Source organism: Esox lucius, chromosome 9 (assembly GCF_011004845.1).
Source record: "Esox lucius isolate fEsoLuc1 chromosome 9, fEsoLuc1.pri, whole genome shotgun sequence".
NCBI classification, from domain to species: domain Eukaryota; kingdom Metazoa; phylum Chordata; class Actinopteri; order Esociformes; family Esocidae; genus Esox; species Esox lucius.
This window is the reverse complement of record NC_047577.1, coordinates 5,498,038-5,640,834: the sequence shown is the minus strand read 5'-3', so window position 1 is coordinate 5,640,834 and position 142,797 is coordinate 5,498,038. Positions and strand designations below refer to the sequence as shown.

General features: G+C 45.0%; 7 protein-coding genes and 1 long non-coding RNA gene across 15 annotated transcripts in view; 5 read left to right on the top strand and 3 right to left on the bottom strand.

Annotated features, from left to right (window-relative positions):
- The window catches only part of gcgrb (glucagon receptor b), a 40,377-nt gene extending 38 nt beyond the window's left edge, over window positions 1-40,339 (top strand). The window contains exons 1-14 of one of the 3 annotated variants that reach the window (XM_010903246.5): window positions 1-290; window positions 25,893-26,040; window positions 27,211-27,307; window positions 29,260-29,367; window positions 29,588-29,679; window positions 29,917-30,020; window positions 31,376-31,517; window positions 31,793-31,952; window positions 32,485-32,545; window positions 34,020-34,089; window positions 35,289-35,377; window positions 36,660-36,804; window positions 37,598-37,639; window positions 37,947-40,339. The exon at window positions 1-290 is cut by the window's left edge and continues 38 nt beyond it. In XM_010903246.5, coding sequence (XP_010901548.4) covers window positions 25,987-26,040; window positions 27,211-27,307; window positions 29,260-29,367; window positions 29,588-29,679; window positions 29,917-30,020; window positions 31,376-31,517; window positions 31,793-31,952; window positions 32,485-32,545; window positions 34,020-34,089; window positions 35,289-35,377; window positions 36,660-36,804; window positions 37,598-37,639; window positions 37,947-38,360 — 1,578 coding nt within the window. In that variant the 5' untranslated portion in view covers window positions 1-290; window positions 25,893-25,986 and the 3' untranslated portion in view covers window positions 38,361-40,339. Of the gene's footprint in view, window positions 291-25,892; window positions 26,041-27,210; window positions 27,308-29,259; window positions 29,391-29,587; window positions 29,680-29,913; window positions 30,021-31,375; window positions 31,518-31,792; window positions 31,953-32,484; window positions 32,546-34,019; window positions 34,090-35,288; window positions 35,378-36,659; window positions 36,805-37,597; window positions 37,640-37,946 lie in introns of those variants that run through there. The other 2 variants (XM_010903245.5, XM_013132095.4) reach the window with 2 other exon arrangements.
- Window positions 40,340-74,412: 34,073 nt separating this feature from the next.
- LOC114839841 (5' exonuclease Apollo-like) lies at window positions 74,413-76,085 on the top strand. The gene is made up of 2 exons (XM_029122441.2): window positions 74,413-75,336; window positions 75,546-76,085. The coding sequence occupies exons 1-2, from the start codon at window positions 75,259-75,261 to the stop codon at window positions 75,876-75,878; spliced, it is 411 nt and encodes a 136-aa protein (XP_028978274.1). The 5' UTR covers window positions 74,413-75,258; the 3' UTR covers window positions 75,879-76,085.
- Window positions 76,086-76,143: 58 nt separating this feature from the next.
- LOC114839744 (CMRF35-like molecule 8) lies at window positions 76,144-81,543 on the bottom strand. The gene is made up of 7 exons (XM_029121921.2): window positions 81,245-81,543; window positions 80,696-81,022; window positions 80,231-80,575; window positions 79,600-79,695; window positions 79,384-79,479; window positions 78,262-78,311; window positions 76,144-77,008 (listed from the first exon to the last, which is right to left on the bottom strand). The coding sequence occupies exons 1-7, from the start codon at window positions 81,285-81,287 to the stop codon at window positions 76,688-76,690; spliced, it is 1,278 nt and encodes a 425-aa protein (XP_028977754.1). The 5' UTR covers window positions 81,288-81,543; the 3' UTR covers window positions 76,144-76,687.
- Window positions 81,544-83,404: 1,861 nt separating this feature from the next.
- Window positions 83,405-88,022, bottom strand: LOC109616094 (CMRF35-like molecule 8). The gene is made up of 7 exons (XM_034294465.1): window positions 87,681-88,022; window positions 87,139-87,462; window positions 86,659-87,018; window positions 85,885-85,971; window positions 85,671-85,766; window positions 85,364-85,401; window positions 83,405-84,284 (listed from the first exon to the last, which is right to left on the bottom strand). Exons 1-7 carry the CDS (start codon window positions 87,721-87,723, stop codon window positions 83,958-83,960), a joined length of 1,275 nt encoding a protein of 424 aa, XP_034150356.1. The 5' UTR covers window positions 87,724-88,022; the 3' UTR covers window positions 83,405-83,957.
- A 2,389-nt stretch (window positions 88,023-90,411) lies between these two features.
- On the top strand, window positions 90,412-113,052 carry si:dkey-76b14.2 (DENN domain-containing protein 1B). 5 transcript variants are annotated; one of them, XM_029121928.2, is made up of 28 exons: window positions 90,412-90,498; window positions 90,701-91,075; window positions 91,817-91,973; window positions 92,271-92,513; window positions 93,108-93,439; window positions 94,151-95,066; window positions 96,535-96,599; window positions 97,992-98,035; window positions 98,127-98,176; window positions 98,295-98,414; window positions 98,783-98,852; window positions 102,037-102,117; window positions 102,432-102,512; window positions 103,789-103,842; window positions 104,540-104,650; window positions 105,276-105,376; window positions 106,023-106,068; window positions 106,972-107,073; window positions 107,180-107,305; window positions 107,997-108,098; window positions 108,441-108,531; window positions 108,621-108,661; window positions 108,772-108,828; window positions 108,920-108,955; window positions 109,038-109,151; window positions 109,313-109,419; window positions 109,708-109,903; window positions 111,184-113,052. In XM_029121928.2, exons 6-28 carry the CDS (start codon window positions 95,050-95,052, stop codon window positions 112,210-112,212), a joined length of 2,841 nt encoding a protein of 946 aa, XP_028977761.2. In that variant the 5' UTR covers window positions 90,412-90,498; window positions 90,701-91,075; window positions 91,817-91,973; window positions 92,271-92,513; window positions 93,108-93,439; window positions 94,151-95,049; the 3' UTR covers window positions 112,213-113,052. The 5 variants fall into 5 exon arrangements, with proteins under 5 accessions (XP_028977761.2, XP_028977762.2, XP_028977763.2 ...); XM_029121929.2 differs by having other exon boundaries at window positions 91,872-91,973; window positions 93,108-95,066; XM_029121930.2 differs by having other exon boundaries at window positions 93,108-95,066; window positions 109,322-109,419.
- A 1,261-nt stretch (window positions 113,053-114,313) lies between these two features.
- On the bottom strand, window positions 114,314-117,925 carry LOC114839745. Of its 2 annotated transcripts, XR_003782138.2 has the most exons (4): window positions 117,684-117,925; window positions 117,334-117,458; window positions 115,165-115,219; window positions 114,314-114,988 (listed from the first exon to the last, which is right to left on the bottom strand). It is a non-coding gene; the product is annotated as an uncharacterized LOC114839745 (long non-coding RNA). The 2 variants fall into 2 exon arrangements; XR_003782137.2 differs by lacking the exon at window positions 117,684-117,925 and having other exon boundaries at window positions 117,334-117,671.
- Window positions 117,926-118,421: 496 nt separating this feature from the next.
- asf1bb (anti-silencing function 1Bb histone chaperone) lies at window positions 118,422-122,299 on the top strand. Its single transcript, XM_010903242.4, has 4 exons — window positions 118,422-118,982; window positions 119,578-119,693; window positions 119,823-119,999; window positions 121,037-122,299. The coding sequence occupies exons 1-4, from the start codon at window positions 118,874-118,876 to the stop codon at window positions 121,247-121,249; spliced, it is 615 nt and encodes a 204-aa protein (XP_010901544.1). The 5' UTR covers window positions 118,422-118,873; the 3' UTR covers window positions 121,250-122,299.
- A 1,393-nt stretch (window positions 122,300-123,692) lies between these two features.
- Window positions 123,693-138,447, top strand: prkacab (protein kinase, cAMP-dependent, catalytic, alpha, genome duplicate b). Its single transcript, XM_029122386.2, has 10 exons — window positions 123,693-124,348; window positions 126,845-126,906; window positions 127,398-127,526; window positions 133,606-133,704; window positions 135,637-135,719; window positions 135,934-136,060; window positions 136,828-136,923; window positions 137,011-137,133; window positions 137,728-137,892; window positions 138,243-138,447. Exons 1-10 carry the CDS (start codon window positions 124,303-124,305, stop codon window positions 138,366-138,368), a joined length of 1,056 nt encoding a protein of 351 aa, XP_028978219.1. The 5' UTR covers window positions 123,693-124,302; the 3' UTR covers window positions 138,369-138,447.
- Window positions 138,448-142,797: the final 4,350 nt, after the last annotated feature.

Below are 142,797 nucleotides of genomic sequence, written 5' to 3'. Positions count from 1 at the left end.
GCGCAACTCCGTGACTGGGACAAGAAAAGAAACAAAATTACAAAACAAATGGCAACAACCTTGATCAACATTAATATTTCACTAAGTTATTAACAGTCTCATTCTTCTCAGAAGTAAACCACATACGCTCCTCCAAATCGCCCCTTCGACTTCTGCATGGTCCGGATTCAGGACATGAGTCCCGGCTGCGTGTTCTTGTAATTGGGATGTTACCTGTGTTCATGGCTGTGGCTAGAAGATGAGCGTTGGCGAGGGAGCGACAAGGGACAAGACTGGAACCCAAGTTCAAGGTAATGTAAAGCAGTCTAAGTAAATTAAATGCTGCTGTTTTACCTGTTGTTAACGGAGTGAGGACGGATGTTTTGAAGTGTTGGGGGAAAAAAACACTGTTGCTGGTAGTATATTGTGCTGTTGAAAAAAAAAGGCTACAATAGCCTACGATGTAGTTTGCTAATTTACAGCGTATGGAGTACTTTTACAGTGTCGCCTAATCCCACAGCCACCCGCCTCTCCAGGCAGAGGCAACTTTACGCACTTCATATTTGCCCTTTAACCCTATATGGTTGATAGTATCATGTTTGAATAGATGGTTAAAATACCACCATTTTGAAATATGTAGGCTAATTGTATTGTCCCTCGAAGTGTAAAGTATGATTCTAGTAAGAACCATAGTCGTGGTTGTGTTGTTTTGTATATACTTTAAATCTATAGGAACTCTTAATTTTTTTTACTGAATAGGATGTCAACATTAGAGGTATTTGAAAAGATATAGGCCCACTTAACCTCACATGCATCTTTTAAAATAATGTTGTTTTCCCCCACCAAAAATGATGATAAAATGCTGGCTAATTAGCAAAATCAGATGTTAGTCAAAGACAGGTCGAACCTACATGAAACATTCACAGATATTAGCTATCTGTTGCAAACACATATGACTTGGGGATAAACATCGCTGCTTATTTTATATTATATGATATTCTTTTTTTGTAATGGATCTTTGTAGAAAGATGACTAGGAGACACACAACATCACGTGTTTCTGTTCTCTGATGAATTCACAGATACAATTAGAAAACATAATAAATATGTTTATCGTAAATATCTCTGAACAATCGCTCTTTGGTCGTCTTTCTGTGGCGCTCGTCAAGTACAACGCTTGTGCCAACATACGGAAGTGGGACTGCGCGTGGAGCATCTCAGGACCGGGTTCTGTTTCAGCGCCTGGCAACACAAACGCTCTTTGACGCGCGAACAGTTTAGACACAGTAACTAAATAACCGGTGTGTGGACGTGCATTTTGCAATGCGCGCTCACGACATGTTTCCTCTTTGGTTTGCAAGTATTGCGTGGGCGCGTATAACAACCAAGTGAACTTGCTCGTGACGGCCTTCTGTTCGGAGAAAAAATGCCATAAACTTATCATATGGGCTTAATGAGCCGTTACAGCGACACACGGTAAACTCCTGCTGGTCCGCACCCGATTGCCCCGGTCTGTTTGTCGATCTGTCTGTTTGTAGGTCTGTTTTTTTCCTGGCTGGCCCATCTCCAAGAACTAGCCTGTGTGTGTGTGTGTGTGTGTGTGTGTTTGATGAACAACGCTCCCATTCCTCTTATTTATTTAAGTTGACAACAATGCAAATATAACTAGCCAAGATATGAAGTAGTGACACAAAAACAAACATACAAGATAACACCGCTGCTATTAGTCCCCCGCTGGTACTGATGTCATTCAAATCATGGATTTGTAAATGTGATTCATTTGAATTTCTAAAGAAGCTGAAATATGATTGAAACAGACTCTGTCTTTTCCTCTATTAGTGCATATCTCTTTTGCTCACTCCCTATTTCTCCTGGTCTCTCTCCCTCTCTATCTCGCATACTCCCACACTTTCTCAATCTCTCTTTTTGTTTTTCGTACTACATCTCTGCGACTGTCTCTAGCCCTCCATCTCTCTGTCTCGATGACTCTCAATCTTCTCTGTGTCTCTGTCGTCTCTCCTGCTTGATTAAGGAAGGTTTCATGTGACCTCTGATCTTATATGATGATCAAAAACATTACATTTAGAAGGTATATTATACCTTCTAATACAATGAGATGTGGAACATATGGAACACAGAGCTGATGTAAAGAAAGTATAGAATACAGAGATCAGAGAGAAAGCCCTGTATCCCCTGAGTTACATTACTAATCATGTAGGGTAACTCAAACCCCAAGGCATGTAGTTTAAATCCCCTTAAATAATAGTACTGGTTCTCTAGACACCCATCCTGACTCTAGTGCCTGTGCTTGATTTGTATATTCTGCCGTCCTAGCGCCTGCCACAGTCAAGTATCCCAGCAAGGTGACTGAACTTACAGACCTTCAAGGGACCTTAGGGTTGGGAAAGGGACCACCCCCTCTCTCGTATGGGCTCCGCCCACTGCACAGGTACTACCCCCTCTCTCTTAGGGGCTCCTCTCACTGCCCAAGCATCACCCCCTCTCGTAGGGGCTCCTCCCACTCCCACTGCGCTGGCACAACTCTCACTCTCAAATGGGCTCGTCCCACTGCCCAGGCACGCACCCCCTCTCGTATGGGCTCCTCCCACTCCCACTGCGCTGGCACAACCCTCACTCTCAAATGGGCTCCTCCCACTGCCCAGGCACCAGCTCCTCTCTCAAATGGGATGGCACTGCAGTGCAGCCAATCGTGTCTTAGACTACTAGGTCCCATCAACTCAGCACATGATCCAGATATGATTTAGATACATTTAGATAGAAGAAGCTCCGTGTTCCGCCTCAAAGACCCGGACAGGACGCCCGCTCCCCCCCCCCCGCCCGATATCACAAAGACCACAACAAGGTGGTTCATTTTAGCCTAAACCACGAAGAATCCACCGCTGACCTTCCCAGGGGAGAAGCTGTGTTGTAACTCAATCAGAGGCCCTCTGATACATAAACCATTTCACCTTTCTCTGCTTCGCTCACTCCACTATCCGGGGGGGGGCGGGAGCCAAATTGGTTGGGGACCCCTAGCGGTCCCTTGCAGGTCGGTGGGCCCCTGGTGATCGGGGGGCCCTGAGAAACCGTTCATGTTGCTTGTGCCTAGAACCGGCCCTGCCCCTATCGTCCCCTCCCCCAGCGCCGTCTCTGGAACCCTAATTTGGAACCGTCAGTGTACTGAGCCATTGGAGGGAACTCATTAAGCCAACGGGCCAGGAAATACCTGCTCGGTTAAGCCGAGTCTGAGGATTGTCTCACCGCGTATCTCCCCACGGCTCAGGGCACGCTCTCCTGAGTAGGACTTCAGCTGAACCTTCCCCCCCCCCCCCCCAATATTCTTGTTGACACCATAAACAGCTGTGTGTATGTGTGTGTGTGTGTGTGAGTGTGTGAGTGTGCTTGCACCACAACACTGTTTATGAAACAAAACTCCAGGATGAAGTGGACCATTAAGCCCGCCCAGCCCCGCGGGGATGAGTGTGTACAGACGGCCACATACGACCCTCTCATTATGGAAGAAGACTCGGTGCTGTTGTCTTGGCATGGCGCGGGTGCTAAATGGACTTCTGCTAATAACTGTGCCACGTGTTTAATGAGAAAAATATGTATGTCTTTAAGGATGAGTTTTTTCTTTCAACGGTCCCACCTCAGGTCGAAGGTTGGAAAAGCTGATTAACTCCCATTACGAATCGTCATAGTTATTTTGCTCCAATAGCGAGGGGCGCCATCACATCTGGCGGGAGCCTAATGAGGTGTGTGTAGATGCAAACAGGTGCTGGACGTGTTAACTCTACAGTATGTGTGTGTGTGTGTGTGCATTAATGTGCGAAAGAGGTCTTTGGTTACAATTTGCTTTAATATCAGTACACACACACTGACAGGCACACACACACACACACATATACACGTACACACACACACACACACACAGACATGCACATACACACACAGACATTTAGTTTGCTGACTGTAGGTCAGTGATAAGTTCGAAAGACATCGTAATTGGTGTTGTTTATTTTTATTATTTAGTTTTTTTTTACGTGTGTGTGTGTGTGTGTTTGTGTGTACATTCTGAGGCCCACCTTCCTAGTCTGAAATAGAAAACAGTCAATGTTTATTTGTTTGCCATTTTTTCAATTGAACATATATTCAAAGTATTGGAGGGGTTGTGAGAGAGTGGTGTGTTTGGTACAGACTTGATTTACATGTTTGGCGTGTTTTACGTGTGATTGTGTATGTGTGTGTGTGTTGTCTTCAAGGCCTATGAACACATCAGTCCATTTAATCAACATCGACCCACACTCTTCTCAGAGCATAACTTCTGATGTATGTTAGCCACACACACACACACACACACACACACTGTTGGCAGGAGAGTTGATTGGCTGTTTAAACCCCTTCTAAAGTGAGGCGTTTTATCTCCCTGTCGTAATCACATTAATTAAGTATGCTCATGGCCTCAACGCCAGACGCTGCAAAGTCACGTGTTACCATTACAGGAAGCAGTTAGCTTTTCCCATACATTAGTGTGTCTTACTTACCTGCACTAGTTTCAGGAAATAAAAGCAGAGTTGACACCCATCCCAAACTGGGAGTAGATTCCAGTTCCCAGGGTGTGATAGCTAATGCTAACAAGTTAACTAGCACTGCCATTAGGAAATTGTTAGCCCTTACCTTACTTTTAATGATCTGTTCACTGCTGCCGGTACCTATATTTGCATGAACCGAAATTAGCTTTGAGCTATTGCCGCTATTCCCTGTAAATACCCAAGTTGTCGTTTTACACTGTTTGAAGGCAGAGTGCAATAGTGGGACAGAGAGTGATAGAGGGACCTGGAGAGGAAGAGGGAAAGAGAGATAGAGGGACAGAGATAGCGGGACAGAGAGATAGAGGAAAAGAGAGATAGAGGAAAAGAGAGATAGAGGGTAAGAGAGAGAGAGATAGAGGACAAGAGAGATAGAGGGTAAGAGAGAGAGAGAGATAGAGGACAAGAGAGATAGAGGGTAAGAGAGAGAGAGAAAAAGGACAAGAGAGATAGAGGGACAGAGATAGAGAGACATAAATAGATAGAGGGACAGAAATAGATGAAGGGATAGAGAGAAAGAGGGACAGAGAGAGATAGAGGAAAAGATTGAGGGAAAGAGAGATAGTGGGACCGAGAGAGACCAAGGCAGGGTCAGTGATATCCTCATGGCTAGTGACCACCTGTCACCATGCAAATCCACGCCTGAATCAATTCACAACTGTATATTTTCTGTTGTCCAATGTGATGTCATCACTCTGGGAAAACTTCATGATCTATTGTGTGTGTGTGTGTGTGTGCGTGTGTGTGTGTGTGTCTGTTAGCCAGTCAACCAGTCAGACAGACGGGTTAGCAGACCAGAGAGACAGACAGCCATTCGCTTGTCAGTCACTCACCACTGGCTCGGTGGACTGTATTTCTCCTTATGCATAATGGATCAGGCTGGCAGCGCTGCAGGCCATCTAAACACTTCACACACACACACGTGCGCAAGCGTGCACACACACGCACACACAGACGTGCGCGCACACACAAATTGGCAGTGCTGTTAACGTCCTATGCGTAAATGGTAATCTTCATCTTCTTCTTCTTATTATTATACACAAATAAACAGACATTCGGACACACACACACACACACACAGATGCTATATCAAAGAAAGGGATGGACCAAAAGGAGTCCAATTATACGCTCCGGTGGAGAGAAAGAGATATATGAAGAGATAAAAAAGATAGAGAAGTTGAAGGAGGGGATTTGGGTAGTGGACCTAGATGTGGGGTGGGGGAGAGATAGATGGAAAGAGAGGGAGAGAGATAGATGGAAAGAGAGGGGAGAGATAGATGGAAAGAGAGGGAGAGAGATAGATGGAAAGAGAGGGAGAGAGATAGATGGAAAGAGAGGGGAGAGATAGATGGAAAGAGAGGGGAGAGATGGATGGAAAGAGAGGGGAGAGATAGATGGTGGAAAGAGAGGGAGAGATAGATGAAAAGAGAGGGAGAGAGATGGAAAGAGAGGGAGAGAGATAGATGGAAAGAGAGGGGAGAGATAGATGGAAAGAGAGGGAGAGAGATAGATGGAAAGAGAGGGGAGAGATAGATGGAAAGAGAGGGAGAGAGATGGAAAGAGAGGGGAGAGATAGATGGAAAGAGAGGGGAGAGATAGATGAAAAGAGAGGGGAGAGATAGATGAAAAGAGAGGCGAGAGATAGATGGAAAGAGAGGGGGAGAGATAGATGGAAAGAGAGGGGAGAGATAGATGAAAAGAGAGGGGGAGAGATAGATGGAAAGAGAGGGGGAGAGATAGATGGAAAGAGAGGGTAGAGATAGATGAAAAGAGAGGGGGAGAGATAGATGGAAAGAGAGGGGAGAGATAGATGGAAAGAGAGGGGAGAGATGGAAAGAGAGGGGAGAGATAGATGGAAAGAGAGGTGATGAAGCCCAATACTGACTGATGACAGATACGAGAGGGATGATTAAGAGGTGAAATGGAGTAACTTTGTCAGGAAGGTGAAAGGAGAGATAGATAAATGAATGGATGTAAAGATCATCCCCCCCCGATTAGTGGAAATACTGGACTGAATAATCACTATCACAAACATGCATTTGCAAGGGCTCTCACACACACACACACACACACAAACGCACAGCTCACACACACACACACACACACGAACGCAGATGCGCCGAAAACACACGCTTACTCTACCTCATAACAGCTTACGGTGTCCTCAGATTATTTTTGGACAGTCCTCATTCAGACAAAAGGGAATTACTGCATGTTCAAATGATCCTTAAAATGTTAGCCCTCAGCCGTAGCCTACACATGCTCCATTATTGACGGCTAATGTGTTTCAAAGGAGGGGCTCATTCAAACCTAATTTGCCTGTGTTACCTGCAGCACCCCTCTAGGAGGTCCGTCATCCATGCCACTGCTAATACTCAGAGTTTAAAGAGAGTTCACAAATAAATGAAGTAGGTAGAGAGTCATTTTGCAAAGTCATTTTCTGCTGTTTTCCTGTGATGAATTCTTGTGCATTCATTGCTTTTCAGAATGCGTGTTTCCTCTTGGAACTTAACTTGAATGCCAATCGTGACCAGAGGATAATTTGTCTTGGGAATATACAATAGCAAGCTGATAAATTGCTGAACTATTCTACTCGGAGATTGACTAGTTTGTATATTCATTCCTTGTATTGTTTGCAGAGAAAATCAAATCTGTGTGGATTGTTAAAGCATTTTCAAAGTTCACCTGGGCAAAGATATTTTCCTTGGCGCAGCTCTGCAATTATGTGAATGCAGCGAAATCACTGGTCTGTGTGTGTGTGAGTGTGTGTGTGTGTTTCATTAACACTGAAGAGATACTGCAAATGGGGTGAATTGCAAATAGCCAGGTAGCGATTCAATAATAATTAGACTTGTTGAAGGACAGTCTACAACAGCTCATTGTTCATGGACACCGTCAGGTGTGGAGGTCCTGGACGGCACAGAGCTTGGCCCGGGCGATGACCTCCGTTGCTCACATTGCCCTCCGAATCACCTAGACAACGAGGCCCGTGTTGCCATGACAAGTGGTCATCCAGCCAATCAAGAGGCTCTTGGCGGAAGGTCTGTGGAATGGCTGAATACCCGTCAGCTTAGCTCTGAGAATTGATCCCGACACCTTTTGGTTGCCAAACTGGTCAGACTTACTGGCAGCATCAATTTGTGGTTGCATCTAGACGACAAGCCACCGCGCATGGTCAATAACTCCCTCGGAGCTCTGGGATGTCTTTCGGCTTCGTCTGAAGCAAGAAACCCTTTTAAGTTGGGCCGACTGATAATGAGAGGTAACGGACTGACAGGGAACACGTCGGGAGGAGGAGGTAATGCCGATGATGTTGTCGTCATCGGCGGTCGTGAGTCATCGTGACCATCGTCACCGTCGCTGTTGTCATGAGTGACAGGCCCCGGCGTGGTTCTGGTTGCCCGGTGACCGAGTGTTTTTGCGGCTGTGTCCCGGGCGGAGCCGGGAGATGAGATGGCGGAGCTGATATGGTCCGAACCCACCTCATGGATCAGCCATAATCTGACTGCTCTGCTTTAATGTAATTACACTCACCCCTCATCTCATAAATGTAATGTCCCTTACCTGACCTGACCCGCTTACAGAACAGATCACCTCCCACTCCATCTCTATCCCTCTGTCTCTCCTTCTCTGTCTCTCCTTCTCTCTGTCTTTCCCTCATCTCTTTATCCCTCTTTCTCCCTCTGTTCCTCACGTTGACAACTGTGCATTCAAAAATAAAACAATCGACAGATAACAAAATTTCACAATCTTAAAAAAAGTTCCCAGCTAAGGAAATGTCAGTTTTCCTCTAAACCCGAAGGCTCATAATATCTGTCAATTATCTGATTACATTTCAGGAAATGAATTCTCCTCATTGAATCACAGTTAGAGCAGTGGGGTATAAAGGGATTTTCATTTTCAACTTCCCCTGACCCACCGCGTTTACAAAGTCTCTCTGGCCATTCGTGTTTTTGACGACATCCGGCCAGCCTGTGGTCACTGAGTCTGTGTCCTGTTGTTGCCGTCCTTTTTTTGTGTGCTAACTTCATAGCTGAAGGAGGGGCGTTAATGCTACTGTAGCCCCCCTATGTAGCCTAAACAGCCCCTGACGACCTTCACCTCTTGACTGCCACGATAGTTTGCCTGATCGTCTGCGAGATGAGCGTCAACGATGCCGAGAGGCACGCGTCGCCCGTCCGTCATCCGTCCGTCGTCCGTCCGTCATCCGTTCCAGGTCTGTTGCACACCGCCAGGTGCTCAGCCATCGTCAGAACTCTCCTGAACTCTCTGTCTCCTGAACTCTTTCTCTGTCCTTTTTCTCTCTGCCCCCATGCACGTCTCATCCTCACCCCTCATTATCTCGTCCTCTTCTCCCATCTTCTCCCATCTTCTCCTATCTTCTCCCATTCTTAGTGAGTCACGTTAGCGATCAGGATATTGTTGGGAGATATGTTTCTCTGATCTAAGACGTATAACGTATTTACGCTGCTCATTCGATTATTTCAAACTGTACGCAAGACTGATCACACGAAGACACAGTCAATATTATACGTTTGTCCAGGTCACTGGGACATCGGGGCATGCCCTTTTCAGAGCGCTAACCAAGTCAAAGAAAACAGCTGGCTAGAACTGAGATTAAACCTGTGAATATTACCATGACCATCTTGTTGAGTACCCAGACATAGACACATAATTACGCAATGTAGAAACATGCAACACACACACACACACACACACACAAACACTCCTTTTGGAATCCTCTCAATCCGTCTCAAGAAATTGCTTCAGTTTAAAACACATCTTTCCCGCACACTTACCCCAAAAATGGGATATTTGCTAAATAAATTTGAACATGCTACACTTATTTGGTTACTGCATCGGATGTTGTGTGACACCTGGTGAACATTCTGCAAAGATCCAGTATGGAAAAAAGGTTTAAAAAGAAGCAGCGATGTTAATCCCCAAGTCAAATGTGCAACAGCAAACTACCTCAATGACAATGACAACAGTAATCTGCAGCCGCCACTTTAGTATGAACAATCAGTTCTCAAAACGTGACCCCAGATTGCCCCGGGACTTGTGAAAGGTCCTCCCACGCACGTTGACCCGAGCTGTGCTTGTTTTATCATCTCGGTCCTCACTGAGTTTTAATATAATGTAAGTACACGTCCACACGCACGCACACACGCGCACGCACATGCACACACACACACAGGATGCTGGGCTGCGATGCATGTGGTGCTGTGTGGGCGTGGGAGCTGATAAGTCATATATTGCAGATGGACTGCACACTTATGACTGTTCACGCGCACATTATTTCCCATTTGCTGATAAGCACGCCTGTGTGTGTGTGTGTGTGTCTGTGTGTCTGTATACGTGTGTGAGAGCAAGAGGGAGAGAGAGAAATAAAGAGAGAGAGAGAGAAATGGACAGAAAAACAAGATGTAGGAGGACGAGGTGAAGATTGACTTGACCTCATTTCAGGGAAACGTTGATGGGGGTGAAATCATGCCGGATCGATGTCGTTGCTCAGCGTTTGTCCCGGTCCAACTAATCCACCATGGGCAACGTGAGCGTTGATGTGTAACATAGAATTGTTTAGCTAGTAAAACAAGATTTCTTATTTTCTTTCCCTCTGTGCACCTTAACCTGCCTGACCCCAAGCGCTTTCTGATCCCTAAACGTCTGTGACATATTGACAATGACACTGAAACAAACCATAATGTTTAAATCATCCTGCTGTCAACGAAATGCCCAGGAATCCTGAGACAATAGAGAATATGCGGCAGGGTTTTACCTGCATCAGAAAGGGGCTTCGGCGGTGGAAAGGGCTGACCCTTCTGGCCATTGTTTTTGACAGTATTTTGGATGTCTTGGTGATATCTGCATACATTTCAACCTAATTTAATGCGTATTCTGAAATGGTGAATGCCATGTAATTTTTTTTTATTGTTGAGTGATTTTGCTTGGAAGTATAAAGCAGCACATTTAAAAGTAAAGAATCTAGCAATGTGCCTTATAGTATCTGAAAAATGGCAGAATGTTCTTGGTAGAAGAATAATCATTTAAATGAACCTATCTGGATGTGTAAGTTGACTCTCAGCCCAGTTTTACAGTTGAAGTAGCATCATGATGCTAATCCACCTGCGAGTGCTTGAGGCCCATGAACCGGTTGATGGGGAAAAACCAAAGTGATGCATTATCCTGGACGTGAAGTGTTTCATGAATGTGTGCTTTGTGACAAGAAGTCATGGGACAAACTAATGAAGTGTGGGTTTATGCAGAGCTGTGGATTATTTGTATTCCCTGGTAAATTATGCATTTATAGCAGAAATGTATTCTGGGCTGTCATTCGGAAACGTTACTAATGAGAGGGACTTCTTTGAACGGGTACTCAGGAGCTGGTTTTTGTCTTCACCTGAGAGACTGCAGGCTGAAGGAGAGCCATGCCTAAGAGTTGTTGCCTGAGTAGGTTGATTTGCTACTGAGGACATCTCTAATTCATTGTCTTTGTGTCAACATCCTGTTAGCTTTTCTGTCTAAAACGGTTAATGGGGCAACATTGTCAGGACACACACGCACGCACACACACACACACACACACAATGACGCTTTTAAACGTCTGTGCCCCATGACCCCAACAAACCACGCGACACACCAAACACATACATGAAAACGCAGAACATTTCTAACGTCTCTGCTGCACAGATGCAGCCTGTCATACATCCGTGGGCACTCTCCTTCCTTCTTTCTCCACTTGTTTGATTATCATCCTCGTAATTCATTCAGCTGTGAACGGTGTGTGTGTGTGTGTGTGTGTGCCGTCAACCTCTTGGTTTTAAGTGCTGTGCCATACGCTGGTCAGTCTGTCCTGTCAGTTCAATGATCTGACCCAGTCAGGCAGAGGACATTGGTTACAGCTTCTGCCTCATCTCCATGTGATGAAGAGTTCTTTCCAGTCTATTAGAAAGCTGCAGGAGATTGGAATCCAGTTCTAGAACCAAAAGGGGTAAATTAAGCTCCTCTTTTATTACACATGGAGTCAACCTAGTCTGGTTGAACAATCTGGAATGCTATCCTAATGTCTCAATGTATGGCATTATTGAATTTAAAGAAAGGCTGATCTAATCTTTCATCTTCCAATCAGAGACAGTAGGTTGGTTTGTTACAACAACCCCACATGTTTGACTATGTCCATTATGTGATTGGTTGCAAGAGTTCAGAATCGAAGAGAAGCAATGACAGATCTATGTGAAATAGGCTAGTGTAAATTGTGGAGGACCCTAGAGTTTGTTTCACAGTTGATATATTTCTTTGTCTTATTGAACTTGACAAGAGAGAACAAATGGGAACAGAGGATTAATAACATTCTATACAGTGACAGTGCAGTCATGAACATTGTCAGCAAACACAGGACCTTTGGAACACGTGAGCTTTGGAATGCTGGGGCTTTAGAGATCAGACGTTTTGGAACACAGGAGTTTTGGAATGCTGGAGCTTCAGAATTCAGAAGCTTTGGAACACAGGAGTTCTATAACACAGAAGCATCAGAACGAGGAGCTTTAGAACACAGGAGCTTCAGAACGCGGGAGCTTGGAACAAGGGAGTTTCATAGCACAAATGTTTTAGAACACAGTGACTTTATAAAACTGGGGGGGGGGGGGGGGGTTGAAATATGTCTAGTTCTAGCTATCACCATTCACCACAATCACAGTTAAGATTCTAGAATAATCTGGTTAGCTTCAAGGTAACGGTAGTGTAGATGGTGGTAGTAATGGTATCAACATTGATAATGGTAATACTGGGTTTTCATAGGCTGTGTGCCTCTGTGTAAATAGACATATTCTGTTTAAAATGTTCAAACCTGCACCCAGGCATTGACCCTAATGGAGATACATCAATCATTTTTCATGATGTAGAAATGGTAGCAAAAAGCATTGTTGAATCCATCTAGTTTGTGCAAATTTCAGTGTTGAGATTGTGTTTGAACAAAGCGAATCGAGGACAGCGACAAATAAAAACATTTGCTTTTGAATCTATGAAACGTTTACAAGGCTAACTGTTGCTTTTGTGCTGAGTGGGTAAATACATGTTCTGATGTTGAATTGCTGTTTACGACCTTGCCTCTCACGTAGATACTCCAACAGGTTTGGGAGAGTCAGAGGTAGGGAAGTTCGTAATCCGAAACATGTGCTGGCGGCTTTTTATCTTTATTGGTCGAACAGATTCAATTTAACTGACACACAGAAACTAGCAAAAGTGTCCCCGCGTTGAGGGTTTCCCTCCTATGTGATTGTTTAAAGTTTTGTCTATTCACAAGATGACCCTGCGTTACCATGGTTTCTATAGCATATTATGATGTCACAATATACCTTCTATTTGTAGAACCACACATCTGGAGCAAATTCAAGCACATTAACATCCAGGAGGTTGAAAGGGAGGCTGATTGGCCCTGTCGCCGAACCCTGGGGCGGATCTTGGAAATTAGAACTAATAGGGCCACGGCTGACACCCGGACCGTGGGCACAGGGACTGACGTCATGGCAACGGCGAGTTGTAATACGTAACCATGGGCCATGTGCAACAGACTGCTGGGATGGCCAGGTGTGGCTCGGGAAGCTTTGATGTTTTCTGGGATTTTGTGTGTTTTTTTCTTCTGGTCCCTCTCTTATCTGTGTTATTTTGTACAGGTTCTGGTTTATCCATCTGGTACCGTTTCCGGTTTAGGTTGGTGTCCAAAGACCCTGGGGACACTGGAGAGCAGGCCCACCCACCAGCCGTAATGCAACTTTAGTGGAAGCAACCTCGGACTGGGGTGTGTAGCTAATGCTAACGCTAGAGCAGGGTTTCAGCATATGAGCAAGGTCAAAGGTCGAAGCCAACGGGAAGCTGTTTGTGACACATTCTGCCGTGGTGGTTTATGGGACCCGCGAACGTATCGACCTCTCCTTCCCATTATATGTCCGAGCTGTGTTCCAGACTGGACCTCTGGCAGGAAGAGGCCCTGTCTCCTGCCCTGGCAGTTCTTTCTCTGTCCGTCTCTGGGTTTCACTCTCTCCCAGCCCGCCTGCCCTGTGGATTCACAACATTACAGCAGTGTTATTGCATTACCACTAGGAACCAAACGGATGTTGGGAGTGTACGGTTTGGACAACATCGCTACATTATTAATGCTGCAGCTCTTTGGGAGCTTTTCACTCCACTCCTTTCACTCCTTCATTCACCCCCCCCCCCCCCCATTCACCCCCTCATTCTCCCTAGGCTGGGGGGGGAGGGGCCAGACGTCATGTTATCCATGGCATCATTTGCATATGTAACACCGGCTCAGAATACCTGGCCGATCTGGAGAAATAATTGACTTGCTTTGGTTAAGAGAAACGGAGACCAGAGGTTGGTGAGGATCCAGAAGAGCCCGGAGAGTCAACCGACCCGGGCCGCTCGTGTTTCGGATGTTTACCAAGCGGAAATACCTGTGGAACCGTGTGGAGTACACATGCTGAAATCCCCTTTTATGTACGGCCCGTACGAAATGAAATGAACCGTCAGATGTCCTTTAGCGACACGGGTGTTGGTGACGTGGGGCGTCATGCGTAGGGTGTCGTGCTTAGGGCGTAGGGTGTAGGATGTAGGGTGTAGGATGTAGTGTCCAAGGTGCGAGGAAGAGGACACGGTTGTGAGTGGAGTGATTTAGGGTCTGCCCCGGGATCTACGCTGAGTCCACGGGAGACTGAGAATGGTATGCAAAAACCAACACACACACACACTCGCACACGCACACACACACGCGCGCATGGACACACACTCATGAACTCGTGTACACACACTCACACACACACACAAACACACACGCATGGACACAAACACACACACACAGATGATGCTATGTGCTGGTGCAGCAGTTCTGTTGCCCCCGTTTGTTTTTCCCATGGCTGCTTGTTATAAAGTTCTCAGCTGGACATGGCTGTGCGGATTAATCCCTATCTCACACACACACACACACACACACACAACCGCCTTCCCGATGGGACGTTAAAACGGGGGTGTCCTGACTCTCTGTGCTCACCACAGATCCCATGATCATAGGGATGAGGGGTGTCGTTGCCAAATTTCCAGCCTGGCTCTCGTACCAACTTGGCCATCTAATCATCCTCAGCTTCCAATTGGCTCCGTCATCCCGTCTCCTTCTCTGTAACTATTTCCCAGGTTTTTGCTGTAAAATAGAATGTGTTCAGTCAACCTAATTGGTAGAATAATGGTAAATAAACAAACACACACTGCATGTAGTTACACACACACACGCATGCAAGTGTTGTATCATTGAAAAATATATATTTTCAGTTACCACCAACCCTTATGCTAACTTTTAACCCTAACCATAGCTCTGACCTTTAACCCTAACCATAGCTCTGACCTTTAACCCTAACCATAGCTCTGACTTTTACCCCTAACCATAGCGCTGACTTTAAACCCATGAAATTGACTTTACCTCTAAAGAAAACCCTAACCCAAACATTCACCATAGACCTAAAAAGTGATGAGTGTCTCAAAATTTCTGATTTAACAATGTACAAATAAAACTGCTCCCCACTTTCATTGAAGTTCAAATACAAACACACACACACACAGACAGACAGTCTCATTTCTGTTCATTCTGTTCAGCCTAATGGAAACATACACAAACATACACTGTTGCATGCACACACACACACACACACACAAATTACATTTGAAGTGAGGACCGGAAATGTAGTATCCAATGTACAAAATATTTTCCCTACATCATGACCCCTGACCCTAAATGTAAACTGTAGCCCTTACCGTAATATTAACCTTAACCTTTACCCCTAAAATTAACCCTTGATGCTTTCTTTAACCCTAATTCTAAACCCTAAGCCGAATCTTAAGCCTACAAAATGGTGTTGAATATGTGAGGAATGGCCAGATTTTTTTTTTTCTTCTAATTTTTACATAGTGTAGAACTTACACCTGTCCTCACTTTGATTGTGAGTACAGAGACACAAACATGAACACACACACACACACACACACACACACACAAACACACACACACAAAACACAAACACATGACCACACACACGTTCTGTTGATTTATTTATACCATCACACTCATGGAAACACATACACAAACAGAAACATACTGAGACACACATGGAACCACATGCACACTCCCACAAGCACGCAGAATACACACATAAAGAAACGCACACATACCCAGAAACACACACGCACACACAGAATACACACGCATATAGAAACACACACAAGGAAGTACATGTAGAGACACACAAACACACACACACACTCACAAAAACACAGACACGCTCCAGTCTCTGATGATTTATTGATTCCATGATCCTTAATGGGGTCTATTGTATTACCTCCTGGCTGTCATTAATACTTTACTGTTGCCTCCTCAGATGAGGTTAAACCAAACAGAAATGTGGGCTAATGTCTGTATGGGTAGAACATTATGGGCTAATTTGTGTAATGATTAAACCATGACTAGTCATGCAGGACAGAGCTTGCCCGTGACTTGACAGCTGATTGGCTGCTGCACTTTTCAGACAGAAGATCTGGTAAGTTGATTGACAGACCGTTTCCAAGATGTAGAAGACGTGGAAAAAAAGATTGGCTGACCGATTAAAGACAGAAGATGTGGAAAATGTGATTGGCCGACTGATTAAAGACAGAAGATGTGGAAAAGGTGATTGGCCGACTGATTAAAGACAGAAGATGTGGAAAAGGTGATTGGCCGACTGATTAAAGACAGAAGATGTGGAAAGGTGATTGGCTGACCTATTTCCGACAAATGACATTGTGCAGTATTTGCTGCCTTCCATAAAGCCCCTCATTTACCGCTTATTTACATGTTTACCCTTTCTTTGTCATAGGGAAACTGGGAGATTGGGGGGGAGGGGGTAAAACCACCAACCATCAGGAAGGTGTCAAACAATACAGCATTATTGAATTCACCTGCTAAACTGCAAAGAATAATTCAAGCAGCCCTGATGTTTGCCTAGTGGGCCGTTCTGCCTCCAATTGGCTCAGTTCGACCGTTATGGCTGCTCTGTTTATTTTGAGAGTTTATTTTGTAATGTCAGTGAATGACAACAACAGACGTTGACCGTTTTCCAGCAGGTCAGGAGGTCAGTGTGTGGTTTAGTGAGTTGTTGTGATGTGTCGGTGGAAGGAAACAGTGTGAGTGGGTGGCCATTCAATACATATAGGAAAGTCTGGTCACGACATACCAAGAGACCTTATAGTGTCAGTGAGTTTGGTACTTTTCAGAAAGTATTGGGGCGTGAAGGATGATCCAAAACGGGGGAGGTTGTTGCTTTTGGGGAGGGCTGTGTGTTTTATAACCTGGGCAAAAGGGGAGGGCTCTGATTTCATCGCTGGTTTAGTGTACATTTGCCATTCAGCAACATAGGTGTTGCTGATTCCTGACGGATCTTATAGCGCCTGGATAGGCGTTGCTGATTCCTGACAGATCTTATAGCACCTGGATAGGTGTTGCTGATTCCTGATGGATCTTATAGCGCCTGGATAGGTTTTGCTGATTCCTGACGGATCTTATAGCGCCTGGATAGGTGTTTTAAGAATTAGTTAACTAAATAACCACAAGTGCAATCGGTCAGTCGATGGCAAAGTTGATGACATGGCTTATGACCAGTGGTTGATGGATGCGACGCCTGAGTAGAGGAACACAACTGTTACCAGAAGTCAACGTTATCTACCAGCCCACATCCTGCAGTTCTGTCCACATAATGGTATATCTGGCAGGTCAGTTTTGTGAAAGATATCTGCAATATCTTACCTGGCAAAACTGACACATGAAGGCCTTCACATTTGCAACAGGAAACTTAACCTGCATTCTGCCTGGTTTCCTAGAACCGGCTCTCTTCCGCCCTAACATCCGCCACAGTCAACCCTTTCCACATTGCCGAGGACGCCAGCACACCTGTGAGGCGACCTTTGCCCTTTGCTGTTGTATGCCGAGGAGATCCGCAGTCCAACAAGATAGCGGCTGCTGAGATAAAACCCTGCCCTGAGCTGGACTGGAAAAGACAAAAAGACAGTCGAACAACTGGAAAAACAGCTCAGTGATATCGATCCTTTTCTGTCGTGCCTTGCCTGTAACCTCTGAGTCAGACAAAGTCGAACTGGTGATAAAGAGGTTGTTGAAACTGTGATCCGGGACACAGACAACAAGGTGGTTTTCACGTGTTCTGAACGGCACCCTGACAACAAGGTGGTTTTCACGCGTTGTGAACGGCACCCTGACAACAAGGTGGTTTTCACGTGTTCTGAACGGCACCCTGACAACAAGGTGGTTTTCACGCGTTGTGAACGGCACCCTGACGACAAGGTGGTTTTCACGCGTTGTGAACGGCACCCTGACAACAAGGTGGTTTTCACGCGTTGTGAACGGCACCCTGATGACAAATACGAGCAGTATGTGAACAAGGAAGTGTCTTGACTGCTTCCAGGGACAGAAATATGTGCGGTAAAGTGGTGACAAGGTTTTGTTCTTCAGACAAGCGCGAGGCGCTTCACTCAGTGTGCTGGTCAGGCTTGAGCCCCCATTGGCCGGTGAAACGCTGTGTTTGTGGTGAGAGCCGTACTGAATGTGGGCCGTAACCAAAGCGCCTGACTGAAAAGGGAACCAGACTGAGTGATCTGGGATCAGTTAGCGTTAAGTGTCTTTCTCAAGGACAGAGCAACTGGGCTTTTGACCTTGTTGTCTCCGGGATTAGAACCACTGACCTTTTGTTTAGTGGTCCAACACTCTTGATCATCAGATTACCCTCCCGCCCCAAAATGGTAATTGTGGTCACTTTTTATGCTGAAAACACTGAAAGGAATGAGTGTGCAGAGAGAGGGAGGAGGAGACAGAAAGAGAGATGGACGTTTTGCCCTGTTATGTTCGCAGTGTGTACCATATGTAGTGGGAACTAGTTTTGGGTTGCCTCCAAGCTCAGTTAAACATATCACACACACTGCTATACACACACACTCACAGACAGTTATACACACACACACACACACGGCTATACTCACACACAGACAGTTATACACACACACACGGCTATACTCACACACAGAGTAAGAGAGAGGGAGAGAGAGAGAGGGAGAAAGAAAGATAGAGAGTGTGGAAGCTCGTCCCTCTGGTTCTGTTAATGTAGCCGCTTGAGGATAATGACATAATGACCTCATGGTTGACTACACACACAGACACACACACACAAGCAGAGGGTTCACCTCAGATCCACTGCGACATTCAACGTTTGCCAGATCCTCGGGATGCCTGGAAATAGTCACTAGGGGCAACAGATTAGCGCCGTTCCCGTTACAAGCAACGTTTGTGAGTCAGGTGTCCTACCGTACTGGCAGTCTGTCAATTCCAGGATTACACGGATTGGTCAGAATGTGGTGCTGCTAAAGCAGGTGAATTAATACTTCACGATCACGTCTCTGAGCTGGTTTAATCGACGAACTGTCATACGAAAATTCACAAATGTCCGTACAGATTCAATTTCAGCATATAGCATTATCATCGACCAGAAGGTCACTCTATCACAAGCACAGGTTTGTCCCTGCTCATGTGTTTGACCCAGAGTGATATTTGGTACACACGGCAAGGGAGTATGTTTTGTCAATACGATACCTCAGACACCACTGACCTGGTTTTCACTGAGTGTGGATGGATGACGTCTTCCCATAGATGTCTCAGATTTCCAACATTACACAGAAGGCACACAATTACAGAAACCAATGGAAATGTGTTATTAGCGAACTACCAAGATTTGCCGAAACTGGGTGCTGTATTCTTGGCTGTGGAAGAAAAATATATTTACTGTTGAATTTTCATTTTTACCCCCATCATTAACTTTAACCCCAGCTATTTATGCTGTTTGTTTTGTTTAAACACTGTCACTAACTTTAACCTACACGTTTTGTCAATAATAATAATAATAATAATAAGACAAATAAACTAACAGTCAAGTTGTTTAGATTTCAGCTCCCTCTCAATCTTTACCATTAACTTAACCAGCCTAATGAACGCCTAAACCTAATTGTCAGCACAAACCGTGAGAACAGTTTCTACATGCATGCACAACGCCTGAAGTGTTCATTCAAGTTTATTAAGCTTTGCATTTCACAAACCAACCGGCAACTTAATATAGACGCACACATACCCAACCCCCCTCTACCCCCGCATTCACACACACACAAACACACACACACTGTCACCCTCACAAACAGACAAACACACACAAACAGACAGTCAAGATAATTTAATCAGACCCAACACACTCAGTCCTGCACCGCCATGAATGCACCCAATATCGAACTTTGTCCTCACCTTGAGAGAGACTCTGTGAGAGATGGGAAAGAGATGGGAGAGGAAACGTGAGGATCAAGTGTGAAAGATTGAGAGAGAGAGGGAGGGAAAGTGTGAAAGACTGAGAGAGACCTAGAGAGAGAAAGTCGGGGGTGGCGGGGGGGGGGGGGGGTCCTGAACGAGACTGTTCCCTCTGGGTATGTTAATGTACAGTATAGCTGCTTGAACATAATGACACCACTATTAACTACACACTCGCGTGCACACACACACACACACACACACACACACACACCAGGGAGCTGTTCACCTACTACTTCAGTATTCAACGTTTGTACAGGGCGCTTTGGATGTCTGGAAATCTCCACCCGTGTGGACAGGTGGGCTGTATCACCGTCAGTCAGGACCCTGTGGGTGGAGTCACCCACTGTGGATGGTCAGCGTCACATGAGACGTCTCGGACCCAACAACATTTGGACTTCGACTGAACCGGCGTGATGGGTGTGTCATGCCGTAGAGGTCTGGCATTTTGACCAGATCCTGTTGCTGTAGCACGTGAGCTAAACGGCTAACTTTTGCATGGTCGCACCCTAGTGATTTGACCTGATGTCATGGAATTCGGGTTCTAGGTACCTGTTCTCCCAAGGAACACGTTGATCTCTGAGACCCATGTGGAGTTTGTCTACCTTTTTGAATTATTTCGTCGCTGAAACACTGTAGGTCAGTTCAAATGTGGGCGGTGGCTTCGTCGTTCTCCTTAGATGAACAGTTTATTACCATCGAGTGTTTGGTTTTGTGAGGTCCCACAGTTTCACCCCTCTCCAGAACCGTAACCATTAGCTTAACCATTATAAATGAAGGCTTGAAATTAACAGAAAAGGTTTTTTATGACGAACGTTGGATATGGAAGGCAAACCGTGAGTTCTTATTGACCGAATTGGCATCTTTATTAGATCATCTATATTAGCAGTACTGAAGTGTTCATTCAAGCTAATGAAGCTCTCCGTTTCACAAATCAGCCGTCAAGTCAGTTTACGCACACAAACGCACACACACGCCTAGACACAACGACAGCCCCAGCCCACACATACAAAACACGTAATCAGTGAAGCGAATGTAATTTTCTACGCCATGCAAATTCAGTGAAGCACCTCGCGTGTTTGACTAAGTGTGAATTATTGATCAGATGGGAGGACCATTGTTGAGCTTTGATTGGTCTGTAGGTCAGCCGCGCTGAAGGGGTGGAGGGGTCAAAGGGTGACGGAGTGGAGGAGTGTTTGAATAGACTTTGCTCTCAAGTCAATTGTCAGTCGGGACTAATCTCTAACGTGGACCTGAATGTACACTGGTGCCATTGATTAGAAAGAGAGACTATTAGCTAGTAAGATAATAGGAGAATGAGGCAGAGAGGAAAGGAGTGTGTGGGGGAAAGTGATAATAAAATGAGATAGAGACAGGGCCGGCTGGGACTGGTTGTCATAGATGTTGTGTCCAGGGGGCACTGTGTAATAACAACGTGGGATCCCCGGAAGTCCTCCACCTGGTCAACTTGGGTCTGGCTCCAAGCACGTCGAGGTTGAACACTCGTTGAACACTCGTCCACCTGGTCAACTTGGGTCTGGCTCCAAGCACGTCGAGGTTGAACACTCGTTGAACACTCGTCCACCTGGTCAACTTGGGTCTGGCTCCAAGCACGTCGAGGTTGAACACTCGTTGAACACTCGTCCACCTGGTGAACTTGGGTCTGGCTCCAAGCACGTCGAGGTTGAACACTCGTTGAACACTCGTCCACCTGGTCAACTTGGGTCTGGCTCCAAGCACGTCGAGGTTGAACACTCGTTGAACACTCGTCCACCTGGTCAACTTGGGTCTGGCTCCAAGCACGTCGAGGTTGAACACTCGTTGAACACTCGTCCACCTGGTCAACTTGGGTCTGGCTCCAAGCACGTCGAGGTTGAACACTCGTTGAACACTCGTCCACCTGGTCAACTTGGGTCTGGCTCCAAGCACGTCGAGGTTGAACACTCGTTGAACACTCGTCCACCTGGTCAACTTGGGTCTGGCTCCAAGCACGTCGAGGTTGAACACTCGTTGAACACTCGTCCACCTGGTCAACTTGGGTCTGGCTCCAAGCACGTCGAGGTTGAACACTCGTTGAACACTCGTTGAACACTCGTCCACCTGGTCAACTTGGGTCTGGCTCCAAGCATGTCAAGGTTGAACACTCGTCCACCTGGTCAACTTGGGTCTGGCTCCAAGCACGTCGAGGTTGCCGGAACATTGTTTGTGGTTGAAATGAAAGACTCGTTGATGCCCCGCCCCAACAAATCCTCAACCCAACCCTCCAAAAAGGATGTCCTTGACCCACCCACCCAAAAAAGATGCCCTCCACCTCCCCCAACAAATCTTCAACCCAACCCCCCAAAAAAGATGCCCGCCCCAACAAATCCTCAACCCAACCCTCCAAAAAGATGCCCCCCCCCCACAAATCCTCAACCCACCCCCCCCAATAAAGATGCCCTCAACCCAACCCCCCAATAAAGATGCCCTCAACCCAACCCCCCAATAAAGATGCCCTCAACCCAACCCCCCAATAAAGATGCCCTCAACCCAACCCCCCCCAAACAAGATGCCCTCAAGTGACATTGATTATCAGTTACTTCATTAAAAGTCCATGTAAAACCCTTCAGACACGAGTCGAGAAGGAAAAGGCATCCAATCAGAGAACAGCTGAATTACCAGCTGCAAAGTTGCCTTTAAAAAACATAATATACATTTGGGCTTTTTGTGGCATCAAACAAATAGAATGAGCTGGCGCTGGTAACTTTTGTTCTGACAGATTGATTGTTCTGTTCGTGTTGAGCTTTTCTTTCGAACACATCCCACTTCATTTGACTTGTTGGCAGGGCACATCGTATTCATAAAGAACAAACTGGCAAAACAGGTAATCTGGGAGTCTGATAATAACTTAGAAGAAATATCGGAAGTGTCCTTGGCGAGTGGTAGACGTTTCCCCTTATATGCTTGCCTAGTTTCTACAGTGACAGTTGTTCCATTGATCAGATCAAATATATGAAATTAAATCTGAAGAATAGGTTACATACATTTGCCGCTAAACCTTTTGTAAACTATGGTTTAATGTATTGTCCCCCATGTAGAATGGAATTTACAAAACCCTTACAAATCTGCCTATCAAACATCCCGGCTGACAAATTGACTGTCTTTTTGTCAAACCGCCCCTAGTGTAGCCAACTAAATGTCAATCGTCCAACGAATGGATCAGGCTGAAGTGTGCATATGAATTGGTTGTTTAAAGGCTGCATGCTGTCAGAATGCATCATTTTACCATAGTCATTGGATAACAAAACACAGCAACTGTTTTTACTGTTTTACAGAGTGTACAAAGAACTGTCTCTCTCTCTCTCTCTCTCTCTCTCTATTCATCTGAGGTCGATTTGCTGATAATCCTAACATCTTATGGGGGTTTCTTGGAAATATGCATCCAGTCCCTTACCAGAACTTACCAGAACTAGACCACATGTTTCAATGTGTGGCAGTTCACATGGTTGTGGCATGACAGTGTTGGGTCAAGACAATGTTGGGTCAGAACAGTGTTGGGTCAAGACAGTGTTGGGTCAGGACAGTATTGGGTCAGAACAATGTTGTGACAGGACAGTGTTGGGTCAGGACAGGATTATTTCAGGACAGTATTGGGTCAGAACAATGTTGTGACAGGACAGTGTTGGGTCAGGACAGGATTAGGTCAAGACAATACCTACTGTAACCTACTGTAACCTATGCTACCATCTTCAAACCTGTCTTCTTGCCTCACGGTCTCTAGTAATAAAATAGTGTTGGAGAACATTAACATTCTATCCAGGTGTTTTTCTCATTCCACTGCTGTCTCCGCTGGCAAAACATTAAACTCCCTCTGAGACATTCATTGTGTGTGTGTGTGTGTGTGTTTCTTTGGGTGCGCGTGTGTTTATTTAGTTCCGTGCACGGGTGCGTTTTTCGATCGATAAGACACCACTGTGTCTGTTGTGATTCTGCCCACTCTGGTCGATAATGTGGTGAAGAACAAATGAACAAACTGCTCTCTGTCTTTGTCTCTCGATCTCCCTCTCGCCGTCTCTCTTTTCCACTCTTTCCCTGTCTTCCACTGCACTTCTGCCTCCCTAAGACCAGTCATAGATAAGTGTAATCCTGTTGTTACTGTAAGCAGATAAGTGTTTGATAATGTTTGCTTGTAGGGGAGGATTATAAATGTAACACTGGTATATAAGCCATGTAGGTGTAATTGGAGGGGGGAATTAGCCACACTTGTGGAATTAAACATCTCTAGATGTTAACTGTGACAGCAGTGGAACCTCTTTGGTGAGACACACTGCCTGGCGCACACACACACACACAGACACACACACACACACACACACACACACACAGACACACACACACACAGACACACACAGACACGCAAACAAACCCAACGGAGAAAGAGATTGGAACAGAATGGAATTTGAAACGTTTTAGCCAAAAATGTTTCCACGGTAAAGGTGTTTTTTGCAGAAACGTTTCAGATTTCGTTTCGTTCTCCGACTTCGCAGCAGCCGAAGACCGCGTCGCCGTAGGAAACCGACTCACCTGCCACGTAGCGGAATAAACCGCGGTGATCACTTTAACCTTCAATCTGGTAACCAAACAGGAAGTCAACATTCCTTTCCTGTGATGACACTTAGGCTATCAAAAGCTGAACTTTTTAAATGACACAGAGTCTATCCTAAAACCAGGTTAAGCTGTTTAAATTTCACCAAGACTATCCTAAAACCAGGTTAAGCTGTTTAAATGACACCAAGACTATCCTAAAACCAGGTTAAGCTGTTTAAATGACACCAAGACTATCCTAAAACCAGGTTAAGCTGTTTAAATTTCACCAAGACTATCTTAAAACCAGGTTAAGCTGTCTAGATTTCACCAAGACTATCCTAAGACCAGGTTAAGCTGTTTACATTTCACCAAGACTATCTTAAAACCAGGTTAAGCTGTTTAAATGACACTAAGACTATCCTAAGACCAGGTTAAGCTGTTTACATTTCACCAAGACTATCCTAAAACCAGGTTAAGCTGTTTAAATGACACCAAGTCTATCCTAAGACCAGTTTAAGCTGTTTAAATGACACCAAGTCTATCCTAAGACCAGGTTAAGCTGTTTAAATGACACCTACTGTTGACTATGTGGAGCGGTTTAAATGTGACAGACAATGAGCTGAATGGTGTTGAATGGTGGTGGAGCTGTTTAAATATCACGATGGTGAAGATGGTGGTGGTGGTGATGATGATGGTGGTGATTATGATGGTGTGATGATGATGATGATGGTGGTGGTGATGGTGATAATGATGGTGGTGGTGATGATGATGGTGGTGGTGATGGTGGTGGTGGTGGTGATGGTGATGGTGATAATGATGGTGGTGGTGATGATGACAATGGTGGTGATGATGGTGATGATCATGATGGTGTTGTGAGTGGTGTTAGTCCGGAAGCTGTTGATCTCGGCTGGGATGTTTTGTCTTTAATATTTGTTGTTTACTATTTTTTTTAAATTGTTCTTAGGGAATTTACAAATATGTTGATGATGGTGTATGGCTGGTCAATAAAAGAGAATAAATGATATTATAAACGATTATTACATTTTATTTGGATTGAATAACAATAAAACGGACAAACATCTATCAACTTAGTAGGAAATCTACTTTGTGTATTGAATGGTAAAAAATGCGTTAGTATATGTGTTGCTGTGACTGATGATGTGCTTGGGTTCTCTTGCTGGTGCGCTCAGCGCCATTTCAGATGATTTAAACGTCCTCATTACTGCCATAATACTTAACAGCCACACAAATTGCAACTTCAAAGAGGAAAATCTGAATTCATTTTGTTTACAATACTCTCTTTCTCACTGTGTGTGTGTGTGTGTTTAGCCAGTAGCGTTGGTCCTGACTGAGCGCTCCAGATGAGTTGAGTCGCCCCCACTCCCTCCTCCCCCCTCTCCTGGGTGTAGCGTAGCCAGGTGGGATGTCCCTGGTGTGTGTCCTCTTATCACTGCTCACCCTCTGCAGCTACACACAGGTAACAACCTGCCTCTCTCTGTGTCTCTCTCTGTGTCTCTGTGTCTCTCTCTGTGTCTCTGTCTCTGTCTCTCTGTGTCTCTCTCTGTGTCTCTCTCTGTGTCTCTCTCTGTATCTCTGTCTGTGTCTCTCAGTGTCTCTCTCAGTATCTCTCTCTGTGTCTGTGTCTCACTCTGTGTCTCTCTCTGTCTCTCTCTGTGTCTCTCTCTGTGTCTCTGTCTCTGTCTCTCTCTGTGTCTCTCTCTGTGTCTCTCTCTGTGTCTCTCTCTGTGTCTGTGTCTCTGTCTGTGTCTCTCAGTGTCTCTCTCTGTGTCTTTGTCCCTGTGTCTCTCAGTGTCTCTCTCTGTGTCTCTCTCTGTATCTCTCTCTGTCCCTGTGTCTCTGTGTCTGTGTCTCTCTCTGTGTCTGTGTCTCTGTCTGTGTCTGTGTCTCTGTCTCTATCTGTGTATGTCACACACACAGTTTGAACCTACCTGTATACACAGAGACATTTGCTCCTTATCAATTATTATTAATGATTTCAGTGATCTTTCATTAGTGAGTCACATGAACTGTTGCATGTGTACCTGCAAAGCATCTTGGACTTTAATCATATTACTTCATCTGAAACACACAAGCACGCTCACAGACACACACACACACACACACACACACACCATTAGCTACCGTGCAGATTGAAGAGGTGTTGGGTTCATATGATACAGGAACCGGTTCTGTCACCCTGATTACCATCTGTGTTCTTCTCAGCAGACGTGACACACACACACCCACACAGATACACGCACACACACACACCTACACACAGACACACACACACATACACTCACAGGCACACACGCGCACATTCTGATAACAATCTCCCAGGTCAGAACTCAGGAATCACGCTGACATCATCAGTCAGGCCCCGTTGCATGCTGGGGCTAGTGGTTAGAAAAGCCACTAAACCAAACTGTTACAGTTTAATATGAGAACACAAATATGGATCAGTTGGGACTTTCTGATTATGGTGACTATGTCTTAATACTGCCCCCCCCACCCCCCCTTCTCCTCCCATTTCTTCTACCCTCCTTTCCCACTCCGTCTCCTCCCCCACCTCTCCTCTACTACCCCCCCCTCCCCTCCGGTCCTCCTCCCCCCTCCCCACCGTCTCCTCCTGTGTCCTCCACTCCAGCTATCGTCTGCTAAACCTCTGAAGTTGCTGATGCAAGAATGGACCACCTACCAGAACGAGTGCTTGCAGAACCTCACCAGCACGCCACCGGCCGCAGGTGAGACGAACACTCCGAGGTCACCGACGCCGCCTCGAGTTTCACCGCCTCGAGTTTCACCGCCTCGAGTTTCACCGCCTCGAGTTTCACCGCCTCGAGTTTCACCGCCTCGAGTTTCACCGCCGCGAGTTTCACCGCCGCGAGTTTCACCGCCTCTTTCCCTTTGAGCACACGTTGTGACACGCGGAACAATGACCACGCGAAGTCGTGTATCAGATTGTTGCCTCACATGACGCATTTAGGTGACAAACCTGCACGCCCACACGCGCAGAAACAAGATAACTTCCCAGATGTGGGTCAGTCAGTGATGCAGTCATGGAGGAAACGCACTAAAAATGCAGTTGTTTCGGGTAGGGTTGAGGCGTCCCTTTACTTAGAGGTCACTATGCTGTGCGTTGTTAATGTATGGCAACACAACACTGGTGTCTTTCCACAGAGCTGTGATGTCCATACGCTGTAGTTACTTTATGTCCCACAATTCCATTATATAGTCATTATACGTAACAGGAAAAAAACTGCTGGAGCTCTTTAACATATATGTAATTGTCATATTACGTACATTTTAAAACAAGCTGCCGATAGCTCTTTCATAAACATTTGATATGCCTTTCAATATGATTTTTTTTTTTTGGTCAGTATACACATTTTGTGTTGGGAATTTGCTCGGTCAATTAGAATGAGCTTTCACCATGGCGGCAGAGGCCTGAATTATTCATAAATATAATATATAAATATAAGACATTTAAAATGAATTGACAAACGTTTTTTAATCAGTTACGCATGTTGATAGTGTGAAGTGGTTGTGCTTGACTAATGTGTAAGTATGGGACATATGTCATACATGTTTTGACCTCTGAACACTCCTCAGGTCTGATGTGTAACAACTGTGTGTTTGACCTTTGATCCCGTCCTCAGGTCTGATGTGTAATGATTGTGTGTATGACCTTTGATCCCGTCCTCAGGTCTGATGTGTAATGATTGTGTGTATGACCTTTGATCCCGTCCTCAGGTCTGATGTGTAACAACTGTGTGTTTGACCTTTGATCCCGTCCTCAGGTCTGATGTGTAATGATTGTGTGTATGACCTTTGATTCCCCCTCATTAGGTCTGTTGAGTAATAAGTGTGTGTTGGATCTTTGACCCTGTCCTCAGGTCTGCTGTGTAGTAACTGTGTGTTTGACCTTTTGACCTCGTCCTCAGGTCTGCTGTGTAGTAACTGTGTGTTTGACCTTTTGACCTCGTCCTCAGGTCTGCTGTGTAGTAACTGTGTATTTGACCTTTTGACCTCATCCTCAGGTCTGCTGTGTAGTAACTGTGTCTTTGACCCCGTCCTTAGGTCTGCTGTGTAATAACTGTGTCTTTGACCCCGTCGTCAGGTCTGCTGTGTAATAACTGTGTCTTTGACCCCGTCCTCAGGCCTGCTGTGTAATAACTGTGTCTTTGACCCCGTCCTCAGGTCTGCTGTGTAATAACTGTGTCTTTGACCCCGTCCTCAGGCCTGCTGTGTAATAACTGTGTCTTTGACCCCGTCCTCAGGTCTGCTGTGTAATAACTGTGTCTTTGACCCTGTCCTCAGGTCTGCTGTGTAATAACTGTGTCTTTGACCCCGTCCTCAGGTCTGCTGTGTAATAACTGTGTGTTTGACCTTTTCACCCCATCCTCAGGTCTGCTGTGTAGTAACTGTGTGTTTGACCTTTTGACCCCGTCCTCAGGCCTGCTGTGTAATAACTGTGTGTTTGACCTTTTGACCCCGTCCTCAGGTCTGCTGTGTAGTAACTGTGTGTTTGACCTTTTGACCCCGTCCTCAGGTCTGCTGTGTAATAACTGTGTGTTTGACCTTTTGACCCCGTCCTCAGGTCTGCTGTGTAGTAACTGTGTGTTTGACCTTTTGACCCCGTCCTCAGGTCTGCTGTGTAGTAACTGTGTGTTTGACCTTTTGACCCCGTCCTCAGGTCTGCTGTGTAACAGGACATTTGATCAGTACGCCTGCTGGCCCGATGGACTCCCCGGAACCACTGTCACCGTCTCCTGTCCTTGGTACCTGCCCTGGTACCACAAAGGTGTGTGTGCATGTGGCTGAACGGTGGGTGGCCCGATACGCGCGCGTGTGTGTATTCATGCGTGCACATATGTGTTCTGTACACACACACACACACTCACCCAGAGACACACACCATCTCTGTTGCTTTGCAAAGTGCTGGGGTCAGTGTAGGTTGTCCCAGGTGTAATCCCCTTCCACGGACAGACCCAGTGCACCTCATGTCCGTGTGTATGTTGCAGTCCGACAGGGTCTGGTGTACCGGGGGTGCGGTCCGGACGGGCACTGGGCCCCGAAGAACACCAGCGAGTGTGAGCAGGATGACCCAGAACAGGTCAGAGGTCAGAGTGTGTGGGAGTTATGTCAAGTGTGACGCGGGATGACACAACCAGAGTCTAACCTCCTCCCCTCCCTCCCTCTCCTCCCCTGCCTCACTCCGCTTTTCCTCCTTTACCTCCTCTCTCTCCATCTCACTCCGCTCTTCCTCCTTTACGTCCTCCCTCCCTTGCTCCCCTCCTCTGTCTGACTCCGCTCTTCCTCCTTTATCTCCTCTCTCTCTCCTCTCCAGCAGTACTATGGCAGTGTCCTTAATAAGTTCCGGGCCATGTACACTGTGGGCTACTCCCTGTCTCTGGCAGCCCTGATCCTGGCACTGGGCATCCTGGCCTCCTTCAGGTAAAAGGAGGGGGAGGCAGATGGGGGGAAGAGGGGGAGAGAGATGTGAAGGCAGTGAGATAGAGGAGGAGGAGAGGAAGGAGGGAAGTAAGCAGAGGGAGGAAAAGGCAAATGCTTTGTGAAAGGCGTGAGTGAGGGAGAGAGGGATGGAGATGAGGGAGAGCAGGGGGTGACTGAGGAGCAGAGGAGAGGGAGAGAAGACAATCAATATTTACTTTTAAATAATTATTTGTGCTTTATGAACAGCGTGTGAGACCACCACCACCGTTGTCACGGTGATCAGCCAGGGGTTTGGTGACGGTTAGATGCTTTGTTGATTCGGTGGGACTCTTTCTTGGTGTCCAGTACAACGGAGTGAAAAAACGTTCGCCCACACATATATTTTTTTAAATATCTAGAGGCTCTCAATCTTTCTTTCCCAGTGACCACACACGACTGTGATTCATACAAGTAGTGAATGGAGTTAGAAAAACAAATGCTCAAAGGAAAACATTTTATCTGTGATATGGTTTCCATACGCGGAGCCATGTGTACTTGGACACAGGCTAACCACAATTTCCTTCTTTTCCACGCCTAGTAGCCTGAAACCACAGTGATCTTCTTACTGGCACTGCTTTTCCGTGTGGAATCTTTTGGAATCCTTAAGTTGTGATTCTGACCTGGTTTCAAAGTTTATTTTAGATCCACATTTACTTTTTCCAGAGTGGCAGCTCCACTTCCTGGGGTCCACTAAAAACCCCAGACATGACAATCCCCAGACCCTGAGATGGTTTTAACTCAAGTATGCAACGCAGACAATAAAACTCATTTGTGGATGGAACATGCATGCCATGATGGTTCTGTAGATTACCGTACACTGCCTTGGGTTTCTGGCTGTGGGACTGTGAAGACATCTTAGGCGTCTGTACACATTTGTGCGTCTGAGCTCTAGGTTATCTGAGTCTGTGGATATGTTTTCAAAAGGATTAAAGCATTTCAAATGTTATTTAATTTGCTATGTATATTATTTTAACAATATGCAAAAGCCCAAGTAGAAATGACAAGGGAAAATTTAGAAAGCAATAAATATTTTGGACAATATTTTTCTTTGGGGGGGGGAATAAATGTTGTTCACTTATAGTCATTTTTACAATTTTACAAATTGTCACACATCTTGCTTCTTGCCGCTGTGATTGCATATTGTGGTATTTCACCTAACATATGTTGGAGTTTATCAATGAATTGTTTTAAAATATACATATTTAATGTGTCTGTTTTTGACACGAGATTCAGAAGTGCAGCTCTGCTTCCACCCATTTTTGGGGGCAGTGTCTCTCTCACGCTCCAACACCTTCTATCTCCTCTCCCCTCTCTAGGAAACTTCACTGCATGAGGAACAACATACACATGAATCTGTTTGCGTCATTCATCCTTCGTGCCATCTCCATCCTGATTAAAGATGCCCTGGTAGACACCCCGTCTCTGACGCTAAGCCCCGGCACTGACAGGGACCATCAGGTGAAACATGCGTAGTACACAGGCCTGCTATCCTGATACTGGAAAAACTTTTTATACAATATGATCTCCCAGCAGATTTGTATTCCCCAGAACCCCATGTTTTTCACTCTTACAGAGCATGAAGTATATCAAGACAAGTACTATAGATTTGATCAGTGTTTAGCCAAATGGACCAGCGTTGAAGGACCCTTATTGAATCATCATGAGATTGTGCCTCTGCCAAGTCCATGCTGCTCTCTTGTGTTTGAAATTGTTGATTCACTCATCCCCCTCAGACAGTTGCTGGGTGCCGCATCGCCATGGTGATGATGCAGTACAGCGTCATCGCCAACAACTACTGGCTGCTGGTGGAGGGCATCTACCTACACAGCCTATTGGTCATCACCGTGTTCACGGAAAGGAACTACTTCAATATCTACCTGTTCATTGGCTGGGGTGAGTAGGCGGAGGAAACTATTACAATGTCTACCTGTTTATTGGCTGGGGTGTAGTCGGGGGAGGGAAATTTTGCAAGATCTACGCGTTTATTGGCTGGTGTGAGGTGGGGGAAGGGAGAGTTTTGCCGAATCCCAAATGGACCTCTTCTCCTTTTACCCAAATTTGGCCCTCCGTTTGCTCGTTCACGCTCACCTACTCCATTTTTCATGACGTGTCCCAGACCTGAAGGAGGGAAAATGATCGAGGGTGTAGGGGCTGAACCCACCCTCTAGTGGGCGTGTGACTATGTGCCGGCCCATAATGCACCGCGATTTTTTAGAGCTTATGCAATTTCACACAAGAGAATGGATTGGCTGGATAATGTGTAAACGTGTGTGTGTGTGTGAGAGTGGGTGTATGTGTGTGTGTGTGAGTGTGTACGTGTAAACGTATGTGTGTGCGTTCATATGCGCGAGAATACGTGTTCACCTTTGTGTTTAAAAAGTAAGAGGTGTTTCTCTCTCCAATATTTTTCTTCGTCTTATTTCAGGCACACCTGTGATTTTCGTGTTGCCATGGGTTACTATGAAGAACCTGTATGAGAATGAGCAGTGAGTATAACTAACTGAATGTGCTCCAGCTTAAAAAAAATTGGCCCGATATATTATTTATATTTAAAGTGAATCTGCAGAATTCTGTAATGGAAAGAATTTGGAAATTAAATTGGGGGCTGTTCTTCCTCTCTTATCGTCTCTGGTTGGAATGGGGCTACATTCTATTCCCAGCCTTCTCCATCCATTAAGTTACATATGTCCTGGCATCCTTTCTCCTCCCGTCTTCTTCTCAAAGCCCATTGGAGGAGAAGGTCAGAGGGCAGGGCCTTTTTTACCCACTGGGTTTTGAGGAGTATGGTGTTTAGATCTTCCCAGAGTCAACATCCTTCGAAACAATAGTTTGTTTACTCCTTGGAAAGTTGTTTGGCGTGGGTCGAGTCTTGGTGGAAATTTGTGACGCGTTGTCATTTAGCAGAGACCAGTGGTTTGTCATTTAGCAGAGACCAGTGGTTTGTCATTTAGCAGAGACCAGTGGTTTGTCATTTAGCAGAGACCAGTGGTTTGTCATTTAGCAGAGACCAGTGATTTGTCATTTATTAGAGACCAGTGGTTTGTCATTTAGCAGAGACCAGTGGTTTGTCATTTATTAGAGACCAGTGGTTTGTCATTTAGCAGAGACCAGTGGTTTGTCATTTAGCAGAGACCAGTGGTTTGTCATTTAGCAGAGACCAGTGGTTTGTCATTTAGCAGAGACCAGTGGTTTGTCATTTAGCAGAGACCAGTGATTTGTCATTTAGCAGAGACCAGTGGTTTATCATTTAGCAGAGACCAGTGGTTTGTCATTTAGCAGAGACCAGTGGTTTGTCATTTAGCAGAGACCAGTGGTTTGTCATTTAGCAGAGACCAGTGGTTTGTCATTTAGCAGAGGCATTTGGTTTTGTCTCACAGGCAACGAGTTAACACACAAATGCATGAAAAATATACAAATATAAAGTGAGACGGAACCATGGACCACATAAAGAGGCACTGGGGTTGTTGGTAATGATGATCATTATCATGATGTGGACAATGATGATCGTGATTATGCTGATGGTGATGATGACGATAATGATGGTGATGATGATTGTGATGATAATGATGACAGTAATGATGGTGATGATAATGATGGCAGTGATGATGGTGATGATAATGATGTTGATGTTAACAATGATGATGGTGATGATGACAATGATGGTGATGATAATGATGACAATGATGATAATGATGGCTACAACGATAATGATGGTCAGGATGGTCTAGTGATGGAGATGTTGGTGATAATGATGATGGTGGTGATGACTATGATGTTGATAATGATGGCAGTGATGATGGTGATAATGATGATGGTGGTGATGATGATGGTGGTGATGACTATGATGGTGATAATGATGATGGTGATGATGATGGTGGTGATGACTATGATGGTGAAAATGATGGCGGCAATTATGCTGATAATGATGATGGTAGTGATGCCATCATGGTTGTTTTTTAGGTGCTGGGAGAGGAACATCAACATGGGTTACTGGTGGATTATTCGTTCCCCCATACTGTTTGCTTACCTGGTGAGTTCATTCTCTCTCACTCTGTCCGTTGCTCTCTCTTTCACTCTATCACTCTGTCCATTGCTCTCTTTCACTCTATCACTGTGTCCGTTGCTCTCTCTTTCACTCTTTCTATCACTCCATCACAGCTCGGTAACAAATTAAGAGACCACTGCATCTTGTTCTTTCCTTCCCAAAAAGTCGAAAAGGAAGTTTTTGAGTGAGGAACAGAAGGGTTCAAATTAAGAGACCACTGCAAATTGAACGCTTCTGTTCCTCACTCAAAACTATCCTTTTCAAAAATGGATGCAGTGGGTCTCTTAATTTTTCCGGAGCTGTACTGTTCATCACTCTTCATCACTCGGGCTATCAATCTTTTTTTAATATCATAACTTCTCTCCTTCTGGTTCTCCCCTTCCCTCTCCTCACCCACTCCTCACTTGTTCTATCCTTCTCTCCTTCTGGTTCTCCCCTTCTCCCTTCTCCCTCCTCCACTCCTCACTTGTTCTATCCTTCTCTCCTTCTGGTTCTCCCCTTCTCCCTCCTCCACTCCTCACTTGTTCTATCCTTCTCTCCTTCTGGTTCTCCCCTTCTCCCTTCTCCCTCCTCCACTCCTCACTTGTTCTATCCTTCTCTCCTTCTGGTTCTCCCCTTCTCCCTTCTCCCTCCTCCACTCCTTACTTGTTCTCTCCTTCTCTCCTTCTGGTTCTCCCCTTTCCTCTTCTCCTCCACTCCTGAGTCTTTCTTTCTATCATCTCGATGCCATTGGACAGATGGTTTAACAGTCAGGATTCTTAGGCAAACACGATGTGTGCGTGGGCCATTTTTACTCCAGTTGTTACTCTCCTTTGTCTCTCTCATGCAGAGACACACAGACACACACAGAAACACACAGAAACACCCAGACACACAGAGACAGAGAGACACACACACACACAGAGACACAGAGACACAGACACACACAGAGACAGAGAGACACAGAAACACAGATACACAGACACACAGATTAACAGACACAGAGATACACACACACACACACACACACACACCTTTTTGAAGAACATGCAATCTGCTCGTCCGTCTATGGTTGTGGAAAAACCCTGCACCTCCACACAGAAACACAAACCAGCAGAACTGGTAAATTTACATGTTGTCATATTTCCAAATGTGTACTGTACAGCTAATCCCTCTCACACTCTATCCCTTTCTTCTTCCCTCAGATAAATTTCTTTATCTTCATCCGGATCATAAAGATTCTGATGTCAAAGCTGAAGGCTCATCAGATGAGATACACAGACTACAAGTTCAGGTGACTGAGAACTACAAGCCCAGCCAACTGTAGAGGAATGATGGGGTGTCCAGTGTTACTTACCCACCAGTGTTGTGATTGGCTTTGATAATTGACCATTCACGGTTCCAGTGTTGTGATTGGCTTTGATAATGGACCATTCACGGTTCCAGTGTTGTGAATGGCTTTGATAATTGACCATTCATGGTTCCAGTGTTGTGATTGGCTTTGATAATGGACCATTCACGGATCCAGTGTTGTGATTGGCTTTGATAATCGACCATTCACAGGTCCAGAGTTGTGACTGTTTTTGATAATCAACCATTCACAGGTCCAGAGTTGTGACTGTTTTTGATAATCGACCATTCACAGGTCCAGAGTTGTGACTGTTTTTGATAATCGACCATTCACAGGTCCAGAGTTGTGACTGTTTTTGATAATCGACCATTCACGGGTTCAGTGTTGTCATTGGCTTTGATAATCAACCATTTACGGGTCACCATTTTCTAAGATTGCTAACGTTAGCTAAGCCAGCCACTGATACTAATGGGATGGTGCTAACAGCGCAGTGCATACAAAGCAAAATAGATTACGCCAGTTAGCTTTCTACTGTTAATCAGTTAAGTTAGTAGCTGCCAGCTAACATTTTGAGTTCCCACGATGCAATCTGCCTGTTGTTGCTGCAATGGTAATGCAGTAAACCCCTCGGTCAACTGTTGCTAGCCTGTGCACAGCTTATATAATGTAGCACAACAGAAATATTGATCTAGAGATTGATTTCTGAAAAAATTTCTTCTTAATTCATGTGCAATGAAACAGGTCAAGAAAGGTGTTCACATCAGACGATGCCCAGTTAACTAGCTAGTTCAGCAAGTAACGTGGTTAGCTAACGCTAGTTAAGGAGGGACCTTTTGCTGATTTTAGTGGCTTGAAAATATTTCTGGGAACGAGATATGGTTTACAAACAAGTTATCAATCTTGTCAACATCCCTGTGTCTACCAGGAGCAGTTGAATGAGCGATCTTTTCAACTTCGAGTGACCATCTGTAGCTCAGTCAGGACGCCAGAGTGCTCATTCCTAAAGATGGCGGACACAAAAATCAGACCAAGTAGATTGCAGGCGTGAGCTAGGTGGTGCCCATGAATTGATTTCTCCATCTAAAATGTCAACCCTGCATCTCTATGTAGATGGATTTGTTTTGAATGGAGAGTCGTTTTCTTGTAACCTGCCTATCTTTCACACGGAGGAGTTGTTTTACCCCTCGCCCCCTAAAATGTTGAAACCCCAACATCTCTCCGTCAGGCTGGCTAAGTCTACCCTAACCCTGATCCCTCTCCTGGGAATTCACGCCATCCTCTTCACCTTCGTCATCGACGAGTCCGCCCCCAAGGGTTCCATGATGCGTTTGATCCGCCTCTTCTACGACCTTCTCTTCAACTCCTTCCAGGTTAGCAGGTCCAAACGACATCACTTCCTGTATCGGCGGTATCACCGGCCTCTCAAACGTCCCCCACTAACCTGTTCTTAGTGCACAACTTTGTTGTTAGGGAATTGGGTGTCACAGTGCCCTTCTTGTAAAGGGAATAGGGACACTATTTGGGACAAATGTTCATGAAATGGCCTCTCCTGTATTCTGCCATAGTTCATTTCCACGGATTGCATGGGTTTCATCACTGACCTGCGGAGTCGGTTGAATTATTAAGTGTGAAGTAACATTGAACGTGCTGTTCTTTAATGGTGAAACACGTCAGAGCCTATTACACACAGCGTCTGGCAGGGGCTTTGGTGTCGGAGGAGAGTGAGGGATGGAGAAGGTGTAGCGTGAAGGAATGGAGAGATTCAAAAAGTGAGTGAGGGACAGAGAAAGAGAAAAAGAATGAGCAAGTCGTGGTTGGCGAGGTTACTATCTGCCGTCTGGTCCTTTTGGAATACAGTTAACGTTCATTGCTCCGGGAATTTGCTAAAAACTAAAGGACAGTGAAGAATGTGAAAGATGAATGGGGAAAGAGGTGTCAGATTGGCAGAGAAAGAAGACAGGAATGACTGAGATGGATGAATTTGGAAGGGAGAGAGGAGTTAAAGGCTGCAGAAAGATGAGGGAAATGCACTTCCATAAAGTTTAAGAGTAATCAGGCAGTAATGTGTTACTGTATGGTGTTATTTCCATATCTTTCCATACAGGGTTTAACCAGACAGTAATGTGTAATATGATGGTGTTGTTTACATACGCCTCTCCACAGGGTCTGCTGGTGGCCATCTTGTATTGTTTCGTCAACAAAGAGGTGAGTGTAAATTCCCCCAGTCTCCATCTCCGCCCTTCTCATCCCGTCACCATCTTCCTTTCCTTTAGGCCTCCCCCCTGTAGTTTTTCCTCCATTACCCCCTTCTTTTACGCTCCCCCCCTCCCTGGTCTCACTCTCCCTGGTCTCACTCTCCCTGGTCTCACTCTCCCTGGTCTCACTCTCCCGTTTCCCCCTATCATTTGTCTCTTTCGTTGTTTTCTTCTTTTTTTTCACACTCACTCACTTCACACTCCCCTCAGTCTTCCTGACTCCCCTCCCCTCCTCTCCCCCTCCTCTCCCTCGCCAGGTACAGTGTGAGATGCTGAAGAAGTGGAAGCGTTGGAAGCTGGGCAAAGACATCGAGGAGGAGTACCGCCACACCTACAGCCAGACGGCACAGGTCAAGAGAAGCAGCAACGCCACGGGCAACCTGAACGATCCCCGCGACAATGACAGTGACCCCAATGACTCGCAGTCGACCCCTAACCCCGACCTCGAGCCCGACCTCGCCTCGACCTCCGTCACCCTGGACGAGAGCAGTAGGCTGGTAGTGTCGTGCCACAATGGGATGGGCAGAGAAAAGACCAAATCCTTCCTGCAGGGCCCCTCTGGCCTGAGCGATGTCCCCAGCGACTCCGGCTCTCTGACAGAGGACATTTGTCTTGAGGAGCGGGGTCGGAATAACCAACGGCCAGAGGGGAGCGCCGAGAGCCACTTCTGATGGACAGCAGATGGGCCGACCGGGCCTGTGAACCGATTGATCGACGGAGCGTTTCTTTTGACCTTCCCCCCGGCTGTGTGCTTTTGACCAAAGCACTGGTCAGAAGCAATGTGCAGCGTTGGGAATCGGGCGACATTTGGGACGCACGTTGCCTCTGTGTACTCTGCCGTCACCTTTGTTTCTAGGGAGACCCATCTGTGATTCGTCCAGATTCTCACCGGCCTTCACCGGTACTTTTCTCTGGACAGCATGCAGCTCATGTTCAATTTGACGTTTTGTAGCAGGTTAGGAAACCTTAAGCAGCAGTTTTGGATAATTAACATTCAGTTAAGGCCGAGGTCTTCAGCCCTGTCCTGAGGAGTCTGGGGGTCTCTGAGGAGAGGGTTGAACACATCTGGGGGTCTCTGAGGAGAGGGTTGAACACGTTGGGGGTCTCTGAGGAGAGGATTGAACACGTCTGGGGGTCTCTGAGGAGAGGGTTGAACATGTCTGGGGGTCTCTGAGGAGAGGGTTGAACACATCTGGGGGTCTCTGAGGAGAGGGTTGAACATGTCTGGGGGTCTCTGAGGAGAGGGGTGAATACTTCTGAGTTAAGGTTAGGAAAAGACTTACCGGGAATTTATCTAATTTTGCCTATTGGTGCTAGTGCAAAGCTGGTTGGTACTGGCTCTGGAAACAACAATAACACGCACACACACACAGGAATGACGCAGATAATTCAGAGCACACTCAGAAAAACTAAGACACGCACACTATATGTGCTATATCACCCCTATCAGACATCACCTCTAGAGATGGGGACATTCTACATGCATGTTCTCTGCACCATTGGAACCATGGATCTCTGTTCAGCAGTAGAACACTATATAGAACAGTGGTTCCCATCCTTTGAGGGTTCCTGTGCCACCAACTGACTTTTGTCTGTAATACCTATGAAGAACCCCCCCTCATGTTCCTTTTACCAGCAAGTCTATGTTCTCATGGACCTTGTTGAGTGCCCCCTGTGGACAGACAGAGAGATTGCATATAATGCCATTTGGGACACATTACAGGACAGGATTAGATCAGAACCCTACAGAGACGGACTCAGCTGTGGAACAGTGGGACATTCCAGAATGTTGCCAACGTCCGTCCAGTGTTCCGACAGGAAGCTCCGGAACCCCTGAGAATTGTGGAGGACGGGATCTCTTACTGGGTCTTTCTTTCAGAGACAACCGTTGGTAGTTGGTTAAGGTCGTAGGAGTCTGCACCCTCGCTTTCAGAATTGTGTATTCATATATTTTCACCTCATACCGCTGGCGCAATTTGAGTGGACTGACTGACTCTCTGACTGTATAAAATCACCCAATTAAGTTATTCAGTTTTTTAAAGGTAAGCCAAACGCCAACCAGACGCAGCATACCGGCTCGTACCTTCAAGGGGCACTGTGACTGATGCACCTCCTCTGTTCACACCTCCTTCGTCACGCCTTCCCGATCCATCTGCTCAGCTTTTTCCTTTGACCCGACATGTTTTGTCTGAATGTGTGTGTTTTTGTGGACAGAGCAGGACTGCAAACTGAAAGTCTTGGCCACTGTAGTGTCCGAGCACACAGGAAATGAAGTTACGGGCTCCTCTGCTTTTGGGGACAGGAACCTTCTGGGTCTGACTACAGGACCCTGTCCCTTCAGCCAATGCAGCACTCACACGCTGTATCCGAAGCCTTGTCTGAGAAGTGGGAGTTACTCCAGAGAGGAACGTATTTGTCGGAGGAAAGCGCTGGTCGATCTAATACAGGAAAGGTTCCAGTTCGATCAAAACGATCAAGTGCTCAAATAAAAAGAACCTGTTGTAACCCATGAAGGTCTCGTTGTTGCGCAGAACAAGGACCCTTGGGTAAATCCTCACTGAGACCATGTAAAGTATGTTAGGTCCCTGCTGGGGTATTTTCATCGTACCATGGGGGATCCCGGTTACATAACCTAGCCCCCCCCCCCCCCCATGAAATAAAAACCCTGGGACACCACTGGTATTAACTAGGGCTGTCAAAGTTTTATGTAAATGTAAAACAATTATAATTGACACATCTAATCACTGCATGGACTCTATTGTATTCAAATGCATGTGATTCCCTGGGCCTCTTGCTGTTCCCTTCTGCTGAAATGTATTATATTGTCAGACGGGTTGAAAAGCTTTTTTTTCATTGTAGACACATGAAATATGTCCTTTTAACCCAATAGTCAGCTCCAGCATCATTTATATTCTCCTCTTTATAATTTCCATACTGTTGGGGAAACAACCTGGGAGGTTTTCCTACACCACCTGGAAAAAAAAAAAAATATATATACGTTAGGATTCCATTTCACAGTACTTTTGGATTTAAATGTGATTTTAAGGCTTGAATGGATGTTCTTATATAATAAACATATTTGGTGTTGCCAATCTTCTGCAGTTTACTTAAAAATATAATTTGTCTAATTTTGCTAAAGCCTATATCATTGAGTTTTAGCACTGTTTCTGAATACTACTGCAAAACCAAATGTTTCTGTTGTAGTTGCAAGGACTGTAAACAAATATCAACGTTGCAGTTGTCAAAGCAATAACCAAAATAATAATGTATGCTAATGAGAACCCTCAACAAAAGTGTAAGAACTAAATACATCTTAAAACAAAAACAAAAATGGGTAGAGATGAAGAATGACAGTTGTTTTCAGCTATGTACTTCTTTAAGGGATGAATTGTTTATGTGAATAGCTACTCTTGAGAATAGATCTTCTTGTAGACATGGTTTAAATATTCCCATGAAATGTTAATGGGAAAGTAACATTATTGTCGTAAAATGTTGGAATGACTTGTAAATGCATTGTAATGCAGAAACCGCACTGGCAAAATGCTTTAAATCTATGGGCCAAATTTTCTACTGTACATGGCTTTGGTTTAACATCCAATAAAAAAATTGGAAACCACTCATTTAGAATAAAGCTTTAATGATACTTGTGTGTCTGTGTGTGTGTGTGTATGCGTGTGTGTTTGCATGTGAATACGTGTTGACCTCAAGACAACTGATTACAGAGTCGGCTTGCTGAACATTGGACACTTTATTAGCTGTTGGCCTTTGTGTGGCGAACATTTCCATACAGAGAAATGTGTGTTTCCGCCTCTTACAATGAAAGCATTATATGCCTGTAACTTAATGCACTGCTATTTAAATGAGAATAAAAACTTGCTTTAGGGAGAAATGTGAGCATATTAAAAAATTTTGGATTAATTGCAATTAGCCACAGAAATATATGCGATGATTGTGATTAACCGTTTAAATGGTTTGACAGCCCTAGTATTCAGTAATGACAGTGATGGCATGCAGGGCATAGAAATAGACATGAATTGAGAAGTGGTCCCTGATCAAGTAAATCACTTGTCCGTTCTAATTCATTCTATTTCTACGCATCTCGTCCAGTAAAGGCCACAAGGCCCGGTCTCTACTGGACTTGTGATCTGTGACATTGCAGTGAATAATGGAAAATACGAAACATTTACATTTGTGTCTCGAATGAAGGAGAGAATTATGGGAAGTGATTCACGATGTGATGTTGTTGTTTTGTGTTGTTTAAAGATGATTCTAACGATTAAAGTGGTGACCAGCTGTGTATCCCATTGGTTCCCTCTGTCTGAGTCCTAAATGACACCTTGTTCCCTGTGTAGTGGACTTTGATCCGTGGGGACTACACAGAGAATAGGCAAGTGTGTGTTCGTTGATTACAGCTGTATACAGTTTGGTAAAAGTGAGCGTAGGATATACAATCCAGTTACAAGGAGAAGAAAAACAACTAGGAAGTTGCGCTGGATAGAAGCATTGCCTGCAATCTAATACTTTCAAGGACACAAACTAATTCAAAATCTTGCTCTTTCAAGGAAATGTAATGCCTAATACCTTGTGGAATCTGAGCATTAACAATTACAATGTGAATGTACGTTTCATTGGAAGTGAATGTGCCTAGATAATGAGAACAACAGAAACCTCTCTGTTTAGATTATCCCTCTGTAGGTTGCGCTCTAATGACCAAAGGAATGTTTAAGATGGCCATATGGCATGGGGGTTGACTTCTAAAAACATGGTCTTAGTTAGAAACGCCCTTAATGTATAGGCTAGCTGGTAACCAACATTACAGTGAGAAAATAATGGAACGTTCACCGAATGACATCTGTGCTGCAATTGTCCAAAAACGTGAGCGAACTTCGATTTGATACGGGTTCTACATTATTTGACCACTATAGGAAACCGCCGATTTCTAACAACCTTTAGTACCTTTCAAGAGGACAAAGCTCGTTGTGTACTGAAGACTTGACTGAAACTGCCTAATAACAATAACAGCCAGCCGAGACGAGAATATTAGCTGTCTTCAATGTTGATCTTCTATTGGAAGAGTGGGGTGATATCATCATTATTTAATTGAGGCAATGTATGACATCGCCTTGGTAATTAAGGTTACATATGAAATAAATGTATTTATAGGTAATGAGATTCTCCAGATTAATTACACACACACACACACACACACACACACACAGGAATCATGCAGATCACGTTTTCAGAGGACAAGAAATCCCGAGGGCTTTAGATTGATCATACATTGTCTCACCCAAACACAGACATGCGCACACACAACCCCCCCCCCCCCTTCTGCTGATCACACATTCTGAGGACAAGAAATCCTGTGGGTTTGATTATTGATCGAGGGATCGATTGTGCATCGGTCACACGCACAAAAAGCGTTCATCCGTGTCTTTACTTCGACGTAGCTTGTATTTTCTGTGGCGACAGCTTGTCTTACCTGGTGGTCGGACAAAAAAAATAATACATTTCAAACAAAACAGCAGTTTACATGCATTTAACGGGCAACATTTCTGTAGTCATGAGCGGTGCGTGATTAAAATACATCCAGCACGGTAGGACTGTCTATCGCCGTGGCGTCCATTGATTTGCGCGTCTCTCTCAGAGCCCTGAATATCAAAATGAGTTACGAGCTCGAGAACCAGCGAGCCCCGCCCCCCCCCCCCCCCCGTCCATTCACGTCCTCAGAGGACCACGCCTGTGGACATTTCGTAGCGGCTGCGCTTGGCGGTCGATGGTGGAAGTCAGTGCACGCAGGGTAACAGCAGGGTAACAGGAGGGTAACAGCAGGGTAACAGGAGGGTAACAGCAGGGTAACAGCAGGGTAACAGAAGGGTAACAGCAGGGTAACAGGAGGGTAACAGCAGGGTAACAGGAGGGTAACAGGAGGGTAAGGGGTGGTAATTTTTCAGCAGGGCAGTAAACACTAAATTGTTGCCCCAGGGCAGGAACGTAGTCTGGTGGGCAAGGGCGCTGGGCCAGGGAGACGGAAGGTCAATGGTTCCAATCCCCAAGGTGGAAACCCCTGTCGTTCCGTCCCTGAGAAAAGACACTTAACCTCAAATGCTCCCAGGTTGTTGCTGTGTGTGACGATTTGTTTCTTGGAAAACCTACCTGGTAAAATGACAGTAAAAAAAAAGTGTTTTCTTGAATGGTGCCGATTGGACTTTAACATGCCTGAAACGTAGTCAGAAAAGCTCCAAACAAAACTGTGCTTGAGCCGTCTGAACGAAAACAATACATACGCCCGAGTTGTGCAAGGTCAGTAGGATTGTATTCTTAATGATTTACAGCTGTTAAAGGCTGCCAACCTTTTGACTGAGAGGATCTATGAGCAGGCCATCAGACTGTTAAACTAGCTGCCTGGCTTTCCACACCCTGAACGGCACCACATTACTCTTCCACGCAGTTACACTCACTCACTTTGGAGACATTCAATCACACACAGGTCTCCATGGGCACACTCTGTTTACACACACTCACACACACACACACGCACACATTTAGTCTCACTCCTTCATGTTCACCCCATGTTCATTGCGAACGCCGTTCATCATTTTGGTGTTATCCTGTTTATGTGACTCTGTATTTTGTGTTGAAATAGGTAATTGCACTTTTGATGATTCATGTTTTTGTATGACAGTTATCTTATTTTGAATCCCTCTTTTAATTTGATTTCATGGCAACAAAATCTAAAATCAAGAAGCCCCTTGCAACTGACTATTTTTATTTTTTGTTCAATTATTTGAAGCTGTTGGTTTTCTACTTTTCTACTGTGTTCAGTGAATGTCAGAACATTGTGGGGCTTTCATCCCCCGTAGGTTAAGACTCGCTGTCGTGACCCTCTGTTCTCCCCCTGATGGTTGCTTCCCACACACACACACACACAAAACACACACACACACACACAAAACATACACACACACACACATAACCAGGTACGTGCACAGGTAGGTCTCTTTCAGCACATGCCTCTAGAAAGGTCTGTGCACAGCCCTGTACATAACAGAAACACACACAAAACACACGCACACACACACACACACACGTCTCATAGCTACTGGGGTCTTTAGAGGTCTCTCTTAGCGAGAGTACCCACCTCTCTTTGTTATGACCATGGTCCCTAGCTTCCGGTGGCTGAAATAGGACAGGAAGTAATAAACAGGTGTCATGTGGAACCTGGCTGGTCATGGGAAGGGGAGTGACTTCAGCGTGACTTAAGGGGTGACGCAGAAAGAGATGTACATCACTGGAGACGAGTACTTCAGTGTTCAAGATAGGCTGGACTATGTTCTAGATAGAACACGTGGTTGTGGAGGCTGGACTATGTTCTAGATAGAACACGTGGTTGTGGAGGCTGGACTATGTTCTAGATAGAACACGTGGTTGTGGAGGCTGGACTATGTTCTAGATAGAACATGGGGTTGTGTAGGGTGGACTATCTAGAACATAGTCCAGCCTCCACAACCACGTGATCTATTTAGAACATAGTCCACACTACACAACCCCATGTTCTATGTTCTAGATAGAACATGTGGTTGTGGAGGCTGGACTATGTTCTAGATAGAACATGGGGTTGTGTAGGGTGGACTATGTTCTAGATAGAACATGTGGTTGTGGAGGCTGGACAGTGTTCTAGATAGAACATGTGGTTGGATGGGGTAGACAGTGTTCTTGATAGAACACATGGTTTCTCTAACTTTCTCGTGCCAGAGACTAGCAAAGCGTGGACTCATTCCTCTGGGGGCCACTTGTGTAACAAAAATATTTGTCATGGTATTTCTTTAGACATGGTCCATTGAGCAATTTAATTTTAGATTTTAGAACACACTGGGGCTATTATGTGATTAAATAAAAAGAGTATTCCGCCTATTTTCATAATAATTAGTCAATCAAATTAATTGTATTTTATGAAGCCCTTTTTTATGTCAGCAGTTCTAATGGAGATATTCAGCCTAAACGCCCCAAGAGCAAAACAAAGCCTATTGATCCACCAATTCCCAAATGAACTGAGCGCCTCTCTACCCAAAAATAACTGACTCTTGTCCTATTGTCTCTAACTCTTCTGACTGATAAGAACAACGTCCGTCTCCTTATGATGTCATAGTATCTCCAGTGGTTGTGACATCACCCGGCGCCCACGGTTCCCCTGTAATCAAAGGTAGTCACTGTGTTTGGCCTGTTTGTTTTGACATCACAGCTGTCTGTCTGTGAAGAAGACTTGCTGTGTTGAACCTCGTAAGCCCTGATTAATCCAGTGGTCTTGTCCACTTTTCCACTCCGGCCCGGTTAAACATTGAAACCAAACCCCATCCAGCTTGTCCTACACTGTAGGTATTGACAGTTGACTCCCACACAGAGGCGCACACACACGCACATCCATATTCTTTCTTCTGTCCGTGTTTGGGTCCTAAAAAATCACAGCAATACAAAATCCCCCTTTCCCTAATGTTAACTTAATGTTAAGCACCAAAACCAAACCCTAAACGCCACTAACCCTACTTCTAACCTTAACCTCCAAATCTGTGTGTGTGTGTGTGCGTAAATGTGTGTATCTCCCTGTGTGTAACACATTCTATTCAGTACACATTGCAAAATTATGTCACTTCCACAACAAAAACATGGGTATTTTACTAAATGCATGACCATATATGGACAGCCTGGAATGTATCTCCAGGTAGTGCGGGAAGGTTTGGAACCCTAAGGAGAACATTGTGCGGTTGCTAGGGGAAGTTCACGATATTGGCCACCCACTGAAATAGTAGCTGTCCAACCCTCCAACTGTTTTCAAGATGAAGCCACCATGTTCATATAGAGAACTACTTAATTCTTACATAAACATAATGGTTCCAGATCCCGTGTTCCCTAAGGACTTTGGTCAAAGTAGTGTACTGTGTGGTGAATAATTTTTGTGGGGGAATAAACCCTGTGTCCGAGGGAGGGAGTACCCTGTCAGATCTTCCTGGGAGGGAGAGAGATGAGTTGAGTGAATAAGGAGCTGCCATGGCGTCTTTTTAATTACATATTGAATTCATATTTTATATCTAATTAATTACATCCTGAAGATTGCCTCACAATATCTCTTGATAGCACGTAGAATAATTACACACAGAAAAGCATTTACAAATAATTTGTTTAATAATCAATCATTAATACTCGCTCAATTACGTATCTTTGTGTGTCCTTTTGAGGTATGGGTATTTATTCCTTTTTGATTTTCCCACAAAATGGTGGACCGTTATCGGTGGACATTCCAGCAGTCCCTGATGCTTCTCGAGGTCTCGGAAGAGATGTTGACCACATTATGATGTTGACCACATTACTGGTTCATTTACAATGAACGCATGAGACAAGGTGTTCCAGAAAATGCTGTATCTATTTAACTTTTTATTGCACAAAACATTAGTCAAGCGCATGCTGCCAGGAGTTAAGAATGAGTTATGATGAGAGTGTTTCGCGATCGGTCCACAAAACTTTGACAACAACATCGAACGATATGACAAGGATTCATGGCCTTAACAAGACAGCTGGCCAAAACAGGCAGCATTTCTTTCTTCTGGTGAATTATAATTTTGTAATTATTACTAGTGTTGTTGTGATTCTGGCAGAAATGTCACATGTTTTACCTATAAATGCCTTTAAAGCTTCAGTATTTTTGAGAAATGGTTCAATTTAGAAGCACATATACTAGGTTGTAACTCTTAAAAACATATTGCTATTATAAAGTATTTCCTTTGGTCATCAGTCACATCAAGGAACAACATATAAAGAAGTCCTTGCTCAAAACATTAAACAAAATCAGTCTGGAAATTCCAGCATTGTTTTTCTTGCATTTTTAATAGCAATGATCCATCCTTTAATTAACTGAGTGAGTCAAATGCCTTCAATATGGACAGCACAGGTCCACAGATGACTGATGGAATGCTGAATCACAATCAAATGGAACCATGTTGAAAGCAGATGATTAAATATTGATAGCTGCAATAAATGGGCTCATTGGGTATGTATAATGATTCCGAATCAGTACGATTGGCAGACATATCCAGGTAACTCCAAGTAACTCCACATTTTCTTTCTGATTGTCTTTTAATCCCACTGCATCATTCCTCTCCTCTGTCTCTTCTGCACCTGGAATAGATGTGTCAAACTCTTTGTTTACCTCTCCCCCTTCTGCACCTGGAATAGATGTGTCACACTCTTTGTTTACCTCTCCCTCTTCCGCACCTGGAATAGATCTGGAATTCCTGTACACGTACCTGGTTATGTGTGTGTGTGTGTATGTTGTGTGTGTGTGTGTGCTTGTGTGTTCAGTCCAGGTTGGGGAGTTAAGTGAAGGGTTAAATTTAGGGACTTTCAGTGACGGTAAAAACTGTGACTGTAAAACCTGACTGTGAAAACCTGTGACTGTAAAACCTGTGACTGTAAAACCTGTGACTGTAAAACCTGTGACTGTAAAACTGTGACTGTAAAACATGTGACTGTAAAACTGTGACTGTGTGTGTCAATGGAACAGAATTCTATACAGTTATAATAAACCAAGGAATGTATACAGAACATAATTTAGCCTTCACTTCTAGAAGAACATTTACTGAACATTGTTTCGTTTAGCCTTCACTTCTTCTTTTGTGTTCAATGTATATGTTTCACACTACTCCCCAACAAGACATCACAATGAATGCAATTGAAGGATATCTGTGTGTGTGTGTGTTTGTTTGTGTGTTTGTTTGTGTGTACTGTATATCTGAGGTGTAGGAAAATGAATAATGCAAACAAAGTATCTGTTCGTACCAGTGGAACAGAAGTATAAACAAGTCCAAATCTGCTCCACTCCACCCGACAGGTTTGAGACTTGGTTTGTTAAGATTTCAGAGGCTGGGACAACGCTGTCGGAGGAACACACTGTTCCCAGTTTTCCATCATCCCTGGTGAGCTGTTATCACTCTGTCAGACAGAGAGAGGGAAAGAGACAGAGAGGATGATCCCAGCCCTGTCGTACATAGAGGCAGAGAATTCCTGTCAGAATTTATGTTTTCCGCCAGAGCAAAATAGATTGGCTCCTTCTCAAAGAGAGAGAGAGAGAGAGAGAGAGAAAGTGATAGAGGAAGAAGAGGAAAGAAATAAAAAAGAAAAATAGAAATGAGTTATAGTAAACAGTAGTTCTACACACACAAACACACACACACACACACACACACACCTGGACACACACACCTAGACACACCTGCACACTCACAGAAACACACCTGTGCCCCTCTGCAATGCTCCTGGGTGGAGAGCCGTTCTGTCTGAGAGTGTACCTACCCCGGCCAAAGTGTCGGCTGTTATTATGTTCTACATGTTAGTTCAACTTTCAGTTAGCCCGGGCACAAATTCAGGGGAGCAACACTCGTTTCAGCTCCACAGCCAGAGTACACAACTCTCATGTCACGGACGGCCCTAACCATCAGACACTTGTGAATGTGCCTTATTTTCTTTGCTTTCTTCATATTGATCTTCTTTAAAAATGTTGTACGCAAACCTCTGTCAGTGTTTATTTATTTTGATCAGATGTCCACAAAGCCAATTGGAAACAGGCGTGTCGGTGCGCGGGGGGAAGGATGGGGTTTCCACAATAACTGAATGCGTAGTCGAAGGAAAAGAGGAATGATGAAGAAAACACAGAAGAGAGGGAACGAGGAGAGACAGGACAAATGAAACAAAAAGCACATTTTGTTTCAATTTCCGTGGTAGACCCATGTTTTGAGTGCGCCCCCGGCATTTGTTCTGTTGGAACGATGTGGAGTCTTACTCCAACGCTTGCTGGTTCTGGGTTCCCCGTCTGCGTTCTGACTCACCCTCACAACCAACACGGCAACGATTACGCTAGCTGGCTAACCAAAAACATAGCGGGTTTAATGAGACCCCGTGAGCGGCCATTGTGCATACGTGTTCATGTTTTCAATAAACATCTGGGGAATAAAAATAGTTTACATGTTGACGGCAGGCCGGGCCAACCTCGCCTGTTCTGCCCTGATGTTGTGCGTCCGTGGGTTGCAACCCATATGGTGAGACCGAGCGGACAGAGAGGGCTGTGTCCTGACATTCTATGTGGAGGTGACAGCCCAAAGGGACATTTGAGGGTTAATTAAAAAGTTCTGTCAAGGACACATTTTTGTACATTTCCTTTCACTTGTTTTCAATCATCCCGTTTACGTTTTTCAATCATCCCGTTTACGTTTTCAATCATCCCGTTTACGTTGGTGGGATTATCAAATCTCTCTTCAGTGTTTCCTCATCGGCCCTCTGGTTACATCTTTCTTTCCCCCCTTTGTCCCTCTTTCACCCCCACCCTTTTCTCTCCCTCTGTGTTTTCTCACTCTCCTTCTTTCTTTCGTTCCCACTATCTGTTTCTCTCAGACTCTGTGATTTGTGCAGTGGTGAGAGGTAACTGTTTATTTTCCTGGCTGCGAGCACGTTCTGTGATCAACAGTGTGTCTGTGTGCACATGTTTGTGTTTGAATTGCTCTACCTTTTACATCGCTCTGTCTTTTACATCGCTCTGTCTTTTACATCGCTCTACCTTTTACATCGTTCTGTCTTTTAAATCGCTCTGCCTTTTACATCGCTCTGCCCATTGCTCTACCTTTTACATCGCTCTGTCCTTTGCTTTAACTTTTACATTGCTCGGTCTATCACTGTCTTTTATATTGCTCTGTCTTTTACATCACTCTGCCCGTTGTTCTGTCTTTAAAATCGCTCTACCCATTGGTCTGTCATTTACCCCGCTCTATCTTTTACCTCGCTCTGCTTTGTACATTGCTTTGCCCATCGCTCTGTCTTTGCTCACATGGCAGCCTGTGTGACACCCAACTGACCCCAGTAGAGGTTTTGTAACCTTCAACCTAGGGTTAAATGTCAAACAGTGAATAACCTCAGCTCCAGTCAGCATGAGTTCCCATCTGGAGACAGGCTGTTATCCTAGTTATTTACTGCTAGATGGTTTTTATTCTGGATTTGAGTTCTCACCTTTTGATAGATCACAGATGTTTTCCTTAAAGGCACAGTTGTACAGCAATCCAACTTTAACAAAGCACTCTCCCTTAACAATTATTCCGTAAAAGGTTGAGGGATGTGGAATTGTAAGTGCTCTTAAATTCCCAGGCCAAGCTGTGGAATCGAGTACTGACCATCCACAATAACACAAATAATACATATTTTATAATTCAAGAATAAATGGTCAGGCTAACATTACGTAAAAAAAAAAAAACGGCCCCTTTAGAAGACAGAACACAAATGTGTTGAAGAAGAAAATGAAGCAATGTATTGGAGCCATTCAGCCTCCTGATTCTGCCTTGCAGCTTCCCAGCAGCCCCTTCTCCAGTCACACGTTTGGAAAGGCTAATGTTAAATCATTTCGGTACATATTCCAAGATTCCCAGGTTCATCTGATATCAGTTTACAGAATCGGGAAATGGAAAATTGGAACTCTATTGAGTAGTATTTTTGGACATGTATAATAATTGTATGATCATGTGAGAGCCGGACACCCTAGAATGCTCCTTGTCCCATTGTTCCTGGGGGAACCCTGACCTCTGACCTAGCATTCCAACCACAGGTTAGAACTGGTTGAGGATGTATAATCGAATACAATATCATTTTTCTCAAAACACCTTTCTTTTCAGACTAGAACTGTTTTCTTACAAGCATGGGAACCAGTAAATTGTATTATTTTATGTTCCAGGCATAGTTTTTCAGTCCCACAAAAAAGCAACAATATGCAAAGAAGTCCCTCTGTCACTCAAAAGCCTCTCCAACCAGTGTCAGACCTCTGCCAACTGAAAACGTTTGCCTGTATTTATCTGTGTCTAAACTCCCTGGCCTTCTTCCCATCCCAAAAGAAATCTCTACTCTACTGACGCTAGGACAAACAACTCTCATGATCTAGAAGATACGAGAAAAAACATTTGTAAATGAGAAAAAATTCCCTAATTTAAGGCTTCTTAAAGATACCGCAGCCGCATTTTACAATGGATTCACTGAGTACAAAATGGTACAATAAGATAATGGATTTGTGCTATTTGTCGCAGGTTCAGGCGATGATTTGGGTGAAGGCTGCAATGACTTAAGGACATGGCTGGAAGTGTTTGGTCTGGTGAGGCTGTGAGAGGCCTAGTCTACCAGTCAAGAGAAGACATTGACAACCCTACTAACATCAGGGTCATGGGCCCTACCAACAAGTCCATTTGAAGAAATGGCTATGGGAAAATCAAAGTTGCACACATTAGTATGTATGTTTTATCCTTTTTTAAATTGTTTTACTTTGTAATGTGTATATGGATTAGTGTTTGTGCAGTTGAATGTAGTTTTGTGTGAATATTGTATATAGGATTTAGCAAATTTATGAACTGACTGTAGATGTAAATTTTATTTTGCAATGTTTTTGTGAGCTGTGTGATCTTAGCCCGTGGGACTACGGATGGAAATTAGCCCTTGGCTATAATCCGGCATGTTTACATGCATGTACTCCATGTTTTGTTCATTAACATGCACTGTCCCAATCAAATAAACAAAATTAAAAAAAAAAACATCAGGGTCATGGGCCCTGCTAACATCAGTGTCATGGGCCCTGCTAACATCAGAGTCATGGGCCCTGCTAACATCAGAGTCATGGGCCCTGCTAACATCAGAGTCCTGGGCCCTGCTAACATCAGAGTCATGGGCCCTGCTAACATCAGAGTCATGGGCCCTGCTAACATCAGAGTCATGGGCCCTGCTAACATCAGAGTCATGGGCCCTGCTAACATCAGGGTCATGGACCCTGCTAACATCAGAGTCATGGGCCCTGCTAACATCAGAGTCATGGGCCCTGCTAACATCAGAGTCATGGGCCTTGCTAACATCAGGGTCATGGACCCTGCTAACATCAGAGTCATGGACCCTGCTAACATCAGAGTCATGGGCCCTGCTAACATCAGGGTCATGGACCTTCCTAACATCAGGGTAATGGGCCCTGCTAACATCAGGGTCATGGGCCCTGCTAACATCAGAGTCATGGACCCTGCTAACATCAGAGTCATGGGCCCTGCTAACATCAGAGTCATGGACCCTGCTAACATCAGAGTCATGGGCCCTGCTAACATCAGAGTCATGGGCCCTGCTAACATCAGAGTCATGGGCCCTGCTATCATTAGGGAAGTATTCCGATCAAAGGACCACGACATGTGAATGCAGAGGGAATCCAGGGGGGAAAAAAATGGTTTGTTTCCCTCCCTGCCCCAACCAATTCACCTAGACTAATTTCCCATTATTGATAAAAATGCTATCATGAATGCATTTAATCGCCACTTTATTTCAACAGGCTATCTTTTTTAAAGCCATTGCCTACTTTCTTGTAAGGTCAAGTTGTGTCTATTCAGCAAGTTACAGTCCTTGCTATCTTCCTAGCTCCAGATTCAAATAAATAATCTGCCAAACTTGACCCAGGTCCGCTTAAGAGCCAGGTTCTGCTTATAGCAAATTCTACAACACATATTTTAATCAAACGTTGGTTTCAGGAGATATTCCTACAGTGTTGAACTGCTTTTGTGCCTGCTCTCGGTATGGATGCGGGCACAGGAAACATTCACATCTATCACCTGATTTCTGAACTGTTCTGGCTAAGACGTCTAAGTCACTGGTGAATGTTGAGATATATGTCCTTCTGTCTGAGAACCGTTTTAAACGTACATGAGTCAGGACACAGCACTTCTTCCACAGCCTCACTGGTAATAAATTACACGCATTTGATGCATTTGATGAAAAGTTCAATTATCTTACCTTGTTCAAATACATGTCCAAGGACTCGAATGCAGTTGATCATTATGTCTTACTGAGCAAGCTGACCTCTTTAGGTTTGGGAAATTATGCCTTCTAAGGGTTTCAGAATTTCCTCAATGGCAGAATTCAGGCTATTGGAACAGACAGAGTTACATCTGAATTCTGTGTATATAAAGTAGGTTCTTCAATTTAAAATTGTGTTCACTGTCTTTCTTAATGACACTGGGAATACTTCTACTTTTGAAGTAGATTTGTATGCTGATGATAAAGTAATCCACTGCACCTTTTATAAACCAAAACTTTTAACTCATTTTCAATCAATACACAAATCAATATATAAGTAATTCTAGATACAAGCAAAACAAAATAAATAATATTCTCTAAGGCCCTTCAAAACTCCTCTCTGGCTGTATCGCAAATTGAACTAGTTCCCTCTCTTAAGTATCCTGGGATTTGGCTTGATGAGAAGATGTAACGTAAAACACGTTCTTGAATTAGTAAGGAAGCTGAAGATCAATACGGGATTATTTTACAGAAATAGGCCCAGTGTTTGTCTTTTAATAGTCCAAAATGCCTTTTTCGGGCCACATTTCTGTCTGTGTTGGATTATAAGGATATCATTTACAGCACTTAATCCTTGAGATGGTGTCTTTCCGTTAGGCCTCAATTTATTTTCTGGTGACAGTTCTTGGACTCATCGTGGTATTTCATTTTGGTTGTTAAGGTGGGCCATCTGTTGAAAGAAACTTCCAGAATGTCTGATGTTAGTTTATAATTAAAACCATGTAATTCAGCAGGAAACTGGATTGTAGTAGTTAGGTCAGTGGTGGCTTCTGAACTAGTTGAAACCGCCTTTTAATGATCTGCAGTGGAATTAGCTTTGTTCATTCAGGCTTGAAAGCCAAGTGTCTCTAGGTGAATTTAAAGTGGTGCTGAAAGCTTTGCTGAAGGACAAATATGCCTGTTTTTGATGAACTGTCAGTGAGGGGGAGAGTATGTGGCTTTGAATGAAAAGCAATCTTTTTAACTCATGAAAGTCCAATCAGCGTGGACTGATCAGAACGGAACAGGTTAACTACTTGGTGTCTGCCCAAGACGCCATTATAATAGTGTATGGCTAACCAGAGGTGCCACAATCATCTTCAGTGACTCAGGAGTGCGATTACCTTTATGACTCCATATTTCCAATTTGTATTTCTGCCATGCATGCTAAATATGCTGAGTATGAGCACCAGTCTCAGGATCAGCAAAGTTCAGAATACTGGCTAAATAGTTTCTTCAAGTTTGATAATTAGGCCCATGTTTATGACAGGTTATGTTGTCTTGGTTACTGTCATGTTGTCATAAAAAAGACATTCCAAACAATGTCAGCCTTGCATAAAAAATGACATAATCAACCCGAATGACACCTAATGACAACGTTCATAAACGTTCAAACTGATTCCTTCGTGCGTCATATCATGGTTATGACAGTGTCATGACAGTGTCTTGTCACTCTTATGCACACCCCTTCAAATAAAGTGTTACCGAACAGCCTATCGCCTAGTGACAAACCCTTTAACATATATGTGTCCTCAGCTAGTGGTGCCAGACACCAGTATATCTGGCACCACCGTATATGTCTATAGTAAGATAAACCCAATTGTGTAATCTAGATACCTCTTCAAATTAAAAGTACCCCATGCACCTTATTAAGCATTTCATGAAGAGACAAATGGCCAAAATCTTTTAAGGTCCATGTCAACCTGTATATTCCTCCATCGCTCCCAAAGCGATAACTATGTTTATTTGAGTTTCCAACAACCAAAATGTACAATACAAAACGATCACCTCTACCCAATTCCATTTATCATATAGAATGTATCTGCTTTCGTATGATGGGACGTCGCACTCATTAAATGACAAGAAACAAGAACTGGCTCAGAAATTTATTTTGCTGTTTTGAAAAGCGGAACGGAATTCAAAACAATTTGTGTTTCTGTTCAGAACTAAATGGTCGGAAAAGTAATTTTGCTTCCAATCCCTGAAACCAAGTACACACACACACACACACACACCTACTCATGCTGAAATAAAGTAGAAAACACGTGAGTAAAATGGCTCGATCCTCAGCCAATTCTCAGTACTTTCTCCACAACAGTGGATGGCCGCTCAGTTTCTCCCATCAGCTCACAGCGTCCTTCTCTCGCCATTCCTCTCTTTCTTTCTACAACTGTCCATCCATACAGATATCCATCTTTCAACAGCTCTCTTTCTTTCCCTCTGTCATGTTTTTCTGTCACTCCACCACGTTCTCAGTCCCTCTCTCCTCTCAGAAACCTTCTCTGTACCACCTCCCTTTCTCTCTTTCTCTCTTTCTTTATAAACTCACTTTCGGCATCTTTTTCTTTTCATTTATCTGTCTCACTCTCCTTTACTTACTCCCCACCCCACCTTGCCATCTCTCCCTCTCTTTCTCTCTCCCTCTCTCTCCGTGCGTCTCTCTGTCTTTCTCCCCCTCTCTCTGTCTGTGTGTGTGTGTGTGTCTGTCTGTGTGTGTCTGTCTGTGTGTGTGTGTGATAATGTGAGCTCCATGTCTGGTGAAGTGATCAGTGGGTCTTCAGGGACAGCTAGAACCAGGCAGGCTATCTGCGACTGGGGTAGAGATCAAGGTAGAATGGGGTGGGGGAGTCAGAACCAGGGGCCAGCGAAAACAATAAAAAAAAAAAAGTCCTGTATGCTCTGCATGACATGTTACCGAGACGGAAAGAGACAGATTGAGAAAAAAGAGGAGGGAGAGGGGAGGGGCAGACAGAAGGAGAGATGGGGATGAAAACGTACATTGGGAAAATATTGAGAAAGAGATTGTGAGAGAAACACAGGAAAGGGATAAAAAGATTGAGAATTATATAAAGAATAGAGGGTACAGACAGAAACAGATGGATAGAACAAGAGATAGATAGATACATAGATGTAGAGAGATAGATAGATACATTGATACATAGATGTAGAGAGATAGATAGATAGGTAGATGTAGAGAGATAGATAGATAGATAGATAGATAGATAGATAGATAGATAGATAGATAGATAGATAGATAGATAGATAGATACATATATGTAGATAGATACATGGATGTAGCGAGATAGATAGATAGATACATAGATAGATAGAGAGATAGATAGATACATAGATGTAGAGAGATAGATAGATAGATACATATATGTAGATAGAAGGATACATAGATGTAGAGAGAAAGATATATGGATTTAAAAAGAACGATAGAAACATGAATAGAGAGATGGATAGATACATTGACATAGAGATATAGGTTGATACATGTATATAGAGAGAAAGATAGAGACACAGATTTAAAAAGATAGATAGATACATGGATGTTGAGAGATAGATAGATAGAGAGATAGATAGATAGAGGGTCCCTGCTCTGGGTAGGCATGAAGAGGGTCCCTGCTCTGGGTAGGCATGAAGAGGGTCCCTGCTCTGGGTAGGCATGAAGAGGGTCCCTGGTCTGGGTAGTCATGAAGAGGGTCCCTGGTCTGGGTAGGCATGAAGAGGGTCCCTGGTCTGGGTAGGCATGAAGAGGGTCCCTGGTCTGGGTAGGCATGAAGAGGGTCCCTGCTCTGGGTAGGCATGAAGAGGGTCCCTGCTCTGGGTAGGCATGAAGAGGGTCCCTGGTCTGGGTAGGCATGAAGAGGGTCCCTGGTCTGGGTGGGCATGAAGAGGCTGGTGGAACAGCCGTGGTAGAAGCCGGAGATGGAGACACTGGGTTAAAGTCGAGGAGTTGGAGCAGAGAAAGAGGATGCAACGCCAGGCAGGGGGAGCGCAGCTCGAAGCATGAGGAGCCCGTTCTCCCAAAACTGCCGCCAGGAGACCGCCACACAGGCAACGCCGCCTCCCCGTCACAGCGGATTGTTTTCTCTCAATGATATCTGGCTCACCCCCTCCCTTCACACTTCTATTTATGTTAATGAAACGCCCGACAGCGCCTAAAACACCTGCTCCGTGTCCATTTCCTGTATCCCTCCCTTGTATGATGGATGGAGGGATGGTAAGAGAGAAAGAGAGCGAGATTAGAGGTGGAGAAAAACAGATGGAGCTCATTCATATGATCTTGCCGCTAGCTAAGACTAGAACATGTTTGTGCATCAACGGGTCTAGAAAACATGAAATGGTCTCTGGGAAGAAAATCACGTTTGGAGCGATGTGTGTCAGTGAGCCTTCAGTGGTTCCTTATTAGTGATCTGAAAGAAACAAGGTCTCATGAATTCCCTTTAAATAAGATGTCTGCCTATAGTTGAGAAACGGTTACTCCCTGAAAATCATGACACTTGGATGCTGTCTACTGTTGAATGTACGGGCTCATTCTAAGAGCTGAGGTGTGGGAAAAGCATTTGAACAGAGGAAAAGAGTGATATCCCTGCACAGTGAGGAGCTGTATTAGATCAAGACAGACCCCATTTGCCCAAGGAACCATACTCATCTCCCTAGTGGCCAGTGCTCAAGACATCAATGTTGAGGACCTGATGTAATTTTGACGATGATTCTTTGGTGTTCTTGTGTGTAATTCCAGCTCTAACTCTTGAAACGAGGACAGCAGAGTCATCCCTGGCCATCTTCAGAGAATGTGTGGTTCTTTGCCCTTTTCTTTACCTCCTCAACACACAAACACACACCAGGGCCTTGTGCGAACCAATACATGTACCTCCTAGGACTGACTTTTACTCTCAATCACATTAGAGAAAACAAAGTATGACAAGAAACCGAAAAAGAAAAGAAAATATGGAATATTGTCTCTAACCATCATGCACAATTTGTTTTGACGTCCTTATAAATATATTTAATCTGGTGTGAATGCACCCCCAAGGAAGAAGGCTGGAATGTTCTGGAACCATCCAGGGGCAACCAGTAGGACCCTCCCCTCCCCGCGCCTCCTGTAAATCACTGGGACCTCCTCAAGGGACAGATAAAGTGGCTCCCGGGGAGCGGGCAGGGGGGGAGAGATGGAGGCCACTCGTTTGGAGAAATACAAGGATCTGGAGAGGAGGAAGTGGCAGCAATGGAGGTCAGACAGAGTGTGACACCGGGTCACGGCGCCTCCACATCACAGCGGTTTGCTTTCTGTTGTTGATTAGCAACCTCACCTCCTCCCCGAGCACTCCTTCTTGCTGTAATAAACCGCTCAGCAGGGCCCTTGCCTTGGATCCCTGGGACTCTGACAGTTATTATATAGATATACAGTGGGGAGAACAAGTATTTGATGCACTGCCGTTTTTGCAGGTTTTCCTACTTACAAAGCCTGTAGAGGTCTGTCATTTTTGTCATAGGTACACTTCAACTCTGAGAGACCGAATCTAAAACAAACAGAAAATCACATTGTATGATTTTTAAATAATGAATTTGCATTTTCTTGCGTGACATAAGTATTTGATCACCTACCAACCATTAAGAATTCCAGCTCTCACAGACCTGTTCGTTTTTCCTTAAGAAGCCCTCCTGTTCTCCACTCATTACCTGTATTAACTGCACCTGTTTGCACTCATTACCTGTATAAAAGACACCTGTCAACACACTCAATCAAACAGACTCCAACCTCTCCACAATGGCCAAGACCAGAGAGCTGTGTAAGGACATCAGGGATAAAATTGTAGACCTGCACAAGGCTGGGAAGGCCTACAGGACAATAGGCAAGCAGCTTGGTGAGAAGGCAACAACTGTTGGAGCAATTATTCGAAAATGGAAGAAGTTCAAGATGACGGTCAATCTCCCTCAGTCTGGGGCTCCATGCAAGATCTCACCTCGTGGGGCATCAATGATCATGAGGAAGTTGAGGGATCAGCCCAGAACTACACGGCAGGACCTGGTCAATGACCTGAAGAGAGCTGGGACCACAGTCTCAGAGAAAACCATTAGTAACACACCACGCCGTCATGGACTAAAATCTTGCAGTGCACGCAAGGTCCCCCTGCTCAAGCCAGCGCATGTCCAGGCCCGTCTGAAGTTTGCCAATGACCATCTGGATGATCCAGAGGAGGAATGGGAGAAGGTCATGTGGTCTGATGAGACAAAAATAGAGCTTTATGGTCTAAACTCCACTCACCGTGTTTGGAGGAAGAAGAAGGATGAGTACAACCCCAAGAACACCATCCCAACCATGAAGCATGGAGGTGGGAACATCATTCTTTGGGGATGCTTTTCTGCAAAGGGGACAGGACGACTGCACCGTATTGAGGGGAGGATGGATGGGGCCATGTATCGCAAGATCTTGTCCAACATCCTCCTTCCCTCAGTAAGAGCATTGAAGATGGGTCGTGGCTGGGTCTTCCAGCATGACAACGACCCGAAACACACAGCCAGGGCAACTAAGGAGTGGCTCCGTAAGAATCCTCTCAAGCTCCTAGAGTGGCCTAGCCAGTCTCCAGACCTGAACCCAATAGAAAATCTTTGGAGGGAGCTGAAAGTCCGTATTGCCCAGCAACAGCCCCGAAACCTGAAGGATCTGGAGAAGGTCTGTATGGAGGAGCGGGCCAAAATCCCTGCTGCAGTGTGTGAAAACCTGTTCAAGAACTACAGGAAACGTATGATCTCTGTGATTGCAAACAAAGGTTTCTGTACCAAATATTAAGTTCTGCTTTTTTGATGTATGAAATACTTATGTCATGCAATAAAATGCTAATTAATTACTTCAAAACGCATACAATATGATTTTCTTGATTTCTGTTTTAGATTCCTTCTCTCACCGTTGAAGTGTACCTATGATAAAAATTACAGACCTCTACATGCTTTGTAAGTGGGAAAACCTGCAAAAATTGGCAGTGTATCAAACACTTCTCCCCACTGTATCTATATTTGCATATAATATATAACATACGCCCATGCCCGTGTTAACACACTCTACGATTCAGAGCATCTGTCTCGATAATAGCCTGTCTTTAAACGCGGGGTGTTTGAGTTGCTAAAACATCTTTAGGCGTTGCCATGGGAACTTTTAATAAAGAGCACAAAAGTCAAAAGAGGATAAAAGCTACTAATTCAAGACATTTCCATGTCATTAAAATATAACACTTGGCTTTTTTCCTCTTTGTCCGTCGTTCTATCTTTCCCCTCGGCCCCTCCCGTTGTTGCTTAATCTCCTATTACACTCAGCCCTGTTGGAATAAAAGGTGAGCTCTGGTGTAGATTAGAGCATGTGAGGACATGCAAATCTCCGTCGGTGAAACACTTACCCTTTTTCCACGTCGTTCCGTACCCTGTTTGTAGTGTCGCCCAACGCTCCCATGCATGTATTCACTACATTAGTGGCCGTTGAAGTGTCCCAGAAAGAAGAGAGAGAGGGAAAAAAGCACGCCCCGTTCAATAGATATTGCCTCCCATAAGAGAAATGCATCTGTACATTAAGTCTGTACATCGATATGTGAAAGCATGTGAAAAACGTTTATATTTTACCATAACACCTCAGGGCATGGACATGTTGTTTATAGCTACAGCATATATTGTGTGTATTACAGTTTTTTGACAATTGCTGACAAGCATGGTTCAGTACTGTGGATAGTAATGTGGAAAACTCTAAATACAGTCATCAAAACAACATGCAACGTGGCATTGTATGCCTGGGACTCTCAAAATCTTTCTCCCAAATGAAAGCTAACAGTCTCTCACAACATTGCACACTTCTTCATTCATGGGATCATGACCTGTAAAACTTGAAAACAGCTACTACTTTGGAAAATTGGTAAATTTGTCTTTAAAACCATATTTTTAGATTAACCTGTTAGGTTCTGTTTTGCCTTGTTCTGTTTGGGTTTTGCCTTTCCTTTAAAACGTAGCTTGTTCTGTTTGGTTTTCACCTGTGTCTTGTTTGCCCCTTCGTTGTGTCCCTATTTAAGTTCCTCCTTCCCCCATGTTTCTTGTTGGTCATTATTGCTGTTGCCTGTTCCTTGTACCGGACGTTTTGAGCCTTGTGTTTTTCAGCCACGTCGTTTGTGTGTAAGTAACTACTGCATCGGTGTCCTGCTACCCCTGCTGAATCGTCACATAACCAACGGTCGCTGTTACAAAAGAAGAGTGGAAAACCTGGATGTTTTTCGAGATATTTAAAGAAATAAAGCAGGAAGGCTGCAGTATGCTTCAATACAATTCACTGTATTTTTGCAACTGACTGTGTTAAGTTCAACAGTTTTGATAACGGTGTCTTGACATTTGCAAAACGGATTGTGAAGTAAAAAGGGAGAGAAGGAGAGAGAGAAGGAGAGAGAGAAGGAGATGGGGAAATTGAGTGGGAGAGGGAGGGATGGATGGAGGAAGAGGAGGAGGGTCTGGGCTGTCTTGTTTGATTAGCTGACTTCACAATGGCAAGATGATGAAGAGCTATTTGTCCCTGTGGTGTTTTCTCACTGACTTCATGCCTGGGTCTGTCTGTGTCTGTGTAGGTGTGTGAACGAGAGGAACTGAAAGAGGGGAAACCGAGAAAGGGATCGAGAGGTTAAGGTTAGGGAGGGAAATGAGGGAGAGAAGGATGGAAGGAGAGAAATGAGGGAGAGAAGGATGGAAGGAGAAAGGTTAGGGAGAGAGAGAAGGAGGGATGAAGAGGAGGATGTCTGCTATCTTGTTTGATTAGATGACTCCTCAATAGGAAGATGATGAAGAGCTCTTCAACCCTGTGGTGTTTTCTCATTGACTTCACGAGAGAGAGAGTGTGTGTGTGCGTGTGTGTGCATACTGTAGATCTCAAGGAGACGTCTTGTGTCTGACAGGTTCCTTTACCCCCAGGGTGTCTTCCTGTTATCCGCATCATGTACAAGCCAGCTACACGCACACACACACACACACCCACATACACACACACACTCTCATTAATTCAAGGAGAATACGCCACTAGGACTCATATATAACACCAGTGGGACCTTGTCCTTATGTATGTAAATCACTGGAAATTGATTTAAAGCCCCACGCCACCCCCGACCCACCACACAAGTCTGCTCAGCATGTTAGTGTCTGGATTCTGGTATTCTCTATTTACAGTGTGTTTTTTCACTTGTCCAGTTATTAATACATGATGTCTTTATCATCCCAACCAGCGAATGGCTAAGGAACCCAGGGCCTACTGTTTCATCATTTGATTGGCTAGAGAACCCAGTACCATTGTTTTATCATTTGATTGACTAGAGAATCAAGGCCTACTGTTTCATCATTTGATTGGCTAGAGAATCAAGGCCTACTGTTTCATCATTTGATTGGCTAGAGAATCAAGCCCTACTGTTTCATCATTTGATTGGCTAGAGAATCAAGGCCTACTGTTTCATCATTTGATTGGCTAGAGAACCCAGTACTATTGTTTTATCATTTGATTGACTAGAGAATCAAGGCCTACTGTTTCATCATTTGATTGGCAAGAGAATCAAGGCCTACTGTTTCATCATTTGATTGGCTAGAGAATCAAGGCCTACTGTTTCATCATTTGATTGGCTAGAGAATCAAGGCCTACTGTTACATCATTTGATTGGCTAGAGAACCCAGGACTACTGTTTTATCATTTGATTGACTAGAGAATCAAGGACTACTGTTTCTTCATTTGATTGGCTAGAGAATCAAGGCCTACTGTTTCATAATTTGATTGGCTAGAGAATCAAGGCCTACTGTTTCATCATTTGATTGGCTAGAGAATCAAGGCCTATTGTTTCATCATTTGATTGGCTAGAGAATCAAGGCCTACTGTTTCATCATTTGATTGGCAAGAGAATCAAGGCCTACTGTTTCATCATTTGATTGGCTAGAGAACCCAGTACCATTGTTTTATCATTTGATTGACTAGAGAATCAAGGCCTACTGTTTCATCATTTGATTGGCTAGAGAATCAAGGCCTACTGTTTCATCATTTGATTGGCTAGAGAATCAAGCCCTACTGTTTCATAATTTGATTGGCTAGAGAATCAAGGCCTACTGTTTCATCATTTGATTGGCTAGAGAAATTTGATTGCAATTTAAAGTGTTGAGTATTGACTTTTTCTTCACCCTCTTCTCTGTAATGTACTTTTTTTAAATTCACACAGATGTGACCCCATCCAAGCGTGAACGTGTCATTTCCACCAGCTTGTTTAACTTCTTAGATCCTCCAAACAGGATGTGGTTATCTACATCTAGAACTGACGCCATCATCAGTCACGTCAGTCGGACAAACAGGACTTCCTGGTTTGTGAGTGTGTGTGTGTGTGTGTGTGTGGGTGTGTGTTTGTCTGTGAATAGTGTGTATCTGGCCACTATTTACCACTGAAACGAGAACAATCTGCCCAAACTGGTAAAATAGAGAAAGAGAAAGAGAGAGAGAGAGAAAAGGAAGGAGGGAGAGAAAGGCATGAAAAGGGAGTGTTAGTTAATCAAAGATAAGAGGAAGAGATGAGTGGGCAAAGGAGAGAGGGAGAGGTGAAAGGAGGAATAGAAGAACTTTGAGTGGGTCTATAATGGCTTCAGCCAAGAGGTTCCATTATACTGATCTGTCAATAATTTATGTGGAGTGTGTGTGTGTGTGTGTGTGTGTGTAAGTGTGGGCGCGCGCACGTGTGTGTGTGTGTGTGTGTGTTTGTCCTTTTTTTGCTGGTAGATTGAAGGATGTTAATTTATGGAATGTGAAAAAGGTGAAATATTTGAAGTGAGAGGGAGCCCGGTATGAAGAGAAGAAATAACAGCCCCATGGACACAGCCACAGGTTTGTTCAGCCCAGTGTGAAAACTAGTGGTTAATTCTTCAGGCATTTTCATTAGCAAAAGAAAACGATTTCCGCAGCTCTAAAACAAATACACGGCTGCTGCAGTACTCCCCTAGTCTATAGTCACAACATCAGAAGCAATTCCCCTCCACCAAGCCCACAAATTTGCCAAAAGAGCCGTCCCCATTGCAAAAGAGACAACTTCATTGTACATTTCCTGTTACACAGGAATAAGAAAATGTGACAAAAAGCCGCTATTTGGTTCTGAATGTTCGTTGGACACAATGCTTCCATGTGGGAGAAACACTTCCTGGAGTGGAGTGTTGTGGCCTCGGGCTACTCAGCAAGGCAGAACGGCTCACCAAATCATAGTATCTCAGTGGGGTTAGAGTTCAGTGTTTGAGGCAGAGGGAGAACGAATCGTCCTTGGTTTCAGTAGATCATTTCAGTCGTTTGTTTGGCAAAAGAGGCCGACGCTGTAGAATACCGAACTTCGATTTATCTACACCAGATTTATGATCCGGTCAGCCCTGGGATTTGAACAATAAGCAACGTTTTCCTGGCTGACCCAACACTCCTGACCATTTACCTACCTTATTACAAGCTCGTATAAGTTGGACAATGTGACTGAAACGGCGCTGCAGCTGATGCTGACACTGTGCAAGGCAAATACCTTTACAGAACACTGAACAGCGGCGTGAACGACTGTAAAACAAAATATATATAACCATGAACGAGATGCGCTGTCATGCTAGTCCACTCAGCCAATAAAGGGCTTGTGCGCAGGCCTCGGTGAAAATGCGTCATCTGGAGGAACGCCGCTGACCGGCCCTACACCCACACAGACCGAGAGCGTGGCGGTGGGCCGGCCCTAACAGCCCGTTGTTATGCTCATCAGGAAGTGCCTGCAAGCGGAGTTCTCGTGCGGAGAATGAAGAAGACTCACCGGGGCCCGGAGGACGTGAGGCCTGAGGCGGTTTCCTCTTGTGATTGGTCCGCCTCAGTCGCGCGAGATTCATCGGCAGGCGAGTCGAGAAGACGCCTTTGACGTGTTTTTCCGTGACAGGTTTGTCTGTCAGCTGGCGTCCAGGGCTCTGCGAGCTCTACTGCTCCGGAAAACACCCGGCCGCGTCCCGGCCAGAGTTCCTGCGAGTCTGGATGCCGTGGGTGGAGGGGGGTGGGGGGGGGCTAAAGCATCCCCTGCTTGGTCCTTGGCACCCGGACAGCTGTGGCGTTGCGATGAGAATGGGGCGACGCCGTCTTCCTGGGTCTCCCCGTGGAGACGGGACACCTGGCTCATCGCTGTTACTCCCTGTGACGGCAGATTGATTGAATCCACGAGGTGTTCGTGGCCCCAGTCCAACTTCCGTGACTGCACTGGCGATGTTCCTGGCACGGTCTGTGTCGGGGACGGGGGTTGTTGTGTCTCTCAAGTTTCCACTCGGGCCGCGGCTCCCTTCAGCGGTCCCGCCAGACGCACATTTGTGTGACTCTCGTAAAGGGGGCGTGTCCATAGCACAGTGCCTCATCTCCCACTCCAGGGTAATGTAATGAGCTGTCGTTGTTAGACCGTAGCCGTGGAGAATCGTTAATCCGTCTTCTGACACGGCGAACGAACTTTCAACTTCAGCTTTGGAAGACACGGTTGTGTTGTTGCCCGGTTGCTCCGGTGATATCAATACTGGAGTCGTTGTCGCCGTAAATGTGTCAACGTGTTTAAAGCGCGTTGCCAGTTTGAGACGTTGCAGTGTTGACACACTCCTAGCTCCTAATCCGCAACTCTCTGCCCATCTGTTATGGTATCTACTGGGAAGGGTTCCTGAGCTTGAGGTTTAAAAGATGATGGAGGACGTATCTTAGTAAACGCTTCTGCTAAAACGCAAAATCAAAGGTTTACAGGAGGCTGCAAGTACCAGACCGCCAGCAGAGACGAGAGCAGCAACGTGACGAAATGACGAAAGAGAGACAGAGGGAGAGAGAAGGACAGAGAGACAGAGGACGGGAGGGAGAAGGACAGAGAGACAGAGGGAGAGAGAAGGACAGAGAGACAGAGGGAGAGAGAAGGACAGAGAGACAGAGGGAGAGAGAAGGACAGAGAGACAGAGGAAGGGAGAGAGAAGGACAGAGAGACAGAGGACGGGAGAGAGAAGGACAGAGAGACAGAGGACGGGAGGGAGAAGGACAGAGAGACAGAGGGAGAGAGAAGGACAGAGAGACAGAGGACGGGAGGGAGAAGGACAGAGAGACAGAGGGAGAGAGAAGGACAGAGAGACAGAGGGAGAGAGAAGGACAGAGAGACAGAGGACGGGAGAGAGAAGGACAGAGAGACAGAGGGAGAGAGAAGGACAGAGAGACAGAGGACGGGAGAGAGAAGGACAGAGAGAGAGGGTGAGAAACAAAGAGTTAGGGATAATTTACTTAAAGACGCAAAAAAAGACACGGGCTGTCGTTAACATCAGATATGAAATGGACTGAGAAGAGGTTCCAGTGAATTGTTAATCCTGGACGCTTAAATCCGTGCCGTGAGCACAGGGGCTTAGGGAGATGAGTTCCCAGTGGAACAGACGTGACATGTAGAAAATGGCCGTCTCTAAAGTCCATTACAAAAGAATAGTGACCCAAGCCCACAGAACGCACCTTGGGCTTCCCGGTCTGAGTCACGACCTGAGAGTCAAATGCTTGAATGTATTATCAGCCACAGCTCGTGCCCAGTCGGGACTGAAAAATGTCACAGAGGTAGTCAAGAGCCAGCGTCAATAAATGACACCGTCGGGTGCAGAGATGAGAGTGCATTTTCAGAATACTAATGCCTGTGATGAACTGTTGCTTGAGGAAATGCAAATTGCCCGCGGCACTGGAAGGCAACGCGTGTGGATGGCTCACACAGACACACCGTTAATGAGGACGGTGAGATGGGCAGAGCCCGAATGTCTACACAAGGTCAGAACCACAGATGAGGACCAGGGGTTGATCCAAGCCGAGAGTGAGCCAGCGCTTCTTCTCTCTGCCATGAATCAAACATGCTTTCCTTCCTGGTTTATCAGACAGCCCAATTGCCTTCCATAAAGCATGGAGGACAGGGAAAAGCAGACCTGTAACCAGTACTTGGACAATGTGCTTTTTTCAAAACAGACCACCAACAAACGTGTGAGAGGTTGAGCAGTGATTTGGGCGTCCAGGGTTAGTGTGCACCTGCATTTCACACAGAAATGTCACCCCAAAACCTTCTGTTCTGCACGCTGACCTCTCCTAGGGGTCGTGGGAGTGTGAGGCTCCTGCACCACACTGACTCCTCTGAGGAGGAAACTGAGGAGGCGTGTTGCCGTGGGACACTGCTCACGCCACCCTGACACGAGTGAGGAGAAGAAGAGAAAGAAAACGTTGGAAAGCCTAAATGGGTGCGAGCTGTGACGATTTCTCCTTGACATAAACACTGAATACAGCCACCCTGAACGCAGACCTTTGTCGGCGGTGGGCGGAGCTTGTCGGCGGTGGGCGGAGCCGTCGGACCTCAATCTTACCACTACGACCCTCCGAGGCGGGCCGTATGACAGGCCCTCGAATAACATCGACGCGCGGCGGTCAGCCCGGGTAACGCCGGCCCACTCCAAGGTCACCGCGTTGGGCGGAGCCAAGTAATGGGTTCTGCTGATTGAGTGGAGCAGGCCAGACATCTGTCACTGGCTCAAAATGACTTCAAAGAAGAACAGCGGGAAAGGTCAGTGAAGAAACACTGATTTGCATGTACTTGCATACTGAAATGGCCCATCCAGGGACAGGAAGAGTGATGAACATGGCATGAGGACGTCTTTCTTGTCATGCAACATGACTTTGATGTTGTCATTAAAGTGTGTATGTGTATCAAGCTAAAGAAACCCATTATATTGATGTATATATGTATGTATACGTCGCCCTTCCTCTCTCTGTCTAAAGATCTCTTCTTCTCAATTCCCCCCTTTCTCTATAATTATCTATATCTCCTCTCTCCTCCGTCCTCTCTGTTTATCTCTCTTCTCTCTCTCCCCTATATATATATATATATGTATGTATCCCTTCTCTCTCCTCTCTCTCTCCCTTTCTCCGCACTCTCAAAGCTTCTTTCCCTCCTCCATATCACCCCCCCGGTGTGTGCCAAATGTTTCTCTCTATGAGGTGGAGACACACTGGGCATTAGATGTGGAGTAAACACACTGAGCATAAGATGTGGCGTAGACACACCGGGCATCAGATGTGGCGTAGACACACTGGGCATCAGATGTGGCGTAGACACACTGAGCATAAGATGTGGCGTAGACACACCGGGCATCAGATGTGGCGTAGACACACTGGGCATCAGATGTGGCGTAGACACACCGGGCATCAGATGTGGCGTAGACACACTGGGCATCAGATGTGGCGTAGACACACTGGGCATCAGATGTGGCGTAGACACACTGGGCATCAGATGTGGCGTTGACACACTGGGCATCAGATGTGGCGTAGACACACTGAGCATAAGATGTGGCGTAGACACACCGGGCATCAGATGTGGCGTAGACACACTGGGCATCAGATGTGGCGTAGACACACCGGGCATCAGATGTGGCGTTGACACACTGGGCATCAGATGTGGCGTAGACACACCGGGCATAAGATGTGGCGTAGACACACCGGGCATCAGATGTGGCGTAGACACACTGGGCATCAGATGTGGCGTAGACACACCGGGCATCAGATGTGGCGTAGACACACTGGGCATCAGATGTGGCGTAGACACACTGGGCATCAGATGTGGCGTAGACACACTGGGCATCAGATGTGGCATAGACACACTGCGCATCAGATGTGGCGTAAACACACTGAGCATTAGATGTGGAGTAAACACACTGAGCATAAGATGTGGCGTAGACACACCGGGCATCAGATGTGGCGTAGACACACTGGGCATCAGATGTGGCGTAGACACACTGGGCATCAGATGTGGCGTAGACACACTGGGCATCAGATGTGGCGTTGACACACTGGGCATCAGATGTGGCGTAGACACACTGAGCATAAGATGTGGCGTAGACACACCGGGCATCAGATGTGGCGTAGACACACTGGGCATCAGATGTGGCGTAGACACACCGGGCATCAGATGTGGCGTTGACACACTGGGCATCAGATGTGGCGTAGACACACCGGGCATAAGATGTGGCATAGACACACTGGGCATAAGATGTGGAGGCTAGAACAATCTTGCTAAAAAACATATAGGTTTCCAGTCACCCTTTCCTTAGTGAATATCCTCATGTCAATCAGCATTTTCGATATAGTCCATTTGCAGTGAGGAGAAGAGAGCGAGAGCTAGAACAAAGAGAGTCAGAGGGAGACGTGGGGGTGTTTCGGCAGTATTTGTCATAGATAACGCATGTCTCACTTATCTCCTCCTGGCCTTTGAGGAGGGTTTGGTGTTTTTCTAAGTAGGGTCCATGTATCTCAGGGGACGAAGTTGGATCGGTGCAATAAAACGCGGAATGCATGTCCCTAAAGACCAGTTTCCTCCTGAATCCAAACGACCACAATGAGGTTATCCCTCAACCTGTCCTGCTATTCCAAAGCCAGGGGTCCCTGTCGTATTTCAGCGGGGTACCTGTCCACCCCTCCCTCCCTCCCTCCACCCCTCCCTCCCTCCCACCACCCTCCCTAACCTCCCTCCCTCCCTCCCTCCACCCTCCCTCCCTCCCACCACCCTCCCTAACCTCCCTCCCTCCATCCCTCCACTCCTCCCCCTATGCCTCCTTTAGGCAACATTTCAATCACAATCACTGTGTCTCGATGAACAAAATATATTAAAGATCAAAATTGTTATTGTACATTGTGTTATTCGTTGAGAACAAAATGACGTAACAAAGGTCAGTGGAAACCAAAGTCGCCAGCAGATTGAGGATTCGATTTAAAGTAAACAATTGAAATCCCAAGCTTTTCCAACTTGAATTTGATCACCTCACCTCATAACTCAGTGACTCAGCAGTGTGTATGGCCCACACATGCTGACAACGTCTGGGCATGCTCCTGATGTGACGGCGGATGGCGTCCTGGGGGATCTCCTCCCGGACCTGGATCAGGGCATCAGTGAGCTCATGGACAGTCTGTGGCGCTACTTAGCTGCATTGGATGCACCGATCCATAACGTCCCAGAGGCTGTCAACTGGATTCAGTTATGGGGAATGTGAGGTCAATTGCATCAATGCACGGTGCTGGACTGTGCGCATAGGTCCTCCGGCATGATTATTTTGACAGCGGCTGGTGCTGAATTAGATCTCAGTCATGAGAGCAACATTTAGTCATGTAAACAGTTCCTCTTCAGTGTATTTTGCCTACAAAATAAAAGTGCGAGATTTTTTTTTTTTACAACAATGCTTTATTTGGACTTGAATTGCTAGTTTTTACTTTGAAAGGTTCTGAAGTCTCCTCCAGTTTTACATTTTAGGAGAAGATGAGGTCCTGGTCCACACCTGCGGAGTACCTGGTTTGGGGGGCCCGTTGCTGTCCCTGTCCTTGTCCACCTGGTCATACTTTTGACCTAGTCTAAAACCAAATAGACTCTGGATTTAGACCAGAGAAATGTATTAATTATTCCAATATCTCACCCGGCACAGCCAGAAGAGGACTGGTCACCCCTCTGAGCCTGGGTCCTCTCTAGGTTTCTTCCTAAAATTCTGCCTTCTTAAGGAGTTTTTCCTAGCCACTGAAATTCAACGCTACTGTTGTTGGCTCCTTGGGGTTTAAGGCCGGGTGTCTCTGTAAAGCACTTTGTGACAACTGCTGTAGTAAAAAGGGCTTTATAAATACATTTGATTGATTGAAGGGCATTCAATTGTGGTTTGCTTGACACACCTCTGAAATACTCTGCAAACAGAGACAACTTCAGTGGAAATAAGACACACACATCTTTGAATGCCCTATTTTGGCACACAGCGTAAAAGCGTAGCCTACCTCCAGCACGCAAACAATTAAAACATGCAATGTAGTATGTGAGGATACAAAGGAATAATTCTGAGAGTAAAAGTAGACTATGTCAAATAATTATTACAATAAGTTGGGCTCCGATGTGTAACAAAGAAGCAAATTAAAATGATACACATTTATTTTTTACAATATAGAAAGAGGAAATAAAATATAGGTTGTTAAAAGCATGACTCAAACAGGCCATTAATGGACTTATTCAAGTCCTCTTTTACTACTTGAGTTATTTTTATCCATTACGCATTTCCCACATAAGTGTGTCTTAGAAAGGCTGTCTGTGTTGCAAGTTGAATACTGACACATTAGGCCCACGTGTCAGTAGTACTGTATTAATAGGCCCATGTGTCAGTAGTACTGTATTAATAGACACATGTGTCAGTAGTACTGTATTAATGGACCCATGTGTCAGTAGTACTGTATTAATAGACCCACATGTCAGTAGTACTGTATTAATGGACCCACATGTCAGTAGTACTGTATTAATACACCCATGTGTCAGTAGTACTGTATTAATAGACCCACATGTCAGTAGTACTGTATTAATAGACCCACATGTCAGTAGTACTGTATTAATAGACCCACGTGTCAGTAGTACTGTATTAATAGACCCACATGTCAGTAGTACTGTATTAATGGACCCATGTGTCAGTAGTACTGTATTAATAGACCCACGTGTCAGTAGTACTGTATTAATAGGCCCACGTGTCAGTAGTACTGTATTAATGGACCCATGTGTCAGTAGTACTGTATTAATAGACCCACATGTCAGTAGTACTGTATTAATGGACCCACATGTCAGTAGTACTGTATTAATACACCCATGTGTCAGTAGTACTGTATTAATAGACCCACATGTCAGTAGTACTGTATTAATAGACCCACATGTCAGTAGTACTGTATTAATAGACCCACATGTCAGTAGTACTGTATTAATGGACCCATGTGTCAGTAGTACTGTATTAATAGACCCACGTGTCAGTAGTACTGTATTAATAGGCCCACGTGTCAGTAGTACTGTATTAATGGACCCATGTGTCAGTAGTACTGTATTAATAGACCCACATGTCAGTAGTACTGTATTAATGGACCCACATGTCAGTAGTACTGTATTAATACACCCATGTGTCAGTAGTACTGTATTAATGGACCCACATGTCAGTAGTACTGTATTAATGGACCCACGTGTCAGTAGTACTGTATTAATAGACCCATGTGTCAGTAGTACTGTATTAATAGACCCACATGTCAGTAGTACTGTATTAATGGACCCACGTGTCAGTAGTACTGTATTAATGGACCCACGTGTCAGTAGTACTGTATTAATACACCCATGTGTCAGTAGTACTGTATTAATAGACCCACATGTCAGTAGTACTGTATTAATGGACCCACATGTCAGTAGTACTGTATTAATACACCCATGTGTCAGTAGTACTGTATTAATAGACCCACATGTCAGTAGTACTGTATTAATGGACCCACATGTCAGTAGTACTGTATTAATGGACCCATCTGTCAGTAGTACTGTATTAATGGACCCACATGTCAGTAGTACTGTATTAATGGACCCACATGTTAGTAGTACTGTATTAATTAATCAGCACAAAACCCGGACACCGTCACACAACTGTGGCTTTTTGTTTCTGACTGTCCTACAGGATTTAACCACAAGGTGACCACAGCTGACTAAGCAGTTACAAAAGACACTGCAACAGTCTACTCTGTAACGGGCAAATCTAGTTGAATATTTCATCAATTCATTTTTTAAATTATGTTCTGGGGCGCCATCTAGTGGCTAAAAAGAAATGGGCTCAAACTTACCTGCCGACCCCTGGAGTAGACTACAGTACAACAGAGGAGAGGAGACAGAGAGGAGAAGAGACTTCAGTACAACAGAGGAGAGGAGACAGAGAGGAGAAGAGACTTCAGTACAACAGAGGAGAGGAGACAGAGAGGAGAAGAGACTTCAGTACAACAGAGAAGAGGAGACAGAGCGGAGACTTCAGTACAACAGAGGAGAGGAGACAGAGCGGAGACTTCAGTACAACATAGGAGAGGAGACAGAGAGGAGACTACAGTACAACAGAGGAGAGGAGACAGAGAGGAGAAGAGACTTCAGTACAACAGAGAAGAGTAGACAGAGCGGAGACTTCAGTACAACAGAGGAGAGGAGACAGAGAGGAGACTACAGTACAACAGAGGAGAGGAGACAGAGCGGAGAAGAGATGGAGACAATGATAAAATAAAAATATTACTTTCATACAACAACAGTGATTTTGTGGCATAAGTTCAAGGTTACATGAATGCAAGCATATGTCTGTTTATTTTCAGTAGTCATGTACTGATGCCGAGGCTGAGAACAGACCATCATTAGAACCTGCCACGTCTAATTACCAAAGACCTGTCCACCGAAAACAACCGAGGAGTGTCTCTCCAGGTACATCCTGCCTCAACTCTCTTCATCCTCCCATCCATCCATCTTCTTCCGCTTCATCCGGGGCCGGGTCGCGGGGGCAGCAGTCTAAACAGAGATGCCCAGACTTCCCTCTCCCCAGACACTTCCTCCAGCTCTTCCGGGGGGACACCGAGGCGTTCCCAGGCCAGCCGGGAGACATAGTCCCTCCAGCGTGTCCTAGGTCTTCCCCGGGGTCTCCTCCCGGTGGGACGGGACCGGAACACTTTCCCAGGAAGGCGTTCCGGAGGCATCCGAAACAGATGCCCAAGCCACCTCAGCTGACCCCTCTCGATGTGGAGGAGCAGCGGCTCTACTCTGAGCTCCTCCCTGGTGACCAAGCTTCTCACCCTATCTCTAAGGGATCGCCCAGCCACCCTGTGGAGAAAGCTCATTTCGGCCGCCTGTATCCGGGATCTTGTCCTTTCGGTCATGACCCAAAGCTCATGACCATAGGTGAGAGTAGGAACGTAGATTGACCGGTAAATCGAGAGCTTCGCCTTGCGGCTCAGCTCTTTCTTCACCATGACAGACCGATACATCGACCGCATTACTGCAGAAGCTGCACCGATCCGTCTGTCAATCTCCCGTTCCATCCTTCCCTCACTCGTGAACAAGACCCCTAGATACTTAAACTCCTCCACTTGAGGCAGGCACTCTCCACCACCCTGAAGTGGGCAAGCCACCCTTTTCCGATTGAGGACCATGGCCTCGGATTTGGAGGTACTGATTTTCATCCCCACCGCTTCATCCTCCTAGAGAACACTAAAGAACATTTAGTAAGAACGATGACCTGACCGCTGGACTTTACCTTCTGGATCAGTGCAAGGGCAACCTGATCCACCAACGGCCACAACATGAAACAGGAAAATCCATCAGCTTTTATTTAAGATTGGCAAAGAAAGTGCCAGAGACCTGGCTGAAGACACTGTTTGAATACACACCCTTATGTGGCTAAATTAACATAACATAACAAAAACCCCACTTACTTCTACCCACCGGCACATTATATTGTTTACCAACAATACAGATACTTATTGTTTGAAGTTTTCCGGCTCTACTACCGAACAAACCAGGTGCCAAGCGTCTTCTCTCTTTCCTTCTAATGAACTGTGTTCAAATCAGTTCTTCCAAATCATCATCCATCTCCTCCTCCTCTTCATTTAATTTTACTGGTTCTCTCAAACGAGCCATTCCAGGAACCGTCTTCCCCGATCTAGCTAGTTAGCTACCCATTATATTGTTTATCAACAATACAGTTACTTCTCCTGTGAAGCTTTTCTGCTCCACAGGTGAACAAACCAACATTTTGCGCGACATCGCCCCCTAGTGCTAAGAGGTGTAATGGCCATCTACGCAACAAGGCCGCACAACTAGAAATGCTGAGCACGTCTGCGTACAGACGCACACGACACTAACAACGCAGACCCGCAGAAACGTAAATCAGACATACGTTTTAACCCTTTCCCTCCCCCAGGAGGAGAGTGCAGAACTGTGACAACGAACGGAAAACTCATCCCCTATACTCCACTGGCAGTTGACTTCTGGCAAGTTAGGAAATGTCCACACGCCCCGGCTGTTCCTGTCCCATATGCACGGTGGACACACTGTGGGTTTGACATCTACCTGGTCGCCAATCTCTGCTACACGGCTCAAACTCAAACTACAGGTGAGGTAGCTACTTTGCTGTTCATTTACATGGCACACAAGGGAACGTCAGGAACGTAGATACGAGGTATTTGTCTGGGCCCTTTGAAATTCTCCGGCTAGCTTTTGATATGAATTACAATCAACTGTAACGCTTGGTTTTCATTTGGTATGCGTTGAGTGCAAAACAGCTTTCAGCGGCCTCTCCTAAAAACGTTTGCCTTTGGTCAGGTCGGAGAACGATGGATCCATCCTCTGGAGGTGGGGGAACCGTACGTGCTTCCCCTGGACGACATGGGCAAGGAGAGGTTGACCGTCACTCTAATGGACGCCAACCACTGTCCCGGAGCGGTCATGTTCCTGTTCCAAGGGTCCTTCGGCACCATACTCCACACCGGTCCGTTCTGTATTCCACCGCACCGCGCAACACTCAGCCGGGTCAGAATTGAAATGACCACACCAGGGGTAGCCAGGTCTGGGGCCTGCTGGTTTCCAGTTCTACCTCATCGTTCCGTCCCTGATTGGAGGGTTGAAATGGAAAGGAAGGAGTGGAACTGGCTTTGAGGTCCAGCGTTGGGAGTTTGGGGGCACTACTCATCAGGCTCACGTTGTGTAACCTGTTGAAAGTGTCAGGGAGGAAGTGACAGGACATATTTCGTGTCCCCTATGTAATTCATAAAGGCACCAGAAATTTCAGCTAAGGTTCGAGTTGTCAAACGTCAGCCTCAAAACCTTGATGACTCGGAGAAGATCTGCAAAGAGGAGTGGGACAAAATCCCTCCTGAGATGTGTGCAAACCTGGTGGCCAACTACAAGAAACGTCTGACCTCTGTGATTGCCAACAAGGGTTTTGCCACCAAGTACTAAGTGATGCAGTGCTCTCTAGGTGCCCTTCCAGTGGAGAAAATGTGATGCAGTGCCCTAAAGGGTTCCCTTCCAGTGGAGAAAATGTGATGCAGTGCCCTAAAGGGTTCCCTTCCAGTGGAGAAAATGTGATGCAGTGCTCTCTAGGTGCACTTCCAGTGGAGAAAATAAGATGCACTGTTTAATAGTTACCAGTGGGGGTGTGTCTCTGTTTATTAGTTACCAGTGGGGGTGTGTCTCTGTTTAATAGTTACCAGTGGGGGTGTGTCTCTGTTTAATAGTTACCAGTGGGGGTGTGTCTCTGTTTAATAGTTACCAGTGGGGGTGTGTCTCTGTTTAATAGTTACCAGTGGGGGTGTGTCTCTGTTTAATAGTTACCAGTAGGGGTGTGTCTCTGTTTAATAGTTACCAGTGGGGGTGTGTCTCTGTTTAATAGTTACCAGTAGGGGTGTGTCTCTGTTTAATATTTACCAGAGAGAGTTTGTCTCTTGTGATTGATTGTCTGTAAATTAGGTGTTTCTGGGTTTGCTGACAGTGGAGTAGATGGGAGGAGCCTCAGAGTAGCTGTGTGGATGATTGACAGTAGAGTAGGTGGAGTTTTGATCAACATTTACAGTAGCATAGACACAGGATGTGTCCTCTTTACTGATGGTGGTGGTGGCTTCATTGGGGCAGCTGGGATTCTTGAGGAAGGTGACATTGGCATAGTGGAGAGAGTCAGAGGGGTTTCTGGGAAAGTCAGCAGTGGTGTAGTTGGTAGCGGTGATACTGCCTCTATCTGACTGTACGGGGCGCTCCATCTCTTCATAATCACTGTCACCATGACGACCCTGGTCAGAGAAGAAAGAGATGTATTTGTCAATCACACACACGACATGGGACTTCCTTATTGAAGACAGAAACGTCAAACTGGTGACTGTGTAGACGGCTGACATGAGCCTGTCTTGCTCAGGGACAGAGAGACATTATTTTAGCGCAACCTTTCCAATTCTGGTCGAAATGCTTTAAGCACTAGGTCACCTGCCACACCCTTTGAGGGGGTGAAACAGAGGTAGGAGCAAAAGGAGGAGGGAGAGGAGCAAAAGAGGAAAAGGAGGATCTGAGGAGAAACACACAGGTTTATTTTTTACTATCCATCTGGAACCCCACAATGATTCCCATTCAAAACACTTTTATCCCTGTTAACCGAAACCTAACCCTAGACGTAACCCTAACAACTAAACCTAACCCTAGACGTAATCCTAACAACTAAACCTAACCCTAGACGTAATCCTAACCCTAGACGTAATCCTAACAACTAAACCTAACCCTAGACGTAATCCTAACAACTAAACCTAATCCTAGACGTAATCCTAACAACTAAACCTAATCCTAGCCCTGATCCTAACCCTAGTCGTAATCCTAACAACTAAACCTAATCCTAGCCCTGATCCTAACCCTAGACGTAATCCTAACAACTAAACCTAACCCTAGTCGTAATCCTAACAACTAAACCTAACCCTAGTCGTAATCCTAACAACTAAACCTAACCCTAGACGTAATCCTAACAACTAAACCTAATCCTAGCCCTGATCCTTACCCTAGACGTAATCCTAAAATCTAATCCTAACCCTAGACGTAATCCTAACAACTAAACCTAACCCTAGACGTAATCCTAACAACTAAACCTAACCCTAGACGTAATCCTAACAACTAAACCTAATCCTAGCCCTGATCCTTACCCTAGACGTAATCCTAACAACTAAACCTAACCCTAATGTTTTCGCTGAAACTTAAACCCTAAACATAAACGTAACCCTTAACCTGATTGGTTTTTACCATGACTAACCCTTAAATCCAGAATGTTCCCTCTTAATGACCAGCAAAATGTCTCAAGTTCATTGTCTTTTACGTTCCTAGCTGGGATTTTTTGTCCCAATTTGGAAACCAGTATGCATAAATTCCTTGCAGGATAATTTTTTTGCTTTTTTTTCGACTTTCAGCTGCCTAAGACTTTTGGACAGTACTGTACATATATACAGTCAGACACACACACACACACACACACACACAAACAAACAGTCACAGAGACACACACACTGACCTCTCCATTAATCCCAATGCTGGATTCCATCTTCTTTGCTGAAGAGAAAGCTGAGGAAATAACATGTAAACAAATCCAGAGGTCACATACAGATAATACTGTATATTGTTTAAGCCACTTACCGACGGTCAAACACTTCATGCAAGCGTCAATAGTAGTCAATTCAGGTTCATAGAGATGGATTGAAAAATGCAGTAATGTTCTCTAGCCTATTCAAGGTTTTGGAGCTGTCTGGTCAGGTATAGAGATATGTATTTATAGAGTCAGTAATGGTCTCTAGTCTGGTAAGGTTTATAGGACTGTATTTAAAAGGTCAGTAATAGTCTCTAGTCTGGTCAGGTTTAGAGAGATGTATTTAAAAGGTCAGTAATGGTCTCTAGTCTGGTAAGGTTTATAGGACTGTATTTAAAAGGTCAGAAATGGTTTTTAGTCTGGTCTGGTTTATAGAGCTGTATTTTAAAGGTCAGTAATGGTCTCTAGTCTGGTCAGGTTTAGAGAGCTGTATTTAAAAGGTCAGTAATGTTTTTTAGTCTGATCTGGTTTATAGAGCTGTATTTTAATGGTCAGTAATGGTCTCTAGTCTGGTCAGGTTTATAGAGCTGTATTTAAAAGGTCAGTAATGGTCTCTAGTCTGGTCTGGTTTATAGAGCTGTATTTAAAAGGTCAGTAATGGTTTTTAGTCTGGTCTGGTTTATAGAGCTGTATTTTTAAGGTCAGTAATGGTCTCTAGTCTGGTCTGGTTTATAGAGCTGTATTTAAAAGGTCAGTAATGGTTTTTAGTCTGGTCTGGTTTATAGAGCTGTATTTTTAAGGTCAGTTATGGTCTCTAGTCTGGTCTGGTTTATAGAGCTGTATTTAAAAGGTCAGTAATGGTTTTTAGTCTGGTCTGGTTTATAGAGCTGTATTTTTAAGGTCAGTAATGGTCTCTAGTCTGGTCTGGTTTATAGAGCTGTATTTTTAAGGTCAGTAATGGTCTCTAGTCTGGTCTGGTTTATAGAGCTGTGTGTGTTTCTCAGCGTTTGTTTTCACCCTATTTGCTGTATACGTGTCCTCTTAACCATCTGTTTGATTGTTTGTGTGTGTGTGTGTGTAATATTTTGTGTGTGTGTTTGTGTGTCTCACCTGTCTTGTTGTGTTTCCATCTGTAGACTATTAACAGACCGATCACCAGCAGTAACACAACCAGACTCACACACACCAAGATGATACATGGAGTACCTGAAACACACACACACACACACACACACGATCGTTAGACCTAACCATGCTGCTGCATGAAACATCAACCAGTCAGAATTAACATCAGAGATACTTAGAGAATTTATTTAATTTATTTACCAGGTCTGTTGACTGCTGAAGATGATGATGGTAATACATTGGTGGTGGTTGTTGTTGTTTTTGTTGTTGTTGTTGTTGTTGTTGTGGTGTTTGGCACTAAAAACAATGAACACAAGAGTACAGCAGGATAATGTTCTAGCAATGTGAGGAGTAAGAATGGAGAGAAAAACTGGCAGTGAAATAAATATAGATTTATTTATTTAGATCTAGAGACTCTCTGGTTCCTGTTGAGATGATAGTTTTTCTTTTACAAAACCCTTCTCTCATTCTCCTTCTTTAAAATACATTTCAATGGCAGGATTCATCATGACCTTTTGTACTGAAACTTGAGTTCTTGAATTGACACATGAATGTTTACTCATACAATGACTTTGTTTGGGAGTTAACTAATCTCTTTACCACATATATTATAATAGATTGAATTAAAAACATTGAATGCATTGCACAATATCAAACCCAGCTAAGACTAACACCTGGTTTCCATGGTTTCATGTGTTTGATAGTGTTCCATTCATTCCATTATAATGAGACTGTCCTCCCATAACTCCTCCCACCAGCCTCCACTGATGTAAAGAGTTGATCCACTAACAAACAGAGAGGTGAAGTCTAGTTTAGTCTGGAGGTCACTTACCAGTCACACTGAGATGAACCTCAGTAATCAGTGAAATGTAATGTTCTCCTGACTTCTTGTTTTCTACTCCACACCAGTATGTCCCAGTGTCATCTTCGGTCAGGTTACTGATGGTCACTGTGAAGCTTTTCTCTACCTTTTTATTATAAAAACCCAGAGAGTATTTTCCATTTTTAAGAGATGAGTGATTTTCATCAGAGATCCTATAATCACATGTCTTGGAGTCATTATCTTCCTTGCAGAAATATTTGTTGCTGTTCTCCTGTTTCTCTGGATAGTTACAGACGATGTCAACTTCTCCTCCCAGATGGACCGTCTCTGTGAAGGACTTCTTACAGCATTTATCTGTCAATAGAAACATACAACAACCACAGTCTAATACTATAGACTGACTTCATTTACTAGAGATACTGATCATGCTATTACTTTGAGCTGAATTTATGTCACATAACTGAAGTGTCCCACCTTCCTTTACTTCCAGGTCCACCTTGGTATATTCGTCAAGTTTTAAACGTTTATCCACTCCACACCAGTAGATTCCTTTATCTTGTCTGGTCAGTTGTCTGATGACCACAGTGAAATATTTCTCCTCAGTGTCGTCATACAGAGAGAATCTACCACTGTGTTCCCAGGTGTTCTGACTACCTGATCTTATTTTATCCTCACAACTCAAAGTGTTCTTTGGTCCCCTGCAGAAGTACTTCTCATGACGTCCCTGTGCTCTGTAATAACGACAGTAGATGATGACACTTCCTCCAGAGTATCCAGTCACTATGACAGAGGTCACACATCCTGTGAATCGGACCAGGACAAAATACATTTGATATACATCTCAATGTAGCTTGTATCGTATAACTGGTGTAGGAATATTGTTTTGATAGTATTCATACACCCCCTGTCATCCTTACAACACGCACATACGTACAGTACACGTAATGGTGATGAAACATAAGAATACAACATACTAAATGGGTGTTATAACAGTGTTGTAGATTGTTATAACAAGCTAATTACCTGTCATAAAGGCCAGCAGGATTAATATCAGCAGGATCCTCATCTTGTTGTGTTCTGGTGTACACAGATTCTCTCCAGGTTGGTGTCTCTGGATCTGGTTATTTATAATGTTCTCTGTAATGCTGTGTGTACAACTCTCTCTGTACTTACACCAAGTTGAATGTAAACGTGAGGTCCTTTACTTTATTCCGTGACCGTTCTGTATGTCGTCCCATCATATATTTATACAACTATACATTCCCCTGCTTCAGCCTTTGTTTCTCTCTACTCTCTCCTTGGTTGCAACACCTCTGTGTACTTCCCATTCTCTTCAATAAACTAGATTTTCTGTACTTCATCAAATTCAGATTTACTTAAGGCCCGCCCTTCCTTCCTGGTACACGGACCAATGATATTTTCCAAACATAAAAAAAAAGACACACATCCTTGCACTTGTACAAATTACTCCTCTATTACTGCATCTGTTTCTCCATCTCTTTACTGGTGATGTTCTCTGTCTGAATGTCCCTGAATGTTGAAATGGTTCAGTACGAATTATAACAGAGTCTGGACATACATTTATTGTATATTACAGACTGGTGGGAACAGTCAAGTAGTAACAGTTAAGACAGTTCTTTAAATTGTTCAGTAGAAATAGTAGAATAAAATATTCTGACCATGAAAACAGTAAAGGGAGGGGCAGTTCAATGGTTGCTGTTTAAAAGGGCATTTGTGGCCAGAATGTGGGTGTGTTTTAAGATCTGACTAGAGAAATGTCCATCACAATGTAATTTAGAAGCTTGGGCACAAGCAAATATATACAGAACATACGCCATTTCATTATGCATCATATATTACATTTAAGATTTGCTTTCGGTTACGTGAAATGTTAATGAAAATAACAAAAAAGTGTACACTCCCCTGTGTTTTGGTAAACCGCAGATGAATGGATCACCCCCACATTGTATAATGGCTTTAGATGAAGGACTGACTGTCCATGAAATCAATATTATAGTTATACTGTAATATTTCAGACTTTAGAGCACGGTTTACATTTCTATTGTTTACAAGTACTGGAATAAAATACAATTTTTTATGAATACTGCTATACATAGTAATGTGAATAAAAGTATTCTTACAAGCTTTGCATACAACAGGAATTAATTTTCCTGTGAGATGTTTATTATTTACAATCAGTAGTACTGGTGTTGTACTGATTATAAGGTGACTTCATACGGATACAGAAACGAAAATAGATACGCCAATTACGGAGATGAGAAAAAAAACACATCATTTTTGTATCCTTTGAATATGATCTCCAGAGTTTACTCCAAAAGATTTGATTGTAAGAATTCTAGTTGACATGACTGAGTTGATGCTTGTGTTTCTCACACAGACCTGCCCAGCAGATTCACATCATTCAACACATCCTCTCTCTTCCCTTTCTCTCAATGTATATACTGTTTCAATAGACACATTATGTTTATCTTTTGCATTGATGCATTCAGAGAAACGTCACTGTATATTTAACTTTATTATTGTGTATATGACCAAACGGCTCCTGTTTAAACCAGATATAGATTTGTTGAAGGAGAATTGCATGAACAATGTTTAATGAAAACAGAATGCTGATTATTTATCAGCGATGTATCATACTTATTAAAAGCTCTTAGTGGATGTATATTGGTCATATAACACACCCCCTCGACCCTAATTGGATTAATATAATTCTCTTAGAGGATGTATATTGGTCATATAACACACCCCCTCTACTCTAATTGGTTGAATATAATTCTCTTAGTGGATGTATATTGGTCATATAACACACAACCTCGACCCTAATTGGTTAAATCTAATTCTGTTAGTGGATGTATAATGGTCATATAACACATCGACTCGACCCTAATTGGTTAAATATAATTCTGTTAGTGGATGTATAGTGGTCATGTAACACACCCCCTCGACTCTAATTGGTTAACTAGTTTACATACAGCTATGGAAAATGTAAGAGACCACTGCAACTTCTTTTTTCCTTTCCAAAAAAGTAAAAAAAGGAAGGTTTTGAGTGAGGAACTGAAGGGTTAAAATTAAGAGACCACTGCAAATTGAACGCTTCTGTTCCTCACTCAAAACTTTTCTTTTCAACTTTTTTGAAAGAAAAGGGAAAGAAAAAGGGGCAGTGGTCTCTTAATTTCTTCCGGAGCTGTATATACATTTATATGTATCACCCATTATATATGTCATGTTAGGGTGAAATCCCATTCCAAAGTCACGTTAGGGTGAAATCCCATTCCAAAGTCACGTTAGGGTGAAATCCCATTCCAAAGTCACGTTAGGGTGCTCTCAATGTGGACAATGCATTGGCACTGTATTTAAGAAACTACCGTCTGTCCGACAACTTCGAAGCTGCGTTGAGTTTACTGTCACCTAGCTTCTTCTGTGGCCAGTGCCCAGGTTTAAAGAAAAAAATATATTAATATATATAGTATGTATGTTGAATCATACATTGCTTTAGGGTAAGTTTATAAACGTCTGGCCACTTTCAGTGGAACATTCCTGAGAAACTGACGAGTTAACCTTTAGTTAGCTAAAGTTAGTTAGCTGAAGTAAATTCGCTGACATCTCTGTAAGACGTTAAGGGTCATCCAAATGTTGTAGGCAAAGAATTTAGCTTGCTAGCTAGTGCAAATCATATGGTCACTAACGTTAGCAGGGGGCTGAGGGACTCTGAAAATCAGGTGTTTCTGGGTTTGTTGACTATGGAGTAGATGGGAGGAGCCTCAGAGGAGCTGTGTGGATGATTGACAGTAGAGTAGGTGGAGTTTTGAACAACATTTACAGTAGCATAGTCACAGGAGGAAGTGTCCTCTTTACTGATGGTGGTGGTGGCTTCATTGGGGCAGCTGGGGTCCTTGTGGAAGGTGACACTGGCATCGTGGAGAGAGTCAGAGGGGTTTCTGGGAAATTCAGCAGTGGTGTAGATGGTGGCAGTCGTACTTCCTCTTTCTAACTGTAGGGGGTGCTCCTTTATCTCTTCACTGTCACCATCACCATGACGACCCTAGACAGTGAGGAAAGTGGTGTGTTTGTCAATCACACATAAGTTCCCCTTGACATGTGACTTCCTCATTCCAGCGAAACACTTCAACCAGGGAAATGTGTGGAGGGCAGACATGACCATAGAGTTACCAATTAGGCTTAATGCCTTGCTCAGGGACAGTGAGACATTAGTCTTAGCAAACTTTCCAGTTCTGGTCAAAAATGCTTTAACCATTACGCCATCTTCCGCCCCCTTAGAGGAGGTGAAAAAGAGGGAGGAGCGGGGGGGGGGGTGAGGAGGAGCGGGGGGGGGGGGGGGAGCGGGGGGGGGATGAGGAGGAGTGGGAAGGGAGGCTCTGATGAGGAACACACAGTTTTTTTTTTTTTTTATGGGAATAATGTTTCTGGAACCACAAACATTATTCCCATTCAAATCCTTTTCATCCCTGTTAAGACCTAAACCTAATCACAACACCTAACCCTAATCATGAATGTAATCCTTTCACCTAAACATGACCCTGACAACAAACCTAATCCTGACACTTACTCTTAACACCTAACCCTAAACCCAATCCAGTCCCTAAACCTAATCCTAACACCTAACCCTAAACCTAACCCTATCATCTAAACCTAATCCAGTCCCTAAACCTAATACTAACACCTAACCCTAAACCTAATCCAGTCCCTAAACCTAATACTAACACCTAACCCTAAACCTAATCCAGTCCCTAAACCTAATCCTAACACCTAACCCTAAACCTAACCCTATCATCTAAACCTAATCCAGTCCCTATACCTAATCCTAACACCTAACCCTAAACCTAATCCAGTCCCTAAACCTAATCCTAACACCTAACCCTGAACCTAATCCTATCATCTAACCCTAAACCTAATCCTAAACCAATGAATTGTTTACTTTCCTTGATGGGATTTTCAGTCCCAATTTGAAATCCTGGACACATAATATACATACAGCATTGTGCAAAAGCCTTAGGCAACTGAAAATCAAAAACTGACTTTTTTGTTTTTGTTTTGCACAGTACAGTACATATATACATACTGTACAGACAGATACACACACACACACACACACACACTGACCTCTCCATTAATCCCAGTGCTGGATTTCATCGTCTTTGCTGAGGAGAAAGGTTTAGAGAGCTGTATTAAAACCAACAAACAGTAAGGGCACAGCCTCACCATCTCAACTTTTCAACAATTACCAAAAAACGTGTACTATATGAAAAACATTTATTTAAAATGAAAACTAGGTCTGAAAAATATAATGTTCTTTCTTTTTTGTGACAGTGTGGGTGTGTGTTTCTCATTGTTTGTGTTCACCCTATTTGATGAGTAGCTGTCTATTTGTTTAACTGTCTGTCTTTCTGTCTGTTTTTGTGTGTCTCACCAGTTGTCTTATGTTTCCATCTGTAGACTATTAGCAGACTGATCAGCTGCAGAAACACAACCAGACACACACGGACCAAGAGGACCAGTGGAGTATCTGTAACACACACAAACACACGCATATGATCATTAGACCTAACAATGCTGCTGCATGAATCATCAACCAATCTCTTGTCAGATCAGAGGTACTGAGACATTTAAAATAGAGTACTTACCATGTCTGTGAACCGATGGTGGTGATGATGATGAGTTGGTTGAGGTTGTTGTTGGTGTTGTTTTTGTTGTTGTTTTGGTGGCCGACACTAAAAACAATGAACAGGAATGGAAACAAAATGAGAAAGAGAAATAAAAACATGCATATAAAGACAGCACTGGGGATTATATTGCTCATGTTGTTAGTTTCTTTTAGTTTCTCTTCTCTCTATTTCTCTCTTCTCTCTCATTCTCTTTCTGTAGAATACATTACAACCACAGGGCTCATCATGACCTACACTTCTGAAACGTGAGTTTTTAAACTGACACATTAATGTCTACCAATACAAACTACTTTGTTTATTTGGAGTGAACTAACCTCTTTACCTCATGTTATATTAGATATAATTAAATACATTGAATAAATATAACAGTTTTAAACGCAGCAAAAACTAACACCTTCACTACAGTTTTAAACTAACACCTTCACTACAGTTTTAAACTAACACCTTCACTACAGTTTTAAACTAACACCTTCACTACAGTTTCAAACTAACACCTTCACTACAGTTTTAAACTAACACCTTCACTACAGTTTTAAACTAACACCTTCACTACAGTTTCAAACTAACACCTTCACTACAGTTTTAAACTAACACCTTCACTACAGTTTTAAACTAACACCTTCACTACAGTTTTAAACTAACACCTTCACTACAGTTTTAAACTAACACCTTCACTACAGTTTTAAACTAACACCTTCACTACAAGTCTAGTGTTGTCTGGAGGTCACTTACCAGTCACATTGAGATGTACCTCAGTAATCAGTGAAATGTAATTGTCTTCTCTCCAGGTTTCTACTTCAGCCCTGTTTTCTACTCCACACCAGTATGTCCCAGTATCATCTTCAGTCAGGTTACTGATGGTCACTGTGAAGCTTTTCTCTACCTTTTTATTATAAAAACCCAGAGAGTATTTTCCATTTTTAGGAGAAGAGTGAATTTCATCAGAGATCCTATAATCACATGTCTTGGAGTCATTATCTTCCTTGCAGAAATACTTGTTGCTGTTCTCCTGTTTCTCTGGATAGTTACAGACGATGTTAACTTCTCCTCCCAGATGGACTGTTTCTGTGACTGACTTATTACAGCATTCATCTGTCAATAGAAACATACAACAACCACAGTCTAATACTATAGACTGACTTCATTTACTAGAGATACTTATCATGCTATTACTTTGAGCTGAATTTATATCACATAGCAAAAGTGTCTCACCTTCCTTTACTTCCAGCTCCACCTTTGTATATCTATCAGGTATAACAGATATGTCCACTCCACACCAGTAGATTCCTTCATCTTGTCTGGTCAGTTGTCTGATGACCACCATGAAGTAGTTTCCCTCAGTGTCGTCATACAGAGAGAATCTACCTCTGTGTTCCCAGGTGTTCTGACTACCTGATCTTATTTGGTCCTTACAACTCAAAGTGGTCTTTCTCACACAGAAATATTTCCAGTTTCTTTCCTCTCCTCTGTTATAATGACAGTAGATGATGACAGTTCCTCCAGAGTATCCAGGCACTATGAAGGAGCTCACACAACCTGTCAATCAGAAAAGAGACAGTAAATGTTATATTATTCTTAATGTTTTCTTTAACTGGTGTTGGAATATTGTTTTAATAGATTTCATTCACCAGTGTCATCCACCAAAAACACTTACCCACAAATAATGATGTTTCCCTTCCCTTATCTGATCAAACAGCTTCCATCAGAAAACTAACTAGGTCTTTGAAAATTGTGTGTTATGACAAGCTTATTACCTGTCATGAAGGCCAGCAGGGTGAATATCAGCAGGATCCTCATCTTGTTGTGTTCTGGTGTTCACAGATTCTCTCCAGGTTGGGGTCTCTGGATCTGGTTATTTATAATGTTCTGTAAAACGCTGTTTGTACAACTCTTTCTGTGATCTCTCTCTCTACACATACCACCTTTATTAATGTAAACAAATATTACCCCTTACACAATAATGCATTTCCTGTTTCTGCACCTCTTTGCATCTCTCTCATTTTATGCACTTGTAAAGCTATGTTCTTCCTCATTTCAATTTTTTTCTCTCCACCTCAAATAAAAATGTTCTTCCAGTCAGCACCTCTATCTTCCGCACTAACCAATCACTGATCTGTTCCAACTTCACACAGAAGAGACACACAAACACACACACACTAGCATATATACACACATATGCACCCATTACTAAATACACACACTGTTCCCTAATCTGATGAAACAGCCAAGACTGTATGTAAAAACATTTGTATGCAGTTTTATGCCGCGTTCTATTTACCTTGGAACTCGGAACGACGTCACACCCGAGTCGATCGCGTTCCAAAAGTCAGAGTCGGAAAACAAGATGGACATTAAAGCCTTTGTTGTGCTTGCCCTTTCAGAATATATACAGTACTTTTCATTGTATTTCATTGTGCAGAACATTGTTTTGACCACCTAACCTGGACGAACTCGCGGCTAGAGGGGTTGCTCCAACTTTCCGAATTGGAATTCTGACTTGAGGGGGCATTCCAGTTTAAACTTCCGACTCAGAACTAGGAAATTCCGACCTCCGAGTACAAATGGAACATGCCATTATAACAGTTTATTACCTGTCCTGAAGGAGAACAGGTTGAATTTCATCAGGATCTTCATCTTGTTGTGTTCTGGTGTTCACGGATTCTCTCCAGGTTGATGTCTCTAGATCTGGTTATTTATAACGTTCTGTATGACACTCTTTATACTTTCTCTCTGTTCTCTCTCTTTACTTATAGAATGTAAACGTGATTTTCTTTATTCTGCAGCCATTCTGTCACTCTTTACTTTCATATACTCATAAAACGAAATGCTTCTCAGTTCATGACTCCCACTAACTCTCACTCAACCCCATTTTTTTGCAAATTTGGGAACTATGTACTTTCCAAATGTTTAATTTCTGGTCAGGTTTATAGAAATGTTTATATTCTTCATTTCTATCCTTTTTCAGATTTTCAGTCATTTTTTCTTCATACATTAGATACAGATAGATTGACACGCACACTCATTCAAACACACACACACATTTCTGTCTGATGTGTCTCTACTGCTCCATGGAGCTCTACTGCCCCTCTATGGCCATTAGTGGTTGGTGCAAGTCATTCTAATTAATACAATGATATTACTCACGCAATGGATTTGACCCTCCGCATTTTTACACATTTTGGGCTGGATGTGTAATTTGTTCATAATCTATAAGAATCAACATAATTCCCCAGCCGCTCATTAAATTCCAAGTTTGAAACAGTGTGGTTTTGATGACATGGGGCGCACATCGCGACATGATGGCTCGACGGCGCCACTTTCACAACCAGTGTCCTATTTCCCAGAATGCATCTTTAAGATGATTATCATTTTGAATAAGGGCGACTGGGTCTTACTGGGTGACTCCTCTCTCTCTGCTCAATCCCTCCTCAGTGGCAAAGCCCCTCCCCATCCCCCTCCCCTTGCCAATATGACTCCTCCCACACAGTGCAACTTCCTCCTCTTACCTGCTTTGGCCTCATTACTCATTTCTGTGCCTGAATGTTTTCTTCATGGTTCCCTACTGTCAACCAGGTGCACTGGGTGGGGAATAGATATGCCTGGGAATCACCATAGTAACAACCTGACCCAACAAGTTCTGACCCGGGGCACCAGGACCTCTGACCTCTGTCATCAACCAAACACAAACAGCATGCACAAACACAAACAAACACAAACAGGCACACATTATTCCGGCAATCATGTTTCTAACCTTCATACTAAGTCATTCACACACAGGCTACTGTAGGTTGAGTTTTGTTGAGTAGGTAGCTACGTGCCACATATTCCTGTGATGTTCTTTCAGAATGTATGCATACTCTTTTGTTAAACAATGCATTCAATGCCAGCCTTTTTAATTCATGTATTCCTAAAGAAATTGGCCAAACACTTATTCAATATTGCGTGTATTCATGGGTGCTTCTACCATTACAAGTCCATGTTTCCGAGTCCATCCTATAGTTGTAGTGGTTGTAGTAGGTTTTTATATTGTACACTGTAAGTTAAAATGACCTTCAGAAATAGAGCTACTACCGAAATACTGCACGGTGGATTTGATTGAATTGATTCCCTAGTTATATAATTAATAGAAGTATCGTTAAAAAAAAAGCCCACAGTATACCCCAAAATGCTATTCTGTTATTTTCGTTTACTTTGCTGTTGAAATGACCATTGATATGTCATCGTCATGGTCCAGTGATCCACAATACCTTACCGTTACGCAGCTTATCAAAACATTTCAGGTAGTGATAACACGGACCAGCGCACTTTCAGTCTGTCTGATTGTCTGATCCACCAGTCTCACTGGAGATGATTGTTGATCACAGGAAGCAGCGGCGGGGAGACCACGCCCCCATACACATCAATGGGTCTGCGGTAGAGAGAGTTCAAGATATCCGGTTCCTTGGTGTCAACATCAGCGATGACTTGACCTGGTCTCATCACTCTAACGTCGTGATAAAGGAGGCCAAGAAACGACTCTTCTTCCTACGCCGATCTTATCATGCACACCTGTCACTTTTACATTGCTCTACGGTTGTACAGTTGTATAGTTATTATTATTGATGCGTGTTTATTGTATAGTGTTATTATTAATAGTTTTATATATTATAATTACTGTTACTTCTTAACTTTTAACTGCACTGTCGGGAGTAGGAAAACCAAGCATTCCATTGCCGTAACTTGCTATTGCAAATGACAAATAAACCTTTTGAACTTTAAACTTTGAACTGTACAGGATTGAACACCAGGTTCCTCTCCGGAATGCTCTCTGGAATCCCGGCTCCCAAATGCTCCAGGTTCCCAGGTTGCCATGGGGACGATTATGTCATTCTGAAAACCGGAGGAAAGGAGTCATCGCAGCAGAAGTTTTCCGGAAGAGAGGGAGATGGGGAGAGACGGGTGGAGAGTTCAGTACTGCGCAGTCTCTGTCAGACCGAGACTTCAGGGGCTTGCGGTGCAGAAGACTTTACAAGGGAGCCACGGCATCGCCGTCTACTGTATTTTATTGCACATTTTTTATTGTGTTTTAACCGCACGCAAAAAAAAAAAAAAAATGCGCAAGATAGTGCATCTGCAAGCCGGACAGTGCGGGAACCAGATCGGGGCGAAGGTGAGCTAACGCTTCCACAAGCTTTTGGAAACATCGGCATTTCGGCAGCTCGCGTCGATAAAACGCGATGCAATTTTGGGTACTGTCAGATTTAATGTCGTTGCCGTTATGTAACGTTGGCAAAATGTCGTCTATTGTCGTCAGGAAATTTAACAGGATGCTTAAATATTGGATGTTAATCTACGATTTTTATTCATTCCAATATGTAATTTAAAGAGTGCATTTTGAAAAATAAAACACTATTGGTACAGTAAAATAACAGCTTGTTTTGCTTCAATTCAGTAGATTTTCCCTGTCTGGTTTTGTCAACGCATCTTGCTTGCTTTCTCTCTGTCTTCTAGATTTTCTCTGACTTTCTCTCTGTCTTCTAGATTTTCTCTGTCTGTCTTATAGCTTCTTGATTCTTCGATAATCTCTATAATAATCTGAATGTGTTATACACACAGCTCAATAGGAAACCTTGCAGAAGCTTGTTGCAAAATCTCCAGTGCATTCAGTTAACTGTGTTATCCTCTTCCTCTGTCCCATCCGCCGTCCTATGTCCACCCTCTTCCTCTCTCTCTGGTCTCTCTCTCATCTACTCCCTCTTCCTCTCTGGTCTCTCTCTCATCTACTCCCTCTTCCTCTCTCTCAATCATCTGCTTTATACATCTGCCCCTTTGTTTTTTTCCTTCTCTCTCCCTCTTCTTTTTCCTTGCTTCATATCTTTCTTTCTCATATCTCTCCATCTTAATCTTTAAGATGGTACCACATTCTTCCCTCTGTGTGCTCATCCTTGCCTCCGGTTCTGTCCCAGTTCTGGGAGGAGATTAGTGATGAGTACGGTATCGACCCAACGGGGGCGCACCACGGAAACAGCGACCTACAGCTGGACAGGATCAGTGTCCATTACAACGAGGTTAGAGGAGCACGCCTGGTCCACCGTGCACATACACACACACACACATACACGCGCACACACACACAGATACGCACACACATACACACACACATACACACACACACACACACACACACATGCAAACACACATGCACGCACACACGCACATACATACACACACATGCAGAATTTAATTAAATATATATTAAATACCACACCGACAGACAGATACATCCGACCAACTCCCTCCAAAGTCAAATTCATAACCTCCCTTTCCTTTCCTCTCTCTCTCCATCCTCCTCCTCTCTCCTCCAGGCCCGAGTGGAGCTGGGAACAACTGGGCCAAGGGTCACGACACGAAGGGAGCTGAGCTGGTGGACTCGGTTCTGGACGTGGTGAGGAAGGAGTCCGAGAGCCGGGACTGCCTGCAGGGCTTCCAGCTGACCCACTCACTGGCCGGAGGAACCGGGTCGGGCGTGGCGCCCTGCTCGTCGGGCAAGATCCGCGAAGTCCCCGGACCGCATCATGAACACGTTCAGCGTGGTGCCCTCCCCTAAGGTGACCTTTTGACCCCTGGGCCCTTCACTCCTTGACCTAGTTCCTGTTGTTCCCGATCTTCAGAATAGGAGTTTCTTTTCGGCCTGTGATATCATTCTCTGGTTACATGTTTTAAACATTTCATTGGTGCTGTGCTGTTGTCCGATATTACTTGTCAAATACAATGTTACTGCACACACACACACACACACACACACAAACACACACACATACAACACACATACACAACATATGTTGTATGTGTGTGTGTGTGTGTGTATGTTGTATGTATGTGTGTGTTTGTTGTATGTTGTGTATGTGTAGGTGTGTGTATGTTGTATGTATGTGTGTGTTTGTTGTATGTATGTGTGTGTGTTTGTTGTATGTATGTATGTGTGTGTGTGTGTGTGTGTGTGCGTATGTTGTATGTTGTGTGTGTATGTTGGCACCTGTTTCTTTGAACAAATCTTTGAAATGGTACACTTTAATTTTCCTAGTTAAAAACCTCTCTCCACCCCTCTACTCCTTCCTGTTTCCTCACCCTCCGCCCCCCCCTCCGCCCTCCCCTCTGTCCTCCCCTCCGCCCTCCCCTCTGTCCTCCCCTCTGCTCTCCAGGTATCAAACTCAGTGGTGGTGTTGTACAACGCCACCCTCTCCGTCCGCCAGCCGGCGGAGAACACGGACGAGACCCACCGCATCGACAGCGAGGCGTCGTACGACATCTGCTTCCGCACGCTCAAACCGACCCCGCCTGCCTACGGCGACTTCAACCACCTGGTGTCGGCCACCGTGAGCGGGGTCACCACCTCCTTCCGCTTCCCCGGCCGGTTGAACGCCGACCTTCCGCAAACTGGCCGTCAACACGGTGCCCTTCCCCCGCCTGCACTTCATCATGCCCGGCCTGAACTTTAGAGCACACCCATCTCTGATGTCATGTAGTTCTACCTGTAGGTTTATTACGCCCATCTCTGATGTCATCTCTGATGTCATCTCTGATGTCATCTCTGATGTCATCTCTGATGTCATCTCTGATGTCATGTAGTTCTCCCTGTAGGTTTATTACGCCCATCTCTGATGCCATCTCTTATGTCATGTAGTTCTCTCTGTAGGTTTATTACGCCCATCTCTGATGTCATCTCTGATGTCATGTAGTAATAGGTATATTACACATCATGTAGAGCTAGGTTTATAATTTCTTATGTCATGTAGGGTTAGGTTTATAGTCTGCAATGTCAGGTAGAGCTAGGTTTATAATCTGCGGTGTCATTTAGGGCTTATGCAGGCTGTGCTTGTGTTCTAGTGTCAGTAGCTTAGTTCCACAATCCTATTATTTATTTTATGAATCTAATGAAAATCATTTGACACATGACACATTTGAATTGATTCAATAAAATGTTTAGACAAAACAAAATATTAACTCTTGATTCCTGTATTCTCTCTCTCTTTCGAATGGTTAAGCTTAAGTTGGTCATAATTAAGCGCTTTGATTTATCTCACCAGTTTTTGTTTCCATTCACATGACAAGTAATGTACAAATTAGAGTACATTTACAAAAGAAAATGTGCAATCAGTTTTATTTTTGTGATAATAACTATGCGTATGACTTCATACTTTGGTGTAAAATGTGTTCCTTTTCTCTCTGATCTGCCATGTGTCAGTGACGTTCTACATCCAGAAGAGGGCGCTGTCACACGTTATGACCGTTTCTTAAACGGGGTAGAGGAAATTCTCATTTACATCACTGCGATTTCCTGCTTGCTCTTTCCTCGGGCCCCTTTCTCCAAAGCCCGTCGGCCGGAGAAGGTCAGATGATGGAAGGAGAGGCTGAGAGACAAGGAGTGAGAGAGAGATGGAGATCTGGAGAAGACAGAGAACCTGAGAGAGAGAGAGAGAGAGAGAAGAGAGAGAGTGATGGAGCGAGAGAGAAGAGGGATGGATTATAGGAAGGGCATTATGAAGGGAATAGATCTGATATCTGGACATTGATTACTGATAAAGGATTAATGACTTTATGCTAATGAAGTGGGGCTGGGATGTCATGAAGCACAGCCTACGTTCATGACTTGAACTGTACCACTTCCTGTTAATGTTCCTTTAGTGCTCACACACACTCACACACGCGCACACCCTCACAAGATTAGACTGAGGTCACGAAAAACCGATACAGAGACAGGACAATCTGAGTCGACATAGGGAGATCGAGACAGATTTATTTAGCTTGATAGCAAGGAAAAGACATTTGATAGAAAGTGGTGATGACAACTGACAAAGAGAGAGAGAGAGAGAGACACGTCATAAGCCACAGACCACTACCACACACACCTAACACACACGCACACACCTAACGCACACACACAGATATCAGGAAGTCATCTACTCAGTGCTGACTTTGCAGGCTGCTGTCGTGTGTGTGTCTCTATGCAGAAGTGTGTGCAAGTGCCCCTGTGAGCGCCTATGTTTCCCTAGAGCAGGTTGCTAGCATGAACCCGGAGCAGCGGAGCTGAGCGTCAGCCGGGCCCCAGCCACAGACACATGGACACAGAGCCACACGGACATCATGGGCTCCAGACTGAAGTCAGTAAACCGCCTCTCCTCTCTGGTTCTTTCTCTCCGTCTGTCCTTTTCGTTTCCGCGGCTTCCGTGACTTCCTCTCTCGGGTGCCCGCCGTGACACTGTCGTTGCCGTGGGTGATTCGCCAGCGCTGGGAGACCCATTCAAGGCGTTTTTTGTTCTTCCACTTCCTTCTCTAAAACCGTTTGGCTTTTGAAGTCGCTAGGTTTTTATCATCAGCCATCTGCCGGCCGAGAAAGGAGACGTCCCTCGAACCAAACAAGCTGTTGCACCGCGTTGCTTGTCTTTTTACGTGTCTTGGGTGTTGTCTTCAGTCGGTCTTATGTGTTGTCTTCGGTCTGTCTTACACGTTGTTTGTCTTCGGTCTGTCTTACAGGTTTACTGTGTGTAATGTGATATGTGTGCTCTCCTCCTGTCTGGTGTAATGATGCGTGCTGTTCCTGTTGACACCAGGATGAGGCCTGCTGCGCCTCCCTGCGTCATCTCTGTTGTACCTGTTGTGCCTCCCTGTTGCGCCTCCCTGTTGCTCCTCCCTGTGTGTATCCCTGTGTCGTCTATGCAAGTCCTCCAGGGAATATTTCATGAGACGACTGTGACCGGGAGAATCTAGTCCTGTCGCCTAGAGGCTTCATGATGACACCACCACAGCATTACTCACTGTGTATGAGACGTCACAAACCGGGATCAGATCTCCTCTAGTGGATCAGATCTCCTCTAGTGGATCAGATCTCCTCTAGTGGATCAGATCTCCTTCTAGTGGATAAGGTTCTCCTCTAGTAAACCAGATCTCCGCTAGTGGATAAGTTCTCCTCTAGTGGATCAGGTTCTCTAGTTAATTAGGTTCTCTAGTTAATTATCTTCTTGTTAATTAGGTTCTCCTTTAGTTGATCAGGTTCTCCTGTAGTTAATCTTGATCTAAATGCTTTTTTTATTTTTAAATCAGTACAATTGCTCTGAGACATTTTGTAAAAACGTGGCCTAGAGTTTAGTTCCCCCAATCAGACCGTTAGGATGTAACATAGATTATGAACAAAACACACCCGGGATCTGCAGAGATATGGAAAACTTCATGAATATGTACAGGAATAACCTAATTATTCTAACTTATTTCTAATTGAATGTGATGTAGTGTTCTCCCCCTTGCCTGTTCCATTCTCCACCTTTTATTTCTTTTCATCCTGACCCAAGAATGAAACCTACAGTTCTCTTACAGCGCCGCTGCTTTATCACTGTGTTTCACCGTCGAACCAGCCAGTCCACGCGGGTTCTTAGTCCGACTGTGGGGTCCTTCACCACAGTGTTGTGAGACTCAAGACTCACCGTCAGTATTGCCCAACTAACCATCCTCCCCTCGTTAGTTTAACGACCAGGGCCAGTTCTGAAATGCATCTCACAGGTGGAGTGGCTCAGAAGGTCCTGGGGGAGAGGTTTGTTCTGTCACTACTGTTGATGCCTGTTTTTCTGTCCTCAGAGAAAACCCTGACAGGACGTTCTACTGGTTCTTTGAAGCGTCTCGCCCAATCGCAAGAGACAAGGGTACGTTTTTAAACGCGCACGAGCGCCCGCGCACACATGCACCCAGGCACGCACGCACACACAGATGCAAACGCACACCCATACTTTTGGTGTAGCTTAGAATCTCTCAAACTTCCTGTCATGTGACCCACCCTGCAAACCACAGTTCCCTTCCTGGTTACAATGAATGACAGACAAAGAGGTAGAGAGAAACACACAGACAGATTGAAATAGAGAATAGAGGAATATAAAAAAATAGATGCATTTAGAAAGTGAAATATAGAAATGGATGGGTTTAGAGAGAGGAATGAAGAAATAGATGAATTTAGAGAGGGGAATATAGAAATGGATGTGTTTGGAGAGGGGAATATAGAAATGGATGAGTTTGGAGAGGGGTATATAGAAATGGATGTGTTTGGAGAGGGGTATATAGAAATGAATGCGTTTGGAGAGGGGTATATAGAAATGGATGTGTTTGGAGAGGGGAATATAGAAATGGATGAGTTTGGAGAGGGGAATAGAGAAATGGATGGGTTTGGACAGGGGGATATAGAAATGGATGAGTTTGGAGAGGGGAATATAGAAATGGATGCGTTTGGAGAGGGGAATATAGATATAGGTGCGTGTAGAGAGAGGAATATAGAAATATTTTTATTAGAGAGGAGAGACATGAGAGAGACAGAAAGAACCAGTCCACCACCACAGCAGCTCAGGACTTGGAGGTTTAGTCAGAATGAAACTAGGTGGGAAGGGGCTCTTCAGATAAAACACGGAAGTCAGAGGTGGCGTGTATTTGTCCTCATTCGCTCATATTGTAGGTCGGTCGGAAATGGAAATGTGTTTTTACCCCCTGAGGGCAAAAGGGGTTAAATGCCTTTATAGATCAGCTTATGTCCCAAACACTTTTAATTGAATATGAATTTAATATGAAGCATATTGTGTAGTGGTTCCACCAGATTAGAGACTGTAAGGATGGCCATGGATCAATCAAAGGGGAAGAGGCAGGAAACCTAAACTTTAGAAGCACAGTCATTGATTTTGTCTAGGGTAGCCTGGAGGTCAGAGGTCAAATCACAGAGCCTGGAGTTCAGGGGCTCTCAGATAGCACACAGCAGCAGTTGAATGGCAGGTAATTATGGCACCATGTCGCAGTGTGAACAGTAGCACTGCATGAGCTGGAGGATAACTGCTTTTTCAACCTGAATATCATTCAAAACGTGTGGCATTGTGGGAAACCTCCTTTAAAACCGGCCCGTTTTTCTTGGCCTCTGATCAAATGTGCAGGCGGTCGTTCTCTGCTCCCCGACAAAATGGGTTGAAAGGAGTGTTACGGGAGGATGTGGATGGCCCGTGTCCTGTCCCGTCCGGTGTGAGCGTCTGTGTGCGTAACCTGTTTCTCTCCCGTCTCTCCAGATCCGAGTGTGCTGTTCCAGTTTCCGGAGGACTTCAGTGACGAGGTAGAGAGAGGGACTCATTCCAACGCCACAGGGCCGCGTGTCGGACCTCATGCATGTGTCTGTGTGTTCTTAACGTGTGTGTCTCCCCCAGGAGTCCCGTCAGACGCTGCCTCGCTTCTGCTTCCCCTACGACATAGAGAAGTCAGTTCGCAGTACTTTATTCCTGTAGAATGAGAGAGAGAACTTTCCTCACTTCCTAATGCTTCTCATCCCTCCCTCCCTCATCCCTCCCCCCTCCCTCCCTCCCTCCCTGCATCAGGGTGAAAGATGTGGTGGCGGTGCAGCATTTCACCTTCGTGCTGACAGACCTGGAGGGCTGCCAACGGTTTGGCTTCTGTCGTCTGGCCAGCAGCTCACACACCTGTCTGTGTATGCTCAGGTGTGTGTACGTGTGTGTGTGTGTGTATGTGTGTGTGTGTGTGCATGCTCAGATGCGTGTCTGTTTGTGTGTGTGTGTGTGTTTGTGTGTGTGTGTGCATGCTCAGATACGTGTCTGTCTGTGGTGTATGTGTGTGTGTGTATGTGTGTGTGTATGTGTGTGTGTGTGTGTTTGTGTGTGTGTGTGTGCATGCTCAGGTACGTGTCTGTCTGTGTGTGTGTGTGTGTGTGTGTGTGTGTGTTTGTGTGTGTGTGTGTGTGTGTGCATGCTCAGGTACGTGTCTGTCTGTGTGTGTTTGTTTGTGTTATTTAGTGCCAATTAGACATTAACCATACATTTCCTCTCGTACGCGACACTGTTCGGCGTAGCTACCTACCGTGGTTCGAGGTGTTTTACAAACTTCTGAACAACCTGGCTGACTACCTTACAAAGGGACAGGTGAGTCTAACCCGATATAGTACCCCCTGTGTCAGTACCCCCTGTGTCAGTACCCTCTGTGTCAGTACCCTCTGTGTCAGTACCCCCTGTGTCAGTACCCCCTGTGTCAGTACCCCCTGTGTCAGTTCCCTCTGTGTCAGTACCCCCTGTGTCAGTACCCCCTGTGTCAGTACCCTCTGTGTCAGTACCCCCTGTGTCAGTACCCCCTGTGTCAGTTCCCTCTGTGTCAGTACCCTCTGTGTCAGTACCCTCTGTGTCAGTACCCCCTGTGTCAGTACCCCCTGTGTCAGTACCTCCTGTGTCAGTTCCCCCTGTGTCAGTACCCCCTGTGTCAGTACCCCCTGTGTCAGTTCCCCCTGTGTCAGTACCCCCTGTGTCAGTACCCCCTGTGTCAGTTCCCTCTGTGTCAGTACCCCCTGTGTCAGTACCCCCTGTGTCAGTACCCACTGTGTCAGTACCCACTGTGTCAGTTCCCTCTGTGTCAGTACCCCCTGTGTCAGTTCCCTCTGTGTCAGTACCCCCTGTGTCAGTACCCCCTGTGTCAGTTCCCTCTGTGTCAGTACCCCCTGTGTCAGTTCCCTCTGTGTCAGTACCCACTGTGTCAGTTCCCACTGTGTCAGTTCCCTCTGTGTCAGTTCCCTCTGTGTCATTACCATCTGTGTCAGTACCCCCTGTGTCAGTACCCCCTGTGTCAGTTCCCTCTGTGTCAGTACCCACTGTGTCAGTACCCACTGTGTCAGTACCCCCTGTGTCAGTTCCCTCTGTGTCAGTACCCACTGTGTCAGTACCCACTGTGTCAGTTCCCCCTGTGTCAGTACCCCCTGTGTCAGTTCCCTCTGTGTCAGTACCCCCTGTGTCAGTACCCTCTGTGTCAGTTCCCTCTGTGTCAGTTCCCTCTGTGTCAGTACCCACTGTGTCAGTTCCCTCTGTGTCAGTTCCCTCTGTGTCAGTACCCCCTGTGTCAGTACCCACTGTGTCAGTTCCCTCTGTGTCAGTTCCCTCTGTGTCATTACCATCTGTGTCAGTTCCCTCTGTGTCAGTTCCCTCTGTGTCATTACCATCTGTGTCAGTTCCCTCTGTGTCAGTTTCCACTGTGTCATTACCATAGGTGTCAGTACCCCCTGTGTCAGTTCCCTCTGTGTCAGTTCCCTCTGTGTCAGTTTCCACTGTGTCATTACCATAGGTGTCAGTACCCCCTGTGTCAGTTCCCTCTGTGTCATTACCATCTGTGTCATTACCATCTGTGTCAGTACCCCCTGTTTCAGTTCCCTCTGTGTCATTACCATCTGTGTCATTACCATCTGTGTCAGTACCCCCTGTTTCAGTTCCCTCTGTGTCATTACCATCTGTGTCAGTACCCCCTGTTTTTCAGTTCCCTCTGTGTCATTACCATCTGTGTCGGTACCCCCTGTGTCAGTACCCTCTGTGTCATTACCATCTGTGTCATTACCATCTGTGTCAGTTCCCTCTGTGTCATTACCATCTGTGTCATTACCATCTGTGTCAGTACCCCCTGTTTCAGTTCCCTCTGTGTCATTACCATCTGTGTCATTACCATCTGTGTCAGTTCCCTCTGTGTCATTACCATCTGTGTCATTACCATCTGTGTCAGTACCCCCTGTTTTTCAGTTCCCTCTGTGTCATTACCATCTGTGTCGGTACCACCTGTGTCAGTACCCTCTGTGTCATTACCATCTGTGTCATTACCCCCTGTGTCAGTTCCCTCTGTGTCATTACCATCTGTGTCATTACAATCTGTGTCAGTACCCCCTGTGTCAGTACCCTCTCAGTGTTCGGTGGTTTTCAGTCCTGTCTGGCCCTTGATTAAATAGGTTTGGTTAGGAAATACCCTGATCTGTTTGTAAAGGTCAAACTGGTTCTCTTATGGGCAGGCTACATGAGTTAAAACCATATGGCAGATTTATTATGAAAATAAACTCTGTGAGATAATGAGAATTAGTTTAGCTGCTTCAGGCAAGTTATGATTTTTCAGGTGTTGGTCTCTATCAAATTAGAAAGGTGAGGGTATTTTCTGCCCATAAAAAGAGGTGTTGAGATCTTAATTCCAGTTTGGAACCAACTCACTTGGAACCAGGGCTTACTGGAGCATCAGGCTAAATTCTGGATTACTTGAGATTAAGTTCTAGATGGACATGTATTGAAAGGGAAACCAGAAAAGGCCTGCAAATGAAAGCAATGAAAGTTGTTGCAGGTCTCCCACTTGAGTGTCTGTCTTTAACCGCTACACCACAGTGTTATATGCTTGTACAGTGTTGTTATAGCATCTCGACATTAGATCTTTTTGTCAACATCACGCCAAGTTTGAATATTTCGCTAGACACAATTAAGCATTGTGTTAAACTGACTAACGTTTCTTATTAAGTTTACCTCCACCACAAATTGCATATATGAACTGTATTGCTTTTGCCACTGGCTGTTTAACACCTTATCAGTCAGTTTTAGGCTTACTAGTATCTAACTTACTTCTTATGAATAGTCATAAGAATTGAGCAATTTCGAGCAAGACTGAATATGAACTTAACACAGCCAAAGCTATTTCTTTTCATGGCAATAGCTTTCCTTCATTCGTGAATGATATTGATAAAATAACTATCAATATAACTGACGATAACTGACTTTGTCGTCAAGTGAAAAGACGAGACGTGGAAACCCTGACTCTTTTACTGCCCAGGAGGTTTTATCTAGCCTATATAACCCCAAAAGGAATGCATGGATGTGTACTTTTATTTTAGGCTCACTATAAGGTAGCTACTGAAGGTTGTAGCCAGCAAATTGTTTGTCTTTCCTGACCCAAAAGGCATGCACGGATGCGTACTTAAAAAAAACACCAGAAATAGTCGCAATATAACCACAGTTTTATTTTAGGCTCACTATAACACAGCTACTGGAGCTTGTAGCCGGCAACGTTTTTATATATCCAGAACAAGTCCTAATGTATAATTTGCTCGGACTGTGACAAGATTTGAATGCGAGACCTATTGGTTGCAGGTGCACTTCTCTAACCACTACGCTATTTAACGAGGGGTAGTCAGTCACTCAGTCAGTCATTCACACACTCAGTAAGAGATATCCATACTTTGCTGGCTTTTATTTGTCTGACCAATTTCAGAGGATGTTTGAGTGTTTAATTTCTATTTAATGAATATCTATTGCCTCTTGACAGACCAATGAGATGCGAGAACTTCTGGCCACCCTCTACAAACAGCCCCTGCCATTGGCTGTCGGCTCTGTCACTCTGCAGCTGGTAAGCCTTAAATAGCCTGTTTGCCCCGAGCTGAACACCACCTAGGACCTTTTCTCCGTCAGTGGAGTCCAGTTCATTATATAGGAAACGCTGTTTTATTATCAAAGCATCCAATAGCATTGGGGTTTCACGGAATCATATCATCATGTCATAGCATCCCGTTAACACAGTCTGTATTGGAGGTTTCAGAGTACGGTGATATCTCAGGATGTCACGGCGCATGCTGTTCACTGGCTGTGATCTGGTGTCGTGACATTGTGTGCCACTTTGTGTTCCCGGGCTGTGTGCTAGTGTGTTGTGTGTTTCTCTCTGAGGGAGAGCAGCTATTGGTCAGGACAGAGATGCCCTGCCCGCCCGGACACGCCCACCTCCCCTTGCGGGACGGGCAGGAAGGGGTGAGTCCTGGTACCCCGCCAGGTCTCCGCTAACACCTCTCAGGACATCTAGAACGTAACACTTCTGAAACGTCTAGGACATGCTCAGCCGAATCCCTGATCTGTTTTAACGCTTAACCCCGATAACCAAGTCTGATCTAACGCTTAAGGCCTAACACCCGATCAGTTCTAACACTCAGAACCCTAATATCTGCTGATTATTGACCTGAAATGGGTTTAACGTTTCCATTGTAGACCTGGTCTGTTCCCACAAACTGGTTCCACCGAGGGCCTGGTGTCTGGAGGTAGTTGGATGTGCCCTTAAAGGAGCACTCCGGTCCTTATCCATCTGCAAACTCTTTCCAGCTGCTAAGTCCCACCTTGAAAACAAGTAACCGGATTAGTGATCACCGATTCTAGCCTATTAAAACAGAGAGATCAAATGACCTGCTGCACAACAGAACCTCACTTTGATTGGGATTGTGTTGGGTAGGAGGACATCCCAGATAGGGTGAGAGTCACACGCTTGGCAATTTCAATGGGTTGATCATGTGATCGGAGAGCTCCTTTAAACTTGTGTCCAACAAAGACCTAGACAAGGTGGTCCTCTGTGGAGCGGTTAGACACCTGTGACCAACCTAATCTACACTCTAACAACACCTGTGACCAACCTAATCTACACTCTAAAAACACCTGTGACCAACCTAATCTACACTCTAACAACACCTGTGACCAACCTAATCTACACTCTAAAAACACCTGTGACCAACCTAATCTACGCTCTAAAAACACCTGTGACCAACCTAATCTACACTCTAAAAACACCTGTGACCAACCTAATCTACACTCTAACAACACCTGTGACCAACCTAATCTACACTCTAAAAACACCTGTGACCAACCTAATCTACACTAGAACACCTGGGCCCCTGGTAAAACCTGAGTCACACAAAACCATCTATGTGTTCTGATCATGTGGACCGGACCCCAATGGGACTATTTCGGCTGACTAGAGCTGGTCATACCTAACGCCAATGCAAAAGTCTTGACGTTCTGGTAAATCCTACACTTTTGTCAGTCGACAATGTGTCATCTTGCTGTCCTGAAATCAGTGTGTTGTGGTCTCCCAATCATGGCTAAACGGACCTTGAGGGTAGTCCGATGGGTATGGTCAGCTTTAGGCCGAGTCACAAATCACACCCTTTTCCCACATCTGGTCCAAAGTAATGTACTGCAAAGGAATTAGGGGGCATGTTGGGATGCGTTACAAGTGTCTTCTCGTCTCCTTCCTCCTCAGGTGCCCTATTTCATCGCTCCAGACCCCAGGAGTCTCCCGTCCATCCCAGAGAATGTGAGTCCGCTGCTGACCCCAGTTCTGGGTAGTGGCTTTGGGAAGTATTCACACCCCTTTATCCACTGAATTTGTAAACTGAAATTCCAAATTGATTGCAATGGACTTATTAATATTTGCCCTAAATCTAGACAGAATACCCTGTAATGATAAAGGGAAAACGTGTTTTTCTAAATATCTTGAGGGAATATGCAATTAGACTACGTTTTCAGGCCGTTCATTCAGCTCCTTTGTCAGCGATCACAGCATTGAGTCTTCTTGGGTTTCACTACTAGCTTGACACGCCTGCGTTTGGGCAGTTTCTCCCGTTCTTCCTTTCGGATCCTCTCAAGCTCGTTCTGATCGCATGGTTCTGCGTTCTTCAGGTCTCCTCGTGGATGTTCAATTAGGTTCAGGTTCCAGACCGGGCCTGGACATTCACATACTTGTCTAGCGTCGTCTTTGCTGTCTGCTCTCGGGTCGTTGTCGTGCTGAACGACAAACCTATGCCTCATTCTGAATTCCTGTACACTCTGGATCAGGTTTTGTTCAAGGAGCCCTCCTTGCCTATGACCGGTGATCATAATGCATTATAACATGCTCATGGCTGGAAAGGTGTTGGGCTGCATTACAACAGGACAGGATGCTGGAAGGAAAGAGGTGCACTTCTTTCTTTGAATTGTGTGTGTGTGCGTGTGTGTGTGCGTGTGCGTTACAGAGGAACCTGACGGAGCTGGTGGTGGCAGTAGACGTGTCTAACCTGCTCCATCTCTACGCCAGCATGCTGTTTGAGAGACGCATCCTCATCCTCTCCAGCAAACTCAGTACGGTGAGGATTCACACACACGCACGCACACACACACACACATACACGCACCCACGCAAACCCAGGAATATATAAATATATATATGTATGTGGTGTACATTTACCGCTCCAGCTACCAAGGTGCTGTGGTCTCTTCATTTTTTCCCCACCCACCCCAACACACACTAACACAGGAACAATAACACACCCCCAGTGCCACACAGAAACACACACCCACTCCATCCCTTTATCCTTTACTTGAAACAGCATCCCCATCTATCCATCCCTTCATCCTCTATCCAACATTCCATCCCTTCATCCTCTATCCAACATTCCTTCCCTTCATCTTCTATCCAACATTCCTTCCCTTCATCCTCTATCCAACATTCCATCCCTTCATCTTCTATCCAACATTCTATCCCTTCATCCTTAGTCCAACATTCCATCCCTTCATCCTCTATCCAACATTCCATCCCTTCATCTTCTATCCAACATTCTATCCCTTCATCCTCTATCCAACATTCCATCCCTTCATCCTCTATCCAACATTCCATCCCTTCATCCTCTATCCAACATTCCATCCCTTCGTCCTCTATCCAACATTCCATCCCTTCATCCTTGGTAATCCTCCCTCTCTGTCTGCCTCCAGTTGACAGCCTGTGTCCATGCCCTCAGTGCAGTTCTCTATCCAATGTACTGGCAGCACATCTTCATCCCTGTCCTGCCCCCCCACCTACTGGACTACTGTTGGTGAGAACACACACACTCTCTCACACACATACACACACTCACGCACGCACAAACACACTCAGGCACAACCACGCATGAACGCCCGGGTTCAGGCTACGTTCCGGTGTCTGTAAAGAAATGCCGGGCGCTGTGTTTGTCCAACCTTGTTAGCTTGTTAGCTTTTCCCAGGTCGTGTTTGCTCACTTGGTTGCTGTTTACAGGCTTTTTCAATCCGCTGCGTCTGACTATGGCAACATGGGTTCAGCGTTCCTCGGCAGGCCATACACTGGTTTCTTTTTTCTCTTAGTCCATCAGCTAAGATGTTGCAGAACTTAAATGATGTCCAAATGTATATAGATGCCCGCGCGTCTTAGAATATATATTTTTTGCTGTTCTTGAAAGCGAATGTTTGACAGCATTTATTTGAAACTGTCCTTTTCCCCCCAAGTAATTAGATTCCTCTGCACTGAACTATATGTACTGCCTGGAGACATTACACGTTCTGTGTTTGTGGTCAGTGTGGAAGCAAGTCTTTCTGAATCACTTCCTGGCCAGTTGTGGATGAGTTATTAACGAACATAAAAACATTTACAGACACTCTTTTTACATCTCTCTGCCTTCCTTTCTCTTTTTCTCTTTCTCTTTCTCTCTTTCTCTCTCTTCTCAGCGCTCCAATGCCCTTCCTCATTGGAGTTCACTCCAGTCTGACAGAGGTACGGTAACAACTTCACAGACTGACCGACTGGTTTAAATGAATAAACTCACCCACAACCTTACTTAGTTACTAACATTACTCATTTCAAAATTACCCTTGTTATTAAGAAATTACAATTTCGCCTCATAGCAAATGGAAGTGAAACAATGACATCGGCTTGATGTTGTGTGACTGACTGACCAATTGACCGACTGACTGACCAACTGACTGACTGACCAACTGACTGACCAATTGACTGACTGACGGATTAACAGACTCATTGATTACACTAATGATTGTCTTAACAACAGAATTACGTGATCGATTGACTTACTGACTGAATGAAAGACGGATCGATTGACTTACTGACTGAATGAAAGACGGATCGATTGACTTACTGACTGAATGAAAGACGGATCGATTGACTTACTGACTGAATGAAAGACGGATCGATTGACTTACTGACTGAATGAAAGACGGATCGATTGACTTACTGACTGAATGAAAGACGGATCGATTGACTTACTGACTGAATGAAAGACGGATCGATTGACTTACTGACTGAATGAAAGACGGATCGATTGACTTACTGACTGAATGAAAGACGGATCGATTGACTTACTGACTGAATGAAAGACGGATCGATTGACTTACTGACTGAATGAAAGACGGATCGATTGACTTACTGACTGAATGAAAGACGGATCGATTGACTTACTGACTGAATGAAAGACGGATCGATTGACTTACTGACTGAATGAAAGACGGATCGATTGACTTACTGACTGAATGAAAGACGGATCGATTGACTTACTGACTGAATGAAAGACGGATCGATTGACTTACTAGCCGATCAGTTTATTAAGTGACTGACCGACTGGTTCACCAGCTAAGTGTCTGTCTGACTGTTTGGCTGGTCCAGAGGGTGAAGAGCCGTGGGCTGGAGGATGTGGTGATCCTGAACGTCGACACCAACACCATGGAGTCGCCCTTCGAGGACCTGAAGAAGCTGCCAGCAGACGTGGTAATGAACTGATACGGATGTGTGTGTGTGCGTGTGTGTGCGTGTGTGTGTGTGTGCGTGAGTGTGCGTGTGTGTGTAACACGTGTGACGTGTGTTTGCGATCCAGGTGTCCAGTCTGAAGTTGCGTCTGAAGCGCCTGACGGCGTCTCCCGGTGTGGGCGTGGCCAAGGCCTTCCTCACCGCGCAGGCTCTTCTGTTTGGAGGATACGGAGAGGCTCTGAGAGGAGACGCGGTCAGAGCAATAATATAATACTATAATACTCTACATTAACACTATGTAACACAACGTAACACTACATTAACACTACAAAACACTGTGTCATCTTCATTTTTTTGTGTCATACCTTTTCCTGAGAGAAACCCTGGTAAGGATAATTCAAAGGCTCTCTAAAGAAACGTTTTAGGTGAAAACTGTGTCATACAGTACACCACCCTTTAAAGCTCCGGAAAAAATGAAGAGACTGCTGCACCTTTTTCTTTCCTTTCCAAAAAAGTTGAAAAGGAAAGTTTTGAGTGAGGAAGCGTTCAGTTTGCAGTGGTCTCTTCATTTTAACCCTTCTGTTCCTCACTCAAAACCTTCCTTTTCGACTTTTTTGGAAAGGAAAGAAAAAAATGCAGTGGTCTCTACATTCTTTCCATAGCTGTACCTGTCCAGTGGTAGTCTGAATCCAGTACAGCAGAATTTTAACGATGGTCAAATCAAAACCATGAAGTCTCCACCTTAAATCTCACCTTAAATCTCACCTCCCTGTCTGTCTCTCTCCGTCCTCCCTGTCTGTCTCTCTCCGTCCTCACTGTCTGTCTCTCTCCATCCTCCCTGTCTGCCTCTCTCCGTCCTCCCTGTCTGCCTCCCTCCGTCCTCCCTGTCTGTCTCTCTCCGTCCTCCCTGTCTGTCTCTCTCTGTCCTCCCTGTCTGTCTACAGGATGGTCAGGTCGGGTTCAGCGAGGAGGTGTTTCTGGAACAGAAGTCTTCGGCTACAAGACAGTTCTTACAGAGTGCCATCCACCTACAGCTTTTCAAACAGGTACGTGTGACTGAGCGTGTGCGTGACTGAGCGTGCGCGTGACTGAGCGTGGGCGTGACTGAGCGTGTGCGTGACTGAGCGTGCGCGGGACTGAGCGTGGGCGTGACTGAGCGTGGGCATGACTGAGCATGCGCGGGACTGAGCGTGGGCGTGACTGAGCGTGGGCGTGACTGAGCAAGCGCGTGACTAAGCGTGCACGTGACTGAGCGTGTGGAATGTTTATTGTTGACAGATTGTTTGACCGTAACGTCCCTCACCAGAATCATAACTGGCCTTTTTTCTGGGTAGAATAAAAGAGATTGTTGCCAAGTGGTTGTTGATCGACTTGCTTTTGGTTCCCAGTTCATTGATGGGCGGCTGGAGCTGCTGAACAGAGGAACAGAACCGGACGACCTGTTTGAACAAGAGATACTACAGTGTGGTTCTGCCGCAGGTGTGTGTGTGTGTGTGTGCGCATGTGTGTGCGTGTGTGTGTGTGTGCGTTAACATGCGTGCTTCAACATCTCTCTCTCTCTTTTCCAGGAAGCACAAAAACCTACCAGCAGCTGGTTGGCAACCTGAAGGTAATAACTTAACACGACGCACGTGATTTCTGTCAGAAAGGTGTCTGTTGATTGGACCGTGGCCCTGGCGTGCTCTGACTGGTCGGTTTGATTCTGTGTCGATCCTGTAGAAAGGGGGAGGAGCCCTCATCCTGAACGTCAAGTCCAAGGCCCACGTGTACAAGTCGGTAAGTGTGTGTGTGTGTGTGATGTGTGCGTTTGAAAATGTGTGTGTTTGCTCCTTTAGTGAATACTTTTCTCCTTTGCCTTGTCTTTCAGGCCAAACGTGGCTTGAGGAACCTTTTATCATCCAAGGTAAGAGTGTGTGTGTGTGTGTGTGTGTGTATGTGTGTGTGTGTGTGTGTGTGTAGCTCATCCTCTCCCTCTGATTTTTCAGGACCACACTGAGGGTCACTCGCTCCAGAGAACCGGTTCCGTATATGGAACGCAGCGCCGCAGCCAATCAGACAGCCTTCAGAGCCGCCTGCCAATAACACAACACTTTGGGAAGGTAAGGGCCGCCCACCCTGCCTCTAAAGGCCAATCAGTGGCGGTTAAAGTGAATCATCGATAAGCCCGATCCCAACACCTTAGTGTTTTGATAATGTTGGTATGTCACCTTTATGTCGCTATACGCTGCTTTATGTCTTGCTGTGTCGTTCCTATATCTTGATATGTCAGTCGCGTCCGCGTCGCCCAGTAAATCGCCATGGCTACCACCGTGACAACGACAACACACAGGAGAACACAGAGACCTGGGAGGAAGACTGGACTGACAGGTAAGAGAGGGTGAGGTGGGGGAGAGAGGAGGAGGAGGAGGAGGAGGAGGGGGAGAGAGGAGGAGGAGGGGGAGGGAGGAGGGGGGGAGAGAGGAGGAGAAGGAAGGTGGGTGGAGGAGGGGGAGAGAGGAGGAGGGGGAGGGAGGGAGGAGGAGGGGGAGGGAGGAGGGGGCGAGAGAGGAGGAGGAGGGGGAGAGAGGAGGGAGGAGGGGGGGAGAGAGGAGGAGGGGGAGAGAGGAGGGAGGAGGGGGGGAGAGAGGCTCATGCGTCTTGGTCTATGCGTCTCAGGACGGTCCCAGGCCCCGTGGCCGAACCAGAGCCCAAGGAAGAGGAGGAGGACTCTGGTCTGTGTGACCCTGAGGAGATGGACCTCCTGGGGGAGATCTTCGACACACTGAGCAGCAGGAGCTCCCACGACCGCGGCCTGCTGTACGGCACCAGGAGCCTGGACCTCTTTGGGACCGAGACGGATTTCATTAGACAGGTAAGGTCAGGACACACACATACACACAGACAGCACACTGACACACACACACAGACAGCACACTGACACACACACACAGACAGCACACTGACACACACACACAGACAGCACACTGACACACACACACAGACACAGACAGCACACTGACACACACACACAGACAGCACACTGACACACACACATGCACAGACAGCACACTGACACACACACACACACAGACAGCACACTGACACACACACACAGACACCACACTGACACACACACACACACAGACAGCACACTGACACACACACACACAGACAGCACACTGACACACACACACCCACAGACAGCACACTGACACACACACACACACACAGACAGCACACTGACACACACACACAGACACCACACTGACACACACACACACACACAGACAGCACACTGACACACACACACACACACACACAGACAGCACACTGACACACACACACCCACAGACAGCACACTGACACACACACACACACACAGACAGCACACTGACACACACACACAGACACCACACTGACACACACACACACACACACAGACAGCACACTGACACACACACACACACACACACAGACAGCACACTGACACACACACACCCACAGACAGCATACTGACACACACACACGCAGACAGCACACTGACACACACACACAGACAGCACACTGACACACACACACACACAGACAGCACACTGACACACACACACAGACAGCACACTGACACACACACACCCACAGACAGCACACTGACACACACACACGCAGACAGCACACTGACACACGCAGACAGCACACTGACACACACACAATGACAGCACACTGACACACACACACACAGACAGCACACTGACACACACACAAAGACAGCACACTGACACACACACAAAGACAGCACACTGACACACACACAAAGACAGCACACTGACACACACACACACACAGACAGCACACTGAAACACACGCAGACAGCACACTGACACACACACACACACAGACAGCACACTGAAACACACGCAGACAGCACACTGACACTGTGTTTTGTAACAAGGCACTTTAGAGGCCTTTCGTGTGATTGTTTCAGAACAATAGAATCCAGCATGCTTTGCAGTTGATATTTTTATAATTGCAGTTGTTGTCATTCAGTGACCAGTGTACTTGCAACATGTATTTGCGTATCTATTTTGAAACATTTGATTGCCAATCTAGGTGCACACAAACACACCTCATGACCCTGCCTTTGTGTATCCCCAGAGGAGTCTTGCCACGCCCAGTCAGGAGAGTTTGGGTGTGTCTATCAGTGGGAGTGGCAGTCTGAACAGCTGGAACCAAGAGGAGGGGATACAGGCTACAGGGGAGGAGCTAGAACAGACAGAGAATCATGATTGGTTAGGTGAGGGACAGGAGCTCTCGGAGGAGAAATCCGGCCCTGCTCTATCAAGAAGAGAGGAGGACAGGCGAATAGAGATGAAGGAGGAAGAGAGCAGTGAGGAGAAGAAAAGAGAGGAGGAGAGAGAGGAGAGGAGAGAGGAGATGGGAAAGGGGTTAGGAGGGGCAGAGGAGCTCAACGAGAGGAAAAAAGTTGAGATGGAGAAATGGGGTGTTATCGGGGAAGGAGGGCAAGATGAGCCAGGGATGAAGGAGACGAGGAAAAGTGAAGACGTCGTCGTAGAGACAGAGACACAGTGTGAAGGTACGGGCGAGGAAGGAGAGAATAATGCCAAAGAGGGCAGAGGCAGGGCAGAGGGAGAGACGTTTCTTGGGGGTACAGACCTGAGACAGGCAGAGCAGACCCAGGTGGAGGAGAGAGGCCCAGAGATGCCAGTACAGTTACCCGGTAAGACAGCCACTAGTCTGGGTACTGAGGCTGTGTCCACCCCCCACAAAGAAACTGCTCCCCCTAGCTTCCAGAACAACACAGGGCCCCGTTCATCCAAACCACCTCTCGGACGCAACGAAGGAGTGGAAGGGAGGGAGAAAAAAGAGGAGGCACCCAAACCCTGCTCTCCTAGCGTGGCGCTGGCCGTGGCACAGTTCCACGGGAAGGCCCAGACCAGGCGCTCGCCTGAGCCCGCTAAGCCCAGCGACGCGCCCCGGATCCGGGACACTATCCAGAAGAGCTGCCTTCAGGAGGCAAACGCGCGGGCCTCACCGAGCGCCGTGGCCACGCCTGTCCTTACCTCGCATGTGAACGACCAATCAGAATGTAGGAAGGAGCCCGGTGACGAGGAAGACCCGCCCTTTGTCAAGGTCTCCGAGCTGAAGAAGAGATTTGAGGCTTGATGATTGGTGCAGGACTCTTGATTTACGCGTGGTTCAGCCGATGCCTTCTGCCGTTGTTACCAAGAATCTGACATTTTCGAGTTCAATGGATTGGCGAGTCAGAAATCTGGGTGTTTGACTTTGCTTAGTTCAGACTAGTATGTGGGCGCATCTTTGATGACATCACAGAACAACTTTTTAGGAGCATGAATCTCGGGCCCAATCCTTGATCAACCCTTTAGTCTCACACTCGATGGATGTTTGGAGATGTGAGGTTTGACGGGGTAATACCTCCACCCTGCCATCTTAGATCTCAGAGAGGGTGTAGCGGGGGGGGGGCTAGGCATCTCTGAAACCTGGAGGGTCAGAACAGTTTCTACCTGCTTGTTAATGTGACTCACCGGATGTCCCAGTTCTCCATTACACATGGCTTACAAGGAGACGATGAAAAACCAGAAGTGTGTCTACTCTCCAGGACCAGAGTTGCTTAGCTCCAGAGAAGGACTTTTGGATTGGGCCAATATCTAAATATTGCAGATAAAAATATAATAGACAAGATCCCCCATTCCCTATTGGACTGACGGTCATGTTTTCTACATAATACGTTTCTCTCTGAACAGCCTGACATCATCTTGTACGGTCCGCTGGTGTTATGCACAAAAAAGAAAATGCACTTAACTTTGATTTCTATGGCACTGACTTTGCCAACCAATGCCTTTGATTAAGGAATGTGTACTTATTATGATTGTCAGATGTTGGTTTTCCAAGACACCTAAAGAGGAACGCACTTATTGTAATTTGCCCTTGGATGAGAGCGTCTGCTAAATTACATTTTTAAAACAAAATAAAAAATTCACAGGGCCAGAGGTTCTTCTTGACTTCTTTACCATGACTTGTGTTTCTAGGAATTCTGCAGAGGTCCAGTAGGGGGCGCTTCTTCCTCTTGTCTAAACCTCAAAACCCACTGGCCCTGCGTAGGGATGTTGTGCAGTTGAGTTAAACAGTTGACCAGAAGTTCTGAGGTCACAAAAAGATTTCCTCTAAATTACAGGAAGTGTGCACGTGTAACCTTTGTGTCCTGGCTACATTTCTAATCTAATATCATCACGGCCATCTAATCCAATCATGAAGTATAACAGGTAGTAAATGGTATGAAATCATTGTATGTTAATCGCTCTAGATAAGAGCATAAGAATGACTGAAGAGTTCAATGACTGATGACATTTCATGCACTTGCATTACATGACCAGAAGATGGGGTTTTTGGAACTAGAAATGCACTATACATTGTGAAGTCTCGTACTTTGTGAAGTGTAGACTTTATATAGATTACAGAATAGAATCTACCGGAATAATAAAGCCACTGAATAAATTGAAGTTTTATTACAATATTAAATATTTTTTTTTAACTGGTTAATATCAAAGTGCACTGAAATCATTGTAGTGTCTCCCATGACAACTCTTCATTTATGATATATAAAACACAGATTTACAAAATACTATGGCTAATACATTTTATGCAACAAGAAACACCCTTTTCTAGATCATCATTTGCATGTCAGAGTTTTTGAATACCACAAGAGAGAAGCTCTGCATTGGGGAAACTTCTGATTTCCTCTTTTCACAGGTTTATTAAGCTACAATCAACGACAGAACAACACAGAGAGGAGAGAACGTGACCGAAGGGAACACGTGAACTGACGAGAACATAACTTAGGGCATTTTCAGACATATTTAAACAGTACCGTCACACGGAACACACTAAGATGAAAGCCCATTGTGGCTTCCTGAACAGGTGGAGGCTGGAGGCTTGGGTTCATGAACAGGTGGAGGCTGGAGGGTTGGGTTCATGAACAGGTGGAGGCTGGAGGCTTGGGTTCATGAACAGGTGGAGGCTGGGGGGTTGGGTTCATGAACAGGTGGAGGCTGGAGGGTTGGGTTCATGAACAGGTGGAGGCTGGAGGGTTGGGTTCATGAACAGGTGGAGGCTGGAGGGTTGGGTTCATGAACAGGTGGAGGCTGGAGGGTTGGGTTCATGAACAGGTGGAGGCTGGAGGCTTGGGTTCATGAACAGGTGGAGGCTGGAGGCTTGGGTTCATGAACAGGTGGAGGCTGGGGGGTTGGGTTCATGAACAGGTGGAGGCTGGAGGGTTGGGTTCATGAACAGGTGGAGGCTGGAGGGTTGGGTTCATGAACAGGTGGAGGCTGGGGGGTTGGGTTCATGAACAGGTGGGGGCTGGAGGGTTGGGTTCCTGAACAGGTGGAGGCTGGAGGCTTGGGTTCCTGAACAGGTGGATGCTGGAGGGTTGGGTTCATGAACAGGTGGAGGCTGGGGGGTTGGGTTCATGAACAGGTGGAGGCTGGAGGGTTGGGTTCATGAACAGGTGGAGGCTGGAGGGTTGGGTTCATGAACAGGTGGAGGCTGGGGGGTTGGGTTCATGAACAGGTGGGGGCTGGAGGGTTGGGTTCATGAACAGGTGGGGGCTGGAGGGTTGGGTTCATGAACAGGTGGAGGCTGGGGGGTTGTGTTCATGAACAGGTGGAGGCTGGGTGGGGGCTGGGTCAGATAAGTCTCTCCTCCTTGGGCAGTGGAAGGGGCAGGGCAGGCCTCTCGGCCCCGCGGCGCCCCGTCTGTTTGCACTCCTCCGCACTGGGCCTGTAGGTTCCCTCCGTCCTCCTCTTCTTCCTCATGAGACAGCCCAGCAGCGCCAGAGCCAGGCAGAACAGCAGGGCCACGCCAGGGACCAACACAGGCCACAACCCCGGCGACGACGGCACCAGTGTCATGGCGACGAGCCCTGGGAGTGGGGGTAATAGAGAAGCATACATTTATATTAGGGGCAGACTGATAATAACAGGGCAATGAGGGACATCAGTAGAAAGAGGAAGAGAAGAAAAACAGATAAACGTGTGAACAGAGGCAGAGAGAAACATGTGGACAGAGGGAGACAGACAAACAAGACATCAAACATACCAGAGGGTTTGAGGTCCTCTGTGGGTCTCTGCTCTTACATCTGGAATGATGCCTTCTGAGAGAGATGCAGAGAGATTAGTAAAGTAAATGTACGGTCTGTTGGACTGTAAAAGTAAAAAAAGACAGTAAAGAATGTGAACACACGGGCCAGACTCTCAGGAGGCAGAGACAGTAAAGAACCTGAACACACGGGCCAGACTCTCAGGAGGCAGAGCCAGTAAAGAATCTGAACACACGGGCCAGACTCTCAGGAGGCAGAGACAGTAAAGAACCTGAACACACGGGCCAGACTCTCAGGAGGCAGAGACAGTAAAGAACCTGAACACACGGGCCAGACTCTCAGGAGGCAGAGACAGTAAAGAACCTGAACACACGGGCCAGACTCTCAGGAGGCAGAGACAGTCTGAAAGAACAGGCCACATTAGCAGCCTGTCCACTAGGGGGCAGCTCACTAATCCATCATGACAACAGCCCAGCCCTGTTAGTAGCATTTTCAACTTGGCGAGAATTGGGAGACAAACACTGAGGTTAATTTAATAAGTGGTCCTCTTGTCCCCAGGGTCCATTAAGGAAGCGAACTAAACAGGGAATGGTAATAAGGAAACGATTTGGGATGCGAGTGGTGGAACGGCACCTTTCCGGTCAGAAGCCAATAACATTCCTAGTTTAGGGATTTGAGAGGGGATGGTTAATGATCTGCTTTGGGTAAATAACAGCCTTTGCAGCTGATCAAAAAGCCTGAACAATACAGGACGTTGAGAAAAGGAGCCACACAACTTACAGGAAAAGCTGAAATATTTACTCTGCCATCTAAATAAACCGTCCTCTAACAGTGACTGGGACAGGAATTTGAAGCAGGAGAAAGGCCAACTGGCCCAGTTTGAGTTTTGATGCACTCGTGCTGAAGTCAGGCCAAAAGCTCTCTGTTTTAATGGGATGCCCAGAGAGCCATGTGGGCAGAACCTAGGAGGAGAGTTGGGCAGAGCCATGCAGGAGCTAGCTAGATCCTGTTAGGGGATATCAGCACATTCTGTCATGTTTGTTTATGAACATGACTACTTTGCGAAGTCTGGTATGTAATATAGAAATGCGCACAAATCAAAAACAATATTAACTTTGGAATTGAGGAAGTGTCGGCCCAGTTCAATCTCACTCTGTAGGGTTCCAGTGCCTGTATGGTGAAACTGACACCCTGATCCTTCAAACATGTATTCATCTGGTGAGCTATTTAGCTTGTAGCAACCTATGCTCGTATTATCACGTTTACAATAAGGCTGTCCAAGTTACCGATAAACTGTAGGAGTAAGCATATTATTTTCATTTTCAAAACCTGTTTGATGATCAAAGTAAATATTAAACAAAACAAACTGCTCTGGCTCTCTCTCACACTCACACAGGCATGCGCACACAAGTTTGTATCCTCATGGGGACCAGAAAATAGAAATTGCATGCTCCCTTGCCCTAATCTTAACCCTAATCTAAACCTAACCTTAAACTCAATAAAGTAACATTTAGGCCTAAACTTTATCTAGATGTAATGCCTAACCTTAACCCTAAACTTAACCAACAACACATGGACCTTAAAGAAACCCCAATTTTAACTCTAAAATGAATTCTAAGTTTGACCCTAAACCCTGAGCCTCATGGGGACCGGCACATTTTGTTTCTGGTTTTACTATACTTATGCATAAACTTGGCTTAACTCTAAACCTAACCCCAATTGTCAAAACTTAACATCATCCCCAAATGTAAGTTTAACCCTAAACCCACACACACCTTTTATCGACAATGTAATTAGAAATACATTTTGGAAAGTCAGTTATTCAAAACACACACACACACACACTGGGAATTTCGCCGGGAATTTCCGCCCCACTGTTGGAATGCGATTGAGCCTGAAACACCTGCTTTCAGGTGCATCAAATCGAACAGCCCTTCTAACACAAACTAAGAAACGGATAGACTTCAGTTAGTTGGAAACTATAGCTTATATAGCAAATAGTGGTTGATCTTTAAAAAATCGTAACCTATCAACCAAAAGTATTTTTTTCTGGAATTTCCAAACCAGTAAACTAGAAAAAGAAATTCCACCTATATCTACCACAAGCGTACAATACAATACGGAGACATAAAGCAGTGGCGCTTCATTTAGATGTTTCACGGTCTTACCTGTTTAAAAGAGCTGTTTTGAGGATTTGAGTCTGAGTCAGGCCAACGACCGTAGGAACTGTTTGGATTACGATGCCCGACTACAATCACGGGTGTCAGCACCACAACTTCTCTACCATTCGCACCTGTCCGTATGCAATACAGGAAAGTTGTCACGTGTGCCGCTAGAGCCAATCAAGTGATCACATCGGAATGCTAAAAGTTCTTTCGCTCAATTTCTCACACCCGTTGGCTTTTCTATCCTTGTGGGGACCTAAAAGCCAGAAAACTGCTTGCGCCATCACCTAACCTGTATGCTTAATGCTAACCTGGATTTAACGCATACATTTAATCCTAGAAGTAATCCATACCCTTCAGATTCAGACGTCCGTAGAATCACATATCGTCCCAAATCGACCCCTACGCCTGATGCACTTTTGGAGATCTGAGAGGGTATGACAAGTGTAAGCGATATGACCATCGATCCACCTTGCCCTTGGGTCGATACATTTGAACATTCACCGAGCTGACTTATACCAGTCAAATTGTCACCGATCTCCGTAGGTGCATAGGGTGTGTAGATTACAGGTTGGTTTGGGATTGAGCCTATATCTTTAGCAAACAAAACACTCCCTCAGCTCCACTAACACCCTGGTTAACTAGTTAATCATCTCAGACAGGACAAGTAAAACCTCACCTTGTTTCGAGGCTCACTGCATTAATTCAACTCAACCACTAAACCAATGTTTCATCCTGTCGTTAAACCGAATACGCCTGCTAATCCAGTCAATACAGCAGGTGTAAACAGCAATATAAAATACTGACTCTTTTCCCTAATAATATCCTACAGTAAAGTTATGAAATTTATACACAGAACTAGTCAGGTGAAGGTTTATTGTTTTTTATACTGTACAGTTGTGCCGTTTCTTTTGTTGTAGTTCTGCGTCCGCACAACGCAACAAACATTGTTAACCTTCTCAACTGTTCAGTGGTTTCGGAGTTGCACGGATGCTGTGAGCATTCAGATGTATTGGATGTGTAGCCTATCCGGGATAACAATGGGATTCCGGCCCAACCTGGACTACTCTGTCCCGTCACTAGGCGACAGCGTGCAGGTCTACAACCAAAGACCAACCCTCAGACCTTCAGCCGGAAACGAGAAGAAAACGCAGCTGGTTTTCGTGACGTCACGAGGACCATTTCCGAACACACTGGCGGGAGTGCGAATTTTATTCTGTAGCCACCAAATTTCCTGCCAACAATAACCTGCAAAAGGAAGCTTTTTTAAGACTTGTTTTGAGAACCAGTCGAGCAGTGTACAGTTGTAAGATTACTGACAACTGAAACTGACCAATTCTGTGGGAGAGAAGACAGCAAGAGCCAACGCCACACAGTTTTAGTCAGAGACTACGTTTTTTTTTTTAGCTTGCTAGCTAACGTTAGCTAGCTTACTAGTTGGCGTCCTATCTTTATCAGCAACTTTGAATAATTACTCCATACGAAGGAGCGACCTTTGCGTTGTTTTCAAGTAATTAACTTGCTAGGCTTGCAAGGCTAAAACATGGCTAAAGTTCAGGTGTTGAATGTCGCTGTGTTAGACAACCCGAGTCCTTTTGGGAATCCCTTTCAATTCGAGATTACGTTTGAATGCATGGAGGATTTACCGGAGGGTGAGTAGTGTCTAATGCGTACTTGCAACGGCTAACATTTAGTTAGTGATGTTATTGTTGTTTGTAAACAAACGGGTCTGTTTTAAGGTGCCACGAAACAGTTTGCTTAAACTCTAGCGTTTACAGTTTGCATTGTCTTTAAATGCAGATGTACCCTTTGCTAGTTTATTCAAATGCCTATTTTGCGCTAGGCATATTTGGGTTGACATTTCTTAAGGATTTGGCGCCAGCGCGTATTGTTCAAATTTCCACGCCCTTCTCGGATTGATTGGTCCTTTTCTGACACCCGCGTTGTCTGGGGGTTCGCCCGCGTCGAGACGATTGGTGCGCTGACAGATTGCCATGGCAGCGAGGGGGACTGCTTCTGAATAAGTTGCGGGAAAATATATCTCGTTCCTCGGTGTATTTGTGTTTTCCATTTTTATCCTGTCACTACGCGAGAAAGCCACCAAAGGCGGCTAATAGCTTCTAACGCCCCTGTCTAAATTAAGCCAGTGTCCAGTGGGGCCAGGTCAAAAGTATTAAGAGGCATTATTTCAATGTATACGACCCGTGGTTGAAGTTGCTGTATTCTGTTCCGTCTGTGCTTGTGTAGACCTGGAGTGGAAGATCATCTACGTAGGCTCTGCGGAAAGTGAGGAGTACGATCAGACGCTGGACTCGGTTCTGGTTGGACCCGTGCCGGCAGGCAGACACATGTTTGTTTTTCAGGTAAGATCCGTGCTTGCACATGTGTCCCACAGCTTAGTTCTCTCTCTATACTCCTGTTTAAAATGTTTCCTCCTTCCCCTCTGTCTTCCTGCTCCCCCTTCCTCCCGTCACCCGCGGTCTCTCTCCCAGGCGGACGCCCCGAACACCGGGCTGATTCCGGAGAGCGACGCCGTCGGCGTGACGGTGGCCCTGATCACGTGCACCTACCGCGGACAGGAGTTCATCCGCATCGGCTACTACGTCAACAACGAGTACACGGACCCGGAGCTTCGCGAGAACCCGCCGGTCAAGCCGGACTACACACAGGTACGCGCCGGCACGTGCCGGACCGCAGGTCGTGCGTGGGGTCAAGCGGTGTAGTGATGTGAGTGCCTCAGGGTCAGCATTCACTTTGGTTCCGCGTATGAAGGGCAGTCAGTTCACAATGGCCAGGGCCTCTTGTAAATATTTATTTAGAGGGAATGTTTCGAGTGATTCACTTAGCGCCCATTGGCGGCCTGGGTTTATAGCTGGGGCTTTTTCGGTTTGCGTCGGAGCACTCTCTACGTGGGCGGGTAACGCAGAAGGGCTTCGGGCTCTCCCCTCTTTATCTACGGTTTAGGTTGTTCTCCCTTTAGTTAATATTTGGACTGCGGGATGGACTGAACATGTAGGCCGTGTCGAACAGAGAGCGGGCGACGGTAGAGGTCACCGGGTCGCGTGGTTGTGTAATGGCACACGTCAAGTTCAGAAAGAATGAAATAACTGGTGACGCTGTAATGTCATCGCTGGCTGACATCGCCCACACACAGTTAGCACCAAGCTGGTCTGATCGAGGGCAGCAGGTGATGTGGCACATGTTCCCAAACGGGTTGATGCCGGGACACTGAGCAGCATTCCAAGCAGTCGCAGACACGCCTATGCTTTTGTGCCTCCTGTGGACTGAATATGGCTGCTGTCCAAACTCTGCACTTTTTTTTTTTTCTTCAACTGCATGTTGTTTCCACTTGTCTCTCGCCAGGCGTTTATTCCAACAGAGGTTGTTACGAGTGAAGCACTGTGCCTGTCTGAGGTGCCGGGATTCCTTTCACTTTTGACTTCCTGGTCTGTAGGAAACTAGGAGGCGACGATGTGTTCTGCCTGGGCCCAATAATGTTTTGGTTTTTCCTGACCCGGTGAAAATCACACGTCAATTATTATTATTTCATCGTTGATCCGTCCGAGTCAGTATCAGTTGAAATGCAGATTAAAGTGTCGTTCCATGCGCCTAAAAATCAGAAGTTCCACGCGTTGAACCTGTGTAATCGAAAAACGCCCGTGGCGCTGCTTTACAACATTAACCCCGCCCCGCGTCTCTCCCGCAGCTTCAGAGGAACATCCTGGCGTCGAACCCACGCGTGACCCGCTTCCATATCAACTGGGAGGGCTGCGCGGAGAAGATGGAGGACAGCGAGAACGTGGACCCGGCTCCCAACAGCGCCGGCAGTAGTAGCGGCATGCTGCCCCCGTCGTCCTGTCTGCCCGGCAAGGCCTTGCCCGTAGGCCTGCTGCCCGACAACTCCATGGATTTCCTTTAGGGACGCACCGCTGGGCCTGGCTGTGTTCTGGGACAGGGGGCCGCCCTCGTGTACCTTTATGTGCACTGCCCCCCCCCCCACACACACACACACACACACACCCAATCCCCTCCCCCCGCACAGCAACAGATTTGGCTTTCTCCTTCACATAGCGACAGGTCCCTCTTCCCAGCAACCTCTCCGTCGCGCTGTCCCTCCCCATCTCCGCTCGTCTGTCTCTCTCTAAACTACAGCTCCTTCACAGAGCGACGGCTCGCTCCCCTCCCCTCTCCCCCTTGATCAGTCTCCCTCTGTCTCCCCCTCACTTCGTCTCTCGGTAGCCTGCTGCTCCTAAATGGTCATTGTCTGAGTCACCACCCTAGTAAAGTCCGGCCACTTCAGGCTCCTGGATCAAAAGTGTCTGTTTTGACCCAACGAACCAGACCGGGTCCCAAATCCCCATGTCCTTTTCTAGAGGTTGGCGCAGAAGTCATTCGGATGCTCTAAATCACGTCCAGGTAACGGACCTGTGGTTCATTCTGTGAAGGTATAGAGGAAGGCAGTGTTTGAACTATTCCACCTGGGCTGTTCTGTTCGAAAGTTGGCCAGGCATTGGTGTTATAAAATGTTGGTAACTTCACCCAGTGTGGACAGTTTTTTTTCCAAAACAAAATCATGTTTGAGGACTTAAGGTATTTACTTTCTGTTTCTGGGAACTGTCCAACAGGCAGTTTTTCTGGAAAAACTGGGGAATCATCCTAATTCTTCTAAACCCACTGTGCAACAGTGTCTCTAATGGTACCCTATTCCTCTTATAGTCCCCCTGTTTGAGTTGACTTCTAGGTATTACTGCTGTCATGTAGTGCATTATTTAAGGAGTTGGGTGGGGTGGAATTTGGGCGTTTTTGTCAGTTATCTGTCTCTTTGATTTTGTTTCCTGTACATAAATTTGATTCATTAGCGTGTAAGAAATAATGTAATGGTTTTTTGTTTTGTTTGGTATTGTATTGCTTTATAATATTTGTAACAATAAGTTCTAATAATAAACATGTTTTGTTGTTTTGTAAAATGCCTTTGTGTTGTTGTAAGGCTATGTTCTTTAAGTGGAGGTGCTACGTCACGGAGTGGCTGGGTAGGAGAATGTCTTGCTAGAGGCTGTGAGCTTGACTGCCTTTCCCTTCATAGGTTTCATTCATAAAATACAGCTCTCCGCCATTTTCACTATGAGAGTGCAGACTTGCCCCATGTTGCTAAGCAACTGCAGCAAAGACTGCGCCTTGTCCGTCTTGAATGAACCAGTCTAATCAGATCTTCATATCTCCACCTCCTTCCATCTACTCCAGTAGGGATCTTTCTTTCTGGTTTCCTCCTACCGTCCCTCTGCACTGATCTCATAACAAAACATGGGCCAGCGTTTACTGCAGTGCTAGGTCCCGAAGATGTCAATTACACTACTCCTTGTTTGTATCTGTTCATTACCTTTAAGTTAGTAGGAGATGAGACGTCTGCAATGTGTCATTTGTCTGCAAGTTATGGTAGCAGGCTTTTAAAGAAACTCCTGTAACTGGATCTAGCGAGCGGGAAAAGTCGTTTTTTTTTCTCTCCACATTATCAACCAATCCAGTAAATTTGGGCGCTAAAACCGTGTAACATTAAGTTTAGACGCGGAGGTGGTGTCTCCATTTCCCCCTAAAAAAGAAATGTCCTGTTATCTGTTGAGCTGCAGAAGGTGGTCAGTCTGTAACCTCTTGAAGTGACCATCACCTTGTGATAATGTTCTTACTGACCGTGAGGATGAACATAGCCTACCCGATAATTGATATACATGTATCAATATTATTAAGGTTGTTGTTCCTTAAACATTACTAATGCATCGTGTTCTGCTTTTACAACTTGATCAGGATGTTGGTTATATCAGTAGAAACTGACAATTTTATAGCATATACATCAGGGCAGTAGGGTAAAAACGTGCATCGCTCCTTCGTTACACAAACAAACTGAATTTGGAAGTCTTGCCGTAGCGCGGCCGCGTGCATTAGATTCATTCTGAACAACATTCCTAAAAATAGCCTTTGCTGCTGACGTCACTCGGCCAATCACGGATTAGGCGGGAGGGCGGGGGCAACGCGAGGCCATTCCGTTGGACCGCCAATTGGAATTCTCGTTCTGTTAGCTCTGCCTGCGAGCTCGTAACTCCTAGCCAATCAAAATTGTTTGAAGATCGAGAATGGGGGCGTGTACGTCTTCAATGAGGACCATAATCCGTGACGTCTCTCCACCGAATTTTTGGTGTAAAAGGGGCGGAATCATGGTTTTGTTGACAGACAGTAATAAACCAATCAGAGCAGTTTGGTGGGTTGACAAACTGACAGTTGCCCAGTCAGTACCCTTGACTGTGCTGTCTATCAGGGTGGATTCGGCCAATGGGCTCTATGGGTGAGATCGGATCCGCCTCTCTCTAGTTCCTTCAGCTCAGCTCGCTCGACTCCGAGACGTACGGGGGGCTATGTTGATTCGGGTTATTTTCCGATCTCATTGGTTTAGGTAAAATTAAAACCTCGGAGATCGGTTTAGGAAAAGAAAGGAGGCCTGGCATTTGTTTGGAATATTGGCCGCTTCGCACGGTCCAAAAACGGGGTATTTGCGCTCGTGGAGAGGCAGGGAGCCGGGGGGGCCTCTATTGGCGGGGGCTGCACGGAGGGACAGGCGGGGACAGAGGAACAGAGTCGGGCTGGATGCGCTGGTCTCGGCCCGGTGCGCTGCTGTTCCAACCAACCACCATACCAGTACCAGACCCCAAGACAGACAGACTAGACCCGGCCGTCGCTGTTTCCACCCTGGACTATAACAGCATCATTTTTTGTTGTCGTAACAGTTCTATTACGGCAGAGGAGGGCAGATGAGCTCGCTGCTAGTCTAGACTGCTGCTGTCAAGCTATTCGGGTCTGTGCCGACACAGGATTTTCGGAGAACGAACTGAGACTCAGACTTACTGCTGGCCTCAGTTTGTACCGGATCGGGGAGAGTCCAGGGCGGGTAGTGGAGCTCAGATCGCCCGCTAACGGCCTGCCATTATGGGCAACGTGCCCACGGCCAAGAAGGGGAGCGAGATGGAGAGTGGTGAGTAGTATCCCTAATGTCTCTAATCAGTCTTTCCGACTCCCTTAAGGTTGTGAGGGTACGGCCTCGGGGTATACAGAATTCCACCCTTAGAGCTATAATAGCGCAACACAAACGTAATCAAAGATATAGCCTATTGTACAGGCGCATTTCTACATCCGCCGTTGTTACCAACATATTTACCTCCCAAACAACAAGCAAGACACAGACAGCAAGCTATGCACAGGCCTGTTCATTGAATGCAATGCTGCAAGTGTAGCTTACTAGGTTCGCTAGCTAGGACCAGTTAAATTAAACAGATGGTTGCATACTTGTCTATCGTAGCCTCTGTATAGTAACCTATATTGTCTAAACATATACTGCGAGGTCGTCATGAGTCCGATTGTGGACAGACACTACCCTAGCTGTTTGATGCTGTGACAGATGCTATATGACAGTTAAAGTGACAGGCTATCAATAACGTTCATGATAATTGAATTCCAGATTGACCCTTTTATATGCACAATTTAGCCACTGTTTAGCCCGTATTCAACAAAACTCGTCTTGGGGATCACAAATGGATCGCTTGCCTAATTTCTTCCACAAGCACTAGACAGTTAATATAAATATTTATAAGGTTTGATGACGGGTAATCTCCGGCTGTTTAGTGCTAGGGCAAAACCCCAAAATGTGTACCCCCTTGAGGACCGACTTTGGGAAAGCAGGGTTGCGTTTTAGAATACTTGTTGTTTCAGATTAAGATGTGGACAAAGGTAACCTTATACTGTCTGGTTGTAAATACATAAATACTGTATTGGCTCGGTTGGTACCGCGTTCCGAGACGCTGTGGAGCGGGCTCTTTCACTGAAAACACGTTGGCCTTCCACGCTTTGCTGTCAAATGTAGCATAAAAATGCCCGAATAATAGGCTATATTAAAAACACCAACGGATTGGAAGCTGGTTGCTTTAAAGCAGTTGACCATGGTTCCATGAATTGGCATTTCAGACAGGTGTTTTATCGCAAGCTAGGCCGGGCAGGTGTGAGAACAGCCACATTGCTGTTAGATACCGTTACCAGGGCGACATTGTGTGTGCTATGGCTTACAACTTGAGGTAGATTTCTTTCACGTTTTACTAGCTAAGAACAGTTTCCTATTTCCAACAACGGCATAGTAAAAATGAGGGTTCAAACCGGCGACCTTTCCTTTATTGGCCCAATGCTCTTGACCACTTGGCTCCCCTGCCGCCCCTTAAAGTTCGATTGGGGAAAAAGTTAGTTCAGCTGATAATAGTTATTTGTAATCCCAGTAAAATGCAGGACTTCTTCTCAAAGCCTTCTATATAGAGTGTGTGTGTGTGTGTGTGTGTGTGTGTGTGAACGGTCACGGTACTGATTGTTTCCTTGGCTGTTGCATAACGCGTGCGTCTGCTGTGTTAGAGCGATGTAGCGGTAAGTCACTAATGAGACCGTGTCCTGTCGTCCAGGTGTCACTGTTTGAGGCACGCGCTGAAGATGACTTACATACGCACGCACGCTCGCACAAACACACACACACAAACACACGTTTGGTTTTTTTGTCCCTGTAGAGACCAGAACAATAATTCCCTATCCCTTGAACCAAACCCTTACCGCTAGTCTTTATCTTGCCCTAACCCAGAGGTTCACAAACCCCTGGGTCGCAAACCCACGTGGGGTCACCTGAGAAGACAATTGGGTCGGGGGAGAATGTTTTATGATTGACTCTCATAGCCTCAAATGAAAAAAAGAACAATTATATAATTGTTCTTCACATGGTTGGGGTCGCGGGAATGTTTTGATTTCGAAATGGGGTTGTCGGCCCAAAAAAGTTTGGGAACCCCTGCCCTAACTTCAATAACCTAATCTTTCTACCTAAGTGTAACTTAACGCTACATCTATCCCCATTTGTAAGTTTGACCATAAATCTAACACCTAACACATAAACAGCCTTTGTCCTTGAGGGGACCGATTAGTCAGATTTCACTGATTAGGACTTAGTGGAGACCTTCAGGTCACTACATATACAGGAAAAACCGGATCACACACACAGAGAGAGAGAGAGAAGAGAGAAAGAAAGAGAGATCAAGATGCATTAAATAGAAAGGGAGCGAGAAGAGAGGGAAAGAAAGAGAGATAAGGGGGGGGGGTAGCGAGACATGGATAGAGAGAAGTGTGAGGAAGAGTGAGGAAGAGAGGGAAGACAGAGGCGAGAAACAGAGAGGTATTGAGGCATGACCCGAGGAGAGGAGTCAGTTAGAAAGATCTGATTTGAGGAAATTAAATGGGAGCTTTGGTGACCACACACACAACACACACACACAAACACACACAACACACAGACACACACACAACACACACACACACACCCAACACACAAACACACACACAAAACACACACACACAAACAAAACACACAAACACACACACACGAAACACACAAACACACACACACACATAGGTACATTAATTGATAACAATGTGTGTGTGTCTTCAACAGTGAAGGAATTCCTCGCTAAAGCAAAAGAGGACTTTCTCAAGAAGTGGGAGAACCCTGCACAGGTCAGTGGTTCTGAGGATAATGTGTGTGTGTGTTGTCTGTGTATGTTGGGGTGTATATGTCCGTGGGGTGGTTGTCTGTGTGTTTCTCTGTGTGGTGTGTGTGTGTGTCGTTGTGTGTGTTTCTGTGTTTGTTTCTTTGTGTCGTGTGTGTTTCCATGGGTGGGCATATGTGTTTGTTACTGTGTGTGTGTGTGTGTGTGAGAGAGAGAGAAAACAGGGGAAAGAGTGAGAACAATAGAAACTAGATGGCTGTTTCTTATCACATCTAAATTAACACATTCTGGTCATACAGTACCTCCCTGCTCTTGAAGAGAAAAAAAGGTGTGACTACACCTGCCTTGTGAGTGTGAGTGTGTGTGTGTGTGTGTGTTGACACTCTTCCTATCCCCCCTTAGGCCATAAGGGCCAAGCCTGTACATGTGCTGACACACACCCGCACACACTCACATAAACACCCTTAATGGGTCCTCTCTGGCTCTCTCCCCCATCAGAACACAGCCAGTCTGGACCAGTTTGAGCGGTTGAAAACTCTGGGTACGGGTTCTTTTGGCCGCGTCATGCTGGTCAAGCACAAAGAGACCGGGCAGCACTTTGCCATGAAGATCCTCAACAAGCAGAAGGTAAGCAGGGTCAGGGGTCAGCGGTCCCCTGTGTCTCCGTTGTTAGAGCGTGGTGCTTGAAAGGGCCGGATAGTGGGTTGGATTCCCGGGGCGGCCCATATAAAAAAAAACAGGTAATGGACACATTGTTTTGGATTTCTAGGAGCAGGTTTGGAGTTAAAACCTACAGGAGAGTAGATCTCCAGGAACAGGGTTATAATATAAACCTACAGGAGAGTAGATCTCCTGAACAGGGTTATAATATAAACCTACAGGAGAGTAGATCTCCAGGAACAGGGTTATAATAGAAACGTACAGGAGGGTAGATCTCCAGGAACAGTGTTATAATTAAAACCTACAGGAGAGTAGATCTCCAGGAACAGGGTTATAATATAAACCTACAGGAGAGTAGATCTCCAGGAACAGGGTTATAATAGAAACGTACAGGAGGGTAGATCTCCAGGAACAGTGTTATAATTAAAACCTACAGGAGAGTAGATCTCCAGGAACAGGGTTATAATAGAAACGTACAGGAGGGTAGATCTCCAGGAACAGTGTTATAATTAAAACCTACAGGAGAGTAGATCTCCAGGAACAGGGTTATAATGACAACCTTCAGGAGGGCAGATCTCCAGGAACAGGGTTATAATATAAACCTACAGGAGAGTAGATCTCCAGGAACAGGGTTATAATATAAACCTACAGGAGGGTAGATCTCCAGGAACAGTGTTATAATTAAAACCTACAGGAGTGTAGATCTCCAGGAACAGGGTTATAATTAAAACCTACAGGAGGGTAGATCTCCAGGAACAGGGTTATAATATAAACCTACAGGAGGGTAGATCTCCAGGAACAGGGTTATAATTAAAACCTACAGGAGAGTAGATCTCCAGGAACAGGGTTATAATTAAAACCTACAGGAGGGTAGATCTCCAGGAACAGGGTTATAATATAAACCTACAGGAGGGTAGACCTCCAGGAACAGGGTTATAATTAAAACCTACAGCAGGGTAGATCTCCAGGAACAGGGTTATAATTAAAACCTACAGCAGGGTAGATCTCCAGGAACAGGGTTATAATGACAACCTTCAGGAGGGCAGATCTCCAGGAACAGGGTTATAATATAAACCTACAGGAGAGTAGATCTCCAGGAACAGGGTTATAATATAAACCTACAGGAGGGTAGATCTCCAGGAACATGGTTATAACATAAACCTGCAGGAGAGTAGATCTCCAGGAACAGGGTTATTATATAAACCTACAGGAGAGTAGATTTCCAGGAACAGGGTTATAATATAAACCTACAGGACGGTAGATCTCCAGGAACAGGGTTATAATGAAAACCTGCAGCAGGGTAGATCTCCAGGAACAGGGTTATAATATAAACCTACAGGAGGGTAGATCTCCAGGAACAGGGTTATAATAGAAACCTACAGGAGGGTAGATCTCCCGGAACAGGGTTATAATTAAAACCTACAGGAAGGTAGATCTCCACGAACAGGGTTATAATTAAAACCTACAGGAGAGTAGATCTCCAGGAACAGGGTTATAATATAAACCTACAGGAGAGTAGATCTCCAGGAACAGGGTTATAATTAAAACCTACAGCAGGGTAGATCTCCCGGAACAGGGTTATAATTAAAACCTACAGGAGGGTAGATCTCCACGAACAGGGTTATAATTAAAACCTACAGGAGAGTAGATCTCCAGGAACAGGGTTATAATATAAACCTACAGGAGAGTAGATCTTCAGGAACAGGGTTATAATTAAAACCTACAGGAGGGTAGATCTCCAGGAACAGGGTTATAATTAAAACCTACAGGAGGGTAGATCTCCAGAACAGGGTTATAATATAAACCTACAGGAGAGTAGATCTCCAGGAACAGGGTTATAATATAAACCTACAGGAGGGTAGATCTCCAGGAACAGGGTTATAATATAAACCTACAGGAGGGTAGATCTCCAGGAACAGGGTTATAATATAAACCTACAGGAGGGCAGATCTCCTGAACAGGATTAGAGTTGAAACATCTATTTCATTTTTCTTTCTTTGGCCTTGTCACACTGGCAGACTAGATCGGACACAAATGCGGTTATCAAGTCTAACAGGCTTACCCAAACTATGCCAATATGGTACCAGGGGTGATGTCACACTGGACCTTATCGCCACCGACGTGCCACAGCTCCATCATAACCCGTCCCACCCTAGCCAGGAATTCCTAAACCTCTCTTCGGACCTCCCAACTGTAGGTTTTACATCTTGGTTTTAACCTGAATCTCCCGCAACGGATACATTTAATCTACTATAACCATCAAGCCTTTGACTCGTTTAATCACGTTTTGGGTCAAATTTAAAAAAGAAACTATTGAGGGGAAGCGTGTCCTGAATAGTCACCAGGTCAACCAGGTCAACCTAAAATCATTAACATGAGACACAACAGATAGTGGTCACTTGGGTTGAGTACGCACCCGTCCAGAGTCAGGGGAGAGAGGGGTTCAGTGTGTTTATTCAATAGCATTGCTGTACACATAGCCTCGCCGGTCATGATGTTACAACCTCGATCTCAAAAAAACCTCCGGTCGTACCTCTACTTTGTGGAAATGGCAATCCAGAATACACAACACAGCACCGTAAGGCCATTGGCTAATTACTGTCGCGCTTCTTCACGTGACTTCCTGTGTACGGATAAACGGATGTTCTGATGTGATCTCAACATAACAAGCACACATTCATACGATTCCACGCTGGGCAGAATCGCCTCATTCAAGATGCAAATACGGACAGTTTGATGGAATTAATCACAACTCACTCCTGGTGAGACGCTCCTGATCTAACATCTAACCCTGCTGGCTCACTCAACCCTGACTTTGTCCCTTTGTAGCCATACTTTATGCCGGCTCTGCGATTCAATCAGCCTTATGGTTTCTGGTCAGACGCTTTAACCACCCTGTGACCTGTGTGTGTCGGCTGTCCTTACAAACGACACGGGCGGCAGCTGACTTCAAGAACTGGGTCACGCTTTATCAAAATGAACATGGACGTGGGAAGAAATCTACACATTTCAGAAAGCCATCCAGCGTGCAAAAGATTTGATTCCAACCAGCTTGTTTCAACAAGAGCCCCTCGCTGCCAAGATGAACTGTTTCTGAGCATTTGCTTGCAGTGCTAATTTCCATATACACACGAAGGAAGAACAGGCAGGAGGATGTCAGTGTGATATTGTTTAGTATTTCAGTTTATTTAGGAGTGGTTAATAGAGCCCTTACACCTTGTATCCCAGGGTTTTGCAGTGACCTCTCACCTGCAGTCTGTCTTTATTCAAGTTCAAGTGGACAGCAGGTGGTGACAATTAGTCATTTGAATAGCCTAGTGGGTCCCAGTTGACAGTATATTTCAACGTACAGTGTTTACCGTATTTGCGGAGGCATACCGTACTTAATAGGCCTCAAAGCTCAAGGTTGCATTCCTCTCCCAGAGGTGAAAAGCAGAGGGTGCTTTTATGCGTTTAATCTGGGATTGGAGGAAAATGTGACGGCCATTTCCCCATAATAATCCCTATGGAAAACTCTTTAAGACTTGACAGGGACACATCGACTGGATGTTTTACCTGCGGAGTACCTGGTTTGGGGGGCCCGTTGCTGTCCCTGTCCTTGTCCACCTGGTCATACTTTTGACCTAGTCTCGAATCAAACAGACTCTGAATTTAGCCCAGAGAAATGTATTTATTATTCCAATTGGACTCTTAATATCTCACCCGCCACAGCCAGAAGAGGACTGGTCACCCCTCTGAGCCTGGGTCCTCTCTAGGTTTCTTCCTAAAATTCTTCCTTCTTAGGGAGTTTTTCCTGGCCACTGAAATTCAACACTACTGTTGTTTGCTCCTTGGGGTTTAAGGCCGGGTGTCTCTGTAAAGCACTTTGTGACAACTGCTGTTGTAAAAAGGGCTTTATAAATAAATTTGATTGATTGATTGATGTTTTACATTTGGACAGGAGGTGTTGAGTTCCAACAACACAATGGCAGTTGTAGTTTCAACTCAGAGACCACATACAAACATTATGCTGTGTGTTTCCTGGTGCTGTTAGTTTAAGTTAGGGGCTCTCCTTACTCTTTGCGATTGGTTAATAGCCGGTGGTTTCTTAAACAATGTTCGCTCCCCACCAGCCAGTTTGTGGGAATTTCTAGGAACTGTCCTTCCACACATATATGGCAAATAAATATGAAACACCTGGAGAAACGTGTGATGAAAAGTATTGGGTATTATGGTGTGTCAGTATGAAATTGCCTGATAGTAGAGTCAACCCATCTATTCAATGCTAAATACAGAACTTCAACTCTCCTTCTTGTCCTATAGGGAAAAGCCCCCGATCAAGACCTTTTAGGTCTGGACCACTGCAGATCGGAAGCTGACCATTTTAAATCAGACCCCATGACCGTTTTAAATCAGACCCCAAGACCATTTAAAATCAGACCCCGAGAACATTTTAAATCACACCCAAGGCAAATTTGACAACACTGTTGAACATGGCTCTGCAGTTTTCTATTTGGCCGTAAACAACGGCTTGTGCTTGAAAGGAGCTGGTGCTCAAGGGAATCTTGTAGAAGCTCTCCTCTTCCAGGCTGTCAGTCTTCTAGAACCTCTCCTCTTCCAGACTGTCAGTCTTCTAGAACCTCTCATTTTCCAGGGTGACAGTCTTCTAGAACCTCTCATCTTCCAGACTGTCAGTCTTCTAGAACCTCTCATTTTCCAGGGTGACAGTCTTCTAGAACCTCTCATCTTCCAGACTGTCAGTCTTCTAGAACCTCTCATTTTCCAGGGTGACAGTCTTCTAGAACCTCTCATCTTCCAGACTGTCAGTCTTCTAGAACCTCTCATTTTCCAGGGTGACAGTCTTCTAGAACCTCTCATCTTCCAGACTGTCAGTCTTCTAGAACCTCTCATTTTCCAGGGTGACAGTCTTCTAGAACCTCTCATCTTCCAGACTGTCAGTCTTCTAGAACCTCTCATTTTCCAGGGTGACAGTCTTCTAGAACCTCTCATCTTCCAGACTGTCAGTCTTCTAGAACCTCTCATTTTCCAGGGTGACAGTCTTCTAGAACCTCTCATCTTCCAGACTGTCAGTCTTCTAGAACCTCTCATTTTCCAGGATGACAGTCTTCTAGAACCTCTCATCTTCCAGACTGTCAGTCTTCTAGAACCTCTCATCTTCCAGACTGTCAGTCTTCTAGAACCTCTCATTTTCCAGGGTGACAGTCTTCTAGAACCTCTCATCTTCCAGACTGTCAGTCTTCTATAACCTCTCATCTTCCAGGCTGTCAGTCTTCTAGAACCTCTCATCTTCCAGACTGTCAGTCTTCTAGAACCTCTCATCTTCCCGGCTGTCAGTCTTCTAGAACCTCTCATCTTCCAGACTGTCAGTCTTCTAGAACCTCTCATCTTCCAGGCTGTCAGTCTTCTAGAACCTCTCATCTTCCAGGCTGTCAGTCTTCTAGAACCTGACATCTTCCTGGCTTTCAATGTTCTAGAACCTCTCTTTCTGGCAGTCACCATTGTTGAATCTCTCATCTTCCTGGATGTCATTGTTCTAGAACCGAACCTCTCATTTCCCTGTCTGTCATTGTTCTAGAACCATAGTCAGTCGTTTGGGTACTGTATAGACACAGACACTCCATCCTCTGAGACGTGGAAGGCCTGAAAAACCCCTATTCGAATGTCTTTTGTCTACTCCTTGGGCTATTGCCTATATAAGAGAAATGAACTGAACTGACCTTAGATCAGTGTGTTGAGTGACTTCATTCTACAGAAGGGTCAACAAGTTTGTGGGGGTCAGGGTGAGGTCATGCTGGGCTGTTAGCTTTCAGTCAATCTCCCCATTACTGAATCTCATCCTACTGCTCTGCTTCTGATTTGTACTAAATAATAATGACTAGACCTGGTCCGTGGTGCACTTTGTACTCTCCTTTCACTCTGTAACCCTCCCATATTTCCCTTCCTCGTTCTTGTCTTTTTCACATCCCCCTCTGCCTCCTCCCTTTCTGTCCCTCTCTCTCCAACTCTGTCTCCCCCCCCCCCCCACCCTCTCTGTCTATGTCTCTAGGTGGTCAAGCTGAAACAGATAGAACACACTCTGAATGAGAAGCGTATTCTAACAGCTGTTAGCTTCCCTTTCCTGGTACAAGTAGAGTACTCCTTCAAGGTACGTACTGTTGTCTCTCTGTATGTCTGGGTTCTTTCTGTTTGAGTTATGAATTGCTGTGGTGAAAACCTATTAGAAGGTCATTTTAGTCCCTTTCACCAAACATTTCTCAGAAACCTTCAAATATCCCGCTCTAAAAGTTTAGCAAAAGGCAAATGTTTGTTATGCAATTCTATGAATAGATGTTACAAACAAATGTCCAGTCAGTTAATTACTCAAAGTGACTTTAAAGGGTCATCCACCCCCGCCATTGTTTTGGTAAAGTGCTTAGTGACGGGACTGAAGAAGTGGTAGCACAAACAACATGGACATTGAGGATTACCTCATCGCCCCATTTCATCCACTGACTTAACTGATCCTTTGAATGTCTGGGAGACACGCAGTCCCACATTCCCAAGGTTACTGCAAAGTTGCTGCAGAGTGCCTACATTTCCCAGCATGATCAGCAGCTGTGGAGCAGCTTTTTGGCACTGGGGGGTGTATATTAAAGATCCCACAAGCTGTTTGACACCCTTGGGGGGGGGGGTGGGGGGGGGGGGCTATGTAATAGAGAAAAAATATTCCCATGTCATTTACTGTCAGTCACTCAGTTAGTCAGGTCAGATAGTCATTTTTAGGTTGGTCGTTGGTCTAGTCTGGTAGTCATTTTGAGATTGGTAGCTGGTCTAGTCAGGTCAGATGGTCATTTTTTGATTGGTAGCTGGACTAGTCAGGTCACATGGTCGTTTTTTGATTGATAGCTGGTCTAGCCTGGTATCTGTAATTGCAATAATTCTCTCCGAGGGGCTCATGTACTGGGGCCCTGTCTTCCTGGGGTTCATTTCGTTTGTCATTTTCACTCATGTCATAATAACATTGCATAAGTCATGGCAAAATCCTGTCCACAAACCTCATCCTACCTCAACCTAAGCTGAACACAAATAGTATCCTCTCTGTTATCTCACACTCTCCTGTACAACTGTAACTTATCGTCTAACACTTACCTGTACAATAACAGTATCCTTTATTCCATCTAACACTAACATGTACAATAACAGTATCCTTTATTCCATCTAACACATACCTGTACAATAACAGTATCCTTTATTCCATCTAACACTAACATGTACAATAGCAGTATATTTTATTACATATAACACTAACGTACAATAACAGTATCCTTTATTCCATCTAACACTAACATGTACAATAGCAGTATATTTTATTACATATAACACTAACGTACAATAACAGTGTCCTTTATTCCATCTAACACTAACATGTACAATAACAGTATCCTTTATTCCCTCTAACACTAACATGTACAATAACAGTATCCTTTATTCCCTCTAACACTAACATGTACAATAACAGTATCCTTTATTCCATCTAACACTAACATGTAGAATAACAGTATCCTTTATTCCATCTAACACTAACATGTACAATAACAGTATCCTTTATTCCATCTAACACTAACATGTACAATAACAGTATCCTTTATTCCATCTAACACTAACATGTACAATAACAGTATCCTTTATTCCATCTAACACTAACATGTAGAATAACAGTATCCTTTATTCCATCTAACACTAACATGTACAATAACAGTATCCTTTATTCCATCTAACACTAACATGTACAATAACAGTATCCTTTATTCCATCTAACACTAACATGTACAATAACAGTATCCTTTATTCCATCTAACACTAACATGTACAATAACAGTATCCTTTATTCCATCTAACACTAACATGTAGAATAACAGTATCCTTTATTCCATCTAACACTAACATGTACAATAACAGTATCCTTTATTCCATCTAACACTAACATGTACAATAACAGTATCCTTTATTCCATCTAACACTAACATGTAGAATAACAGTATGCGAGATCTGCCAGATTGTGTATGCAGCCAACGAATGGTCCCTGTGTCTTGTGCAGGACAACACTAACCTATACATGGTGATGGAGTATGTTCCTGGTGGAGAAATGTTCTCCCATCTACGACGAATTGGCAGGTTCAGGTGAGTCTATACACACACACACACACACACACACACAAGTTCAATCCCATCGTATTTATTTTCTGCTCATATTTGTAGTTTAATGCATTTTCCTCTCGCTCTCTCCCCTTTCTCTTCTTTACACCCACTATCCATCTCACCCCCTCTCTCCCTTCTCTTCCCCTCACGTCCTTTTCTCCCCCCCCCACCCCCCCCCCCCCCACCCACTCTGCAGTGAGCCTCATGCTCGGTTCTACGCGGCTCAGATCGTCCTGACCTTCGAGTACCTGCATGCCCTGGACCTCATCTACAGAGACCTGAAACCTGAAAACCTGCTCATCGACCAGCAAGGCTACATACAGGTGACATAACATGACAAAGGGCTGCATAAATATAACCTAGCAAGACATAGAGCTGCAGACAGGTGATATAGCATGACATTCATCTGCATAGGGGTGACACAGAATGACAGATCTGCATATAGATGACATAATAGGACATAGGGCTGCATACATGTGGCAGAGCATGACAGAGCTACATACAAATTTCAAACCATGACGTATGACGAAGCATGGCATAGAGCGGCATAAAGATGATATTGCATGACACAGAGCTGCATACAAGTGACATAGCGTCACTATGAATTACTGACTGTTGAGGAGAAGGAAGTGATTTCAATTGACCAGCTATAAACAAAACATGAACACGTTGGTGCCTCCGAAGCACAAATAAACACTGAAAGTTAACCAGATTGAAAGATAAGATGTTGTGGTAGGATTGGCCTTCCTGTGTGCGTATATGTGTGTGTGTATGTCTGTGTGCGTATATGTGTGTGTGTATGTCTGTGTGCGTATATGTGTGTGTGCGTGTCTGAAACAGCTTTTGAACCGGAGGTGTGTTTACTAGCTGGTCTCTGCTGCCCCCTACTGGGGAACAGCGGCACCACAGTTGTTTCAGTTACATCTATGAAGATCTTGTGCTCAACTCATCTCTATGTGAGTTTCTGTGTGAATACTGCATCACCACTGCATCACCACTGCATCACCACTGCATCACCACTGCATCACCACTGCATGACCACATATTTGCCTGTTATTTCTCTCCCGTTTCTCCCGCGGTTCCCTCCCAGGTGACCGATTTTGGTTTCGCCAAGCGCGTGAAGGGCCGGACCTGGACTCTGTGTGGAACCCCGGAGTACCTGGCGCCGGAGATCATCCTGAGCAAGGTGAGAACCGCCATGGAGACCCAGTGGCTTCGCACTGAACGGCTCTCCCAGTCAGTGCTAAATGTTTCTCACCCCCCACCCCCTCAGGGCTATAACAAAGCGGTAGACTGGTGGGCGTTGGGGGTGTTGATCTACGAGATGGCGGCCGGTTATCCTCCCTTCTTTGCAGACCAGCCCATCCAGATCTACGAGAAGATCGTCTCCGGGAAGGTCAGTTGAGCTGTGACGCGACGTGTGTGTGTGTGTTCAGCATGTATGGGGGGGGGGTGAGGACAGAGGATTGCTCCGGCACCGTAGTCCCTTTATAGTTCTCTATTTACGACCGCTGCCCGTTGGCATTATTCTGTCACGGCTGAGCTGATCTGAGATCTGTCTTTGGACTCTGCGTTCATTGTGTTCTGGCACAGGGTTTTACAAACCAATTCGATAGTACCTGCGCCGTTTGTAGTGTTTCAGATTCTTTTGCAAAACCTTTTTTTAGTAAGTCCTAGTACATGTTTTTCCTGTGCATTGATCATCTTGGCCCATGATGCAATTTTTTCAATATTTTTAAATGCCTGATTGGCTGATGGTTTAGAGCCAGCCCCTTAACCAGATGAACAGTGGTTGTTCTAATTGAATCAAATAAGCCTCGTAATAAGTCATGCAGTTGCCCAAATAGGAATAGAACTGCGAATTGGTCCAATAGTCAGCTGCAACAGAATCAGCTGAATGGGCGGGTTGGAAATACCCCTAAGATTTTTGTGAGAGGGTGTAATAAGTTGGTTGTTATATCGCTTCTTGCTCCCCCTTCTCCTTCCCTAGGTTCGATTCCCGTCCCACTTCAGCTCTGATCTGAAGGATCTGCTGAGGAACCTGCTGCAGGTGGACCTGACCAAGCGCTATGGCAACCTGAAGAATGGCGTCAACGACATTAAGGGACACAAGTGGTTCGCCACCACTGATTGGATCGCCGTCTACCAGAGAAAAGTAAGGGGAGGGGCCTTACTAGCCATGTAGGAGTGTTCTGAAAAATGTTGGTAACTTTGCCAAAATTGCCTTTTTTATCTGGTGAGAATGTTCCTGGAATCAACAGGGAATAAGGTGAATATCCAGGACCGAGATCTCAATTTTTTTTTATTTTAGTTTGGTGAAGTTTGGTATTTTAAAGTAATATATTTCTCTACCGAAATGTTGGAGTGGCATGGCATGTTGCAGCCTGTATATGTACTGAAATGTATGTATGTTTAAATGATAATTGTTTGGGAATTTCGTGTGTGTGTGTGTGTTTGTATTTGCTATGTTTGTTTGTGTGTGTGTTTGTATTTGTTTGTGTGTAGGTGGAGGCCCCCTTTGTCCCTAAGTTCAAAGGCCCAGGGGATACCAGCAACTTTGACGAATATGAAGAAGAAGAGATCCGAGTCTCCATCAGCGAGAAGTGTGCCAAGGAGTTTGCTGAGTTCTAGACCCAGCCAGCGAGGGAGGGAGGGAGGTAGAGGGAGGGATGGGGGGGGAGGAGAAGGTAGGGAGCGATGCCGAAGTAAGAAAAGAGGGAGTGGGGAAATGTGAACTGGTGCATTGTCTCCTATTGAATCATAAGCACCAGAGGAGCAGAGAGAACCACACGACCACATGAGGTGTGAAAATAAAAATTTGAAAAGAGAGGGGGAAAAAAAGAAAGGGATAGATAGAAAAGAGAAGAAAACCAGCAGTGTTGCCTTTTCTGTTCCATTTATTATTATTTAATTTATTATTTTCTCTTTTTCTGTTTCACCCCTTTATTGCTGATGGGAGGGGCTCTGTCTCTGTCACTAACCGACTCTGTTGTACCAGGCTAGCTAGTGCTGTAATTAACCCCTACATACCAGGCTAGCGAGCACTGTAATTAACCCGTACATACCAGGTTAGCAAGCACTGTAATTAACCCCTACATACCAAGCTAGCGAGCACTGTAATTAACCCCTACATACCAGGCTAGCAAGCGCTGTAATTAATCCCTACATACCAGGCTAGCTAGCATGGTAACTAACCCCTACATACCTGGCTAGCAAGCACTGTAACTACCCCCTACGTACCAGGCTAGCTAACATGGTAACTATCCCCTGCATACCAGGCTAGCTAGCACTGTAATTAAACCATACATACCAGACTAGCTAGCATGGTAACTAACCCCTGCATACCAGGGTAGCTAGCACTGTAACTAACCCCTACATACCAGGCTAGCTTTCCCCGCCACCCCGTGGCCCCCTATACTGTAAATTGCTCTACTTCTGACCAGATCCCAGAGGGACACTTTAAGGGCCCTGTGGGGGTCTCTGGATTGAAGCATTGCAGAATAACTTCTAGAGGGTGCCATTTGGGACAATGCTATGCACCCCAGCCTCGGTCCGTGACAATCGGCCCCCCCACTCCCCACCACCACCGCTTCGTTGACTACACTCGGGGGAAGCTACGAAACATGTTGTCTGTTTCTCGTGTCCTTGTTAGTTTTCACCCACCTGCGCAGTTATATTTGGACACTGTCAGTCCTGTCGGCTCATACATCTGCATCCTATTGTGGTTCTCAAATCTGGCCTAGTATTTCATCCATTCCTGTGATGGGTTTATTCAGTTGTAATTGTACTCTCAAACTCACGTGCCCAGTATTAAAACAAACATTATCATTACGGTCGTGGTCATCATCATCGTCATCATTGTTGTTATCGTTATTATTACATTGTCTTAATACTCTTCTCGTTTTAAATACATCTCCACATTCTCTTCTCTTTAATGTCTCGTAATGTTGCCTACTATCATGTACAGTATATACACCATAGATGGCACCCTATCCACTATTTACTGCACTTCTTTTGACCCACTTGGCTTTGGCATGTTGACCTTAGGGCAGATCGGGCAAATGCCAGATGGGCCGCTCCATGTTTAACCCAATGGGCCAGTCTAAATTGGGGTTTTCCATGCACAATCATTATTATTATTATTATTGGACTACTAATTATTATTACTGGGCTAATACTGGTTATTATTAGGCTTTTAATTGTCATTAATGAGCTAACAATGGGGGCATTGAGGGGGTAAAAGACTGGGGGCAAAAGACCTGGGCCTGTTTCTGGTCCCTGTCTGTCACTGGGCTCTGGTTAAAAGCAGCGCATTAAGAAATGGGGATAGTGTGCCATTGGGACCCATCCTTGAACAACTGTCATTTCTCTGGACCACGTCTCCTCAAGTGTATTTATAAACATCATCCTCTTCTCGGCACGGACAGGCACAGTGCTGGTAGAACTACATACTGTTGCACTTTTTAGGAAAATAAAATAAGAGCTACAGTCTTTAACTTTACGACTAGGGTCGCACGACGCTGGTAGCTTCCCGAATTACCCCGGGGTTTTCCAGAAATCGTGGTTGGGATGTAAGTGGGAAATAAGATGGAAATCCGAAAATCCTCCATCCAGGATTTCTGAAAAGGCACAGGGAATGTTGGGAACGTGACCTGAATATGACCACTCTAAATGACTCTCCTCAGCACTGCAAAGATAATGTGTTTAAAGACACTGTATAACAGGACAACATGAAGAAACAAATCACTAAACACAAAGTGTAATATTTTGCAACATGATGATCATTCCAATAAAGTTTTACTTGTTAAAATGACAAATACAAATGGGTATTGTGTGTGTGTGATAGCCTAATTTCAGCTTTGACCTCGTGGGAATGAAACATTAGCAAACACCCACGCCTACACTCTCACTCTTTGTTGTGTCTGGTGGGATTAGAACTAGCGCCCTTCTGGCCTCTGCTCAAATCCTGTGGCCCTTGTAGGACTACGCAAAGAATTGAATCAAGTCTACTGAAACTCTCCTGTCTCTTCAGAATTAAGGAGTCGAAAAATGCACATTTGGTCATACGGGCTAATCGATTACCTTACTGCGTTAAACTGGATGACCAACTTCATTTCGCGGTCGCAGCAAAAACGCATACCAGCCAGCCTTTCCGTGTGATGTTGTGGACAATAAAAAAAAACGACCTGTCACATTTCAGTATGATTACAATCTATATTTCAGTTGCAACAGTAATACTTACTGTTGACAAAGCATTGTTCTACACATGTTTGGAGGGGCGGGATCAGAAGAGAAGTCCCAACAGTTCCTGGGGAGCCAGATAAATAAAACCTTTTGGTCCAAGTCCCTTCCCATACCCCGCTTGCTGAACTTGCGCTGTCCGCCGATGGCATGAGAGGTTAAGCAACCATCCAGTCTGTTGGCCGGAACCAAAGGACGTGAAGGCAGGAACAGCTTGGGTTCTGAGCTCAGGGGTGACTGAATGGGGGTTGGGTGAGCCGCGCAGCATTCCTGAGACTCCGACAAAGGAGCCCTTGCATACAGTTGGTGTTCGGGGGCTGGGCAGGGCCTACAGACGTGAGGGTTTCACGTCCACATTAAGGGGGTACAAAAAAGCACCTGGTGCTCTGGTGCAGAATGACCGATTTGCACAAAACTTTCCATTTTGTGTCTTTGACGGAGGCCCCCTGAAAAGTGGTTTGTGCCTGTGCATACCTAAGCCTGATGGTGTGGTGACAGGGGGGTCTTTTTGGGGGAGGCTTCGCTGCCTAGGCACATGGAGGAGTATCCATGATTAAATAAACAATGGATTCCGGTCTGTTCCAGAGAAATCCAGAGGAGAAACCCAGGCCAACCATCCGTGGGGAGCAGTTGAAGTTAACCTGGGTCGTGCAGTCAGATGAAGATCTGACGCGCAGCACGCACCTCAATGTCAGAATGTCCAAACAGCAACAGATGAAACACTTTGAAATGGTCTATTCAATAGGTCTGGTATTAAACTGGTTAATTCAGTCACAGATTAGAAAACATACGAAATTGACTGTTGGAACAGGAAGTAACTAAACAAACTAAACAAAGCAAAACGTTTCAGGAGAAAACACATGTTGACAGGATTGGCAAACCAAGGCATGACATGGTGACGCCTTTATACAAACGCTGAACCATCATATTCATGCATAGCTGACCAAATTATGAAATACCAGCGCAGTATTCTAAAGAGAAAGCATTTCTTGCCATCCCTATGGACACATTTTAAAATGAAGCCCTGAGGAAAGGGCCTGTCTGAAGACCTGGAGGGACGCCAAAATCAATCTGCTACATAATTATAGCAAAGCTCCCTTTAACAGTTCAAACGGATCATTCAGCTTTCCACCAGTCTGTCACAAACTTAGAAAAATTAATGTTTGATCAAATGAAGTGTCATTTAAAATGTAAACAAAGTAATAGACTTTGAACATGCGTATAGAGAATGGACCTCCTCAGACTGAGCCCTAAATCAAATGACAGGGGATTGCTGATAACATATAACAAGAAGATTGCGATTGTCAGAGTTCAGTACAGCTATTGAAAAAAATTGACATAGAAATTTGCTGAAAAAAGTAGGTATTATGTATTCACTACATCAGCCACGAATTTGGGATTACTTTACTAACAAAACACAAAAGGTATTCTTTAATGGAAGTATATTTAATGCAAATCACGTTGAGTGTGGAGTACCGCGGGGCAGTTATCTTGATCCTTCATAATTGTTTGCGTTGTTTCTTAAGAATGATCTCTCTAGGTTCAAATAATACATGCAAACTAAAACTATGATTACAACTATAAATGAAAAAAAAATCATCAAATACAATATAAAATACCAGAAACAATACCCAATACCCAAAAATAATATCCCAAGCACATTCGTGATGAAAAGCCATTCTTTAGTAAACTTTCTGTGTTGAGTGTGTTTTTTAGTACGCAAATTCTATTCCCGCACACCTGGACAATCTGGGTTCTAGAAAACCAAGAAATCTCTCAAAAATGATACCTTCCCAATGGTAACCCAGGGTGAAATGCC

What these genes read in the sequence shown, in the direction of transcription:
- LOC114839841 (XM_029122441.2), top strand. Translation starts at nt 75,259, where the DNA reads ATGCACGGTGGACACACTGTGGGTTTGACATCTACCTGGTCGCCAATC. An exon ending in GGCTCAAACTCAAACTACAG is followed by an intron (nt 75,337 to 75,545) that starts GTGAGGTAGCTA and finishes GCCTTTGGTCAG; the next exon opens with GTCGGAGAACGATGGATCCA.
- LOC114839744 (XM_029121921.2), bottom strand. Translation starts at nt 81,287, where the DNA reads ATGAGGATCCTGCTGATATTAATCCTGCTGGCCTTTATGACAG. An exon ending in GGACCTGGAAGTAAAGGAAG is followed by an intron (nt 80,576 to 80,695) that starts GTGGGACACTTC and finishes TTCTATTGACAG; the next exon opens with ATAAATGCTGTAAGAAGTCC. An exon ending in GCATTGGGATTAATGGAGAG is followed by an intron (nt 77,009 to 78,261) that starts GTCAGTGTGTGT and finishes TTCTCTGACCAG; the next exon opens with GGTCGTCATGGTGACAGTGA.
- asf1bb (XM_010903242.4), top strand. Translation starts at nt 118,874, where the DNA reads ATGGCTAAAGTTCAGGTGTTGAATGTCGCTGTGTTAGACAACCCGAGT. An exon ending in CATGGAGGATTTACCGGAGG is followed by an intron (nt 118,983 to 119,577) that starts GTGAGTAGTGTC and finishes GTGCTTGTGTAG; the next exon opens with ACCTGGAGTGGAAGATCATC. An exon ending in GACACATGTTTGTTTTTCAG is followed by an intron (nt 119,694 to 119,822) that starts GTAAGATCCGTG and finishes TCTCTCTCCCAG; the next exon opens with GCGGACGCCCCGAACACCGG.
- si:dkey-76b14.2 (XM_029121929.2), top strand. An exon ending in TTCCCCTACGACATAGAGAA is followed by an intron (nt 98,177 to 98,294) that starts GTCAGTTCGCAG and finishes TCCCTGCATCAG; the next exon opens with GGTGAAAGATGTGGTGGCGG. An exon ending in GGAACCTTTTATCATCCAAG is followed by an intron (nt 108,956 to 109,037) that starts GTAAGAGTGTGT and finishes CTGATTTTTCAG; the next exon opens with GACCACACTGAGGGTCACTC.
- prkacab (XM_029122386.2), top strand. Translation starts at nt 124,303, where the DNA reads ATGGGCAACGTGCCCACGGCCAAGAAGGGGAGCGAGATGGAGAGTG. An exon ending in CGGAGATCATCCTGAGCAAG is followed by an intron (nt 136,924 to 137,010) that starts GTGAGAACCGCC and finishes CCACCCCCTCAG; the next exon opens with GGCTATAACAAAGCGGTAGA. An exon ending in AGAAGATCGTCTCCGGGAAG is followed by an intron (nt 137,134 to 137,727) that starts GTCAGTTGAGCT and finishes CTCCTTCCCTAG; the next exon opens with GTTCGATTCCCGTCCCACTT.
- LOC109616094 (XM_034294465.1), bottom strand. Translation starts at nt 87,723, where the DNA reads ATGAGGATCCTGCTGATATTCACCCTGCTGGCCTTCATGACAG. An exon ending in CCTGCTGGCCTTCATGACAG is followed by an intron (nt 87,463 to 87,680) that starts GTAATAAGCTTG and finishes TCTGATTGACAG; the next exon opens with GTTGTGTGAGCTCCTTCATA. An exon ending in GGAGCTGGAAGTAAAGGAAG is followed by an intron (nt 87,019 to 87,138) that starts GTGAGACACTTT and finishes TTCTATTGACAG; the next exon opens with ATGAATGCTGTAATAAGTCA.